Raw genomic sequence first — 144,179 nt, 5'->3', positions numbered from 1 at the left:
CCTCAGTGTCTGTCTGCATAAATAACTGGAAAAGTTAATAGGTGAGATTATACACAATATATACTTATCACTCGTGCAGTACAAACTAAAAACTAAATCCAGTTTTTCCCATATGTAGATTCTATTGATTTATGTAAGTATGTTTTTTGAACTTGCATGTTGAGGATCTTGCCTTCTGGTCTGTATGCTATAGCTAATGTTGGCACCTTCTGGTTTCCCTGGTGCCTCAATTATGAAGAGCAGTTTGGATTCAGCTGCCCGTTACTGGGTTTTATTTTAAAATAATGTTTTAAATAAGCATGAACATAATTATACTAATTTAGATTCCAAAGGGAAATTATTGGTCATGAAAGATGTGAATCGGTCAACACTGGAAACTGAATACCTTCTCAGAACAAATATAGCATGGGCAGTATCTTACACTTTGCTGCAATGCTGCATCAATATGCCTTATCCAGGAATCGGCAACCTTTGGCACTTGGCCTGGCAGGGTAAGCACCCTGGCAGGCCAGGCCAGATTGTTTACCTGCCACGTCTGCAGGTTCGGCCGATCGCGGCTCCCACTGGCCACGGTTCGCCGCTCCAGGCCAATGGGGGCTGCGGGAAGCCGCAGCGAGCACATCCCTGGGCCCACCCCGCTTCCTGCAGCCCCCATTGGACTGGAGCGGCGAACCGCGGCCAGTGGGAGCCGCGATCGGCCGAACCTGCAGATACTTCAGGTAAACAATCCGGCCCAGCCCGCCAGGGTGCTTACCCTGGTGGGCTACATGCCAAAGGTTGCCGATCCCTGGCCTTATCTGTCACACGGAGGGTCAGAAGGCGGTGCAGCCTCCAAGTTCACTTGACACTGCCACAAATATGAGTGCTGACTGAGATGAGGGGTTTAGCAGTTTGATACCAAACACCTGTTTAACCATTTTGCATTAGCTTCCATCACTATATTGACTGACCACTTTCCATATAAATTAATTGGCATAAAGCAAAGTCCCTAGCGGATTTCATGGAGTCTTCAGTTCTTCTGCCTTCTTGGGTGCAATGGGCTGGGCTTGGGTTTTGTCAGGGTTGTCGTGTTAGTTTTTTTGTATGTTGCGGGATGGCAGAGAAGGCAGTTGCTGTAAATTGTGTAAGTTTTGATTTTACTACTTTCATGGGACAGATTTCAACAGTGGAGGGGATAGGTTCTATCTTGCAATGCAAATCCCCAATTCAGTAAGTTACATTTGACTTAAACTTCTGGTCCTGCTAAAGCATCTTGGGCCAAGACCTCAGCTAGTGTAAACTGTCATTGAAGTCAATGGAGCTATGACAGTTTACTCCAGCTGAGGATCTGCTCCCATAAAATTATTGTAAAGTAAGTTATGATACCTGAAATAATATAATCAGTCTAAATTACCCACTGAATTACTTGAAGTCAGTTAATATGGGCAGATAAAGACAGGCCTCCCCCATGTGTGCAGTCAGAATGCAGAACACTGAAGAAAATTGCTGATGACTTGTTTAGAGGAGCTGTATTGCTGCTAACAGGGAACCTGAAGTCTTGATTAGTTTGTTGTAAACTCTACAGTCATGTTTGCATGCTTCCATTCACTTTGTGAGCAGTGTATTAGATAGATGGTATTCACACTGATAGCTGCAATTTAATTACAATAAGTCCGTTCCCTATACAATTTCAGCTGTGTCATCCCATTATATTGGCTGTGAAGCATTACAGGGTTCAATACAGCATATATCAGCATGTCAGGGAGAGAATACTACACAATGGCTCAATTTTGATTTAAGGGATTTTTGCCCAGATTGGAATCAATTTGGTTATACAGAATTTCTAGTGAACTGAAACAAAGTGATGGTTTGAGAAAGCACATTATTTCAAAGAAGTGCTGGAATGAATAAAAGTGAGCCCAGCACTTTTCAGTAGCCAAATCAGATGTTGCACAGGCTCAGGAGATAGTCCATGGGTGCTAATTTCTAAGAGCTCATCAAATCAGAGCATATTGATGCAGCCACCCCAGTACCTTAATTTTCAACAGTTGCAAAACAAATGAATGGAACAATATGCTGTGGCTATTCAATGCATATCGTTTTCTTCTCATCTCCTAAAAAGAGGCCTTTCAAAATACCTTTACATTTCTCTGTCCTGTCTCAGTGCAAAACTGTAAGTGTGTGTGTGTGTGTGTGTGTGTGTGTGTGTGTGTGTATTTGTGTTTGAGCAAAATGCTGGGCAAACATTCAAAGGTTTGGATGTTGGGATGGATAAACACCAAATATTTTGTGCTGCATGAACCTCCTCTGTCCCCACAGCTGATGTCTCAGAACAGACTCGGGTGTTGTTACAAGCTAACGGAGTTTTGGGAGCCAGGAGGGAGAGAGAAAAAAATCAAGAAGGTTAACAGTCTGCTGCTGTGCTCTAGCACAAGTTCTTCGGGGAGTAACCAGGACTGCTCACTCTCTTCCCATTCTCCATGGGATCTAGTGACTGATCCACTTCTCTTTAACCCACACATGGAATCTTCTGAGCCTGCTCCTCTGCCCTGCAACACCCAGAAACTCCAACAGGACCACCGATTGGACCCAACCGTGGCGTGTTTAGATCATGCAGCCAGCCACTCCCAGAAGAATCCAACTGAATATTAGGGAGGCACGGACTTGAAGGGGAGGTTCCTGAGGTGGAGGGAGATGTCATGATGTCAGACCTCCCTTCAAGTGGTTAGAGGTAAGGGATAAGCCTCTAGGCACAGCTTGTTTTCCACTTACACACACCAGCTCTTATCACATACTAGCAGATTTGCAGGAAGTGGTGAAGGGGATGGGAAAAGATTAAGAAGGTTAGCAACCTGTGGCTATGCTCTAGTACAGCTTCTTCAGGGAGTGCCAACTGGCTGGATGTAAGGGTTGTGCCTGAGGGAAGATAGTAGGATGGTATGAAGGCCTTTGGGAGGCGGGGGGAGATGAGGGCAGGCCTTATCATCCACATTAGTATGAACACCCCTACTTGAGGGGAAACAAACTCCTGTGTGGAACCTGTTTGAGTCCCAGGGTGCCAAAGGCCTTTGAGGCAGCTCTTGTGGGCTGCTATATGTTCAGAGTATAAGGCAGTAGAAAGAAAGATTGGTGAGGGAGGTTATGTGGGATGTCAGAAGTCTGTGAGGTAGGATGGGGTTGGGGTCTGTGACTGAAAATATAGGCAGGGGTGTGTAGGCAAATATGTGAAGACAGAAGGCAAAGTAAAATGAAAAGCTATGGATCAGATTTCAGTGAGTACCATAATCTTACGGTGCTTAACTTTGAACCTTCATATCTTTGGAGGGTCTGTAATGTTATTTATCTATCTAAATGCAGGTATAAAACACACTGGTTTCTTCAGCAGTAGATTAGAACACTGATTTACTACAAATGATTCTTAATCCACCTTTCAATTTGATGGATAGTCCCCCATTCCTACAATCTTACAGGAGGAAAGGGGGAAAAAATAAAGCAAGCAAGGCTTAAAAAACACATTTTTATAAATGTCCCCTCTAGGTCGCTAGAGTACTTGCCACTCTCCATTCACTTCTCCACAGGGGCATGTAATTAAATGGTGCTTTCAAGTTCTGACTGACAATATCATATTGAATTCAGGAAGGAAACTACTAAGTAAAATGAAGATTGTTCACACTGTGAATTTTAGGGATCTTGATTTCAATGAACTGTTTTATAAATTGTGTGTATTAGATGGGCAGGATGAAACTACTGAAGAATCCTGTTAGTTCATATTATTTGGAACTGTTTTTTTTTAAATGCTAAGAGAGGGGAAATGGTAAACCTAATAAAGTTAAAGAGACGAGGGCTATCAAAGATTCCCTTCCAGGCAGTCTGCCAGGCAGCTTGAGCCAGTTTTTCACGGTACTACCTTCAGGTTTTATTAAATTAAAATAAAACCTGTCATCTCGGCTTTTACTGGCACAATCAAATGCACAGCTTCTGACTCAGTTGCAACACCAGCTTTGCAATTCCAGCCAGCGTTTACAATGCAATATACACAGGCATGTTTTACATATCTGGCAAGAAGTCACTGTAAAATCTCATTATTCTGTTAAAAGTAAACAAACAGTGTTCCTAACTATTTGATCATGCCAACATTTTTTCACTGTGTTCTCCCTCAAAGGTCTGAAAACTTTTGGAACTGTAAATCATAGAATCAAAGAAATAAGAAATGGAAAAGACCTATTAGGTTATCTAATTTAGCCCCATGATAGTGCATGATTGTTCCCTACAATACACTTCTGATAACCAGTCCAGTTTCAAATAATTTAAAACAGAGGTCCCAATTTTTGGCTCTGTCCAGGGTGTACTCAGGCAGGACCCACGGATACATGTGAGCAAAGGTCACATCTGGGCTGCTCTAACTTTGCCTGGTAGTCATGGTCCTGTGGGAGTAGCCAGAGTGAGAAGAGCTATGGCCATGCACAACTTTACCGCAAGATATGACCTATTCTGGGAGGCAATTTAACGCAAACCAGGAATCCTTCCATGCTGGAAGAATCCCAGGTCCTGGATAAAGACAGCTTTATAGTCCATTTGTGATGTTACACCCAAAGATTGAGGACCAAGAATCTGGCCCATAGGTGTTCCATCTCATTACTTGGGATACTATTCCATAGTCTAATAGATCTCGCCATTATAAAACACTTAGTGAGTCCCTCGGCTTCCAGCTACCTGCAGAGACAAGAAAGTCCAGTTGGTACTCAGACAGTCTCAGCTCTGCCCAGTACTTTTCCCCTTGCCCCAATCAAAGCAGTCCCAAGAACAGTTGAGTCTATGTTCAGCTGCTCTCAGATTTGCCATTTTCTCCCAACGTCCCAACCCCCCTATAACTGTCCAGGGTTATTCTTTTAAAGCTATATTCTATTCTTAACTTTCAAAGTACAATTTTCCTTAAATCTAAATATCAATTGTGACAGCTCAGGGGTAAGCTGCACCTGTGATCTCTCCTTCAGTCTTTCCCCTGGGCACACTACCTGCACTCTTCCTAGAGTAGAACTCCATGGTTCATCCCACTTTAGATCAGTGGACCAGGATACAATATGCCCAGTTTCTACCATTCTGCCAGGGCGAACGGTGCCTTATAGCCCCTTGCAGTTTTTCACAAGGACCTCCCAGGTGACAAGTTCTGCTATCTTCAGCTCTCTCTGGGTGGAACCCTGCAGTTTTGCCACTCTTAGATTGGATCCCGGCATGCTACATGACCCCCAGTTTCCAACCATGTTAATGCGAGAGGCCCAACTGCAATTGATGTCTGCAAGACGCTTCTCTTCAAGTGCCTATGAGCAGTGGCTGACTAAAGTGACTCAAAACAGCTCCTTTCAAACTGACATATTGTCCACTCACCCAAAAGTATATAACAAGAAGAGGGAAGGGTTAAAATGACCCAAGATCTTGCCTACAGCTCATCACCTCTCTCAAAGTTTAGGCAAACCCATCTACCTCATACACTTCCCACAAAGCCCTGGCCTTAGTTCCTGCTGCAAGCTCTGCTTGTATCTGGGTAGGGAGTGACACTCTCCTCCTGAAGTTTCCTTCTTTCTTTCTCCAAGCAGCTGCTGCCTGCTCTTCCTGCTTGTTTGTTCTAGGCTAGGGTTTTTAATGGCTTAATGTTCTTCTGATCTTATGCTCTGGGCTTGGAAAAAGAGGGCTGTTTGTCTGGCAACAGATAGGTAGAGATTTCTGATGACTAGATTATTTCTCTTAAGGATTCTTGTTATTCTCCCTGGAGATTAACTTCTCTCTCTCACTTGTTTTCTGCTTGTTGCCCCCCTAGCAGCCTCCTTAGATTTAACTCAGTGCAATGACCTGGAATAATATCAAGCAGGTAAACAGAAGTCCATATAATTGTAATTCAAAATAATACAGCTATCTCCCTCATTCTCCACACCAATATACATACGCATTCTGTGGGTAAGAACAAGTAGCGTATTACTGATCAGAAATCAGTGTACTGCAGAGGAAATGTATACATTCTTTTCTATGTGCATGAGCAGTCTGTGTTACAAAATAAAAGTTTACTTATACATGCAGTTGAAAATACATGTGTTTTCATTTTGTGGTAGAAACCCTATTTATTTCATTTCAGATTCACCATCAATATTTGACATGCAAGAGAACAACTTAACAACTTAGGGGAGATTTTAAGGTCCTAAAGCTGTGGAGATTTATGCAAACTGTTTATGGAAATGAAGAAACAGCCTTCTTCCCATCACTAAATGCATATTTTCCTGTGAAACATGTACTGGATTTTGTTTACTTATCAGACATATGGTATGACTTCCCCATACAAGGCCTCAAATTTTGTGAACCATATCCCACAAACAAATTTACAATGAAAGATCTTTGCATTATCTTTAATAGCCCAAATTGTTTCAGGATTTCCAGACAATGGCTTATGGTTTTGGCTAAAGCTCATTTTAATGTTCTTGTGGGGAAAATGGAATTTGCTAATATGAACTCTTCCATGTACAAAAAACTCACCTGAGGAATGCCTAACAAGGCTTTTTGCATTTTATAGACCTGATTCTTATCTCACTAGGACCATTTTTACACTGCTGAAATTCAATTTATTTCATTAGTAAAATATATTAGAAGCAGGACCTTGAACTGTAAACATGCAAAATAGAGTCCACTCCATAGAAATGTAAAATAAATGAGCTAGTCACATGAAAAATGCAAAAGGGCTTTCAAAATACTAAGCTTAATGATGAATGCAGAGGTGCCAAAACATCTTGATAACAAGGAAAATCAGGTAGCAATTTTTGAGGCTAGTGTTGAAAAGCGGAGCTAGCGCCAACCTGATTTTACTGAAATATGCACCTCACTTTAACTGCATATTGTCCTGGTGGTCCCATGACTATGCAGATTAATAGAGTGCACTGCTCATAACAAGCAGCTTCTTTTGATTTGGCTACGTATTTAGAGCCTTTCTTCACAAACACCTCAATGTCATAGTGAACCAATACTAACCTCTCTAAGGTAATGTACAAGTCAGAGAGGGAAGAAGTCAACTGAGAAAGGAACAGGACCTGCTGTAAATAAACCTATTCAAAAGCAATACATCTGAACACAGATAGTAGACAGTTATTTTGAAAACCACAACCACAATAATGTAATTTTTCAAATCCTGTGTTGTTTTTGTTTTTTGTTTTCTTTTAAACAAACTAATGTTTTCAAATTGTTTTAAAGAAAGAAAAGAAACAGGTATGTTTGGTAGGAGGACATGCTATTTAAGGTTACATTGATTGCTTTAATAAAAGAAAAGAGCAGCTATGTAAATATTACATACCCCATCCTTATCTCTCTTGCACCCTCCAAGAGATTGCACTCAGCCTAAAATGAACCCCATCACTCATTCTGTATCTAGACCAGCACTTTTCATGAAATACTTCATTTTCTTGCCTTTCTGCACCATGTGCATGCCATATATTCCTCTGTGAACAACAAAACACAGTTAGCTGCTGCACCTTAACAAAGAACACACAGTAAATCATTCATATACATAAAGGCAGCTCCAGACAAAACTCATTTCACTCATTTCACAGATGAGGTCAGCTATATTTTTGGGTGAGGGTGCAGGGAAGGAAACATCTCAGATTCTACCAAGAAAACATGAGCCTGTCTTTTTAATCCCACAGTTCCACAGAGCAACTATATCAGCCTTGGGTCAATTACATGTCAAACATTATTTTTGTTTTGTTTTGTTTTGAGTCTTGGGGATTTTTTTTTTTTTGGAAGTATGACTTGAATTTGTGGTCTATGTTTCTTTGGGGGCTACAGATGTTTGATTACGCAAATTGGTAGATCTCAGATGAACTTTGAAGGTGACACCCAGATTTTTAGCTGCAAGGCTTCAAAGGGCAGTTTCCAGAATTCCTGCAGGGTGAATGAATTGTAGAGCAAAATTTGGTCTCATAGAAGGGAGCTTATCTAGATGAATACAGATGGTAATAGTCTATCATGGAAAGGACAGTTAAGTTATATTTGTATAGAAAGGGTGTCCCCAGAATGACAGAATTGCGGAGCTCTTAGGAGTTGTGATGGATAATCAGCTGAACTTGAGGTCCTAGTGCAAAGCTGTGGCCAAAAGAGCTAATACAATCCTGGGATGTAAAAACAGGAGAATCTCAAGTAGGAGCAAAGAGGTTATTTTACCTCTGTATTTGGCACTGTCATGACTGTTGCTGGAATACTGTGTCCATTTCTGGTGTCCACAATTCAAGAAGGATGTTGATAAATTGGAGAGGATTCAGAGAAGAGCCAAGAGAATGATAAGATGGTTAGAAGCATGCCTTATAGTGATAGACTCAAAGAGATCAATCTATTTAGTTCAACAAAGAAAAAGTTAAAGGATTACTTGATTACACACAATAAGTATCTACATAGGGAATAAATATTTAATAAAGGGGTCTTCAATCTACCTGAGAAAGATATAACACAGTCCAATGCCACAAATTCAGACTGGAAACAAGGGGTACATTTTTGACAGTGAGGGTAATTAATCATTGGAACAATTTACCAAGGGTCATGATGGATTCTCCATCACTGACAATTTTTAAAACAAGATTGGATGTTTTTCTGAAAGATCTGCTCTAGGAATTATTTTGTAGAAGTTCTATAGCCTGTATTATAGAGGAGGTCAGACCAGATGACCATAATGGTCCTTTTTGGTCTTGGAACTGGAATCAGGCAAAGCAAAAGAGAAGTCAAATACATATGCAGGTTGAAATATTTGTTTATTTTATGCTAATCAAAGAACCTTCCTGGTCTAAAATCTCCTCTGTCTAGATTACATCTATTCATTAATATATATTCTCAGTGAAGCCTCACAGAACATTAATATGACCCTGTTTATGCAGTAAAAAAAGGTAGAAAAAAGGTCTACACAAAAGATTTCTGTTTTATTTCCTCAGTAATAACTTCATAGTGAGGGAGTAAAAAAAGAATCAGGCAAATATCCAAAATTATTTGGATTTTAAAAAATATTTCATTGTATCTCCTAATCTACCATGTTTAGTAGAAGGGAGATGGTCTCTCTCCATAAGATTAATACTGTAAATGTGGTGAAACAAGCTCCCGAAAGCGAGAAGGCCAGTGAGGTCATGCTTTTGTCTAGTGGCAATAGCATTCTCTGAAATACAGTCTTTGATCCTTTACATTTTAAATTCATATTGAAACCAACACAGTATAGGTCACATAAGTCAGAACGCAAGTTACAAGTGCTTGCCCACCCTTATTGTTGGATTTGTGTGGCTAAACCTTCTGTCTCCAAGGATCCCTCCACGAGGGATGTAAGGGTCCATCCAAACAGTTTTTATGCAGGATTAGGATTTTATTAGTCTATATTTTGGTTCTAGTTATCATTAGAATGCAGGGGCTCTATCCTGGACAATCCATTCAAGTCAATGGGATTTTTGACTGACTTGAATCCCTTAAAACAGGAGAGGTGTTGAATCACAATGCTACCATTGCTACCATTACTGTGGTACTGCCAGTGTTTGGAATGTCCTAAATTCATGATGATCATTTAAACCATTTTTCAAATGAGTGACTTTTCTATAGGTCAGTAGAAAATGTAAAATAATTCTAATTTTGATTCTCACTTATTTGTCATATCATCCCGTGTGTGAATTGTCATTTAGTACAAACTATTTAAGACAAAACAAATCTGTTTTTCTTTTTCATGCTCCTTTCACTCTGATTAATTTTATTGATTATATAATCCCAGTTAAATTATTGTGCTCAAATCACCATATTCACAGTTGCCTTCCCTCTCTCATTCCTCTTCTTTCTCTTCCTGTTTTTCATGGGTTTCTTCAACTGTTGCCACATATTGCTCTGTTCTAAACCTCTGCATTTCCTGTCCTGAAAGAGTACACAACTGCTCCCCAAAGACAGCAGCCTGAAAATGTTGCAAAGTTCTTCTGCACTTCCAAAATGTCAATCAAACTCTGATCATGCCATCTTGAAAGAACTAGAGTTACCGGAGACGATATATATTTTGTCCCTTTGTAGAGGAGTTAGCTTTATATTCTGGCAGACTGTATAAATTAATACATAGACAGTACCTTAATCATATGGACAAAGGTCAACACTTCATGTAAATATACATTCTGCAAGTTATGATCCAAAGTACACTGAAGTCAATGGAAACATTTCTATTGATTTTACTGGGCTTTGGATCAAGACCCATACGTACAAGGTTTATTGACTAGATACCTTCATCTGAAGAAGTGAGGTTCTTACCCATGAAAGCTTATGCTCCCAATACGTCTGTTAGTCTTAAAGGTGCCACAGGACCCTCTGTTGCTTTCATCTGAAGAGTTACTGATAGTGTCTACAGAAATTATCCTACAGATACAGTGAGCATAGAGCTCTTTTCTTTAATGGGGAGTGGTTCAGTTGCTATGAACTGAATCTATGAGCTGTAAACGGAGTTTGCAAATATATAAAACAAGGACTTCAGCAATTCAGACAGACATGTTTTTGAACGTGATTGTAAAATAGAAAATGGGCTGGATAAGGTTCAACTTTGAGAGCCTGATCCATACAGAATCTCCAAACCTCTACCCATCACTAGTGTAAGGCCCCTGCTATTACCACCATCTCAGCTTGACAGTAGTTTGCAATCTCAGAGGAGAGACCAAGCACTGAATGAACATAGAGGATAACTAATTACCTGTTCTCTCAGAGGAGTTCATTCTATTCAGGTCAGAGCACATTGGCAGGGTGGGGTAGGTAGGAGACAATGGCACCATGCTTAACTTGTTCTGTGGATAATAAAAGGACTTCATTTTTCAGGGCTGTCAATCCAGGCACATTCACTATCATTATAAGTTCACAGTTTAAGATATTTCTCCTTTATATATTCATAAAAAATTTATAGAACCTTTCTTCAAAGCCAGGGGTCTTTTTTAATTCAAAATACTGCAGCTATTTAAAGCTTCTTAAGTCATCAATCTGGATTTAAATGTTACTAAAATCACTCAAACATGTCATTACAATAAACCTTTAACTTGTTCTCACCTTTCAGAGAGCTATAATAAAATTAAACTGAATATTAGCATTTAACATTTGCAAACCCCTTAAAGAACATTACAAAGCCTTAATGTTTTGGGTTTTTTCCATAGAACATTTTTACCTAAGGATTAAAACACTTTATAAAATAATCTTCAAACCATTCGAATACTAATCCATTAAGTTCTTTACCTTTTAAAAAGGGTGGTTGGAAAAAAAATCATGACGACCTCTTGAAAGCAATTGAAGTTTGCTCTTTTTCTAAGTAGAACATTTCAGGTAAATATGTTTGCTTCTATCTTGAATTTATACCAAAAGAACAGAAAGTTTCATCGTGCTTCTTGTAGACTGGGAGGTATGGCTTTTGCAACCTTAGAAAGCTATTTAAACCTCAGAAACTTTTGACACAAAGAAATTATACTGTGAGTGATAGTGTCCCTGTGTTATCCAACGAGTAGAATTAAATGTCTTTTAAAAACACTGTTTCTCATTTCATATAAATTGCAGTATTTCATGTTCCTTACATAACCAGGGTAATAACTTCTTAGCTTTCTTTCTTGTATGAATTCTGGCCATCATGTTAAAAAGGTACTTCTGTTTTAACTAGGCTAGAAATACTCTTTAGAAAACTTTGGTCACTGGTCACAGCCAGATTAGATAACAACAACACAATTGTCATGACTTTTAGGTTTATTTTTCTTTTTATAAAAATATGGTATAAAGATATCTAAAGAGAAACCAGTCCCTATAAAGTCAAGTTTCTTTTTGATTTTCTGGGGATGACAGCTCATATCTACATTAATATAACTCTAAAGTGCTTTGAGATCCTAAGATGGAAGTCACTATAGAAGTTCAGTGTATTATTATCATATCAATCACACAATATAATATAAAATATTTCTTTTTTATTGGCTGCAAATAAACACTCGTGCTATTTAGAGAACAGAGAAAAAAGCAACGCACTATCTTCTCTTTGAGTGAGAAGGTATGTGAGATTTATCCTAGGAATTATCGTTAAAAGACAGTGGAGGACATTTGGTTCCCAGTGGAAAAGAATCTAACAAGACAGAGGCTATTTTTATTTCTTTTTTAAGAATGTTAATTGAAATCTAAACTAACATTAAGACTGCTAGAATCTAACAGGCTGAGACAAATGTAAGATTTAGTGTCAAAGTAGAAGAGTTAGACCTATCTTAATGTGCAAAGAGGGAAAGTGACAGTGTATAATATTATTCCAAAAAGAACAATTGTTAAATCTGTATTTCTGTAATGAACATTAACAGCAGTGGAGAAGAAGCATTCTCAGTGTCATTCTGTCAAAACACAGAACTGTTTACAATGCCATCTCCCTAATATGGGCATGTAGTCTAATAGCTAGAGTAGGAGATGGGACCACAACTCCTGAGTTCTAGTCCTGGCTCTGTCACTGTTTTGTTTGTGTGCTCTCAGTTGAGTAACTAAGGATACAATTTTCTAAAGTGTCCTCTGATTTTGAGAGCTTCACTTTTTGGGTGCTCAACCTGAGATTGTGAGGGCTGGAATTTCAGAGGGGCTGCGCAAGCTCAGCCCCTCTGAAAGTCAGGCCACAACATTGAGGCCCACAAAATGAAAGACTACTTTTGAAAAGTTGGCTTTAAGCACACTGGGCCAAAGTATTTATACCCATTTATAAATTGTAAGGGAAGGTCCATAAATTATGTAATGCAGTAGGGGATGGGCAGGTCCTTAATTTTGCATGTTTGTTTTGTGTTACAAAGTTTTACAAGATGTGGGTGGGTCTTGAAAATCACCAAAAAATGTGTTATGCAATTATGGACAGCCCCTAACGTATGTTTTTACAGGAATTTGTGTCTATTATATAAAAGAAATTCCATCCAAGCACAAAGTACTTGTTATTTTGTGTTTGGCCTATTTAATTGTCGTCACTGGTATTTCCACTTCAGTAGAAGTGGTACCCATGAATCTGCATATAGGATTGGATCGGGACCTCTCTTGTGAGGTGCTGAGCCCCTCTTGCAAAGTGTTAAATGCCCAGAGCCCCAGTGGAATTTGGAGGCATTCAGCAACTCATATGAGGGGGCTGAACACCTTGCAGAATTGGTCCCTTAATCCCCCACAATAATGGAGCTTGGAGAGATATCACCAAATTTTGTGGCAGGTAGTTCAGTGAATCATATAAACAATTCATCTGACTAATATAGTTTCACTGCTTTCTTGTATTTCCCCATCTGTCTATCTCCATCTGTTGTCTCTTGTCTTATACTTAAATGGTAAGATCCTAGGGGGAGGACCATCTCTTTGTTCTGTCTTTGTACAGCACCTAGCACAATGGGGGTCCTGGTCCATGGATAGGGCTCCTAGGCACTACGGTAATACAAATAACAACAACAACATTATGGGCCTGACCCAAATTCCGTTAAATCAATAAGAATCTTTCAATTGATTTCAATAGGGTTTGGATCAGGCCATATATGGGTAACATTAAAACAAAAACCATCAGTCTTACTGTAAATATAATTATCTCAGAAACGGTTGATGAGTTTATGATGTTACTGTTGGGCTTTCCCAAATGAGTCTAAGGTTCTAGTCTGAAGTGAAACTGATTTTCTTGTCAGATTGGTCCACAGAGAACAATGAGTCAACAAAGCCATCATATATAGTTCCAGTTGCTTAGCCTCATAGGCACTTTCTACTTAGGGGAAATTTAGAAGTGCTAATATTCAACTGCATTATCAAAGTGTAATATTTATGAAGCCTTTATATGACTATTTTTAATATGTTCCCTTCATAATTTCTATGATAGTATTTCTATTAGGGGTTACACGGTGCTGACCAAGGATCTTATGGTAACAAGACAGCTATACCAAATTGTGGTTTTATTGTTAAAATAGATCGACAAAATAAATGTAAAGAGTGAGGATAATGACTAACTCAACAGATTATATCAGATTATTATTATTTTATGGGCGGGAATGTTACACGGGAATTTACAAGGTAAGGAGTTAAACAATGACCCATGCAGTCTTCTGTTTCTGCAGCATAAGCTCCTGTTTATTCTAAATATTTTAAACTGATTTGCCTCTTCCTCGTCTGCTCCTTCAGGGAGACAAGAAAAAACACACTGTGGCTCCATGCTAGTCTGTTATTCCTCTTCTCTTCACTCATGAAGATGGATGTCATAACAAAGATCACACACACCATGCTCTCTGTCAGTCTGTGTGCGTACACACCCACACACTTGCACAGATGCAGATACATAAAAGTATGCAAATACATGAGAACACAGACATCTCAAAAATGGACACTAACATAGAATATAACTATCTATATATTTCTTATAACATCTCAGAAAAGATATTTTCTGTCATACAGCAATGTATTACATATTGCAATCATAGTGGAATCTTGTGCATATTTTAACTGGAACTATGTGGCAACTGTCACAAGAATTGGAATCAGTGACGTGTTTGTTTCCAGTGCTTTGTAACAATTATTATTAGTTGAGAGGCCTCAACCGAGTTCATTATGCTAGTTGCTGTTCATACACATAATAAGACACCATCCCTGCCCTAAAAAGCTTACAGTCTAAATGGATAGGTCAAAAGGAAACAGAGGCACGGGGTGGTGAAATGACTTATTCAAGGTGACTGACACAAAAGGATGGGGAAGATAGGTGGTCCAGGCATGAAGTTCCATATTAGAATACACGACAGCCCTATCATATGTCATCTTTCTGCCAGGATCCATTCCACAGTGAGAACTCGTCTTTAACTGTGTGCATGTGTCTGTGTGCATGTGCATGTGTGAGTTCATGTGCACCAGGGCAGACACCATTCATAGGAGTCTATTAGTCTAAGTCCATTAGAGAGAAGATGACACAGAATCAGTGGGGAAGCACAGGGTCCATATGCAGGTAGCCCTGTCTCTATTCTGATCTCCCCAGAGCTTCCCCTCAGCCAGAATTATCAGTGACAACTAATGCAAAATTTCTTCCCTTTTAGCCTCCTCCACTGGGTTTTCTCATGAGAGGGGCCAATGCTGTCTCTTATTATGTTTATGGACAGCACCTACGACAATGAGGCATGAACTGGGTTGAGACTTCTTGATGCTAATGTACCATAATACAAAGAAGAAGAAGAATTGTTATAAAGCACTGCAAACAAACAGATCACCGATTCCAGTTACTGTGGCGGTTGTCACATAGTTCCAATTAAAATAAGCACAATATATCAAGACTTGTATTTCCAGTGTTGGTCTCCTAATCCTTATGCTGCAATGCACCTCCCCTGCATGTGATATAAGAGTTGGCTCTAACATGAGGGCTCTGAAGAAAATCAAAAGAATAATGCTTACGATAGCAGAGGTGCAGAAATACAAATAGATTCTCAAGGCTCTGGCAGGGACATAGAAGATCCCAACTTTAAAAAAAGGTGAAAAGTTCAAATATTCCATTAGAATGATGCACAAAATGTGCTTCAGATGAAGGGAAAGTTTTTCATCCAACTGCACTAAGACAGGATAACAGTGCTGTGTGCTGGAGAGCTCAAATCTCTCACTCCCCACATTGGAAGGCACGAGAACTATTTTGTGAGTCAGCTCTAGTCAATGGTGAATTTTGCTAGCCTGCTTCTCCAATAGATCCTTTAACACTGCTTTAGAGCACCATTAGTATCAACCTCATGACCACAGAAATAGCCTTTGATTGTGGCTATCTGGCAATGTTTGAGATGGGTTCCCTAGACTAGATGGAAAGTATCCTACAGAATAAAAAGTATTTTTAAACTTCCCGAGCCAATTGTTAAACATCTAACATCCAATTGTTAATCACATCTACTTTCAATTATCCAAATCCTGACCATTTACCTAGAATTTTACTTGTGTGTTAGACAAATTACTTAATAACAACATTAAAATAATTATTTATGTAATTTACAGAGCAAGTATCAGCAAAATGTCTGCAGTATAACTTAGATTAATAAGTGAATATTTATTTCAGTGTTAGTTAGATATTTCTCTCTAGCCATGCATAACAAACTGTTTCATTTTATTTTAACATTCCTGATAATATTAGTGGAGACTCACGGTAAATTAAAAGCTTTAATTCTGCTTGTTTTCAATTAGGGGAAAAGTCTTTAGCTTATACAGGCAATTGTTTTGTTTCCCCTCAGGAATATTTTTTTATAACCTTGTGCCATTGTCTTGTGAGTTCATATAAAAAAAAAGAGTAAAAGTGGATCAAATATTGTATATCTCCCCCCAAAACTATAGGCTTGAATGGCATTTAAAGCCAAAAATCAGCTTTCACAGTCACACAAAGCTCTTGCTTTCTTGAAAAACCTCAAAACCACAAACCTCCAAATGTTCTGAGCTTGTTGTTTGGTTTGGATGAGCACCCAGTTGTTTGGATACTTATATGACCTTATCTGAATTATCTGAACCCCTAGAGTCTGCAAATGGAAATAGTGGATGACAAGAACAGCTTTTCTAGCAGGATTTCAGCACATCTGCTTCCATGAGAACCAAGTAGAAGTGCACAAAAAAGAAAAAAAGAACAGGGAAAAATTAGACAAACCTTCTTTGAGGTTCAAAAATAGGTTCAGTTCTCATCAGTACTTTTAACCGAACCAGTTCACCCATCCTTATGAGACATTTTGCTTCTATTGCACTAAAATGTTTCAAAATCAGTGTCAAAAAGCTAAAATAATAAAAAAGAGGCAAAAAATTAAGATTATTAACCCTCTAAAGCTAAACTGAAATAAACTCTTCTGAAATTGTTTAATGGTTCATATACCTATCTGTTTGCCTGCTAACCAGTGCAAATACATTTTTCCTTTGCATCTGTGCCCATTGCTGAATTATCTGATCATAGTAGATATGTGGATATCCAAGTGAACAGTTAAAGAGATGTAACACAACATGCCATAAACGAAGCACTGGATAGGAGGATTGCTGTTAAAGAATATAAAGATTATTATTTCCCCCCAGTTGCACATCTGCTATCATTTCAGTAGTGAGTACCTATCTGATCTGAAATGTTATCTGTTGCTTTTGAAATCAGATGTTTTTGAAAGCTGGCTGATTCTGAAGTACCTAAGAAAGCTTTGTGTGTATGGAGGTATCACTGCTAAGGCAGATCACTATTTATTTTTTCGCTTCAATAGTTTTTCTGCTACAAATGGGTTCTGAGACTTCTTAAGGCCTGATTCTACAAAGACTACTATGTACATGCCTTGGTCTTTGCAGGATTGGGGCCAGATGACTCTGCAGTTCTTATCATGATGATTTAAAAATGACACTATACTGAATTTACTGATACAATCAGAAACAAAAAACAATTCCTTAGTGTTACCATATGGAGCTGATGGTAAAATAAATGCAGAATCACACACAGTGAATTTTGTGGTTCCCAGAAGATTTTTAGCATATCTTTCCTTCAGAGCAGCCAATATGATTAACATGAATCTTAAGAAATGGAAGAGCAGCCAAAACTTCAGGAAATTGACAGGTGTTTTTTAACACTGGCCTTAAATATCTTTCACTCTTCATCAGTCAGTAAATAGGAAATTCTGTCATCAGTGTGGTTAGGTAGGTTTAGATAGGCAAATATAGGACCTCGTGAATACACACATACACCACTTTATTTTACTTTTTATGCTCAAGTGCTGGAAATGTTTAGAAAGTGGGGCTCCATTAAGCAATGACATTTGCAAAATCACCAAAGCAATGTTTGAAATTTCTCCAAACACATTCCCATCTTCCCCTGAGCCTCCCAACTCAAACACAGAAATGGAGATAAGAGAGGCTCTGAGCAACATTCACTGCACTAGTTTTCCGGCCTTCAATACCTGCAGCAAATATACATTCTTGTGTTCTGGGTAAAGTTAAGTATTAAAAACTTTTAATTAACACAGGAAAAAAATAGCAAAGTTTAGATATTAGTTAAAACGACTGTGTCAATTTGCTTTAGAGCCAAATCCTGCTCACTTTACACAAACAGTCAGAAGCATGGATCTGTCACCCTCACTCACATTGGGTAATTCCTTACCTTGCACATAATCCAGTTTACTTCAGCAGATGGCAGAGTGGAGCCCTAAGATGATACTCATTAGTTATCTTTCAATACATCAAGTAAAAGAGAAGATTGTGCTTGGCCCCTAGAGAGGTGCAGAAGGCAGTGGGAAGGAAGGACACTTCACATAACATGCCTATGGTAATTGCATTCCCTGAAAACTACAAAGAGGAAAGACTGATCCCAGATAGTGACCTCTGAGGCACAAGAGAGAACAAGTGGCTTCCACTACAACAGCTAAGCTCCCTTCCAGACACATAACGAGTGTGTGAAAAGATGTATGTAAAGTGGTGATTTTGATTCCCTATGCTATATTTCCAACAAAAAGTGAAAGAACATTTAAACTGATGAGCATACTTAGAAATCTACATGGTGAAATAAATTCTCCTCTCTGTTACATCAGGGCAGCACCAATGACTGTAACCAGGTGTTGTTATGAGTTCTCTTGGGTCACAACTAAAAGGTAGGTTTTTTTTCTTGAATGGAAACTGACCCACAATGGCAAAAGTGCAAGGACCGGACATGCATGATGCAAGAATGTCCATAAACAGGCCTGGTCCTTTCAGGAAGTCTTTAAAATGACCCTTGCATATATGTCATTATGGCACTTCTGTCAGAATTCTGGGGGGCAGGTTCAGGTTGAGATTAAAATTTCAGCCACACAGAAATTCAAAGGGTTTAGATGTGAGTTTGGGCTTTCTCTGTACTACTCTGCAAGTAGAATGAGCATTTTCCTATTAGCAATCTCTATTAAGATGTTAATTGTTAGTACAACCAATTGCCTTCATAAATGTTTGGGTCTTCCATCTCATTGTCTTAGCGGACAGCTGAATGCAAAACTGAAAGAAACCCTCTTCTGATACATCTTCAGAAAAACACTTTCTTAAAAGTTTCTTGTTTAAGACTCCATTTACTGTGAGTGGGCAACAAAGCCACCTGCACTAATCAGTATGCACAGGGAGGGAACACATAACAATAGGCAGGCCTAGCCCTGAGCTTCTAGTTCCGCTAATGTCAGCTTACAGTAGTCTTCTCCTTTCCTAAAGAACTTTCCTTTCCACCAGGAGCTGTCTAATTATGTAAGGGAAAAGTGATTAACTGATTATGATGAATAAATTAATCTCTGAGGACTTGTATGAATTCAGACATTTCTAATTAGTGTGATTTTCATGGGGCAACTCAAAACAGTCCTCTGTTCTTATTAGCAATGATTAACAGAACAATAAGTAATTTTTGGCAGCTCCTTGCAAAATTATTAGAATCAACCTGGGAGACCTAGATTAAGGATTCATGAGAAATTTGTCCCTGATTGATGATGTGGGACTGACATGTCCCACAGGCCTCCCCCAGGAAGGCACCCATGTCTAATGATCTCAGTAAGCAGCAATGGATCTGGTAAAGTATAATACTTTCCTGTCAACTATATCAGCAGTCTTTAAGTGCCATGACTACTTTTCCTTCTAGGCCCAGTCCGTGCACTTTTTCCTAATCAGGATGGTAAGTTACAGCATGCCAGGGTAGCATGCTGCTGACTGTGTAGATATTTTCTGGTTTCTTATATGCAAAACTGATTGTTTATATTCAGCTTCAGTTGCATTGTTAGTAATGTCTTGGAAATGAACCAAATGTTTTGTAGTCTTTTATTTGCATATTATTCCCCTTCTACATGGGATTCTTTGGCTTCCCAAATTAGTTCTGGAAAATAATTATCTGCATTGAAGACTGAATATTAAAGTCTTATCTTGCAGCCTTTAGGAAAAAATAGTTTTATATTATTGTGCAATGCTCTGAGGTATCTGCATGAAGGCACTGTATATCTGCAACTGAATGTTTCATTCTTAAAGTAAAGCATCTTGTAAGTTACCAATTTATAATCAGAGTCCTATTCCTCCTTAGGAAAAGCATATGTCAAAACTGGAAATAACATAATAGCATAGTCAGAAAGCCTTATGACAGGAGATTTCCAGCCCAGTGATGTTATCCTAAGAGATTTAGAACTTTTAGGTGCTTATCTGAACCATATCAAATTCCTAAACGCTTGAGCAAAGCTGGTCAAATATAAATCAGTGTCCATGAACAGTCATTTGAATTCTGAATAGTTGTCTAGTCTGAGCATGTTCATGGCCCATATTATTCACTATGGGTGTGTCAGGAACTCAGCTAGCTCAGGGCATGGTTGCCTAGCAACCAAATGAGCTTAACTGGACCCAATAAACCATCTCTAAGTGACTGTGCTCCCTAATTAAACAGAAGGCCAACAGATCACCATTTAAGCCTTGTAACAGCAGCATAGTGGCCCCTCAATGAATTTCATGCCTGCAGTTGTCTCAGTCCTTCTTCCTGTATTGGCCCTTGCTCCAACTCCTGTTCCAATTCCTGTTCCAGCCCTAATCCCTACCTTTCTCAGAATTTTTGGCTCTGATCATTGGCTTGTGTCTTGGTCACGACTCTGGTTCTCCCATTTGATTCTGTTCTGGCTCCCTGGCTTATGGCTCTGACTATTGGCTTGTCCCCAACCATGCCTCTGCTTCTGCTCTGACCAGTAGGCCAGATTCCTGTTCTGACCACAAGGTCACACTATCTACACCCCAGTGTGTGACAGAGGGGAATTTACCCCATGCAGAGGACAAGCACAAAGTCTGTGTGTCACTTGAACCCTCAAATACAGCTTAGGGGGGACTTCATGGACATATAGGCCTTTTGCTGACTGTTGTCAAGAAGCCTTTAAAATGTCAGGTGAATTTCCCCTTATTTGTTTATATTTACATGAATGAACTTTTGTGAATCCAACTGGCTGTTCTTTGTACTTATACCTGTATTTTTATGCGAACAAGGATATTTGTACACAAGCAAGAGTCTTCATTGTTTGTCATCCATTATCTTCTTTAAAAAATAATCACCCAGCAAAAATACATTGTGACTTAACGTAACCAATCACACCCCATCAATTAATGTAAATGGCGGGTAACCAACCCATTGCATGAAATTTGTTTGAATACTTGGTCCTAGAATTTTTGAGTAGTGAAAAATGTGTAAAAGATTGTCTGATGGAGTTGTGAACAGAAAAAAAGGGGGGGGGGAGTGGGAAATAAATTCATCAGTTAACTTATCTGCCCTGAAAATATTGACTAGCCTCTATTTTTAGAGGATCTTACATCACTAATACTCAGGTGTCTCATCCAAACTTAAGGGAAAATGCATCATCTGTGTTTAACTCTTCATTTTCTCATATAATACTTTTAACTTGGATGAGAAATTAACACATTTTTCCTATTTATTTTGGAGTGAGACAGACAATGAGGTAGGGGTTAAGGACATTTAGGCACCCCTGGCACTAAAATCTAAAAGCTCCCTTCCCATCTACTTGTAAAAAAAAAAAGTCCTTTATATTTAGAGAAGGCTGAATAAAATGCAGGGGCTGATGATGCAATCCTGCCAAAAGTAGTAACAAAGGCAGAAATGTTAGCAAGTGAAACAGCATCTGTAATAGGTGTTGCATCTTCTTTCCTCCCACCTGCCAAAGTCAGCAGGGCTGCAGCTAATCCTCCTGTTTTCTCAATAACAGTCATTTTCACTGTAACCAACCATGATGTCACAAAGAGGTGATTATGACTTCAAGTGGTGAATAAGAAGTGGGAGTAGATGAATTCTTAAAACAAAGACCTTGTTCTCATGCAAATATCTTGACTAAAGAAGAAAAACATATTCAAAGAGATTTGTTTCCAAAGTTACTATTTTTCAGTTTTCCATGAAGTGAGGGATTCTATTCAAAGTGTACACAGAACATCAGACTATTATAGCAGTGCACTCTTTTAGTGTTCATTCTTGCAAACCTTTACACAAGTAAGACGAAGGTCTGACTCATGCCAATAATCATAGTGAGTAAGCATTTCCAGGATTGGCTCTTACAGGTTGAGGGGAAGCACTTTCATTCCAAGCCTCTCCTTTTTAATATTTATCTTTTCTCAAAATAAATTACCCTTGAGATTGAAATTGTTCATACAGATACTCAGCCTGATGAGAGAGAAAGAGAGAGAGAGAGTGTGTGTGTGTGTGTGTGTGTGTGTGTGTGTGTGTGTGTGTGTGTGTGTGTGTGTGTGTAAAAATGTTGGGAAATTTTTATTTTGCATTTTTCAATGTATCAAAGCATGATGAAGTATTTCTCATTCTCTGTCATTTTTCAGATACTTTATTAGCACTGAGATGCCCCCACAAACTGTCTTCACTTTAAATCTATACGTCTGGCACAAATTTAGCTTTCAAAATGTGTTAAACAACGAAGTTATGAATACTTTAACATAACATAACACATGTGATGTGGAACTTAATTTCTTCCTCATGTAGGCACACCCCAGTTACAGATTTATAAACATGTAAGGGCCTTTTCCCCAGACTTTGTCTACACAAGAATATGGTACCTGTTTAACTAGTTTAGCAACATTTAATAAAACCCACACAATTTTCTCCTGTAGCTAAGCCCCCTTTACACCGTCCACCTTGGCTGAGTGGGGAAAATGGGCCTTAGAATAATTGAAATCAGGCCTATATATATCTTCATACTCAGGAACCTGGTGAGGATCCCTTCCTCCTGAACAACATTTGGGTTCTCTTCAAATCTGTGTTCATTATATCTCATGTCCAGTTCAAATATTGTGTGTTGGAGAGCTCTGCCACCCCAAATTTACTGCCTTCTTTAATGCCATCCAAAGTCCACTGACACCAGTGACCCCAATGGGCTTTGGAACAGCCACTGAGGCTATGTCTAAACTTGGAGCTAGGGGTTTGATTCCCATCCGGAGCAGACATACTCACGCTAGCTAGAAAAATAGTACTGCAGCTCTGGTAGCATGGGTAGCAGCACCATAGGTTAGCTGCCGCAAGTACATACGCATGGGTTTCCAGACAGGTTTGTACTCAGGGTGACTGCCAGCGCTACCATGTAGTGTAGCACAACTGTTTTTAATGCCCTAGCTCATGTCTGCTCCAGGTGGGAATTGCACCCCTAGCTCCAAGTGTAGACATACCCTAAACATGTAGCAAAATTTGAAATAGACAGCGTGGGTAGTGGGATTTTGCTAGTCACGAATGCAAGGTTGCCAGGTGCTCTGTTCCTCTTGTGGTGTTTTTAAAAATGTATGGGGTATGCAGTTTGGCAGATGAGAGTAATTCTTAAGACTCTTTGTTTTTAAAGACTTTGAAGACTTTTTAAAGGCTTTGAAGAGACCATGAAATGGATTGTCCTTTCCAACAATCCCTGAGCTAATGACTTCAGTGGGAGTTTTGCCTGAATAAAGAAAGCAAGATTTGGCCAATGACTTTTAAGTTGTGAATCTATTTTTAAATTCGCAATTATAAGCAAAAAGGCAATTTCAGTATGCTGGCTCTGATTGAATTCCAAACAGACTGCCTAGACAAAGAAAGCATAGTGCCAGATCCTCAGCTGGTAGAAACTGGCACATCTCCACCGTCGGATGGAGTCATGCTGATTTACACCAGCTGAGGACTTCCCCGCAATATTTACATGGGATTTTTCAGCATTTTGTTTTATAATCATAGGAAGACTTCAAGCACTGAGAAATAAATTGTTAATCTTTTTTCTTTTGCTGAGGGACAACAGATACATCATTTGAAATGAGAATAAATATAGCATTTCATCACAAAGCAATACTCTTAGGAATAGAGTAGTCACTTCTAAAAAGACATTAATGCCTGTGAATTGATGCAGTGGAGGTCATGTTACTTACAGAGAATAATATCAAGCCTCGCTATATAAGCGCTAGTGAGCATAACTAGGTGCAGCATGGTCAATGTCAACAAGGTGTTGCTTTTGTCAACAGTCTTCTGGACAAGAGCAAAATGGAATGGCTGCATTCCACATTCAGTTAGCTTTCTTGAAAAGAGACGTTTTAATGGATACTGCACTCTGCAGACCTTGAAACTTTATCTTTCTTTAGCTTTTAAACATCACCCTATAATTCAGTACTATTAGCCTCCAGTCTTTCATCTTATCATTTACAAGTGAATACTTTTGTTGAAAACATGTTTTTTAGATGTTTTATGCATGTTAAAACTGTCAAAAACACAAAGGAAGAGAGAAATGTATGACAGTTATGAAAGTGAAGGGGCATTTGTGAAAGTGATTTATACTACTACTATATAACAAAGGTGTTCTACCTAAAGGGCAAAGCCTGCACTCCTTAGGAAAAAAAGTATTTGAATTTATTAGAAGTTTTGTCTGAGCAACTCCTGAAGCCCTGATTCAGCAAGAAACTTAACCTTGCATCTAACTTTAAGCATAGCAATAGACTGCAGTAGACTCATTGACTTCACTGGAACTATTCATGTGCTTAAAATTAAGCACACGTTGTGTGACACAGTGGCCCATTAGTGGTTCGCTGCTGTGTGTCAACAACTCTTGTCAGGCCTGATATGCTCACTACACCTACCATGCTGTCGTCAGGAGATATACCCTCTAACGGTGGCAAGAAATATATGACTGAGTGTGTACAAAGAGTTACGGGTATGTGTTAGAATTATGTCTCCCATGAAATTAGGCAAGGTGTGACCAAAACCAATGGAAAATCTATTTACATATCAATCAGGAGGGAGATGGGAAGTCCATAGGAAAGAAAGAACAGCATGAGGTCATCCAAAGCATGCGGACAAAACACTTAGTTTGGGAATCTCTGAGGTCAGAGAAGAAGCCACCTTGGCATCCAGTACTTTACAGACACAAGAGGCCAGAACTCTTGCAAGCTAAGAAAGATGGGTCCTTCAGCCAAGGGGGTTGAAGTCTCTGGGAACTGAACATAGGTAAAGATCTTTCACCTAGCAAGACAAGGAGCACCTTGTACTTCTGTGGAAGGTCCTGACTGAGAGAAAGTCAGCTATGGCTGGAAAGAAAATGATTGTTGAGAAAACTACCTTGAGCAAAGTCTGTAACTCGTTAAGTTAGGTCTTAGCCACTACAAAGAGTATTTTTAGTTTTGTTTGTTTGTAACCTGTTCCACCTTCAATTCCTTCTACTTGGTATGACTTAATCTATGTCCTTTTGTTAATAAAGTTGATTTACTTTTAATCTAAACCAACCCAGTGTTGTGTTTGAATTAAAGTGATTGCCAGAGCCAGCTAAAGTAATCAACTGTACTTTGTCTCTTTAAGGGAACAACAAACATTATTATTTCTCTGAGTGTTCCATGAAAGGGCTGGACACTTCAGGGCAGCTGGTTTTGGAGATATTAGGAAAGGGGTGTGTGCTGGGGGTCACCCTGCAAATAGTAACCAAGGCTGGTGGAGACCAGGGTGGGCTATTGTGTTGTACACAGGCTGCTGGGGTCAGAGTGCTGAACCAGGGCTGTACAGCACACAGACACCCAGGAAACTTCATGGTTGTCTGCTGGCTGTTGATGTCCGGGGTTATAGGGTAGAGAGTGACAGAACCACTTACTGGTCTGGGTTGCACCCCAAAATGTGTCATATGCTTAAATACCTTGTTGAATGAGGACCCAAATGTAGCTGTTTTCCCAGTTTTTGCTATGATTTTGAAACACATTCATTTTTAAACAGAGAGCACTTTACATAGCCTCATCAAAAGCATCAAAACTCCTTTGGTAACTTACAAGAAATGCTATAATCCCTGATGGGCTAAAATAATGACTCCAATATATTTGGAACAGGAGGTTACCGTCAAAGAAAGTATAAGTTCATTACAACAAAGTGAGAATATTTAATGTCAAAAATGAATGTAATGATTTTTAACAGTCACATGGAATTTAGCTCAGATGTTGTAGCACAACTGTGAACCACTGGAAAGATTGCAATTAGGCATCTCAATTGGGTATTTGATTGTCATGTAATTTCATGCCATGTATAACTTGAAATTTGAGCAAAAGCAGGTTTTACATTTCAGCTCCGATTTATTATTATTGGCATTACTTAATGGTTAACAATATTCTAAGCTGTTCACAAGCCAACAAGCAACACAGGTGCTCTTCCCAAAAAGCATAGAAACATAATATAGGACAAGAGAAAGCAACAAACAACGAGATGGAATAGAGGGACGAAAACAGGGGGACGTAATGTAGGATTATTTGGTTAAACTCTAATTTAGCTCTCATTTAAATCACAGGGAGTTGGATTGGGCCTTTACATCTGCACAGCTTAAAGATACCAAGATATATATAGTGCATATATATATATATATATGCAACAACAAACTATTAATATTAGTTTTGTATCATGGTCTTAGGTTTAAAAAGAACCAGCATAATTATATTTTACTAATGGTTTGAAAAGAACATTGAACAGATAATAAAGTTTCCCAACAAGTAGCATTTTATTGAAGTGTTCATGACTTGATGTTCAACTAGTGAAGGTATAGTACAATGGATTATTGATGGACACAAGTGAGAGACACAGGAGTGCAAGGAGAACTCATTGTTATCAGCACAGCATAATATAATGCTGAATGAATTTACGACAGTGATTGCTTAAAATGTACCTTTTTGTGTAATAGCCCTAATTATCAGCAAGCCTTTACAATGAGTGGATAATTGTTTTTAATTCCTTCAGCATTCATTGTAGTAACATTAATCATGATGAGCTCATTTGGTTTTAATGTGAATATAATATGTGATATCACAGGAATTCCATTGTAATTTAGCAGTAAATAATGCCCACTTACTGTAAAACGTTACCATGAATTCCTTTGATAGACAATGAATGCTGGCTGGTATACAGCTTAGGGTATTGCTTAGTTGTTCAACTGCCTTCAGGAATAAAAACCATTCAGTGAAGTACAATCCACTGGTAACTAGGGGGGATGGTGCTTAAGGTCAAATTGGGAATTCCAGAGCTCCCTTCAACAGAGGCTGAATGGGGACATTGATGTGCTGGTGTTGATTTGAAGCGAAATAGCTCTAGATAAGGTTAATCAATGCAACTCAATACAAGGAAGTCTGAGAAGTAATAATTATACACTTTTGTAGTCTATATATCTATTTATCTGCTGTAACTATCTGACTGGGAATTTTCTGACTAAACGGTTTTGTTGGAAAATGCCGAAATGACAAAACTGAAATTGTTCATAGGAAAGGATTGGTTTTGACAAATTTTTCAGCTCAAAAACATTTTGAAAAATTAAATTATGAAATTGTCAAAATGTTTCATTTTGATATTTTCAAAAGGAAAATTTCTGGTTTTCTGGTTCAAAATGACTGTTTAGTAATTTTAGCTAATGATAGTGGTTTTTTTTTTTTTTAAAGTAATCTGAATTTGTCTGATACATTACTATCTCCTTTTCTGTTCCCATCATAGACATGTAGGACTGGAAGGGACCTTGATAGCCCACCTAGTCCAGTCCCCTGCACTGAGGCAGGACTAAGTGTTACTAGACCAATCCTGACAGACGTTTGTCTAACCTGTTCTTAAAAACCTACAATGACAGAGATTCATTTCCAGGAGGAGATTGCAATTTCCTCATATATATGCACCACATGGAATTATTTAGTACCTTTTTTTTAAGAAGTCCTTAACTCATGGATTAACTCATGGATTGTTGTGACTAATTATGTTCTCAGTGAGTATTTGCTATTTGACTTGTGTGGGTTAATTGTAATTGGTCAGCAGTTTATCTGACCAATTACAATTAACCCACACAAGTCAAATAGCAAATACTCACTGAGATAAACTGCATAGTTTTGGGGGGCTAAATTGTGCCTCTACCTACAGTCCTAAACAAGAGGAGATGCTTTACATTGTAGTATCCCAAGAGTGTCCCCCAGGAGGCAATGTACCTCAGGGGCACTTCTATGAGGCATTATTTCCTTCTTGCTCTGATGGCTGGGGAGGAGGTAATAATTTGCTGCAGAGCATTTGCACTGGCTAGTGCATTGGTAAGCAGATCCAAGTCTCCACCTATTCTCTGTCATTAACTGCTTACCTCTTTTTAAGTGCCTCCAGTTCCAAAATGTGGGTAGCTCAGGCATGTCTGTAACAGAGTCTTACTCCCCTTTACATCCTTGTGCAAGTGAGTATATACAGTTCAAGTCACCAACTAGCCCTGGTTGAGCATGCAAGCACTTAGGATGCAAATAGGCATTCATGTGATTTTAAAATGTGTTGGATGATTATTTGTATATGCCAGTTTCAAAGGGGCTGTGTGTGCATGGACATTTGTGAGAGTAAACTCAAATATATGAACGTTCACAAAGCACAAACACAAAAAGGGCTCAAGCATGGCTAAAATAAATGTTTTAAAATTCAAGTGAACGCTTGGAAGTTTCTTTGTAGTATCCTCCCTGATCTAGTTAGCAGGAACCATACTTAAACCATGTTTTAAAACAGCCTGCTAATTAGCATTCTTTATTCTTCAGAGTAATTGGAACCTTACAAACACTGTTTGATTAAAGGCAAATTGTAAAGGCAAAAATTAAACTGGAGATAGTCCCTTCCTCATCCGATGTAGCTGATTATGCAAAGGTACCTCCCCAGAACACCTAATGAGGTAGCTAGAAAGCCCTCAGCACTCAGACTTCCAAATGAGCATTAAAGGGATGATTTCTAGCCCACCCTTTGAGAACTGGACTCCAGGGTTCCATTCTCAAATATCACTGTAAATGGAACCCTGCGACTTTCACAGAGCAACAGTTCGGATTCCCAGTTTTCTATTCTAACCATTCAAATTTACTCCTTTGGCATATTTTTAACTTCTTTATCATTTTTTAATGTTGTTGTTAGTGGGCCAGATCCTCTGCTGATGTAACCACTTAATGCTATGCTGATTTACACTCACTGAAGATGTGGTCCAACAGTATGTTTAGATACTTTACAAAGGTCTGCATACTGATAATACTTACCCATTTCCAGAGGGTTACCCCGTTACCAGCAAAGATTTTATAGGTTTCTGCCATTGTGTTTCCACAGTCAACCATTTCTTCTGCAATATCCACTTATCAAAAAGCATATATATGCTCCATTTTGAGTATTCTATCTCTATCTGTGTATCTGTAGCTATATAAAAATTCAAATTTAATCCTTTTTCTGGGCTTCCCTGTTTTCTTCCTCTCACCTTTTAAATTATAAGAATTTTGGATCAGAAAGTGTTTTCATATTGTGCCTTGCAGAGCACTTTGCCAATGCTTAATAAATAATAATGAAACTACTTAGGCAAAATTGGGTATTTAAAACATGTCTTGCCTTGGCCTGCTTCTACTCATGAGAGTTAATGTAAGTTCATGTCCTCTAACTGACTGGTACAAAGGATCATATTATGTCAAGCTATACACTGCAGTGACATATTGCAAACTTGTAAGAAAACTAGAGTTTTACATGTTCAAAGACAACAAAATATACAACTGTAAACTGACAAACCTCCTGTTTGCTGACTACCCAGATTTCAGTAGGCTTTTTGTATGCAGTGTTGTTGCAGCCATGTCAGTCGCAGGATATTAGAGAGACAAGGTGACTGAGGTAATATCTTTTATTGGACCAGCATCTGTTGGTGAGAGAGACAAGCTTTCGAGCTATGCAGAGCTCTTGTTCAGCTCTGGAAAAGGTACTCAGGGTGTCACAATAAATACAAGATGGAACAGATAGTTGAGCATAAGTAGTATATATATATTCTAAAGGATCATTCATGGTGAAGTGCCCTAACACCCCTAAACTCACAGGACAAAAAGGGGGATTAGGGGGCTGTAGATTGTTGTAATAAGCCAAAGACACTGGATTTATGGCTTATTCACCAGCAGAAACTGGTCCAATAAAAGATATTACCTCACCCACCGTTTCTCGCTAATAGGCGTTTTTTGCAGATCTCCTTCCTGAACCCATTTCAGTCCAGTAGGTTTTTTCCTAACAGCATTACTATATACAAGCATATCATTCATACATTACATTTGATATTCATTTAGTCTATTTTTTTTTTTAGCTTTGGAAAAGAATTTTACGAGAGCCCAATATGCACTCATCCCCATGAATGAAATAGATCTAGCTGTTGGATTTGTTTGGGTACTTCCATGGGTGCTAGGGGTACTGCCACACCCCCTGGCTTGAAGTGGTTTCCATTATATACAAGGTTTACAGTTTGGTTCAATAGCTCTCAGCTCCCCCACTGTACAAATTGTTCCTGCACCCTTGGGTACTTCTGTCAATGGATGCTATAGAACAGGGGTGGCCAAACTGTGGCTTGTGAGCTGCATGAGACTCTTTTACTGTTAAAGTGCAGCTCGCGGAGCCCCCCCCCACTACCCCATTCTCCACCTACCAGATTGGGGAGGGGAGCTCAGGACCTCCAGCTTGCAGCAGGGTGGTGGGATAGGGTCTTCTGCCCAGGAGGGAGGGAGGTCTCGGGGTTTCAGACCTGTGGGGGGTACCTGCCAGGATTCAAGGCTTCAGGAGGAGTGGGGCTGAAGCCCCGTGCCCTATCAGATGCCTCCAGGGCTGAAGCCCCAAGCCCCGCAAGTGAGTCCTGACTCTCAAACTTCTGAAGATTATTGGATTCAGCTCGGAGGGCCAGTAAGTTTGGCCACACCGTCTTAGAAGAATTCCTAAGTATCCTGTAATTATTCTCCCCCCCCCCCCCCCCCGCAAAAAATGCATTGACATTTAAGTAAACTCCATTCCCTCCCCACCCCCCCACCCCCAACCAAGTTGTCCAGAAACTTAATATTTCTCCTTTTGGCAGAATGGCAGCATAATCTATTCCACCACTTCATTCCCTGAAAGTTTCTCACAATTAGTCTGGAAACAAAGTGGGTGCTGTGTCATTTTATAAGATGCAAAATAAAAAGCGGGTTAATGAAAATGCAGTCTAGGAATATGAAATAAGATTGGAGGTGACATATTGTTACTAGCCATGAGGCCTTCTACAGGCTGTAACAAGGAAAAAAACTATTCTGCTTTAGCCATCGTATCAGGCCTCCATTTGTTGTGGAATTCAGAAATAATTGTCACCTTAGGGCAGCATACAGCAGTATGAATTAGATGTGGGTTGTTATGAACACTGCTTTTTTGGGCAACTTGCAGCTTGTGTAGCTTGTTGCCCAAAAGGAAGCTCACGGTTAAACTCACATTAGACATTCTGGCTTTTCAGCTCAATAAAACCCATCCTTAAAAGATTTTTAAGAGATCTGGTGCCATTATAACCCCTGATAAATGAACCATATTATTATTCAGTTATCAGAATTTGAACCCCTGCTTGCCCCAGTGCACATTCTAATCGTACCTTTTTTTATTTGTCACCAACTGTAATCAAATCAGGCCTTGTAGCTTACAAATATGCTTGTTCAAGATATAGAGCCCTTGAAGTCTTTTGTGAAGACTTATTGCTGAGTGCAAAATGTGAGATAAGTTGCAAATGTTTAGACATGATGACAACTCACAGGCCTGATTGATTACTAGGGGAGGACAAATAGAAGGTGTTTTTAAAGGTTTTTTGGATAGAAGCCCAGAGACCATTTAAGAATGTTTTTAAAGCAATTTTCTAGTGAGAAAGCCTGCTGACCTCATGCGTTTCTTTTATCACTTGAAGGAGGGCTGGAAAGTCTATTTTAAACAATTCAGTTAATATTTTATGGTTTTGCTACTCATGATTTATACTTAAATGACCAAATTTTGCTTTGGTGCAACTGTGAGAGCAGAATATGACCCACAAAGTTCTACACCTTCAATTAGAAGAGCTACACTAAGGCCAAGAGAGACAAAAATGAAATTTTACCCTTTGACCAGATGTGATTTCAAAAGAATTCATTATTCATCCTCTTTATTTGCAAGACAGTTTATCTGCATTTTAAAAGCAGGCTCAACGTATAGTCATATAATGCAAGCTACACTAGGAATCTCATTGAAATTACCATAACATTCTGATTTACATCTTAATGTCTAGGAACAAGACTTGAGCCCCTCAGGTTCTAATCTTGATGCCACTGAAATCAATGGTAAATTTTTCATTGACTTATAAAAAGGACAGGATCACGCCCTGAGTTTGTTCAATGCCATAAGAAAAAGCCTGCAATACTGTAGATATCCTATAGAATAACTCTATACAAATCAGAGGATGGGTAACAAAAAGACTGGTAGGGCAGTAACACTATAGGAATACATACAAGGCTAGAGTAGAAAAGCATGCACATTTCGGTACCAGAGGTACTTTGAGCAATGTCTGGTTTCTAGACATAAAATTGCAGCGGAGTGGGTATAAAAGAATTAAGCAGGTTTGTAGGACATTTATGGCTGGATTAAAGAACCTGATAACATAATACCAACTCAATTCCAGTCAAAATACAAAAAAGCAAACTCTTGAAAGGGTAGAGTTATGCCCACAAACTCTGAGTGGCTTTTAACATATTACTTACTGTAAAAATCTGGAAAACTAACTCAGTCCCCAGATCAGAGGGAATGGATTATACTTTTACCTAGCTGACAGAGAAAGAGGTATTCGCATGCAGATCTGAATCCCGGTTACCTTTAAACTAGGGATTGAATTTCTTGGTGACATCATTTAACAAGCTATTCTTGCAAGACTGAAAGAATAAAAAGTGTAAATCTAGCAAAATTATCTGCCTCATCCAAAGCACATCTGGAAAAGGCTCCATCTGTTGCTGAAGCTGACACAGAACCAAAATTCCTATTTGTGTTGGTCAGACATTAAAATGACAAATTCCTTGAAAATGCCAACTAATTTTAGCACAATAAACTCAGCTTGCAAAACATGGATCTATACTATAATAGTTTTCTTTGGCCAGTGACCTGTTTGCTCCACTCCAGCAGCACAAAGTAGCTAGAAAGCTACATTAACAGGGAAGCTGAATATCCCCCACCTAGAGTAATCCACGCCTGGCATAGATCTGGCCAGTATAGAGGACACTTAAATGCTATAATGGCGTAAGAGGGGAAATCTTAAATGGAGTTCAGCATAGATGTGATCCAGGCTTCTGAAGTTGCCAGAGTTTAAAAGAGTGAGATTTCTAAAAGTTATTACTGAGATTTTAAATGTCTCATTGCAACATATTGTGAAACCACTAGGCTAGATTCTTTAATAACTGCCTAAAATCAATCTAAAATGATTATCCCTCCAGATAAGTGAAACTTAATGAGTCTACATGGTTTGTTATTAAATGGCTTTTCAGTTTTCCTATAGATGTCCTATAGAAAACCCCAAGTCCATTCCCCAAAATTACACAGCCAGCTCCATAACCAGAACTCTGTTAGAGCAATTGCAATTAACAAATGCCATTTCTCTTCACCTACCCTAACATACCCTAAGCTATGTTACAAAATTTACAACTCTCACCTTTCTTTAAAATTGCAGAAAATACCTGCCATCAACAGCAAGTATTATGAGAGAGGACCCTAAATATAAACTGTATCATTTTTTTTCTCATCACTTACTTTATTAGAGCTGCCTATCATATGTAATTTCATGCGTAAGTTGAAACATGCTTAGAACAGCTACTAAGATATTGTCACTTTCATTTTGGTGTGGGAGAATCATTTCTGTGATTTCTTTAGGGAATGCTTTCTTTCTTTCTTTTTTTAAGTAAGATGTACATTGAGTCACAATGAATGTCAAATGCTTTCAAAAAGTAAAAGAGAGTGTTCAGTGAGAAACTTTCATGATTTCAGCCTGCAGGTACAGCAGTCAAAGGGAGACTTGATCCATTTTCTTCTACACTCTATCATTACCCCCTCAGCCCCTATGACATTTTGACATGTTATCATTTCCATGATCTCAAGCATGAATACATTGATTTTTCAATCATTCTCTATTAAACCCAACAATAGAAAGTTAATGATCCAATTGAATCAATCCAGGGAAAATAACCTCTAGTTTCAACACTATTAAAAGATCCATGCCATTCTCTGTTGGCTTATTTTGTTGTTATCTCAGCTGATTAAAATATTCAATGGATGCTTGGCATTAAAGGTAGCATGTTGGCTTTTAAGCCATAGACCACGTCTATGTGAAGAGCTGTTGAGGGGCTTCCCAACCTTGGGATTACCTGTAATCATGATGACTCAGGCAGAATTCCTCCAATGGCCTGGTAGGAGTGCATGATGCAGACATCACCCATTAAAAGGATGGCATAAGATGAAGCCTATGTCTTCTCAGCTCCGTTGGAGCCTAATACAACTCCCACTGATGTCAATGAAAGTCCGTGGGAAGTAGGGCCAACTCTAGGAAGGACTAGGTTCTCAGTAGACACAAGAACTATGATAGTGTCTGACCCCTACACCAGGGAACATAGAACAGGGAAGTTTCCTTGTGCCTTCTTGCCTGACCGTCTCTTGTGCACCCATGCAGGGCCAGCTAGTAACTAACTTGGGTATTTGTCGAGCCCCCATCATCACAGTATATAAGTGCTGCTAGAATCTACACCTAAGTATATTGAAAAGTTATATGTTGCACTGCTCCCAAGACATATAGACTGATGAAAAGTTTAAAGGATCAATACTTTACAAAAAAAGGGGCAAAGAAGGTTATTGCTTCCACTGCAAGCAGGGGAGTCAGCAATGCATGCTGGGATGCCCGGTGGGAAGATTCCGTAATTCTGATTTCCTATAAATCATTTCCTCCCCTTTCAACTGACATATTTCTGGTTCTGCCAAGTGTCATGTAGAGGAAGTCTCAAGCACAGAAGATGGTTCACTGCTCCCCTGATGTTTGAAATAGGACAGAATAGAAGAAATATCATCATGCAGATTTTATTAGCCTTTCAGGAACTTCATTTTGAGTATGTTTGCAAGGTTTTGCATTGCTTCCCATCCTAGCGGGATATTATTTCATTAGTGTAATTCTTGAAGCAGATGTGATTTTCTATTCTCAATATCAGGTCCCAATACAGTCAGTATTTCTGCATGTTTCACACAATCAGGTCTAAAATAATCATCACTCTGTAGTGCAATGATTGCAATTAGAGCTTGCAAATCTTGGTCATTTCAGCACATGGAGCTTTCACAGGATCTTTATTTTTTTTACTGGTTCACGCGAGTTTCAATCCTCTGTGGCAGTGTAAAACTGGAGTAACTCTAGGGACTACCCATGAAGTAACTGTAGAGTAACCAGGCATGGATTCAGTGGAGATCAGTATCTATCCTTTTCACTTTCATTTTGAGTTTGGGGCCCTGTTTACTTGAAAATCAGTCAGCATGCACTGAAACAGCTTTGAATTACAATCACCTGGAATTTCACAGGAGTACAAAAAACTGAAACCAGTATCAGAAACATCTGATTCCAGGGTTTATTTCCCCACCTCTTACCATGCAATTTTCATAGCATTCCAATTACAATGTTTTACATGTCAAGCTTGGTTTTTTTTAGTTCAGAAATTTTAGTTTGCTTCGATCAGACTTTTAACATATTTTGAAGTTTGGTAAAGCTAATTCAAAAATAGATATTCATATTATTTCACTGCTACTTCATGCTTAACAAGTCTGTACCCGTTCAACACAATACTCTTAACTCCTAATTTACATCTATTACAAATACTTAGATTACATAAAGTATCATTTTCCAAGCTTATCCAAAACTCAGTCCATTTGTGTTTCTGTAGCTTTAAGAAGTATCTTAGCTAAACATAATGTTGCCTGTGAGATGCTCATATTATAGCCGATGAATGCCAAGATCTGTACATCATAATGTGTTTGTCATGGAGAAAAAGAAAGCTGTAACATACAGAGATTAAGTAGCTCCACAGCTGGACTAGCCAGACCTGTCTGAAAGTAGAACAATAGTTTGCTCCAATCTAGCATGACATTAAGATGACAGTCTTTATCTGCCATTGTTAGTTAAAACATGGGAAAAGAGTTTTTTTGAAAATTTCAAAAGGTACCGGATGTGCTGCAGTTCCCAGCCTTTCATTTGTTTGCAAAGCAAAACTGAAGCAAGCTATAGTTCTGAACTGCTTAGTTATACACCAGTAACCAGAGAATTGCAGACCTGTCTACTAGCCCACTGTGTTCTCTGAAGCATATCCTCTTGACTATTATCTAGCATTTGTACAATGAATCTTTCCCACCCCTAAAATAAAGAGAAACTCTGAATAGACAATGTTTCAATCTAATATGGTTCCTCTCTCCAATGTGTAAAGAATAATATTTTAAATAGTGTAACTACAATGGGGTCATTCAGCATGTTCAGGAATGACAGACTGGCAAGACTTTCCAGTTTCCAAGCAAATATACATATCTTGTTTGCTAGGGTAAAAATAAAACCATTACATCTCAATATTTATAATCTGTAGGAAAACAATTTTCAGTCCCAATGGTAATAAATGTCTAATATTGCAATCTGTATAGTTGCATTATTTTAAATGAGTAATATTTGTTGAAATTCTGCAGTCCTGAGTAGCATGATTACATTTTAATAAGAGATAACAGGGTAAAAAGAGGTTTAAAAGAACTCCAGTTCTAACAAAATATGAGTAATCACTCAAACCATCCAGGTTTTAAACAGGAATTCTAAATATTATTGATGCTACCCTTATCTAAATCAGGGAAGAATTTGGCTCTATTTGTACAATACAGAACACCTATATTGCAAACTGAGAAGTTTTTCGCTCTACTATAATGGACTTTAAATAAATACATACATTAAATAAAAAAAGAGTTCTTGAGGACTCTTTGCAGTAATAAAACATTCTAAGAAAGCATAAGTATGTGCATCCAAAAAAAATCCACATTCTTTTCCTCCCTACGTCATTAATAATTTGTTTTTTAAAAGATATAATGTGAAAATAGATGATTTTATATAGCATGGTGATAGGAAATCATAGCATTATTAGTGGAACTATGCAGCTCACAGAGGAGTTTGGCAGTTTCAGAATATAATGGAAAAGACGTGGTGCAGTTATATCCTATCCTATCCTATCTCCTAGAACTGGAAGGGATCTTCACTAGCAGGACCAAGTACTGATTTTGCCCCAGATCCCTAAGTGGCCCCCTCAAGGATTTTGCCCTTATGATCCTAACTGAGTTCAGATACAGAAGGGCTGAGGAGGGGGACTTATACTCTCCTAAATGTTGAGAAGCCAAACTCTGCTATGGCCCACTCTCAGGGACTACATGAAAGAATTGTGAATATGCTGGAGAATGTCATAGGGAATGGCAAGCCATGAAGAGCCACTGGGTAAAACCCCCCTGGGTCAGGCATAGCCGGGTTTAGTCTGTAATGATGAACCAGCTGTAGCAATGTTCTCATGTGCCCTGCTCCTGCATTCGGGAAAATAATTCCATTTACCACAAGTCCTCATTGGTTTACTGAGGCTGTGTGCGAGACTAGATTTTCTCCTTACTAGGCATTTTCCTCTTCTCCCTCGCTTCCCTACACACACACACACACACACACACACATATTTCAGTGTATAAAAGCTTGTAAGTTCTGCTCTAAGCACACACTTAACTTTAAGGAAATGAGTGATTCTATCCTCATTCAGCACAGTATATAAATCCCAGTGATTTAGTTTTTCAATTCATGCTTTAACTTTATCTCATTTATTTAATACATTTATTAAGCACATACTTATTGCTTTGCTGAATAGAGATGGGATTATATATGTGCTTAATTTTAAGCATGGGCTTAAGTGTTTTGCTAACTTAAGGCTAATATCATGCCCAAAACATGTCTGGGACTTTTTTAACGTACTGCAAGATTAAGAATGTGCTGTTCCTGTTAATTGTAGTTTTACATTGACATCAGTGGAGTTTTTCCTGATTTACACCATTGTAAGTAAGAGCAATATCGTGCATCAAGACTTTGAAGATACTGGGCAGAGCCAGTCGGGTTGCCTTACCTGCTAATAACAATAATATAAGTAATTGGGATATGTTGCAAAGCTGTTCTGGTCACTAAGTGATTTATGGCTATTGCAGTTGCCTTTAGCTGTCTCTTATATCAGAGCACCAGAAAAGAACTATGGGAAGGTATTATAATTCCTGAAATTGCCAGTAGGAATGAAATGCTTGCATGGTAATGCCCAAAGGTACAGAATTTTGGGATGTGGAAGCTCCCATGCGTAACCATAAGTAACAGCTTGTACCAGGTATTTTGATACTAACATATTTGGAAAGCTATGATTTCAAATGACTTGGATTTTTGTTGTTTTTTCGTATCACCCTAAAATTAACATATGACGTTTCAGTTCTTATTTACAATTCACATTAATAATTTATCTTAATGTAGCTAAATTAGTCATGGTAGGTTTAAATTCATTATGTCTCTTTCTCCTTCCTGCCAACCTCTTCCCCCTTTCCATTCTCATTTTCTTTCTTACTTTGCTTTATTTAGTTATTTTTTTAATGATCCATTTATGCATTCTTTATTCCTTTAATGAAGTAGTTGGGGAGGCGGTTTCCTTTGCTAAAGCCAGGAACTATTCAGACATATTTAATTTGGGAAAATTGGGAATCTTCTTTTTTAATCTAGGCTGATGTTATTTCAGAGCAATACCTGGAAAGATGCTTTTCAATTACTGTCAGGACATACTTCCAATTTTAACCTTTTGGGTTTCAGTTCTGAGGGTCAATTTTATGTCAATAAGTTCCCAACCTTTTCTTTCTGAGCGCCCCCTCCAACATACTATAAAAATTCCACCGCCCCCCTGTGCCACAACAACTGTTTTTCTGCATATAAGAGCCAGGACCAGCATTAGGGGGTAGTAAGCGGGGCACTTGCCCAGTGCCTCACGCCGGAGAGGGCCCTGCAAAGCTAAGTTGCACAGGCTTTGGCTTCAGCCCCAGGAGACGGGGCTTGGGGCCCTGGGCTTCAGCCCCATGTGGTGGGGCTTCGGCTTTCTGCCCTGGGCCCCAGCAAGTCTAATGCTGGCCCTGCTTGGCAGATCCCTTGAAACCTGCTCGCGGCCCTGGGGATTATGTGGAAATGATTAAGGAAATTACGATGACCTGCACTGTACAATTTATTGCCAGGTACTCCCTGATATTTTAAGCAAATAAAGTTGCGGCTGAATTAAAACCTCATTCATTGCCTCCTGTCTTTCTTCCAGCGTGGATGGACAAAGTTCTGTACTGCTTTCACTAACTCCAGTCTGTCTGTTCTTTCAGTAGACTTTTATCTATTGCTCTCCCAAGAGGGAGTAAAAGATTTCTTATGATAGCATAAGTCTGACCAAAATGTTAGAAAATCAAAATATATGCTTTTCTTGTTGTGAACTCCTGCCAGTTTCAGTCAAATACATTAGGATTCTGTTCACTCTACAGTCTACGTGAGCATAGAAGGAGTGAGATATGCACAGACTGTGTGAGAGAAAGAGACATTCCTCAACTCAGCTGCTGAGCGTCACAACACCCTAAAAAGAAAATTATTTGAGTTTTGTGTCTCTGCCAGCTTTTTGGGTGTATGGCAGAAGGTGTTACTTGTCACAAAGTTGCACTTCAGACTTCATTGTATATAGTCACTGAGGTGCCTTAGGAAAAGGAGAAAAAGAAATCAGCTTCCCTTGGGCTGCAAAGCTTCAACTAAAACATGGGAAAAAAAAGCTTTGTGTTGATGCCAGAATTCTTGCCAATCTCAGACTGATGTTGAGAAAGGTCTGCTCCATTATCGTTAGCAAAGCACCGTACTACGGTGATAGAGACATTGAAACAGATCACTGAATGACAACACCCCTTCGATGACATTGATTGAAAATAGAAAAAAAACTATTTAGACTACATATTTTTCAGAAATCAGAAAGGAGACAAAAATACATCCCCTCTAGACTCCACATTTTCACCACAGCCTTCTTTGTGCTGAGTGTGAAATTTAATCCAACAGATATTTGTGTCTGTCCTTTATTGGCCAGGGAAACTCTGCTCAGATGTAGCATCTGGTTATCAATGAGTTTTTGCTTTTTATGCAATTTTCCAGCTGGGCTGACTGAGGCACAAACAGGTCAAAGTGACTTGTCCAAGGTCATTCTGTGTGTACTCAACTCACGCTGCTACTTTAAGACTCACCTAGTCCTCAGTCCTTCCCACAAGCCTGCACATCACATATTTTCTCCTATGTGGATAAACCTTTGAAATGATGTATTATTTTTGATGATATATTCTTTTAAGGAATCCATTTGTTATGAACTCAAGTGATATTTACAACAAAAGCAATGAACTTGGTGACTTTATTTGATATGCAGGTGGGTGTTCATATTTCCATAGGAATTTCATTGTAATTCAGAATCACTTAAATACTAATTAAGTTGTCTCTTCAAGGTTATTTTATTATAATATTCATAGAGTTCATATTTTTTGCACCAAAGTAAAATGTTAGCTGATCTGTCAAACTCAAATAAGGTTCTAAATTCTACACTCTAAGGGGAATATTAGCAAATGATGCAAGCAAGTTCAGCCACATCAAGAATGTAAAAGATGAATATATGTGGTGAAGAAGTCTTCAATTACCCAGGACATAATCTATTATAGAACAAGGCATGTGATAAACTACACAAAAAAGTTCTATAACTCACAACTGGATGGGACTTTAGACACCCAGCAGGGGGAGGCCCTACAGTAATGTGATGTCTGAAGCACACATTTTATATCTTAAATCCACCTGCCAGGTTAAAGATATGCAGACATCATACTTCACAGACTTCCAGAGGGTATGTGAAGTGGGAGATTTGAGCCTGAAGAGAGGGATGACGTTCAGAACACAAGAGCCTATAGGGTTCCTCTTAGCTATCTTGCAATGGTGCTAGATGCTGCATAAGTACATGTTTCACATAGGACATCAGAATAGTCCCAGCTGAAGTCAGTGGTGAGTCTTTCCATGCCTCTTTCCCAGCTCAGTTCATAACTTCACTAGTGGAGCATACCACCTTGGGATATTATGGTTTGAGTTGTTCTGACTCCATTAGCTGACACGCATAAGAGTATATGCAAAACAGAATCATCCCAGCGTGAATCCCTTGTCTGATTCTAGGACAATGAATTATGAAAACATGGGTGTTGTCACAGACTTCTTGTTCAAGCTGCCTCTGATAGATACAAATTAGGCTGCTGTTTGGACTCTGGATCAGTGTGCTTCAAAGCTTCCCTGATTCTGGGCAGGGTCCAGCCACAGTCTCCGGCCTCTTGGGCACAGACCCTGTCAGGTATCATTTCTAGAGACGGGACTCCTAGCTGCCCTAGGCCCAAAGATGAGTGGTAAACCCCCCAAATCTCCCCAGTAGCTTAAGCTGGTGGGTACTCCAATTCATAATTTAACCCTTCAAGGACACATGATAGTTGAAGAAAATAACACTCAAACATTGTGAAAGAATTTCTAAACCAATTATATTTTACTCATATAGGTATATATATATCTCATAGAGCTGGAAGGGACCTCAAAAGGTCATGGAGTCCAGCCCCCTGACTTCACTAGCAGGACCATGTACTGATTTTTGCTGCAGATCCCTAGGTGGCCCCCTCTGGGATTGAACTCACATCTTGGGGTTTAGCAGGCCAATGCTCAAACCACTGAGCTATCCTTCCCCCCAACAGACAAAGTGTGAGAGATATACAGGTCTATGGAAACTTAACAAAACATGCATGCAAGTCCCGTCCTTCAGTGTCCCCACACTCTGAGTTCTTGGTTTTGATCAGTCCTTGCAGGGGTCCCAGGTCCTTCCTGCACCCCTCTCCTCTTGCTCATCCTTCAGGTTCTGGTCAGGGTCTGTCTCTCTCCCTTCAACAAGCTGCCCTTAGCTTGTTCAGGTCTGGCAGTCAATAGGTTGCCCTGTCCGGCAAGCATGCCCCTTTAACAGCAGCTCCTAACACCCTTTGTCTTTGTTCCTTCTTTTCTGTTGGGGATTTTCCATTATTCCATCCTCACCACCTGCAGACAACTTGGGGAACGAGGGACTGAGTAGTATGCCTAATGCTGCTCTGTCATTCTCTGCTCCATTGCAAAACTTCTGCCTAAGATTTTCCCCAGCCCCTCCTACCTGGTTTCCCCCACAGAGTTATAGAAACTGCAAATGTTTCACATACACACACTCCTATAATACATTAAATAACTTAGGGCATAAGCTATTATCGATAAACTAAGATACAATCTCTGACACATTGTTAAAGTATTGTATGTATGAGCAGACATGACTAGGTATTTTGCATATATAAATCTCAGTAATCTGAATGTGTTTCTGTTCTTTAGGGCACAATTTTTGTTTAATTTTTCCACCATAGCAAAACCTTTACAGATAAAGATCCATCCTCTGTCTGAAGTATTTTAACTTTCCACTTTTCTAAAGGTTAGTGCCTGGATTTATTTAGCTTGTAAAAGTTTGGGACAAGGGATCATGTTGTCACTACATGTGTGTGTAATGCCTACCATAATATGGCCCTGATACTTAACTGGTGGCCTCCGTGTGCTATTGCATTACAAACAAATAAATAAATAGCATCTCTTGCCCAAACAATGGCCTCCTGGCTTCTGAGCTTTTTGTGCTGTGTCTTATTTAGCTGTCTTTCATATAAAAGCAATTCCTACATAACTGATGTGTAAACTAAGATAAAATTGTATTCAAATTTCTTTGCTTTAGAGAGCTGATGAGCCTTTTGTGTTTTAGGAAATATGATTCACAACAGAATACGTCATACATATCATCAGACCTTGTGCAGTGTTATGAGACTTCTATATAATCTAAAATCAGTCTAAGAATATGTGCTGTTTGTAGATTATTAGTATAATGAGAGCTATCTACCTATGTGACCTTGAGCACTTAATTTCCCTGTGCCTCAGTTCCCCTTTGGTAAAATGGGAATAATTCCTTTCTCCCACGCTTTGTCTGACTTTCCCATTTAGACTGTAATCTCTCTGAGGCAAGGGCTGTCTCTTATCTGTTTGTATAATGCCTAGCCCAATAGGATACCAATCTTTGTTGGGGCCTCTAGGATCTGCTGTACTACTCCAATCACAATGTCAATAACAGTTGATAACTAAAGTGCAATGGACTTAGATTAAATAGGAAGTGAATACAAAGTATTTTATAAAAAAGCAGAAGTAAATTGTTCTCTCTATAGAAAATGACAGATCTGTTATTTTCTTTTAGTTTAAATGTCAACACCATATTCTCATTTATTATAATTATTATTACTGTATCCACCATATCCCCACTGAGGACTATGTATATATCAAGTTTGAATTTTTAAGTGGAAAAAAGATATCAAACATTTTTTTATGAGTGTGCAAGCCATTCAACTCTAACATTCCTCTGCATGAATGTATTGAGAATATGGTTGCAAAGACTTAATTGCACCATATCCAGTTACCCCACAAATACTTCAGATGCTCTTTACTGCTTAGCTGAAGGAAAGCTCAAGGCTTTGTGTGACTGAAGAATTTTAAATAGACTCAAGAGATTAGGAACAAACATTTTCAAAATTAGAAAATTTTGCAATTGACACTTCTTAATACCTGGACCACGACTAATTTATTTTCATTTACTTTTGGTTCAAATACATATCTATATTATAATAGTTGTGGTTTCTTTTCTTTTTAAAAGAGAATTTTCTTTTAAAGATCCTACCAAATAATTGTTCCAAATGGTCAACAGATATTCTACTCATGGCTCTTCAAATTACCTATCTGATTTGCTATTCATTTTCACCCACACAGACTAAAGCAGCAAACAGTATGTAAAAACAGTAGGTAACATAAAATGTCTCTGCCAAACTTGGTCAATAATTGCATGCTATTTCCAACTATAATTAAATTAATTCACAATCTATGTCTTGGAAATGTTCAAGAACCCAGAAGTGTAAAAGCCAGGATAATTCAAGTATTTTGATTATCTAACCTATTGAGTCATAAAATTGGTGACTCATGTTCTACTGAATGAAGCCAGGAGTTATAATTTTAGGGATAATATCTTAGTGCCAGTGTGCTGGGTAGTACATACCTTTCAGGACCTAAAAGGGTTACTTCCCATCTTTGTTTCCCTCACTCCTTCCTTCAGTTTCCCTGGCCAACTGAGGCAACTTAGAGCAGAGAAAAGCTTGAACAGAAATGAAAGGTGCTCAAGGGAGAAAAGTGTGCATTCAATCAGCAGAGCACCGATCTCTGAAAATCAGAGTCTTTAGGGCATATCGAATTGGGAACTCCAAAACTAAGACGTCCCAAATTACTGGTCTCTACTAAAAACCTTAGCTGTTGGTTTTAATATCTATATGAAATGCGGCCATTACCATGGTTTTGGAAACCATAACATTTAATTTCCTGGTATTGTGCACATAAAATTGCAGCCATAACATTGCATGAAGAAAGAGTATTCAAGTTATGTGTGTGTCTGTGTTTATGCACATACGTAACCACACAAAGACACACACACTTTATGTAAATATTTTTTCAGTGTAAATCTTAAAATCATTGACTTTCTTTTAAAAAACATAAATAGCTCCACAGTATTCAGAAACTAATAATGGAGTACCAGTACAAAACTATACATGCTTTATTGGACCCTTCCTTTGTTCTGTATTATTTTAGTAAATAATGTTGTAACCGTAGTACTGTCGTACTGTAGCATAAGAAATCTTGGGTATGGCTAAGGGTAGATTGCTTTTTCTCCCTCACCTTTCTTTTTTAATTTTTATTTATCAATTCTCAATTATTGTAAGAATTACCCCCATCCAAATAGGAAGAGCAACACATCATGCGATTTATGTGTCCACTAAAAAGTAATGCATTCAATAAAACCTTATTAGCATGAGAGACTACACAAGTATTGTCAAAGTGTAAAAAAGAGAGAGGCTTCAGGTATCTATCAGAGGTGAATAGGACCCAGCCACAAATGGTGAATACTTCCAAAGAAGTGTTGGCATTCAATCTGTAGACTGGGGGGAGGGATAGCTCAGTGGTTTGAGCATTGCCCTCCTAAACCCAGGGTTGTGAGTTCAATCCTTGAGGGGGCCACTTAGGCATCTGGGGCAAAATCAGTACTTTGTCCTACTAGTGAAGGCAGGGGGCTGGACTCAATGACTTTTCAGGGTCCCTTCCAGTTCTAGGAGATGGGATATCTCCATTTAAATATATATATATATTCACTGGAAATATTCAGAATCTTAACTTCAAATAAATTCAAGACAATTTTAAAAATGTCTCAGATTCAGTCTGAATATATAAAAGGAAGCAAAATTATTGGAATTTATTACTTGTTGTGAATTAATCTCATATTTCTAGTTATAGTAAGTTTTCCTCAGATATATTGTCTTATCCAAAATATATATCCCAGCACCACAAAATAATGTGTAAAGCAATAGTGACCACATTATTTATCTTTCATAATTTTCATAATTCCTTTCCCCTCCCTCCCAGAATAATATCACATATGGTATTTTACTTTCTCTGAACCCATTGATACTAGGAAAGAGTAATTAGCGAGATTTTAGTTCAGTTATGTCATTTATCATTCTTCATTGCCAATTCATGTGCATTGCCTAGTGGGAGAAACTCTTACATCCAAAATATTAAACATTCTACAATTTGATTCAGTCTAATGATAAGTAACTTCTTGTAACGACTCAATGAACTATTAACTCCTGATTTAATCTTTTACTTATTATTAAGTATAAGAACGTATTCAGATGTAGATTATTTATTTGGTATAAATACAGTGAAAAGAAGAAAACAAAGGCATTATCAATACAGGAGCTAGAACACTCTCTTAGCCATGGCCCCTCGGTGGGCTCCTGCCGACAGGTGAAGAATTTTCTGTCAAAATAGACATATTCACATTCCCTCCCCTATGCAGGCCAAAATAAAATGAGCAAGAGAGACAAAGAGAGGGGAAGTGAATGAAAGAAGAAAAAGACTGACAATGAAGATAATATTGTTTTCCTCTATCCTGCCAGTTTAACAGCACCTGAGGATTTCTGAAAAGACAGCTGATGTTTGAAGAGTTGTCAGATGGAATGTTGTAGACTGAAGATTCTATGGCACTTAGAATGGCCACTGGGCCATTCAGAGGCCAGACAAATGGTGCCTGAAAACTAACAGGGCAAAAGCAAAATCTCTTGTGCTAAGCGTTGGCATGAAGAGTGCTATATTTCCTGTATCCTGTTGCTGCGGGTCTCAGAGCACCCAGACAGCCCAGAAGAGGAAACATTCCCACAAGGTGAGAGGATGGCAGAAAGACCAGACAGTACACCTCAGTATACCTACCCAGAAGGTTGCCCTGGGTGATGAATACTGTTCATGCTCTGAAAAAGTCAGTATTTCCAGTTTTTCCCTCCACCTAATGCATATGGATCCACTCCCCCAGGGCAGATGAGATTCTCTTCTACTTCACTAAAATTGCCTTCGTGCTTCAGGACACAAGCCAATCATGAACAGCAAGCAGGTTGTTCCATAACTGTATATTACAAATATTCTTGCACCTTCCTCTGAAGCTGTCGCAGCTGGTAACAAGGGGGATAATGGGATTAAGATGCATTAATTATATTCCCTCCTAAACCCTCTGCTATAATGCTTCCCCTACTTGTACATTATGGGATGGGGAGAAAGAAAACGCATGAGTGAGAATGGGGTCTTGGGGCTGAGACCAGGGAATCCAGAAGTCTACAGAGCAACGGGCCATGCACCGCCACACAAGGGGAACAGAGTCATAGCAGAGGCTGTTGAAGCCCTAAGACTACAGTAGTTGTTGAGTGGCAGCTCGGCACCAAGCTTGGATAGTTAGGTTTGGTCTTGGAGGAGGGAGTAGGATGGATTTCTTCCTAAATTCATTATGATAATGACTTAATCTCTATAAAAACATGAGATATAGTCCACTATGTTTTTGCTGTGGGGAAAGGCGAGTGTGTGATGTGATTGACCTGTCAGTAGATAGCCTTAATTACAGATCGGTTGGCTGCCTATTTCTTAGTGGGTGGCATTAAATGTCTTATTTTTTTAATACCAACATGTAAACTTGTAGATTAAAAGAAATGTAATAATGTGGGAAATTTTATATTAATCACATAGGGCTCAATCCTGCAATACTAATTCAGTCATTATGCAGGCTTTGTTCCTGTACAGCATAAAAGGCCTGATCCAAAGACCACTGAATTCAACAGATATTTTTTCCACTAACTTCATTGGCCTATGGATCAGGTTCTGGTAGCATTTTCTGCAGCCATCATGCAACCTTTATGATATGATATCACACCACATTTGCATGGGTTTGAGGTAAATATTATATGGTTCCAAAAGTGGCCTTTTAATTAGGGACACTGGAGAGGTATGTGCATATAACAGAAAACAAGTTCATGTCAGGTCAACCTGTCTAAAATAAGAGTCAGAGATGTGTCTGAAGAGGTATATGTGTATATAATATACAGAATACACAGTTTTGAAACATGTGCTTCAGAATAATTTGGGTGTTTCACTGAAATCACCCAGGCTACAAAAAATGAATGCATGCAGAAAGAGGTTAATACCAGTTATAAGCTCACAGCTCATTATATACTGCCCAACTAATACAGATACAACATGATTTAAGATTGGAAACTGTGGCTAAAGGAATTAGTCTTCTCTGCATGAAACTAGGTTTATTTAATCAATGTTGCTCCCACTAGAAAAATGGATTAGTTTTTCTTTAAGACAGAGTTAAAAGTTGTGCAGCTAATTTATTTTAATAAGCATTCACTCACTGACTGCTGCAGGAAAAGGCTAACCTGTAATGAACCACCAGGAAAGAAAGCATGCCTTAATTATTTTTCAGGGGTGGATAATGAATAAATTAGCCACGCTGCAGCCTTGCTGTTAGTATAGAATTTATTACTTTTGCTTTAAGAACCATATCATGACAAAGTCAATTTTTCTCCTGAATGCAAGCTGATTGATGCTGTAATATCTGGTTGTGAAAGACTTCTTGGTATCACAGTGAGTTTGAAGTTTTCCTGAGTTCATGTTCTCCTACATAATTACAGAAGACAGTTATATTTATTCTTTTTTTAACAAGTCTTCTAATTATGTACACTACAGAATGAGTTACTTAGATGTCTTGGAAATGTCAATAGATGTGGCCAAATCTAATTTCTTCGTACTTAATTTGTTGACACAAATGTAGGGTAGGAATAAATGGTAAATTTTCAGAATGGAGAGAGGTAAATAGTGGTGTTCCCTAAGGGTCAGTCCTAGGACCAATCCTATTCAACCTATTCATAAATGATCTGGAGAAAGGGGTAAACAGTGAGGTGGCAAAGTTTTCTGATGATACTAGACTGCTCAATATAGTTAAGACCAAAGCAGACTGAGAAGAACTTCAAAAAGATCTCACAAAACTAAGTGGGCAACAAGATGGCAAATAAAATTTAATGTGTATAAATGTAAAGTAATGCACATTGGAAAAAATAACCCTAACTATACATACAATATGATGGGGGCTAATTTAGCTACAACTAATCAGGAAAGAGATCTAGGAGTCATTGTGGATAGTTCTCTGAAGACATCCAAACAGTGTGCAGTGGCAGTCAAAAAAGCAAACAGGATGTTAGGAATCATTTAAAAAGGGATAGAGAATAAGATAGAAAATATCTTATTGCCCTTATATAAACCCGTGGTATTCCCACATCTTGAATACTGCATACAGATGTGGTCTCCTCAGCTCAAAAAAGAAATACTGGCATTAGAAAAGGTTCAGAGAAGGGCAACTAAAATGATTAGGGGTTTGGAATGGGTCCCATATGAGGAGAGATTAAAGAGGCTAGGACTTTTCAGCTTGGAAAAGAGGAGACTAAGGGGGGATATGATAGAGAGATATAAAATCATGAGTTGTGTGGAGAAAGTGAATAAGGAAAAGTTATTTACTTGTTCCCATAATATAATAACTAGGGACCACCAAATGAAATTAATGTGCAGCAGATTTAAAACAAATAAAAGGAAGTTCTTCTTCACACAGCGCACAGTCAACCTGTGGAACTCCTTGCCTGAGGAGGTTGTGAAGGCTAGGACTATAACTGGGTTTAAAATAGAGCTAGATAAATTCATGGAGGTTAAGTCCATTAATGGCTATTAGCCAGGATGGGTAAGGAATGGTGTCCCTAGCCTCTATTTGTCAGAGGGTGGAGCTGGATGGCAGGAGAGAGATCACTTAATCATTACCTGTTAGGTTCACTTCCTCTGGGACACCTGACATTGGTCACTGTCAGCAGACAGGATACTGGGCTGGATGGACCTTTGGTCTGACCCATTATGGCAATTCTTATGTCTTCTGTGTTTATAATGAAAACTGATACTTTTACATAAATGTGTATGTTTGGGCAAAGGATGACTAAGGAGGCACCCTATAAGTGTGAGGAGGACATAAATTCCAATGAGAGAGATTAATTATTTACTAAGGAATAGTGGATATGGATCTGATCCAGCATCTATTGAAGTCAATGGGAGACTTCCCAATAACTTCAGTAGGAGCTGGATTGGGTCTATGACTGTAAGCAGTATGATGAAATTAAAACAAGGGAAACAGAGTAAATAGAAAAGATAACTTCTGAGCTGAGCAATTAATTACAGTGTGCAAGATCTTCAGTTAAGATACTGAAAAGTAAACTAATTAGAGCATTAGAAAAATGTATAGATCCTTTCCTTCTTTGGCTTATTTGATCTGTTCATGAAAACATACATACAAGAGGCACTAGAAAAATTACTATTGTATAGACAACATGCCACTCTCTGCATCTCCTGGAGCCCTCTCACTAACAATCCATACAGCCTCTTCCTCATCAATATTTCATTGTTACCTTTCTTTGGTAAGCAACTCTTCACTAGACAATTTCAGATGGGCCTCTGGAAGTGCACTATGTTTTAAATAAAGAATTGAAAGAAATCTGATTTTTAATTACAGGATGTTTTTCTTAAATAGATTTAAGTAATAATGCCCGTCCTCAAATGGTTTTGAGATTTTTTGGGAAAAACAGTTACCTTGAACTCGCAAAGTGGAAAATTAAAATAACCAGAGTAGCAGATTTGGTTTCGCAAGATACATTACCAAGCTACTCTCTGTTTTGCAGTCAAAGGTCCTTAGTGGTTAAGGGTCAGTAAAAAAAAGGACAAGGAAAGAGGCTGAAATAGATAATTCTGTCTCTTTTTACAGTCCCTAGGGTAGCATATAGTTTTGGGGATTGCTCATCAGCTGCAGAGGACACTAAGTGCTTAGCTCTACAGAAAGTGATCATCCTTTAGTCATTTCTGAACACAAAGCTAAAATCGTTATGACTTATTCCATCAAATTTTATGCTGTTAATGGAAAAAGCTTTGGGAAAGGTCAGTTATTTCACTCTATAGCTATAACATTTGCTTAAGCAGTATTTATAACCCATGATATTTTCTAAATAAAAGATTGATAAACAGTGCTAGAGATTTATGTAATTATGATACTTGTGCAGATAGCTTACTTAATTATTATGTCTGTAAACGTTACTTTGAATTAATTTTGTTGTTGAACGTGAGAAATTGTATAGGACCAATAAGGGAAACACATAATAAATACTGAATGGAAATTACAGATCCATTGTTAGGTACTTCATTAAACTGCCAAGGTTCCAATCCAAGCTTTTAATTCCTTTCATTGTATTGTCTTACTGGTCTTTCTTTGTTTCTTACCATGGAAGGGTCCTCAAGAATGTGCATTAGTGTCTTTATACACTAGAAAATAGCTCATTTATTGTCCCATGTGTGATTTTACATTAATATTTCTGGATGAAAATGAAATCTAATCACTATTCAAGTCATAAGAATAAACATCAACCTTTATAAGAGCAATATGGAGGACCTTAAAGATAATATACATATATTTAAATTTAAAAAAAGGAAGAATACTGAATGCTTTGAGAGCTTCAGAGGAAATGGTACCAACAGCTGCTTTTCTGTAGCAATAGTCTTGCTCAATCCCCTTGTCAGAACTTTGTCACAGAAACAGTGAAATCCAGACAATTTGCAACCTTCACAGCTAGAGCTATACACAGATGCATGGGAGCACACATGTGATTAGTTGATCTGATTGTGAAAAGGAAAATTGAATGTGAAGTACATTAGAAAGACAATAAACATTGCTAATGTCTTTTCCTCTCTTTCAGTACAGCAGGTATTGTTAAACACAATAGCCACATATATAGCCAAACATAATACTGTTTTCTGGTGCAAATGAGGTCATGAACCATTTTAAATGCACTAAAATTCTCTAGATCTCTGCTTTCTTTCTCTAAACAAAGTACCTTCCCCACTCAACCTCTCCTCAAGAGATTCAAAAGCCACAATGATTACTTCTCCTGTTTATTAATCTTAGATCATTTGATCAGACACCTGAATGAATACCATGTGACACAGGTGACCAATCAGAGAACAAGTAGTGAATCATGAATACCAAACATTCTCAAATTATTTGAGAGCAGTACTTAGGCTGGAAAATATTCCTGGGGGGGAAAAAATCAACTCCAAACAATAAACATATTTGTAAAAATTTGCAACCTCTTTGCAGATCAGTTGCAAACGGAAAAGGGGCCTCAATAAGCCTAATAAATTATTTCTTCAAAATATTTGTCCCGCTCTGTACCAGAGTGTCATTTTCAGTGGTGCCTTGCGAGAGCTTACAGTGAGTAGCGATAAAGAAGGTAAATGGACAGTGACAGCCATGTAATTCAGTGTCTGATTGCTTTTCCACATGTCATTGGTGAAATGCATATCTTTCCCCTCAGTCTCTATGAGGGTCTACACTACTCAGAATTGTAAGGTCTAATAGATTCAACAGCTGAGAAATGATGCCTTGGAGGAATACTGTACTTCGAAGGAATGTTTTGACACCATTATTTTCCATCACTAAAAATATGTGTTTAGAGGTAGAGGCTTGAGATGGCTGAAAACTTTTTCTAAGTTTTAATTTTTTGAAAATGTTCAACCTCTACTTATGCTGGTAGAAAAACAGCAATAAATTCATGAATATTTTTTTGAAAAGTATTAGCAAAACATTTGCATTGAACTTTTGTAAATTCAAAAATGTTTGAGCATCTCTAATACAATTATATTTATAGATAGCTAATAGACCTATCAGTTCAGATATTTTTGAAGAGAAAGCAATACCATAGCTATCACCTGAGGTCTGAGGAAGTATTTTTTCCCCTCTTAAAAGTTTGTTGAAGTGTTAACTCTTTGTATTTAACGTTTGTTGAAAACGTAAGTGAAATATTTGTTCTTTTTGTGTGTGAACCATGGTGTCAGTGATAGAATAGCAGAGAAGAGGTTTGTGGGTGTGAAAAAAAGTAGTCGTGATCAAAAGTACTGTGGATTTCAGAAAAGTAATCATCTTTGTCTGTCTATATCACTAGTGCTTTTCTCACAGTCAGTAATAGGCAGTTGTAAATAGGTGTATGGTTTCCCAAAGATGTGGTGGGGATGATGGTCCTGATTCTCCACTGCAATTATACTAGCTTTATGCAAATATAATTTGACAAGCAGTCAAAATTGAAATTGAAAATTGAAGTAATACAGCAAAATACAATATGTCTAGCGGGTAATGTCTCTATCTGTTATCACTTTTGTGAAATATGTTGCATGTGGCATTGCAATAGTCAACTCTATTGATTGTGGGAAAGTGAATCTAGGTAAAGAGTCAAGTTCAATCTTTCTAAAATCACTTAGGAACTAAGGATCATGGTCTGTATTTACTGTTTAACTTCTCTGCCTCTTTTTAAAAATATACTCTGCACCTGACCTGTGTCATAGGCACCAGATCTCAGTGCAGTAGCTGCTGTATCTACTGTTAATATCTATATCCCATTCTTGCTGATGCTCAAAGATTGGTGGTGTGTGAACTCTCATTACTACTTCTTCCAGGGACACAGCCCTTTTCGTCAGAAGAGCAATTCTAGCCTAAGGGTGATCCACTGTCAAGAAATAGGCTACTAGACCAGCCTGTCTCCCATTTATCTCTGGAACACACTCTACTATCCCACACTCTGCTGTCAGTATTCCAGTTTATCTGTTTGCTAGGCAGCCCTGCATCAGATCTGATTAATTCAGAGCACTTGTCTTTCACCATGAATGAACCCCTTCAACTGTACTTAAGAGCCATCCTTTTGCAGAGAGGAGGATTTGCCTCTTTTGCAGCTAACTTTCTCCTCCTCTTCCTCCCTCTGCTCCAGGACGCACTGCTGCACATATTAAAAGCTTGTTAGAGGCCTTTGCTATACAGATTCTGTAAGGCTATTGGTTAAAATGGATTCACCGTTAGTTTATATTAGGCACTCATTTGTGTAGACACAAAAGATCATTGGGTCAACGCCTAGTCACAGTTCCATGAAACAACATTCTGAGCACCGGTGTTGATAAATTTATAAATATAAAAGAAAAAAAATGGAGGCATCATTCAGGGGCAGCTGTATGTTTTTTGCTGCCCCAAGCACGGCAGTCAGGCGACTTTCGGTGGCATGCCTGCGGAAGGTCCGCTGGTAACGCGGATTCGGTGGCGTGCCTGCGGGAGGTCCACCGGTCCCGTGCTTTTGGCGTCCCCGCCGCCGAAGCCATGGGACCGGCGGACCTCCCGCAGGCACGCCGCCAAAGGCAGCCTGACTGCCGCCCTTACAGAGACCGGCAGGCCACCTCCCCTGTGGGTTGCCGCCCCAGGCACGCGCTTGCTGCGCTGGTGCCTGGAGCCGCCTCTGCCATCATTTCATCTCAAATTCCTAGCAAATCACAAAAAACCCTATTATTGTAGTTTCCTCTACAGTAATACATGTATCATATTTAAGTTATTAGCCCAAGGAACCTAAACTTTTGGATCTATATTTGCTATTTTTTTTACTTTTCCTGATGACATAATTCTACAGTTTGTGATTACATTTCAAGATCCTTCTCTTATTACAGTGGCACACATTTCTATTATAAACCATATTTTGTTGGGGGTTACAACTGTGCCCTAAAATATTATCTTAGCTGCAAGGGTTTTTTAAAAGGTCTCAGCTATAGTTTTTAACAAACTATATTTGTTAAAAACTCTATTTTTCTTCTTATAAGAGCTATATATAATTCTGCAAAAAAACAAGTTTCTGTAGTGTGCATTTCAAAAGTAGCCTTCTTTTTCTAAACATTACACACTAAGGGCTCAGTTTTCAAATAAAGGATCCTTAATGCAACATCCAGATCTCATATGTGAATACTTTATTCATCTATAGACTGGTTTGATCATACCAATGCAGGATTTGAATATTTTATTTGTGTCAGTTTTTTAAAATTGGGGGTCTGTTGGTTCAGAACATTACCTAGTGGTAGAAATACAGAATACTACAATATGAAGCCCTAATCCTGCAAACACTTGTCACCTAACTAACTTTACGCATGAGCAGTCCCATTGAGCTCAGTGGGATTTCTGACATATATAAGTATTTGTAGCATCAGGACCTTGTAAAGTGGTGGCCCAAACCACTACAATATATTATTATATCTTTCTATTAACTTAAGGTTTTGGATGACCACACTAGAATACTGCAGTAGATTTTTTTTTATTATTAGGAAAATACTAATTTTACACTGATTAACACCATTTTTTGCTACACAACTGACACAATTTATAAAATGTATGGAATTTTGTAAAGACTTCAATTTGTAAAAGTTGATTCAATTCTAATCAAGTTGGTAGAATTCTATGAATATCTTTCACACAAATTATTAATTGACAGTAATACAATATACAAGACTTGTCTACAATAGATTGTGAGATGTAGGAACATGGGAGCAGAATGATCATAACTCATTTTGCCCCAGGCCTGCAAATCACGTAAGCATATTGCCTAGGGAGGTTGTGGAATCTCCATCATTGGAGATTTTTAAGAGCAGGTTAGATAAATACCTGTCAGGGATGGTCTAGATAATACTTAGTCTTGCCATGAGGGCAGGGGACTGAACAAAATGACCTCTCAAGGTCCCTTCCAGTCCTATGATTCTATATGCATACGTTTAAGTGCATGAGTATGCTCATTGACTTCAATGGAAACTACTCACAAATCAAAATTTCACACATTCTTAAGCATTTTGCTGGATTGAAGCCTATGGGTCAAACTCTATCATTCAATGCACATCAGCTAATGCTGAAATAAATGAAATTTGCACTTATTAATCTGAAGGCAAAACTGTGTTAATGTTGATATACTGATTGGAATTGTATTTAAATGTAGCTATAATGAGGCTAGTTTGTGTACTTTTCTATGTAGTTTAGCAATGTAAACCTGTTTTACTGGATGATAATATATACCTATAGAATTCATATTTGCTATATTAATTCTGGCATTTGGATGTACATTTTATACCCCTTAGAGTCAAGGACCTAATCTGAAGCTGATCCAAGTCTTTCTATTGACAATCAGAGCCCCCCAAAAAACATATACTACATAAGAATGGGAAATACAAAGAACCATTGAGAGAAAAATAACTTTCTGATGTTTATTGGAGAGTGAAGGGTATGCTTGTGTTCATTTTGGACAAAATGTGGTTTGCAGAGTACTTATGCATAGGGAAGCATGCTGTGGCTCTCCAGCCTAGGAACATTCTAGAGAAGGCCAAGGGGAAGGGGTGAGCTCAACATGTGGAGTGGAGAAGTATAAGCATGTGATGAACAAATCCATATATGGAAAGGTTAAATTTAATTGGTTGGAGGTTTGTGTTATGTAACTTGTTATGTAAGGGCCATGTGCTATAAAATAGCAAGGGGAGGGGCTCCTTGCTGGAGGGACTCTGCCTGATTTTTGTACCAGGGGCTCTCCCTTTGTGCACATTGAATAAAGCCTTGTTGAATCGCATCGAATTGAATTGAATCGCATCGCATCGAACTGAATCACATCGCATCGAATCAAAGTCCCTTGATTCTGCCCAGCATCTGACTCATTGGGAACCACAAAATCCCAACAAGAGAGAAGAGTGGAAGGGGTGGAATCAAATGGTCTTGTTGTCTTATAATATGCTGAGTACAAAACAAATAAAATGATAATAATTTGTGTGTACATAGCACCTTCAAACATATTCTAGGTTCTCAATACAATTTACAAACATTAACAAAGCCTCTCAGCTCACTTGGGAGGGAATTATATATATTATAATTCCCATTTTTCAGATGAGCAAACTTTATCACAGAGAAGTTAGGCCATTTGCTTAACATTGCACAGGAAATATGTGGCACAGCTAGAAATACAACTTTCCCACTCCTGTGACATATACACAACGCCATCCTTCCTCCTAGCCGCTGTCTATTGATACAATCTGGTAGCAAGGAGACTGACAGACTATTGTTTTTTTCCAGGCAAAGGATGACTTTGGCCCAGATTTCCAAAGGTATTTATGTGCCTAACTCCCATTGGGAGTACCTAAATACCTTTGAGATGTGAGCCTTTGTAAAGTTTTAGATATATATGTAATTAGATTTTTATTCCATGAATGTTGATAAAATAGTGGATCATTTAATTGGAGACCAACCATACACTGTATTAGAATATATTAGCCATTTGTGTATATAAAGACATGTGTGTTTTAGATTTTTATCCCCTTCCCTTAGGAATCAGTTTGGGTCACTGAATATGATTATTTTTCATTTGTTGTGACTATTTGAAATCTTTTTTATATGGAGGTATACCTATCTCATAGAACTGGAAGGGACCCTGAAAAGTCATTGAGTCTAGCCCCCTGCCTTCACTAGCAAGACCAAGTACCAATTTTGCACCAGATCCCTAGGTGGCCCCCTCAAGGATTGACCTCACAACCCTGGGTTTAAGCAGGCCAGTGCTCAAACCACTGAGCTATCCCTCCCCCCATTGTGATTTTCTCTATGCAAAAACATATCCCTACAATCCATTACTTAATTTTCTAAGGACAAGTTAATGGTCAGCCTTCATATCACTGCACAGTTGGGGAGGGACTAAGAATCCTTTCCCTGTTGTATGACCTGCATAAGGATGTGCAGAACTGCAGTTGCTTTGCTCAATGGAGTTCAGAATGCTGCTGATGATGAGTTGTTCCCTCCTACATGAGGAACTCCCTGAGCGCATGGAGCAGTGGGGAGTAGTTGGAACCATGACTCTGCCCTCTAAGTGACCATCAGATCTGCTTCCAAGTGCCGGGGGGTGGGAGCGGGAATGCTGCACCCCTGAAGGGGTATCACAAATTACACCACCCTCTCCTTTCATGCAGTTAAGATGCTCCACAAGACATTCTGCTTATCTGAACTCAATACCCCCGTTGAGGTGGTGTAGCCCCTTATATGGGATGTGACTTAAAACATGCAATCTAGAATCAAGTAAACAGTAATAAATATCAGATAGGAAATTCACTTTCAGGAGAAAAACCATAAGAACTCTTACTTCCTATAGGAACAACCCTGTTAGTTTAAGCCTCTTTTAGTGACATTTGAGTCACTATTCCTTACAATATGTTCCATTTAATGGGCATTCTGGTACCTTTTGTGTTGACTGCATAAGGCATACACATTGTGTAAATGATATAGGGCCTATGACCCATTATTGGTTTTATGATACACAATTATGCATAGGATTGATATGCATTATACTTAGTGCCTATTGTTAACCATGTGTCTAATGGTTGTTATGTTTAAATCTTTAATAAAAGATTTTATTATGAGGGGAAGACACTATATTCTGAATGTAAACTTCCTAGTATAATCTTCTTTCTGTGTTTTTATGATTTTTCTATACTATTATGTTTCTACAGAAAAACTATGGAGATAGTGACTATCTTTCTCTATACAAGTCTAAGTACTCTGCATATCAACTCTATTTCTCTCTTTCCCAGCCTACACACCCTATTTTCCAGTCCCTCTCATTTATACATGTTTTTGACCATTAGATACCCTTGAATAAGCTATAAGTATAGTAGTAAAATCATTTTAACTCCTCCAATGCAACAAGCCTTTCAAGCCATAATTTCTCGCTATTACCCATGCAGCTTTCCTCACTTCATATAATTATTAAACTTTCTCAGCCTTCATTGTGTGCAATGTGGAATACATCATCCTAGCTCAATATGCATTCAGTTCAGACTCTTGGTACAAGGCAAGCAGAATGGAAGGGAGTATGTTTGCAAATAACCTCTGTTCAGCGTGAAAATAATCTAATAGCATCCATGAAATTTCAATCATTACTGCCAAATGAGGACACCTTTAAGCCAGTAAAATTCAACCTTTTCCCATTGATCAAGCACCATGGAAGTTAATTGTTGATTTAAAATAAGCAGAAGTTCCCAGTGGCTTTTCTCTTTTACCTCATTAAGCCCTGAGCAGACTGCAGAGTTGTTAAGCAAAACTGTGGGAAAGATATTTTTGGGGTTGTTGTCTGCTATGGTGATCCTTAGGTGTAAGTAATTCATGTTTAGATGAACTCTATCATTGCAGCTGTGCTGATGGAGTGAACAGACAGGAAGGCAAAATGGAGATTGCAAGAGGGAAGCATGTCTGTTTCTCAACAGCCCTGATTCAAGAAAGCATCCTTGTTCACTTAGGCACATCTTTAAATTCTAATCTAGAGTGACCAGATGTCCCAATTGTATAGGGACAGTCCCGATTTTGGGGGCTTTTTCTTATATAGGCACCCTTATATATTACCCTCTGCCTCCTGTCCTGATGTTTTACACTTGCTATCTGATCACCCTATTCTAATGTGACTTAAGCACATGCTGAAGAGGGATCAATGTATGTATGTGCTTAAGTGCTTTCCTGAATTGGGCACAAAAACTTGATGGTGTATAGGTTGAATCTTTTCCTTCTGCTGCTACTTTGCCTGCTTCTTTAGTTACAGCTGCCTTTCCAAGTCAATAATTAAAGTCTCCTTTTGTTGTATGGTGCTTGAGATGCATTTCCCACCCAGTTAAATAGAATGCTACCAGTTCCAATTGCTTTGCTCTGAAGCACTGAAGAAGAGAGCTTAACCAAAACTAAGCCAAAATTAAATATTTTGATCAAGTTCAACAAACTGATATGTTTTGATTGGGGTTCACCTGACCCTAAACAAAGTATTTTATTTTTATTTTTCCCAATGGAAATTTTGGCACAATTGAAAAGTTCTATGGGAAAATTCTGTTTTTTGCAGAAACTGCATTTTCCCAGCCAGCTGTACTGCTAGGATACTGTTTTTAGTTAAAAAATCTACGACCTTTTCCTATTGAGTAATAACTCTGTCAGTCTGGCACATGGAAATGTGTGCATATTAGTTTGTTTCTTATGCAAAAGTTAGGAAGTTGGAAGGGCCATATTTATTGGTTTCCACAGGTGGCATAGGATGTATTATTGACTCCAACTGGCCTGGTTTGAATCCCCAGATACCCTGGCGTATAGTATAATAATCTAAACATTAGGACAGACCAGAATAGTGCAAGGGCAGGTGGCTGTGTGGGTCAGTAGCAAACATTCACAGATAGAATGAGTTATCCTGCTTTTCCCACTTCCTGCCTGGGATTGGTTGGCTCCCGATTACAAGCATGAGGCTGGGAAAGTGGGTCAGTGATGCATAAAACCTGGAACAGAACAAGGAGGCTCAAGAATTTTTAAATGCATACTAAAAAGGTAAGATTGGTCCCCTGCCAGACAAATTTTGGGTCAGTTTTCCCCTTTGCAGTTCTTCATATGAAGAAGGTTGAAGATAGAAATTCTGTTTTATGAAGGAACAGCAGTAATTACAAGCATGTTCATTCTTAAAGTGTGCTCATTTAAAGAAGAGAGTGAGCGGTGTATGGAATACTATTAGAAACAGTAACTAAGCTCTGTTTTCCCTTTTAAACCAGTGCAACCTACTCTCTGATGCAACCCTCTTAAAGCCTTCTCAGACTACACTTGTAGTACAGTGGGTGACATTAAAAAATGGATATTTTCTATGCCATGCATGTTTCCCTTTACTGTAGCATTTGTGGTATTTCAAATTCTCAGATAGGGAAAAACATCAGATGCTGCCATAAATGTAGCTACTGTAAGTGATTAATGTCCAGTTTTTAATACCTCTAATTGAATATCTGATCTGTAATGTTTCATCACCCAAATCTCTACCAGAATTAAAACATAAAATTCAGAAGTCCACAATGTCTCAGTGTGTTAGGTCACTGTACTGTAACTGCCACGAGTCTTTTTCTGTTGGCAAGTTAGAAAATGGAAAGGATTAAACAAGTATTTACTTCAAGGATTCTGTAATGTTTTCTGTCAAAATTGGCAAAATTACCCATTCCTATAAAGATCAAGTGCTATACTTATTTGATCAAAATAATTATAGGAAAACATGACATTTAAAGTTGACTTTTTTCCAATCACCACTTTCAAAAAGTATTATATTAAAGACAAATCAATACCATTTCTGCTATCTTCAGGCAAGAGCTTCAAAACCTGAGATAATAGAGTATTTGAAGAACCACAAATCACTTATTGATCTGAGGAATTTAGATAAGGCAGTGAGGAGAGTGTGTTCACATCACAAACTACCATGTGTTGATATTGCAGTTGCCCATTTTGTGTACTTCAGCAGTTTTAAGGATGATATAATAATACTGTGAAATTCTGAAAATTCATAAAGCACTTTTTCATATATTGTGGCTGAAGTACAAACACAGGGATAATGAGGCCTACTTGATGTGTTATCCATTGAATTCCAGAACAGAATGGGACATACTGGTAAAGCTGTGTGGCCGATTCCCCGATAACTCTCTGAAGGTGATGGCAAGAAAACAACAAACAGAATTATATTACAGTGAAAAGCTTTTTTCTAGATGTTCTATTGCACAGCACTTTCTCTTTTTAAGAATGTGTCAAGCATTGTATGCAACTCGAACCAAAATCATGTCCTCCTTACCTCTTGTCAACTTTACAATTGTTTATATTGTCTACTGCACATTCGCTAAATATAACACATGTTTAGGTAAGACAATTATTGAGTGGTCAAATGTTTGGATAAGAGATAAATAACTTACAATATATGATACATTTGACAACATTTCATCATTTTAAAACTACAGTGTATATGCTGTATAAAACGATGACATAAAGACAACATTAGGAAGCACTGCTGTGCACTCAAAAGACAGGAAGCTTTGAAGCAATGTCAGGCAAATCTGGAAAATATTGTGGGGAAACTATGTAGTAAGTACATAATTTTCCTCATAAGCTTGGCTCTCTCAGCTGCCTGAGCCCCCCAAATGCCTCTTCTTGCCCAAGATCTCATGTCTGCCATATCTTCCTAGGCCTATCTCCCAGCTTCTGAGGCCCTCTTTCACAACCTTCCGTGGAGACGCCATGGCTGTGGAGAGTGTAAGGAGCTCAGGAGGGGAACTTCATACTACTTAGCAAATCCACAGTTGAGGTAGATGTCTTCCAGCAGAGCTGAGAACTCTGCTGGATAAACTCTTTCTTCTTCAAGTCTGCCCTTTTGTATAGATGCATCTCTACATATGCACTGGCTCAAAACTGGGGTAGCAGATCTCCTACTACACCAAGGCTGGAAGTTCTAGCCCCATACACAACTCCTCAACAAACAATCCCGCTGATTGGTCTGTGTGTAGATCAGGAGACAGAATTTGACAATTAGAGAATAAACTATGTCTCCCATCAAATCATCTTTGTGCTAAGTAGACAGTAGCTTTTATAGCAAGGTCCAATTTTTGCAGACAGCTAAGACATAAAAGAAATGCTCAGTAAGGAAAAACTCTTTTCTAGACCAAGTTCACACAATTCTTTAGGGCCAGAGAGAGGAGGAAAGATGGGCAGTCAGGTCTCTGTTTTTTTGATGAGGAATAATAAAGATCACAGAATGAAAAGCACATGTGACAATCAAAATGTGAATGTAAAAGTTTAGTTCAAGAAAGCATTCACATAAAAATACTAGATATGACATGAATTTCATAAAAGTAATTTCAGTAGACAGCATGCTGATGCTAGACAAGTCATAGGTATCTCAAAAACATACCTATATTAGTAGCTTCTTTTCTGTCTGCAATCTTCCTCTGGCACCAGCAAGTTGTAGACACTGGGGATCAAATCTCAAATACAATATATGTGGTTTTTATTATTGGTATTCTGTTGTGTTAAGTTGCCTATATTGCTGCAACATTCCATCAGGTCTTACCATTTTATATTGCATCATTTCATAGGCAGCTTTGGATATGTAACAAGCAGCATATGATTCTGATTATAAAGGTAATCCATTACTACTGAATGTGAAACCTATACATTGGTAACCACTTAAAGTACTACTTGTGACAGGAATAGAACAGCTAAAAGAATCTAATTTTAAGAAACCATGCTGAAATGCATATTGAAATCCAATCAAACTTTTTTCAGTGAATACTTGGTAAAGAAATATACTTGTTAAAGGAGTATTTATAGCACAGTAGATGGTGAAATGTACACAGTATTAGAAAACTGATTTACTAAAAGAAATATGCTTCTAAAATAAATGGATTTTCTGTGCCAACCTGCTCACAAAATCATAAAAAAAAATTGAGTTGTCTTAAAGGAATTCTGTTACAGGAACAAAATTGTTGAAGATGCAAAAGTTTTTTTTTCCCTGTATCTCATTTTAGTAAATGTTCAGTCTACTGAAAAAGGCAATTTTATCCAGTTACTAGAGAATATTTTACTTACATGGCTAATTGGCCAATTCAAGCACAAAGGACTCATATTTACAGTCAGCAGTTATAAACAACTGTCCCACAGTGTATTCAAGCCTCAGATGTGTTGTCCACTCTCGTCATGCTTATCTTATTGAACAAAGACTGACTAACTCAAAAAGATCACATGTAGGCCATAGAGACATCATTAGATGATAAGATAAAAATCTTGAAGGTTATCACTTGGAAATATTTAGCTCATTAATTTTAGAAACAAAGTCTTATAGTATCATAAACTTATATAGCAAAAAGCAAATACATCCAGATTTAACTACCATGGCACTTTTGTAGTACAGTACCTGGGAGAATTAAACATGCCTGTTAAATTAGTTTCATTTCTCTCTGTGGTTCAAAGTTGCAAATAAAACACAGTGCATTGTGGGAGTTCTACAAATCTGGGATAGACTAAGTGAAGGTTATCATATTTCATCTCCTGACTATGAACGCCTTCAGGAACTCCTACATCCAATGCAGCAACTAAAGAGTTTAGTTTTCCTGCTTTAGGCTTTATTTTTTAAGGGTTATCATTATAAAATCTTTGTGGCAGAAATTTTGCCAAAATGAGTCAAATAAAAGTTGAATGCTGGGTAAACATGCCTTTTGACAGAACTTCATTGTTTTCAAATTTGCTAGGATAGCAGGAAGTAAATTTTAATAGAATACGTTCAAAAAAAAAAAAAGAAAGCAACTCAGGTATTTTGTTAATAAAATGGGAGGCTCATGGTTAAAATAAGGTTTTATCTTAGAGCAATCAATAAGGGTTCAGCAGTGAAAGAATACAGAGGTGTCCCTCGTTCCACTAAAATAAATGCAACATTTTGAGGGGGAAGAGAGGATGAGCCTTGGTTAGTAGAGGAAGGTAAGCCAGGTATCCACTTAGGAGCACAGCACTGAATCAATGTGAAAACTCCAATTGACTTCAATGAGAGTCAATTAGAGCCATAGGAAATGCTACACCAAATCAAAGTAAGCATCCATCTATACTGGTGCCATGCTTGCAATAGTAGGCAATACCAAATACTTCGAAAGAAGCATAGTGGACAATTATGGGAATAACTGCCCATGGGGGAAGATTTTTCCTGACACTAGGCAGTTGATGATTGGCATGATATTATTACCGAGTAACTACTTTAGCCGATAGAGTGCATTGCCAAATGTTAGGGATATTCTACCTACTAGTAACACAAGAAACCTACAAGCCTCAATCTGTAAAGCATTAGCATAAGCAGTTAGCATAAGGCAGTTAGGTTTTTGAGCCTTAGCATAAGTAAATTGACCAGCAGTAATCAGCAGTGACAGGAGGGCATTAAATGTTACTTTGCTTATTTTGCAATATGTAGTTTTGCTAAGATCTTGCATTAAATGCTGACAGGTAACCACAAGAGGTCAGCTGATAACAGTTTGGGATATTTTGAGATGGGAACATTAGCATATGTACAACCATAAGATTGTCATGCTAATCAATTGACGTAGATGCTGTAAGTTTGGGATAATTAATGTACTAACCTATAGAATAACAACACCCCAACTTTATTAGGGTGAGGAAATTAGTTATGGCAAAGGAGGTAGAATACTCCTATGAATATTCATGTCAGCCATCAGAACCCATAATAGGCCCAACCATGATGTAGGAGAGAGACCTTGACCATTGAACTTGCTTGGCATGCCAGAGAGACAGGATAGGACCCCTGTGGGCAACCACCTGCCATCCCATCCTCAGGTCTCTAGGAGAATTGTGTGAGTATGTGTATGGGATGACACAGGACATCACACTAATATTGCATTATAGCTACATTCTCTTTTGGATTGGAACATTTGTGTTTCTACTAACTGTGTTAATAAACGTATTACAAACTCAGTTTTGCCTCCAGTGTGTGTCACTGCTGTGTGCACTGGGGTTCCCAACCATGATTCTGTTGTGCCTGATTCAGGGGCTAGAACCTATCAAACCTCAGAAGTCTAATTACGTTGCTAATTGAGGGTTTAAATAATCAGTATAGCCAAATCAATCAATAACCAACCAATACATCAGGCAACACTACTAATGAAGAAAACAGGGAATAAGAAGATTCTGTACTCTTGGTACTCCTTCATGACAACAGGTTTCAAAATGATCTGAAATAATGAAGAGAAGCACTAATTCATTTTGCTTTAATAAACCAAACAGTCAGGAACTATTGATTTAGATGTATTAAACTCAAAGAAAACATTAAAAAAGAAATAAAAAGTTAACTAACAGATACTGGATCTGAACCTAAGAACATAAGAATGGCCATACTGGGTCAGACCAATGATCACATCATTTTTTTTTTCTGGTGGCATAGAGTTGTTGGAGATTTTACACCACTCTGTGCTGCTACTATAAAAAAAGGGTGTGCTCAGAGGAAAGGGGGCATGGTCAGGATGCCCAAAATCAGCTGTATCCCTCCAACCCCAATCCCAATCCCAACCCCAACGTGATAGCTTTTGTAACCCAAGGTGAGTTAGATCAGTCTTGGATGTAACAGAAGGTTCTGCCCCATGATTTTGTTCTAAATTTGGTTACATTTTTACTATTTCTATTTTTCTTCTTACATCCCTGCATGAAGATTTCCCCTCTCAGAGTACGTCCCATCATGAATATGAACATACAGGTATTGACTGATCCCCCGCACCTTCCCCCCAAAAAGTGTTTTAGTAAGTGATGTTTACCCTTTAGCCTATACTTATCAGTCCTCCTCCTGTGAGCCAAGTTTTTGCCTAATGTTTCTGATGAAAAGCTGCAAAATTGTGCTGTCTGAAAAGGGATATCTTGTGCCTTTTTGCAATCCCAGATTCTACTGTTCTTCTTGATATGAAAAGCTTTCCACACTTCCCTAATGCTTCAAAAATAATGTTTTGTTATTGGTAAGAGATTAAACAAACAACTTCTAACAAAGTATCAGTATTACAGTCAGTGTGGTAATGGACTAGCCCTGCACATATTGGGAGAATAGTTGGATTTTATATTCCCCCATACATAAAGTGCATCCATATACTTTCAGTCTAAAAGTACTTTTATTTTAGGATAAGAAAGACAACAATAAGAAAGAAATGAGACACAACATGCGTCTTCTATATAACAGGCTGTAACGCCTAATGGAGTTTTCAGTAGGAGCCATCATGTAGTAACGCTTGAGTACAAAATGGCTGCTGTCTCTGCAAATAGTTCAGATAAATCTAATAGTGAAATACACTTAAAACAAAGTGATCACAGTTTCATAGCTACATAAAACTGATACCTAGAAGGCAAGTGTCAGATGACAAACTGGATATTATTATTAGTAGTAAGGAGATAATCTTTGGAACCCCAAGTGAATCTTACATTCCAGTAAACAGCAAGGCAGTATTGTTGAAATACGAGAACATTGCAGTGCCAAAGCAAGAAAGAATGTTTGGAAGTAGAGTCCCAGAAAGGGAAGTATATCATTAGTAGAGACAAATGGGTGGGAATTAAACTATGACTGGGCAAGTCTACTTGGAATTACTAATGGATGGACCTGAAATGGTTCTGAGATTCTTTTCCAGATATTTATCTTGTCTGATTTGACCTAGTGTTCTACTTTTTTATCTGCTGGCATTGAATTCACTAATAATGTTCCTACAGTTAATATAGTGTCAGATTCTCAGCTGGTGTATGTTGATGCAGTTCTACTGATGTCCTAATGGTGGGCCAAGTATGTTTAATCTTTGAAAGACAGTATCAAAACTAGAGAATAAAAAGTAAAATTACAAAACCCAACAAAAACCCAAGGACAGTGTCATTTTAATTAAACCTGGCTTTAGTTTCTGAACTTGGAAAGTTAAATGTTAGCTGATGAGGCAAGTTTTCCAAGTTCTCACAGCTCTAATTCAGATTTGTTTCAATATTTTATTTTGTGGTTTACCACTATCATTACTGCCAACTCCCTAAAAATATGTTCCTGTGTCTTGGTTTCTAATAAACACATTATGGGAATTCTGTAATTGCTAGAAAAACGTGAAGAAAAACAAAATCACAAGATTGATGGGCACAGTTACCTAAACAGCTACATAACTCAGCAACAAAACCAGTAGAAAAACAACAAAATAATCCAAATGACATATATGAAACTGTAAATCCAAGTCAATAACAAGGCATAAAAGAGAACATGACTGATCTGAAATATGTTCTTCATGATCACCACCATAGGCATCTCTTTTACTTTGACTGTAAATCAGCATTTTGAAGCAACAATCTCTTGAATAAACTTTTATTTAGTAGATGCTTCAGGCCATATTCATAAATGCCACATGGCCCTTCGCACTGGTACCCCAGTGAGTAGCACTGGTACAGGAGGCCTCTACCAGAGAAGTGGAGAAGTGGCTCTGCGAGCTCTGCATCAGAGTTCCCGAGGCTCCTGCTGTGGAAAGCTTTCTGGGATAGTGGGTGATGGGCGTGTCAGGTGTGGGAGGGGCTATGGCAGAGGGGAACTCTCTGTATAGGGCTCCAAACCAGACCCTGCTGCCTCAGAATCAGGGAAATGAATTTGCCCCTACATCTTTAGTGGGTAACAATGTTAATTTGTTCAAAATGTCTGACACTTTTAGACCTAGGTTCTACTTGCTGACTCACATCATGGTTGTTTTCTTCAAAGGTATTCTGCACTCTCTGCATAAGCAGCAGAGCCAGACATCAATGGCAAATCTATGCATGTAAAAAGAACAATCAACCTGAAGGGCCAGTTCTGCCCTTCACAAATGTGTCCCAGTCCCCTGAAACCACTGAATGTGGCTTTACACTGATATTGAGCATGGAGGGAGTCGGAGATCAGACTTGCTTTGCAAAGATCTCTGTCACTCAAAGAGGAAAATTTATTCCTAAAGCTGCCAGGCATTCTGAACAAATCAGTGTTCGCATGTCAGTGTCAGCAATCTGTTATGCAGCTATGTGAAACTGTATCTCCAACAGATGTAGTATCTACTGAAGACAAATGTTTTACACAGGAGATCTTTGTTTCAAAATGCAATTTATGGAAAAAGTAGAGCTGCTGCTGATTGTGAAAAACATGTTGCATACTATTAATAATATGGGTTAATTTCCTTCATTCTGATACAAAAAAGCTGGGCTTTCCATTCATCAAAATCATAATTTTTCAGCAAAGCTTGCAAAAATACTTGTGACTTTTTATATAGATATCCCTAGCAACCAAAACCTGATACTTCCACAGAACACTGGAAGACACTACTCAACATAAGCTACATTGTAAAACATAGGAAACAAGGACTTGATCCAACACCCTTTGAATCAATGGGAATCTTTGGTTCCTGTGGGCATTAGATCAGGCCTTGATGCTAAGACAATATATGTTTTCTGGATCAATAATTTTCCTTCACAAAATTACTTTCACATCAAAAAGGGAAATGGTCAAGTTGACTTAGAAAATATTGTTGGAAGATAAATTAAAAGGAATTGAGTGTTTTGTCAACTGGCCTTTTGAACGGTAGAAAAGAAACTGATTTGTGGTATATTTGTACTCTAATCTTTTGTAAAAGCATGTGAGTTCTTCCTGCAGCACAATATCTGGCCAAGGAAATACTCACTACTTTACTATCAGATTATCAGACGATTATGCTCCGTGGTTAGATTATGACTTTTAGCACAGCTCTGAGTGTGGGGAGATAACTAGCAGAGATAGCCCTGAAGACATTGCGGATCACAGTCATGCCTCTGAGTCACCTCTGCTTCCTCTTTGCTTCTGGTATATAGTAATTTACTGCTAAACTACACCAGCAGGAAATTACTGCGCGGCTCCCTGTGCTGGCTTGGATGCTTTGGCCAGCAAAAAGCAGGAATGGACTAATGTTCTGTCCATTCCCTCCCCATTACTCATGCTACTCCATCCACCTGCTCTGGGGAGGAAGTAAGCAGGCATTGGCTCCTCTTACTCATGTGGATCTGGACCCAAAGTCCAGGTAGCCTATGTAGGAAGATTAGGGGGGTTACTTCCTCTTACCCCCTTGCTTTGGTGCATAGTGAGTCATAATCTAGACTTTAGCAAAGCCTCTTTGTAAGGTCATCAACTCCAGTGCTGGCAGGGAGGGGAGAGAAACTCTGTTTCACACATGCTAATCTCCAGCTCCTTTCTTGTGCCAAAAATGGCATCGTTTTGAAATGGTGTGCAGTAGCATGCCTCAGTGCAGCTGTGAAAACAGGCTGATTGCTGGTCATGATTACATTAAGAACAAAATTTGCTATCAACTCTCAAAAGTGAAATTTCAGTGTATTTTTCCATCTACCACTTAACCTCTGAAATGTAATACATTTACAGAAAAAAAATCTAATAATTTAGAGTATACTGACTATATTCCTTGGTGTACTTTTCTACATCCCTGGTGATCAATGTAAGTATTTTATCAGATTCAGTGCTGTAATATACTTTAACAGCCTAACTACAGTGAGTTCATCTTATCTTAAAATTTCCGCTCAGCAGGTTAAGTTAAACTGTGCCTAATGTGGTGACTAAAGTAATGAAACTACCACCATCAAAATATTTACACTCACATTTTTATATCATTATATGGGCACTTTCATCTAGTTCTGAAACTAAGTCAATTGGGCAGGAGCCCTTGCATCAGGATTATGAATTGAATGAGAAAATGAATCAAACCCACACAGCTTCATTGTGTTTCGTTGAAAGATACAATACACACCTGGGCTTTGTGGCCTGACCAGAGCTCCAGAAATGACGGTTTTCCATAATCTCTGGGATGCCCAGCAAGCACATTTTCAGCAAAACTACCACCAGTCGCTTCAATATATATTTATTTCTGTAGTGTCTGGGTAAGGCGAGCAGAACCAGAAAAACAGGGGCCTCTACCCCAGCAGGATGCTCAGAGACTCTGAATGAGTACAGTGCTCAAATGATATGAAGACTATACATTTTTAATAGCTGCAAAACTAAGTATAATTTAAAGAATCATGGAAATCCAGCTGACTAAAAATCACTGATCTTTAATAAAGCAATCAAACTGACAACCAAATCAGCATTAAAAGAAAACCAGCACAGTGCCATAGAGAGGGTCCAAATTTGGTGTCCACACCTACAGGTGACTACTGCTCACCTTACACATGTAAGCAGATTCCATTGATTTCAATGAGAATATTCCTTTGAGTATGCTGAGTAGTATTTAGCCCTTGATCTCACTTGGCCAGTAAGATATGAAGGCTTTCTTGAGGCAATGGGCCTGATTCTCCTCTCACTGGCACTAGCTTTACACCAGTGTTACTACTTTGTTTTAAGCCTTCCTAAAGGTGTGTTGGGGGAGGGGGAGGAAGTGGTGCAGAGCTGGCTGTATGGAGAGATTTTGGCAAACCAGTAAAGTGCCTGAAACCACTATTGCTTATTGCTAAAAGCAGCCAAGTCAGCAGGCCATAAATTGGCCATGCAGCAGCTTTAGCTTAACCAAGGCAGGAGGGGAGGGGGTTTTGGGTGCCACAGAAAGGGCAGCTTGACTCCCCGTCCTTCCTGATAAGAATTGTGTTGAAATTGCTGATATATGTATTTTAGGGGCCTCAAGGCATGCAAACTCTGAAAAAAACACACCTGGTTGATGGATGACCAGAAGGAAACCTCTTGCTTGACCTTTGAAACTACTTACTTAACAAGTTGTCTTTAAGTGACATGTCATTGTATTACTCATGTATAAATTAGGGGGGAAAGTTTGAATTAGTTGACTCTTCAGGAGGGTTTCTTCAGGGACTCTCCCTCCGGACGCATCCTGTGGTCCCCACCGGCAGACGGAAGATTTGGCCACCAAAAGGCTGCCACTGTGCCACTCGAGAGCCACACTCAGCTTTGGTAATTATCCAGGGTTGGGGGTGTTTTACTAACCTGTTGCGGACGTGTGTAAAAGCTTGAGACTAAGTAAAGTTTAGCTTTAAGTGAAAGCACTCTTGTGTTGCCCTATTTGTGCCAGCCATCTGTCAGTCGGACAGCCATGTCTCTCTTGATTTATTTCCTGACACCACCTTGCACAGAGTAAAAGTTACCAAGAGCTTTGGGTTGAAAGAACCCTGGATAACATGGCCAGGCTTGTGAGTGAGAGAGAGGCTATAAGAACTGAGACAGAATCAGTTTTCCTTGTGCAAAACTCACCACTATGTGGCTACCATCACACCCTATGTACTGCAAGGATGCACCTTAAGCCAAACACAATATAGATTGCTATATTTGATTACCCATGTACCCGTATTCCCAACCCTCTCTTCATTTATTCCTGTGCATTTAGATGGTTTGTCAGGTAGATCAAATCAGGCACCTACAGTGATGTTGTTAGTGTTGTAGGACGCAGAACAAAGGCAGAGTAAGTGTAAGTGAGTAAAACTGTTGACTTATGAAGTTGCACTTGCCTTTACCAGGACCAAATGTAGCTCTATGCTACTTCTAAGGTAATTCTAGTTCATCTTATTATTGAAAAAGTGATCCCACAAGAAAACAAATAAAAAAAAGAAACAGTGAAAAAGAAAAAAATAAGTAGTAAAAAAGATGAAGAGAACAGGGCAGAGAAGGTCAGAGATACTTAAAAATAAAAAACCCAACAGCCTTTAAGGAGATTTGATGAAAGAAACAAAAAGCAAGAAAGAGGCAGATACAAGAAAACCCAGGAGGATTGTAATGGTTAAGAAAAAAACCCAAGGTGTTCTCTGTCTTCATTTTGAAAAGGCTTCATACAGCATCAAAGCTCCAGGAAATGGAATATTTTTAGGGTCATATTTTTCCGATTGGGCCACTAGTAACAGCAGCGTGTAAAATGTTAAAAATGTTTTACCAGAGTGATGTGTGTACATTGTCCTTACAAAATGATTTTTTAAAATATTCTGCTTTGGCAAGAAGTGTTGATAAATGCATAAATGGGTGGAACCAACCCCCAAAATAGTAGCAGCATTTAATGTGTATTTATTTATTTTATTACAAGTAACATAACTTTAGTTTTAAAGACAAACAATAAGAGGGGGGAAGAGGATGACTACTTATTGTTTTCTTCCAACATCTACACAGTTTCTAAACTGGCAATTTATAGATTTGCTTTATATTCACCAGACTTTCATCAAACTGCAGTCAAACACTGGTACCATTTAAAAATCAATAGGAGTCTTGCCATTAACTTCAAAGGCACTAGGATGTAGCCCAAGGTGTGTATGAGTTCCAGGAGATCTTAAGAAACAAACACTCTTCCAACCTTTTTCAGTGTGGTTTCCATGAAATATCTATTTTTTGTTTGTATGTTTTAAATCTAACACAGGTCCAGTTGCAGCAATTTTTGTCACTCATAGCAGGGTCAAGATCATTTCTCAAAAGCACCTAAGTACATTAGGAGCCTAAGTCCAATTTTCAAAATTGACTTAGTGCTTCTCTATATGGCCCTGCAGCTTGGACTACGGGGATGTGAACTGCAGTGCATACCAAAGTCCTGTGCTGTATCTGCCCTGGGTGGACTCTGCTAGCACAAACTAAAAGGAACCTCATTCAGGTTAACATAGTCAAGTTTGAAGAGGACTACGTTAATGCAAACTCGGTATCTGTTAGTGTGCATGAGCAATGTTCACATGGGGCAGTTACAGTACAGAACTTAGATGTGCTGCAATTCATACCCCCCCGTAGAATGAACTTTAGCATAGTGTACGCATAGCCTCAGGCATGAGGAGTTGAAATTCTAGTATTTAATCTGTGTAGGTGCTTTTGAAATTTCCCCTAGACATGAACATGCAATTTTAGGTACCACCCAGAGTGGTTGTCACGTACCCAAGGTTACACATTAAGGGCTTGTCTATACAAATATTAGGTTCACAAGCTATGATGTAAAGGTAATTCAAACTAGCCAGCTGAATTCTAAGTATCAAGAGGACCCTGCTGACATGCACTAACAGTTCCTTACTGCTCTTTGGTCTAATCCGGTATGTGGCAGAGCTGAGAGTGCAGTCTCCCAAGTGCTCCTTCCACGACTTTAATCACAAGACCTTCTTGCCTTCTGGGAACAATGTACTGTGTGGTATCACCAGGCCCCGCCCCTTCCAGTGCACCAGAGCTACTTTGGCTACTTCCCACTGCCCTCTATAGCTGGGATGATATGGAGCTTGGCCATGGTTGAGTTCAGAAAAGGAGATCCCATACCTGACTGACTGCATCTGCCACCACAAAATGGGAAATGTAAGCCTATACAAATTTTGAATCAAAACTTTACATGTTAGAAGTCAGCTTTCTTAACACACCATTCTTTCAAAATATGCACTGTCATCATTGGCTGTATGACACACAGTAGACATGAAGTTAAAAAACTACTAAATATTATTATGAGTGCTTTCCTGTTACATACAAAATACTTGGCTAAACGACTATTTCAGTCCCCAAAAACAGAGTATCTCTAAAACAATTTCTTGGTCTAAATGTCATAATTACATTTAATGATTCTATCCCTTTATCATAGCAAAGATTTAAATAATAAAAGAAACCTAATAGGCTGTAATTATTGTAATCTATCTCTAGATATTATTTAAAAGCATTTTTGAAGGGGGAGCATGTTTTAGTTACTGCTTCGATAAAGTAACTGCCGAGCTGCTTTCATATTTCCCTCCCTAATCATGAATTTATGAAGTTCAAAAGATTCTGCTTAGTATCAGCAGCTAGGAATTTCTGATCAGAATTATGCACACACAAAGGAAGACCTGAAGAAGAGCTCTGTGTAAGTTTGAAAGCTTGTCTCTTACTCACCATCAGAAGCTGGTCCAATAAAAGATATTACCTCACCTACCTTGTCTCACACAAAGTAAAGTAGAAGACTCTTGTCTTGCTACAATCCCTATGCCTGATCTTAGGCTCTATTTTGCTATGTTTGAGATTTTAAGGGACAGAGCTAAAGAACAAAAGATTTAGAATACACCAACAAGCAAATCCTTGCTTGACTAGTCAAATTGTACATAACGCCCTTTACAGTTTATCACAGCGGGTATTCCTGTCCTGACCTGACTCCAGGCATTGAGAATGAAGAGCAGCAGGCTCCATACCTTTGCAGAGTAGCCTATAGAGGTATTTTGATAGCTTATTTGAAATACTGTGCCTTATCCAAAGAAAATAAGTAACAGCAAGTCTTTTTTAACATTTTAAATGCTGAAGCTTTTTTTCTCTCAGTTAAGTAGGTCCATCCCTGAACTCAAGGATTAGAAATAAAGTAAAGTCAAAACAACCAGAAATAAAATATGAGGATCCAGGTTCTGTTGTAAATTATATGTTTATTCATCTAAAGAGAACGTGTGGTTTGCAGCATGTTTCAAATGAACTTTGGGCTGATATCAGATATATGCTCAGCCTTCAATATGTCTTAAACTTCTGGATGTGCTGTTTTACTGGTGGGACATTCTTTGTGAGGATAAATAAAAATGAAAACCCTTATTGGTTGATAATTTGAGGTGTGTTAAAGATTAAGAAACTATCTTCACTTTTACCTGTGGGCAGCATTAGGAAAATTAGCTGCCAATGTACATAATGGTAGTAATGAGAGGGGCCAAGTATTTTATGCATTGGAATATGCTGTCAGAAGGTTTCTCTGATTTTAATTCTCTGGCACATAGACGGGGGACAAAGCAATTCTATTTCCATATTGACCAGCTAGATTTTCTTTAAGCATTTTATTACTACAACTACAGTAATGTGACATTACCCAGGATACAATCGGGACTATTGAACAGTGATGTCCCCTTCACTTTCTAATCTGTGGTGCCTTTTACATTGCTTTGCTGTCAGAACAGCCACTCCTGGCCTCCTCACTCAGCCTTCAGCTTGTAAATTCACTCCCAGCTAAATACATGAGCATTCTGATCAGTCACACATTGCGACTCCTGAAAACTCTCTAGTCCCAGGCTTGTTCCCCAGAAACATGTGTCTTGTGCTGCTCAGTACCTTTCTGAACAGTACAAGCTCATAGAAAGTTTGTCATTTCATCAAAGGAAAATGATAATGTGTCAGTCTTGTTATCCCAAATGAAGTCTCCCACACACTTTAATCCAAACACACTGGTTAAGATAAAATAATAAGACAAGTTTATTGATACAGAAAGATAGATTTTAAGTGAATACAAGTGATGATGCACACAAGTTAGGATTGGTTACAAAAGAAAGTAAAAGAATAATACAAAGCTAATACCTAATTTAACAAATTGAGTGAACTTAAAAGCAAAAGTTTTCCTCAGCATACGCTGCAGTAAATTCCACAGGCTGGGTCTTTCTTCAGCCTGGGACCTCTCCCCCTTTGAGAGTCATTGAGGTCATGAGCAGAGAGATAGGAGGAGGAGAGGTTAAGTAGAGGCCATTGTCTCACATTTTTATAACCCTCTCCCTTCTTCCAGGATTACTCCCAGCTGGGGTGTAGGAGACAAGCAGTCTCTTGTGGATGTTAGGTTTGGAACGTTCCTGTGATACAATTTCTTATTCACACCTTCCCCTGTGGGAGAATGCTGCTTAAGCATTTGACAGTTTTTTTAATACCTGGCTGGGGCCAATGTGTCTTTGTCTCTGAAAAACTGGTTTGTGGGTGTTACCCAGAATTACAACATATTTCAGTAACAACCATACAGTAGAATGTCATAACTTCACATAAACTGTTGTTATGCATATTTCAATGGAATAATAATGTTCAGCAGATTATGACTTTTCAAATGATGCCTCACAGGGTATACTTTGTACAAAAGGTATCGTAGTCTTGTAAAAGTGGTGACCATAATAATATATACGGTCACAAATAACCAGTATGGCTCCAATTCAGGAAAGCATATCTATTCAAGAAAGCACTCAAGCACATATTTATAGCTGAACATGTGCTTTAAGTATCCTCCTGATTCAGGGCCTGTGGCTGGATATTTTACATTTTATTAATCTCTTGATATAAAATGGAAGAGATATAAATACAGACATGTAAATAGACTATGATATTAATTCTGAGAATGGTAAACATTGCAAGCCTTAACTACATTATGCCATTTAGAATCAGAAAGTCCCAATGCACAAAGTACCAATGAGTTTTACAGCACTCTATTTAGGTGCATAGATCCACCTACGAAGAACCATCTGCAGAGAACCACCAATCATCCCTAAACTTTTCTACTATTGTGTGCCAGGTGAACCTCAACTCATAATCCTTTAATTTAGTTCACATTACCATATCAATATTAACCAAAACAAAGGATAAAACTAAAAAGAAATCTAAGAACCAGAACCAGGAAGATACTGCAAACATTACTCTGATATTAATTTGAATGTCAAAACAAATTCATGGTGGTCATGTTTCTGTTCCATTCTATTCAGTTCTAAATAGGTTTTTATATTGTTCTCATAGTATTAGCATCTCCTATCAGGATATTAAATGCTATGACTAATATCTGTCATGTGTAGTTTGTTCTCTCTGTCTCATTCCTTCCCCAGCAGAGAATTGTGTTGAGTCTTCATTTTGATATGATTTCTTTTTTAATATGTACATGCTGCTATGCTCATATCCCTTTTGTATTCACTTACCTCCCTCATTCACGTGATCTAGTGTCATCAGCATAAAGCCCATGGAAAGTATATTTTAAGCTTTTGATTCTCAAACATCCATGAGCAGTGAATTTTATATTCACTATCTAAGCATTTACACTAGAAACCTGATTATCAGAATTATTTTCATCCAATCAGGAAATAGAAAGACTACCATGTGACTTATGTGACCACTCACAATTAAGCAACACAGACCAAGGAATAATTCTTACAGTAAATAAATTTAAGCACATACTTTAATTAATACATTAATTGGATAAATAATACTTTACAAATCATTTGTCGCCTGTACTTAGGAACGAACATGACACACACGAAGCACAAGTGCTCAGCCACTTCTTTTGTTGCATTTCTTTTGCCTTCCTTTGTTGTTATTTTGAGGGTTTAGATCATAAGTTTTGGGGCAGATAATTATCTTCTGCCATATCCATAAGGTGTTGCATATATAAAAATGAATATTAATAGAGGCTAAATAACATTATCCGTTGGGTCAGGCTTCAGTCCTAATATAAGAAGAGCCACTTGCTCAGAAATGTAATTGGAAAAGATGCCTATGCCTTGTGCCTATTTCTGGGAGAAAAGGTTCATTTCTCATACAAACAAGTGTCATTCTTACAGTTGGGTTATTTCTTTCACTTAGGAGGTTTGGTAACAGGATAAACTTTCACTTCTTTGAAGGTTCAAATGAGAGATGGGCCAAGACCAAATGAGAGAAAGGGGAGAGGAGGGGAAAAAGGACGGTTTCCTATTCAGAGCCTGATCCATTTTCCATTGAAGCTAATGGGAGTCGGATCTAACACATAATGACCTGGATTTGGAATGGTCCTTGTGGTCTTTGGACCAATGTGGGGGAACTGATTTTGGTACAATATGCAGGAAATATTAAGAAATCACATTTGTCTTTCCCAAGACTCCTCCCAGATCCTACCTTCCCTCATCATCCACAGATCCAGCTGTTACTCACTTGTCCCTGGTTCCACCTCCACAATTCTCTTTTGCAAAACTGTACCCTTCTGACTCTCCACAATGTTGCAAAATTTCATGATTTTATCACAGGTCTGATCATCTTTGGTGTATTCTGAAGCAGATCCAGGAATCATATGGTTATGTTAAAAAAAAGTTTCTAACCATAGAAGTTGTGAGGAAAATCTTGAAAATATGAACCCTAAAGGCCCAAAAACCAGAAGGTAAAGAATTGAATAGGTGTCATTTCTGAAAATCTCATGATCTGTAAACCAGCCTCATCCTTTATTTTTGGGGGGGGGGGGGGTAGAGGGAGGGTTGACCCATGATTTTTGAATGCTCGGGATTGGCAGTAATATCCCCAGCACAGATCTGATCTCAATTGTACATATGATTTGTCCATGGGGTTGGGAAAATTGAACAGCATCAGAGCCAGGGGGCTGTGTTGAGGGGTAAGGATTACATTCCTTAGGAGAGGACAGGAGAGAAGGCAGTAACACAATCTGTTCCCTGATATCTCCAGCTGCAGAGCCAAGAAGATATGCAGCCATCCATCCCCAGCTGTTAGTGAGTTACAAGCCATTACAGCCTTTGAATGGCCGATTGAATGTGGCTGGCCTCAGTTCAGTACTTAATAGAAAGAAATCATCACTAAGCTATTAACATAACTAATGGGCAACCTTGAAGGCACTCTGAGCAGAAAGAATCTTTGTCCTTTGAATGGGCAAGACTAAACTCCCCTCTCTATGCTAGAAGTCAATGGTCCAGTCAGGTTAGGGTTGAGGAGTGGGAATATATGAGATGCTTTTTAAAAAACAAACAAACAAACATAAAATCTGATGTCTGAATTCCCACAACTTCAATATTTTGTGGTGTGATTACATACAATAAAAAGTAATTATAAAGGGAGAATGTCTGAACCCTATCAATGCTTCAATACACCTATCTCCTCCTCTCTGCAGCTCAGGAAGCCCCTTTAAAATTAGAAACAACCTGCAGTAGGAGTAACAAGGGTCCATCTTGACTAGTGCTTGAATTAGCCTCTAAAACCCATATATCCGTTTCATTTGTCTGGTGACTCCTTCCTTTTAGTGTTAAAGAAAAAGATGCAAACTATTCTGAACTTTAATATTTAAGCTGTCTCCTTTAAAAGCCATTTTGCCCTTCCAGCTATATATTCATTTAGCCATATTTTAGCATGGAGCAGCATTAACATCCGGTAAATAGTTTAGGGAACCTCACTTGGAGCATTTGCTACTGATGCCCAGGGAGAAGAGAGAAAGATTCTGTACACGGTTTTCCTATTTTATGGAAGTCATATGAATTTACTGTAAGAGTTGCTGGCTGCCCAGAGTACTATTTACTCTTAAGGTCAATTATTTTGGGACCTGATTATCTGGAGGGAAAAGTCGGAATTGCTGTTTAAAAATTTCCACCAGCCATATACCAAAGAATAATACTCACAGCACTGCAGTGCCACTCTCTGATTCTGTTTCAGAAATTCAATAGTATTGTGCCAGTAAAACAGTGGTTTGGGGTTTATATTATCATTCCCTGGAAAGGGGAGATACTATATCTTGGAATGTGAGGGTAGAAGGGATAGTACAGGTGATGACCCAAATGAAAACTGCATTAAATGCAAACTTAATTTGTGACCAGATCTTGTTGAAGTCCAGTTACTGTACATGAAACACAACTCTTATGTTTAGGTATTCTTTCGTAAAAAGTAATTTTATTTTATAAGTAATAAAGTGCTGAAAAGTAACACAATATAAAATTCAGCACTAACCGTTCATATGAATAACAGAGCCTGGCACGGTCCAAATATTTTACTAGGTAAAAAAGGAAAGCATGAAAAATCAATGATTTACTATAAGCAGTGCAAAAAATAGGAGTTCTTCTTCTCTCCTTATCTTCAATTTCTTGTTGATAACTACTGCAAATAGTTCCAAACCCTAAACACCAGAGAGCAAGTAAGAGTTGTTTCTTTAGAAACCTTGATTTTGCAACCTCCTTTTACAATGTTGTGCACTGAAACAAAAATTGTCCTTCTTCTAATTCAGTCCATTTTAGGCTGCTTTTCCAATCAATGGATGCCAGAGAGATGGCCACTTGGGGCCGGAAAAGGGGGAAAAGAGACAAATCAGTAAAGGCTTTTTAAATGTGTGCTGCAGAATCTTGTGTAAATGTTACATACTTTTTAAAAAATGAATCTTGCCCTTTAACCATAATGCTGAAATGAAGATTTGATTATAGCTGACTCAGGTAACGTTCTGAATAACTAGTAGGAAAGTTTTAATTCAAATTCTCTCTAGCCCTGTCATCTTCAAATGCAGTCCTCCCTTTTAAATTAATGACTGCAGCATCTGACATCTTTCAACAGGCAATGCCAATCTTTAAACTAAGGGCTCTAACAGCCCCAAATCTGTGTTATGGGATTACTCTATAGGCATAAACTATTTAAATCAGGGACATGCTGGCCACCACTTCCCGCAGCTCCCATTGGCTGGGAACAGCGAACCGTGGCCACTGGGAGCAGTGGGTGGCCATGCGGACAGTCAATGTAAGCAAACTCTCCCACCGCCTGCCAGCGGATTACCCTGATGGGCCGCTGGTTGCTCACCACTGACTTAAATGATACAAGCATCCTTTAAAAATCTTTCCTTCCTATCTCCTTCTCATCATGCAATTCCTCCTTAGTGTAAATCCTTCATCTGATATACTGAGATTCAGGAACGTGCTGTTCTTCCAGAAATTACTGACCTCGCGGCTGTTCAGTCTCAGAAGAGAAGGCAGCTGAGAAGAAATCTCTTCAGATGGCTGTCACAGGATTAAAATAAACTCTTGTGCTGGGATTTCCACTCCCATTGTAGATTTCCAATAGTCCTAAATGAAGCATTAACACCAAGAATTAACATGACGCCTTTCTGAGAATAATTTAGCTCTCTGAAAAATACTGAGTACAGCGGGCTGTAAAACCATTCAGTCTTGGGGCATCAGCTGCCCTGAGCATTCGTATCCATATCCTACATTGGCAGCCATGAAGTAGAGCTGGCACTGACATTATAAAAGACAGCTGTTTGTGTCTTTCTAGAGAAAAGCTGTGGGCTTCAATAGAGAAAAACTGCTAGGAATCATAGAGAGAAATATTGTCTAGTTTTGCTTCATTAATATTTCATTTCCAGTCTTGAGCAAAATGCTTATTCTCACTTGCACATTAGTTTTATCACTATCTTCTTCTAATCAATGGCTTGGATCATGCTTCATAGATTTGCCCATGGAGGGGTGAGCAGTGGGAGTTTAAGCTGCCTCTGCAACACTATCAGCTTTTTCTCCAACCAAACTATCCAGAGACCTCTCTGCATCATCCAGGGTCTATTCTGCAAGAGGGGATGGAGACTAAGTAGAGATTGTGTGGGGGATGCACATAATCCCCTGGAAATTAGTCAGAAAATATTGCATAATCTCAGGTTGCATTGTCTGTTCCTCATAACACCTCATTCACCTGGGATATCAGATACAACTGAAACCAAGGGGCCACGGGCCACCAAGAATGGTAAGAAGACACAGTATATAGTGCACGGGATGGTGCATTCATGGCCTCCAACAGATCTTCAAGTACCTATGCAGCTCCTTAAGGATCTGCTAAATTTGGGGACAGGGCTTTTCTGTGGGAGGTAGGGGAGAAATGCCAGATCTATTTCCCCTGTGGGATAATGCCAGGTGCTCTCCATGAGGAAATACAAGCTCTGTATATGGATAGAATAAGCTAAGATACATAGGACCAGTTCCTTAGCCTATATAAATCAGCCTAGCCCTAGATCCATTGCAGTCAATATACCTCCTCAAATCTATCTCATAGTAAATCACTTGGATGAAGATCTGAACTCAGCTACATCCATGCAGCCCCATATGGAGTCAAGGAAGTTGCATGAAAAGTAAAAATAAAAAAAACTAACCCAAAACATTAGAGACATTTTAAATATTTTTGATACAAGGAAAGAGAAATAGTCCAAGAATCAGGTCATATATCCTTGTGACTTCTGCAGTCAGGGATTTGGGGGGGGGGGGAGGGAAATTGCTATGCTTCAGTTGTTTAATTGTTGTTAACAAATACTAGGGGCTGGAGAGGATAGAAATGAAAGCAATGCTTTTTTGACATTGCTTTGTAGAGAAAGCTCATTGCTGGTAATTGCAATCAGGAACGGCAAAGCTGCTGTTTTTGTAACAAATACTTTACCGCCGGCTTGAAATATACCTTTGATTTTTTGTTAACAATTAGTGAATTTCCACTCCACAACATTTTCGAGTAGGGAGAACTAAAGGAAGGACAGAGAGAGAGAGAGAGAAAAGAGAGAAAGAAAGAGCAAGAGAGGAAAAAGGATCAGTTAATATCTTCCTCTGGGTGCCCATGCTGTCTAGTCTCATCAGTGTCTGTGTTTTAGATTGTTAACATTTTGAGGCAGAGACTGTTCTTAATTCATGTCTGTCACAGAATGACACACACTGTTGACAGTTAACAAATAAATAATAATCTTTAATCATAAATGTGCAGTGCACATTCCTTCATTACTCCCTAAGACTAATGAGTATGATTGTTTTGTCAAACACTTTGGACTGACAAGTTTAAGTATGGCTGCCACACTCAGCTGAACTGTAAGAAGCCAGCAATGAAATGGAACGTTCTTTTGTGGTTTTAATTAGCAGTGCCCATCATCTCCCCATTTGTGCTTATGAAACAAGGTACGACAGGCTTGCCACAATTAATCAAAAAATGTGTAAGACAGACAAACCAACATGCCGGCATTCTCCATTTTGAACTATATGCGGAAATGGCATTATTTCCTTAGGACATGTAGTATATCCCACAACCACATTTGAATTCTGTTTTCATTCAATCTTATGATTCAAGGATTTAGAGCTATTTGCTCCGCAAATAATGCACTCACTGGCTGTCATGGTGCAAATGGCAGAGAGTACTTTAATTCCAACACAATGGCAGTCAAGATTTTGGTTATGTTCCATGATTCATGATGTTCTGCAAAAAACAACAACACTATATTACATACAATAATGTTCCAGAATAATGGAACGTTATTTGTCAGATGGAGAAAAGATCAATGTTTTCTAGATTAATACACAGTTGATTACTTGCTTTACATTTAACATTTTACCGTAAGACACTGTCTTAAACATAATTTGACCTCCTTATACAAAATTATTCAGATTTCTATGTATCTTTACGACATAGGACAATTAAAGCAAGATATAGGGAATGCATAATACTGCATTTCTCTTTGCTTGTGTAATGTTAGCATATTTGCAAGAAGGAATTATTAGCATTTCAATAAATAAAACTGAATTTAAGTTGAAATGTATATTATATTCACAGATAGATATGAATGCTAGAAATATATAATATGATCCATAGCTAAGAATCTGGCCCCCATATGTATTAACATATAAAAGGATATGTTGTCACAGTTCTTTAATATTAGGAATCTTGAGAATCATATTTTTTGCTACATAATCTGCATGCTGGTTCTACTGTCAGCTCTTCTGCCATATTATTTTGCTATTTCAGTTTCTCAGGACTAATGCCATCATATTTTGCATTTCCATCACAAATATACAAGTATCCTTTTATCTGATACCCCATCAGTTTTCTACTTGATATTAATGTCTTTAATAATATGCCTTGAAATGCTGACTAACACACTGTCGGAGGAAGCAAGTTTAAAGAGTAATTGGAAAGCTGACTTCTAATTTTACAGAATACAGAAGTAATTTGAAAGCAAACAACAATGGCCAAAATCATCCTGCTCTGCTTCACTGGGCAGAGGGGATGAAAGCTCCAAGAGATTCTCACACATTGTATTTGGCCTGCTGCTGCTACGGCATCATCATCACATTGGTGTATTTTTTTTAACCAAAGCAGTTTTGGGAGTCTCTTGTTCACACCAATACACCTAACTTCAGTCAAGTTGATTATGGCTGAGATAGCCAAAGTTTTAAATCTTGGTGTCTAAGTCACTATTGCACTGCTCTAGTTTTAAGCCAGTGTAACTCCATTGGCTTCACTGGTGATAGTGATATATTTCAGCATAGCTCCATTAAAGTTAATAGCTTTATACAGGATGGGTGGAAGCTCCCTGCAAAAGCAGGTGCGGGGCAGAGATTGGAGAGGTCCTGAGAATGAGAGGTACTGAGACTCTGTCAGGGTGGATCAGCTGGCTCCAGGCTGGGAAGGAGAGTCCTACCTGCCATTCTAGCCACACTGTGTCCCACTCCCCATTGCCTAACCCAATCCTGGGTTCTGCCAGAGCTGCTCAAGCCCCTAAGGGTCTCGCTCCCCAGCCGACTCCCAGGCTTGATGGTGGCCAGTCCAGCCCCTCCGAATCTTGCTCTTGCTTCTGTGCGTGGTCCCCCGCACCAGGCCCCAAGATTAGGTGGGATTGGAGCCCTCCCCCCGATATTTCCATTGTGGGGGCACTATCCCCCTGTCCATCACCCCTGGAATTATGTGTATTTACTGCACCTGAGGTTCTGATCCATTGATTTCAAGGGAGTTACACTGGTGAAAAACTGGAGTAATGGTGAATCAAGTCCCTACATTTTAATTGTTTTACATAATTAGAAATAATTCTACCAAGTGCAACTAAAATAACAATCCTGCATACTGAAATGATGCTACTTGGGTGAAATGACAATGACACATCAGTTTACGTAAACATGCCATTCAATGTAATTGCACATAATATTATACATATAATTCTTTCAAACAGAAAAAAAAATCCATCAAACTCACATTAAAGGGATAAAATCACACATCAAGTTAAATACCACATAATTGAACATGTATTTCCTTACAGTGATCACCACTAAAAAGACAATATTTACCAACAGTTACAGGTTTATCACATTACTGGAGTACAAGTTGAGTAGCAGGGTTGCTGCACTGGGACATGAGGAGGAGAAACAGGCAGTAGATGGAGTAACGTGGTAGAAAAGAAAAGAAGCCTGTACCTTCAGAAGAGGGGAAGAGATGATGCAGATGGCCAGAGACCAAAGCCTAAGGAAAAATGGGGATGCTGTACAGGGCCCTGCAAGAAAGAACATAAGACAGATTCATACCAACACCAAAAAGAGACAGGTCTATGTGATTGGGTATGCCATACTTAGAAGAATCGAAAGACCTGTCATCAGACCAGTTCCAGAGAACAGAAGAGCATGCCTGGAAGGAATTGGAAAGTCAGCTAGAGGAAGACATAGTAAGGGATAATGGAACATCACAAGCTAGAAAACTGGGTAAGGTCCAAGGGAAATAACTGCAATGTTTATACACAAATGCAAGTAGTCTGGGCAATAAAATGGAGGAACTGGAACTACTGGTGCGGAAGATTAAACCAGATATTTTGGAGCTTACAGAAACATGGTAGAATAGCACTCATGACTAGAATGCAGGTATTGAAAGGAGAGATAGGAATAAAGTAAAAGTAAAGGTTGAGGGTTAGTATTATACAGCAACAAAGTGGTAAACTGTAAAGAAATACAAAGTGATAATATGGACAAAGAAGAGTCTGTTCGGGTCAAAATCCTTTTGGGGAAGGATTGTAAAAGAGGTTCTGTTGGGATGGTGTTAGGTCTGCTACAGACCTCCTAGGATCAAAATCTGTTATGGATAGTAATCTCTTCAATATTATTATAGAAGGAAATACTTTTGAGAACTGTGTCATAATGAGAGACTTTAACTTCACAGATATAGATTGGAGAATACATACTAGCAATAGTGGTAGGGCCCAGTTATTCCTGGATGTGAATAGATTACACTTTTCTTCTTCAGATCACTGAACCCATGAGAGGTGATGAAATTTTAGATGTGGCTTTAGTAAGTAGTGAGGACATCCTGCAAGAGCTGTTTCTAGGAAATAGCCTTGGACTGAGTGATCAAGAACTGATTCAGTTTAAAATAAATGGAAGGATAATCAAAACCAGTTTGTCAACTATGTATTTTTTTATTTCAAAAGGGCAGATTTTGGGAAACTAAGGGAATTAGTTTTTAAAAAAGTCAGCAGGACTAAATAGCTCAAGGACTTAATACAGAAGAGGCTTGGAATTTCTTCAAATCAACTATACAAAAACTATCTGAAATTTGCATCCCAAGTAAGGGGAAGAAACTTCTAGGGAAAGCCTTCAGTTCCAGCTGGATGAATAACCACCACAAAAAGGTTAAGAGTAAGCAGAGAGACTATAGAGAATGGAAAAGGAGACAGATCAGCAAATAAAGGTACATTGTGGAGGTTAGAAAATGTAGGAATAAAGTGAGAATTGGTAACTGATTAGTTCTTGACAAGAACATTAAAATAAATAAGAAGTTTTTAGTTATATAAATAAAAGAAATAAAGAAAATCAGTTTGGGCCAATATGTGGTATGGATGGAAAGGAGATTAAAGATAATCTAGGTGTGGCCCAAAAACTAAATGAATATTTTGCTTCAGTTTTCAGTTATGATGACAATATAGAGCATGTGCATAAAGGCAATATGGCTGATGGAAATAAGAGTGTAGAAATGGAAACAACGTCATCTGAGGTGGAAAAAAAATGAAAGCTTAATGCACTCAACTATAGGGGACCAGATATCTTCCACCCTAGAATACTGAAAGAACTGGCACATGATTTTACTAGTCCAGTAGCAAGGATTTGTAATAAATCTGTCTATTTAGGGGTAGTACCATAAGACTGGAGAATAGCTAATGTCATACCTATATGTAAGAAGCGGGGTGAGGGGGGAAGTGATCTGGGAAATTACAGGCCTGTTAGTCTGACCATAGTAGTATGCAAAGTTTTAGAAAAAAAATGGCGAAGGAAAGAATAATAAAATTCATAGAAGTAAATGGTAAAGGCATGCAATGCAGCATGGGTTTCATGCCAAACTAACTTCATTTCCTTCTTTGAGAAAATAACTGATTTTTGTAGATAAGGGAAATGCAGTAGATCTAATATACCTGGACTTTGGTAAAGCATTTGACACTGTGGCACATGGGAAATTATTAGTTAAATTAGGTAAAATGGGGATAAGTATAAGCATTGTAATGTGGATAAGGAATTAGCTAAAGGGGAGAAGGTAGCAGGTTGTGCTGAAAGGTGAATCATTGGACTAGATCAGAGGTCCCAAAGTGTGGGGCGCTCCCTCCTAGGGAGCATAGAGGAACATCCAGAGGGGTGCAGTGGGAACCGGGCCAGCCCCCATGGGAGCGGGGAAGGAGTGCTACCCAGCCCCTCCTCACCCCCAGTTCTGCTCCGGTCCCGCCCCCCAGCTGCCTCCCCAGCTCCCGGCCCTGCACCTGGCCCTGTCTCCACTCCCCCAGCCTCAGCGCAGCTCCCCTCCCAGCTCCACGCCAGCTCCCAGCCTCAGCCATTGGCCGCAGCTCCATTCCTGGCCCGGGGCCAAGGCTGGGGGAAGGCCAGGAGTTGAGCCACACCTGGCTGCAAGGCTGGCTGCTGGCCCCCACTGCAGAGCAGCTGTGGCTCCATTCCCACTCCCAGCCTTGGCTCCTGGCTGCGGCCCTGCTCCCAGCCCCAGCCCCACCCCCACCCTCAGCTGTGGCCCCAGCCTTGGCCCCCTTACCTCTGTCCGCATCCACCCCGCCCCTTCTGGAGATGAGGCTCTGCTCCCGGCCCTGGCTCGTGGGTGGGGGTGGACATAAGTAAGGGGGGGAGCATGACCCTAAAAAGTTTGGGGACCGCTGGACTAGATGGAGGTTACTAGTGGTGTTCTCAAGAATCAGTCTTGTGACCAGTCTTATTCAATATTTTTATTAATGACCTTGGAATAAAAAGGAAACTTCCAGAAACCACAGTGGTCACCTTGAAAAACTTTTCAGTGACTTTTTGCATCTAACTGGTGTTTCCATCATATTTGCAGTTATAGCTGGTTGGGTAACATTTTCCAAAAATGTAATGACAGGTTTCAGAGTAGCAGCCGTGTTAGTCTGTATCCGCAAAAAGAAGAACAGGAGTACTTGTGGCACCTTAGAGACTAACAAATTTATTAGAGCATAAGCTTTCGTGGACTACAGCCCCACTTCTTCGGATGCATATAGAATGGAACATATATTGAGGAGATATATATACACACATACAGAGAGCATAAACAGGTGGGAGTACCAACTCTGAGAGGCCAATTAATTAAGAGAAAAAAAACTTTTGAAGTGATAATCAAGATAGCCCAGTACAGACAGTTTGATAAGAAGTGTGAGCATACTTACAAGGGGAGATAGAATCAATGTTTGTAATGGCTCAGCCATTCCCAGTCCTTATTCAAACCGGAGTTGATTGTGTCTAGTTTGCATATCAATTCTAGCTCAGCAGTCTCTCGTTGGAGTCTGTTTTTGAAGTTTTTCTGTTGTAATATAGCCACCCGCAGGTCTGTCACTGAATGACCAGACAGGTTAAAGTGTTCTCCCACTGGTTTTTGAGTATTTTGATTCCTGATGTCAGATTTGTGTCCATTAATTCTTTTGCGTAGAGACTGTCCGGTTTGGCCAATGTACATGGCAGAGGGGCATTGCTGGCACATGATGGCATATATCACATTGGTAGATGTGCAGGTGAATGAGCCCCTGATGGTATGGCTGATGTGATTAGGTCCTATGATGATGTCACTTGAATAGATATGTGGACAGAGTTTGCATCGGGCTTTGTTACAAGGATAGGTTCCTGGGTTAGTGGTTTTGTTCAGTGATGTGTGGTTGCTGGTGAGTATTTGCTTTAGGTTGGGGGGTTGTCTGTAAGCGAGGACAGGTCTGTCTCCCAAGATCTGTGAGAGTAAAGGATCATCTTTCAGGATAGGTTGTAGATCTCTGATGATGCGCTGGAGAGGTTTTAGTTGGGGGCTGAATGTGACAGCTAGTGGTGTTCTGTTATTTTCTTTGTTGGGCCGGTCTTGTAGGAGGTGACTTCTCGTCTGGCTCTGTCAATCTGTTTTTTCACTTCAGCAGGTGGGTATTGTAGTTTTAAGAATGACTTTTGTGATATTTTAAAGATATTTTTTCTCTGAATATTTTTAAAGTTATTTATCCAGTTTATAAAACTGGCTAAATAATTCACAGATAAATTTACTGAATAACTTTTTTGGGATTAATTTAATAAAATTTTGAATATTGGAATACAATTTTACAAATATTTGTTCTAATTATTAATTTAGGCCCCAATTTAGCAGTCTATTCTTATTTAGCAAAGCACTTAGGGCCAGGTTTTTAAGGTATTTAGGAGCCTAATAGGCAAAGGTCTCCATGCAGGTTAAGTACCAAACTCACATAGATTTAGGTCCTTTTAAATGCCATTAGGAAGCTATCGGCATCTTTAGATACCTAAATCTCTTTGAAAATCTGGCTCTTAAACACACGTTGAAGTCCCATTGCTTAAACATGTGCCTCAAGTGTTGTAAGATTTTGTGTGCTTCAACATGCTTTGCTGAATTGCTACCTCATCTCTATTTTCAGTATTTCCAGATCACTGCAAATAGAGAAGACTGTAGATACTGCCAATATTGTGGTGTTAGATGATCTATGCCAGTGGTTCCCAAACTTGTTCCACCGCTTGTGCAGGGCTGGTTTGTGTACCTGCTGCGTCCGCAGGTTCGGCCGATCGCGGCTCCCAGTGGCCGCAGTTCACTGCTCCAGGCCAATGGGAGCTGCTGGAAGCGGCGCGGTCCGAGGGACGTACTGGCCGCTGCTTCCAGCAGCTCCCATTGGCCTGGAGCAGTGAACCACGGCCACTGGGAGCCACGATCGGCCAAACCTGTGGACGCGGCAGGTACACAAACTGGCCCGGCCCGCCAGGAGCTTTCCCTGCACAAGCGGTGGAACAAGTTTGGGAACCACTGATCTATGCAATCAATACCAGGATGGTATGTAAAAAATGACCCTGTAAAGAAAATGAACAATTCTGAAAGAAATTATTGAGTTTTGCTATGCTTAGGCTATTATCAAAGTATACAAGCCATATACATTAAAAGTACAAAACTTTTAAAAAAATAACAACATAGTCTCATATAACTCTAATAAGGCTACTACTTACTGGCTGACATTACTCTGACCTCTCTTTATACAGCAGTAGAAATAGATTTTTCTGTACCTAGAGTAATTTAAACTCAGCTAACAGAAAAGTGTGTGAAGAGTAACTCTGGCAGCTGGCATATGCAGCTGCTTGGCGAGAATACAAGCTCATTACTGAGTAAGAAAAACAACTTTTATAACTGGAAATCTGAAGAACATTCAACTTTAAAAGTTGAAATTATGCCATATGTGGTACAGCTTAGCTAAATTAAAAATAAACATACCCAGGCATTTGGGGTTAAAAATGGCAGGTTCAAAAATATTTAGGTTTGAATTATTAAAAAAATTATCATACCATGAGGTGAATGATCATAAAATTAATGGCACTCAGGACAATACTCTAACTGACTTTGAAATACCATTAGGGAGTGAGCTCTTCATCTCTCATTACAATGTATAAATCTCAAAGAGGAATCTATTATGTATAGCACTATAAAGCCCTGATCTTGCAATTTGTGTGCGGACAGACCTCTGTGTTTGTGCAGGGCCCCCTTGAAGTCAATGGGGCTCTGTTCCTTCTGAGTCTATTATAGGATAGGGGCCTAAGCTGATACAAAACTAGAATTTATGAGTATGATGACTGCTACAGACAGCTTTACTATTTCAGACTGACCATTTACGTTTAAAACAAAATTATGCAGTAGCACAGGGATTTACATTGAAGATGAAACTCATAAACTAGAGCAGTAAGAGAAAAATTTATGTGAAAAGAAGGAGATCCATGAAAGAAGTCTAGAGGCAGTAAAATGCATTATCTGCAGATTCAATGTCAATGGATATCTTTAAAAATTACCTGTTTTTCATAAACAACAAGAAGTCTGGTGGCACCTTAAAGACTAACAGATTTATTTGGGCATAAGCTTTCGTGAGTAAAAACCTCACTTCTTCGGACTAACACGGCTACCCCCGATACTGTTTTTCATAGTTGATTCTTGCCTACAGTACTGATTCACTGTGTTCCTCAGCTAAGAGAAATATAATAATAAATAAGCTCAGTTTCTTGATGATTAATTACATTTAACTGTAAATTCTCTTGGATGCGCCTTCATAAACATGACGTATTTAAGGGTTCAGGCACATAGCAGTAGCTTGAATGTATGTTACGTTTCAAGAATTATTTTTCATTAATAACCTGAGAAAGTCAAAGTTAAAGTTACCAATACAGGAAACCTAAACTTATGGAAGTACCAAAATTCAGTTAAGGTAGCCAAACTGCCCCTCTAGAGATATCATATCATTTTAATTATGCAGCAGCTACTGTCATGCCACAGTGGTAAACATTAGGGCTGGTTGAAAAAATTCAAAAAAAATTTACTGTCATAAAATTAAGTTTTGTCAAAATCCAAATTTTCCATGGCATAAGACATATTCTGACAGAATTTTCCACTGGCAAAATTAAAACAAATGTTTCATTTCAGCCCAAATCTCTGGCCAGCTGAGCAGAGGAAGACTAGCAGGATTCAGAGGTTGGCTGCATCCTAAGGGTTAAGCTGAAGAGGACCAGGGGTGAATATGGTTATTTGATAGGGAGGTCATTTAACACCACACTAGACTCAAACACATGCCTGCTATTTTGTGCAGGGGAACAGGGCAGTATTAGCATTTCTCCCACCTCCACCATTCAAGTTAAAAGTGAATACAGTTTTGGCCTTACTCTTTAAAATCCCTCTCTATGTCATGTTTCATTTTTCTGTGTGTCCTGATCAACGTAGAGCATGGGGCTTTTCCTGCTAGTCTGCAGACAACCCTTTTATAAATCACATATAGGGAGGTCAGGTGAGAAGGTAGTCCTGGAGGAAACTTATGTAGTGAGGCAGTCTGGAAAATGAAAGAGTTGGAGAAATATTCCATGAACTGAGGCTTTGTCTACATGGTGCAGTAATGTGCACCAGTGGGATGTGAATTCTAATGTGCGCCAATGTGTTGCGCACTAATTGGCCTGGATAGGCCTCAGTGGTGTGCATTGAAAGTTCCCTAGTGTGCATTAATAGTACAATGTTAATACGCACTAAGGAACATGTGTGCATCTTAGCAAGATCTACGTGGGCCAGTTAGTGCGCAATCTGTTGGTGCACATCAGAATTCCCATCTCACTGGTGCACATGGCTGCATGGTGTACACAAGACTTAAGTAACCCTTAACCCACCCCTATGGGTAAGGCAAGTATTATCATTGCCACTTTTCAGCTGTGGTAATTGAAACAGAAAGAGGGTAAGTGGTTTGAACAAGGCTGCACAGTGAGTAAGTAGAAAAACCAAGAGCAGAACTCAGCAGTTAAGTTTCCATTACTCTTCCCTAAGTACTCTTACTAAGAATGTCTTTTGGAGTTCTGATGACTTTATTGTCTATTATATGAGGAACAGCTCAGAAGGCCAGAAAGATTCTTCTCTCACCACAGCGAGATGACAATTTTGTTTCTCTGATCAAGAATAGACTTGGGGGGAGGGGGGACTTATTTTGTGGTAAACAGAGCCCTAAACTATTATGTAATTGGCACCATTTACTCTGTATTTATGGCATTATGAGTTTACTGTATTTGGGTTTGTTCAAATAATTTTCCATATCTAGTAGAAATTGTATTTTGTGTGATGATTTAATCTAACCACAGCTGCAGCAATATAAATTACACTTAAGACTATGCTGATTGATTATAATCAGTTGTAATCATGTCTTATAATTACATTGCATTCTGGAGGCAAAGGACGTTTAAGCCTACTCAGCACCCTACTACATAAAGAAGATTAGCTCTTACTGCTGACAATCTCAGCGAACATTGAAATATGCATATAAACGCCAAGTTTTATTAAATTTATTGTCCAAGAATCAAAGGAATTTCTTTTTGTAACCATAAAAGGTAAAATAGAAATCAAAACAAGCCTAAAGGTTATTGAATACCACACTTATCTAAAATATCCTCATTAAAATATTTATAGTCCATTTGGCTTGGATATTTTAATCCATTCCCTTGATATCCATCTGATCTTTGTTTATCCAGACTCCAGTTGTTTGTTCATGCTTCAGTAAAATTGTGCAGGAAGCATAGGCAGTGTGCTATGTAACAGTGACAACCATAGCATCAAAAATAAAAACATTCCAGTACAATTTCTAAAAAAGTACATTATATATAATCTTACAGTTTATTTGGGTTACTCTAATATACTGTGTTTTCAATGGTATCAGTCATTTTATTTTACATAAGCACAAAGCACCTCTGTATTTTCACGTACTTGGTAAATGTTTTTAAAAAATAGGATACAGGGAACCACTTGGCTATCAGAGATTCAGTGCTGGCAAAGCAATGTCCCTAGGTCCACTTGGAAAAATTCAAGTCTCTGATGTTTGTTCAAAAAGCTCTGGATGGAAAGTTGGTGTAGAAGGTGAACCACCACCAACAGTGCTGCCTAGTCATCAGGCACAGGTGGGGCCAGTCATCTCCACATTGCAAATACCATTCTGTCCTTCAGCAGACCCTCAAGGATTTCCAGTCCTTTCCTTTAGCCTTGGGGTTCTGGGCCCTTAAATGGTCAGGATCTTCCCTAGCTGGGTTTTCCACCAAGGTGAACACTCCTGTTGTTCTCACATCTTGGAGTGGGTAGGGGAGCCCGGGTCCTCTCCATTAGGCTTCAGTCCAGAGCCCAATGGTAGACAGCTACACTCCGCCCTTTGGGTGCTAAGCAACCACCCCCATGAACCACTTCTTTTCCACACACAGTAGAAAAGAGTCTCAAATAAAGTCTTTAACCTGCACAATCAGTCCTCTGCCTAGTCTTTGTAGGTTTCAGAGTTTCAGAGTCTTTGTAGGTTTGTTCAGGTTTGTGTTGTCAGGTCTCAGGCAATCAGCTCCTTGGTAGCACTTTCCCCCAGAGGTTCGGAGAAGCTGACTGCTCCCTTCCACTGCCGGCTTTCCCTTTTAACTTCACATCCTACTTGTGGAGGCTTTGCAGGTGTGATTGGGCAGGGATACCTTGGCCCAGAGCTCTTCCTTAACCCCCTGCTCTCCAGTTTGGTGTTTGTATACCCCATCACAGTTGACCTGAAAGCTCTCATTGTTTATAAACTCAAAGGGCCAATCTCATTTGTTGTGTTGTCCCATAATTCTAGGGATCCTGCCACATGTACACTTTGGTAGGTAGAGATCTATATTGATAATGAGTTTTGTTTAGTTTTCTTTATCAATTCTGGCAGCTATTTCATTTTGTAATTGTGGGATGGCAAACATCAAGCCAAGCATGAAAACACAAGTACTGAAGTAGGATACTATACTATACTTCCTGAAATGCATTCACTAGACACTTAGGCCTTGGCTACACTTACCCGGTAGTTCGGCGGCGAGCGATCGAACTTCTGGGTTCAACGTCGACTGCGGTACTCCAGCTCAGCGAGAGGAGTACCGCGGAGTCGACGGGGGAGCCTGCCTGCCGAGTGTGGACCAAGGTAAGTTCGAACTAAGGTACTTCGAACTTCAGCTACGTTATTCACGTAGCTGAAGTTCCGTACCTTAGTTCGAATTAGGGGGTTAGTGTAGACCTGGCCTTAGCTACAATACAATGAGGAAAACTCCCTTTTTCTGGGAACCAGCTTTGATCACATTGTTGCACCTTTATTTTTGTTGTTTTACACCTGAAGTTAGTTGCTCTGTAGACAAATAGTTCATGGATCACAGTTTGTGAAATATTGATCTATTTTCTACAGTAACTCTAGGATCCAGAAAGGGGTTATATTTCCCAAAAAGAAATTTCATTTTGTAAAAATAAAATTATTTCCTCATTACATTCTATCTTTCAGTATACACTCTGACCTTTTGACCTTTTCTTTGAACAAATTTGAGAGACCAAATAGTAACTCAAGTTTTAAAATAGCAATAATAATCCATGATTAAAATAGCCTAAACAAACCATTGTGCCCATTGTAAAAGCAATGTCTTTATACAAATGTGTGCAGTTTATTATCATATCTGCATTAAAGGTCTATCCTATATGCCTTATGAGTCTATTACAGGGCAAATAAAGTGAAAAACCCCTGAACTATAGAGTTACTTTGAAGCATGCCTTGCTAAGAATTAGCCTCGTTCTTAATAAGATCAAATGCAAAATGTCATGGTTGCTCCAAATGTTTGCAAAAAGATTACCATTTCTTATTAAATTTTTTAAATATTAACATAAACATTTGCAAACCATGATCAGACAAACAAAGCATTTCTGTAAACAAAGATACTCTTTCATAATTGTGTTGGTTACACATACCTTCACTAAAACAGAGCTTTCCAAGACAGAGGTCGCTGCTTCTGCTATGTATGTGAATTAATAAGACTATACAGTTATTAGGTGAACTAACAGAAAATGAGATCTGCAACTACACAAATTAAAGTGTTTCCTCAACTCAAAGATATAGATAGTCAAAGAGAAAAGATACCAATTTTTGGAAGATTATACACTGTACATTCTTAACCATAAAGTTTAGTTCATCTTAAACATTATAACTTTGTTGAGAGGTGTGTTTTCCAATATTTCACTAAGTGGAAAAAAGGCCTATGAATTTAATAGATAATAACAATAGATTGCTATAGATTTCTATAGGATTGTTCAAATCATAAAAAAAGGTATCATCTGTTCTATAGGTTTTTGAAGTAACTTCTATAGAACCTTACTACTTTTCTATGTGTATTCATCCACATTAAATTGTATAGGAATTTTCCAGATGTCCATAGTTATCAACAAAAACAAAAATTTCCAGGCGTTAGCCCTAAATATCTAGTGGTCGGATTTTCAAAAGTACTAAAATGATTTAGGAGCAAAAATCCTGTTAACAAGAATCACAAGTGATAACCCATCTAGATTAAAAAAAAAAATCTTGCTGGGCACATCTGATTGCTGTTTAAAATAGAATCTTGTCATTCCTGGCTCCTCAGGTCAGGGACCATCTTTTAGCATTATATGCCTGATGTAGCACTGAGCTGATTGTTAGCATTTAACAAAGACTCAATTTTAAGTTGATGAAGGGAACTCAGTAGACATCACATATTTGGATTGTTTAGTAAAACATTGCATAATGTATCTCATGAAATCTTACTTGAAAACATTATTTCAAATTGTCTTGTAAAGAAATATGGACTGAAAACCATAAATATAGGGTAATAAAAATCCTTTAATAGGGGAAGGGTCTTTGTGGGATGGGAGAACCCTGCTAGGTTCATTTTGTGGCTTGTGGAGTTTCCTCCAAATTCTTCTATTGTCCACTTCCCACACCCTCCTCTTGTTCTTATGCACCCAAATATCATGTCTTCTCCCCATTTATGTTATAAATTCCTGGAGCAAGGACATTTATCTATGTTTGTACAGTGCCCAGCACAATAGTGCACCGATCTTCATCAGGGCCTTGGATATATTACTGTAATAACATATATTTGTTTTCCTTTATCTGAAGAGCTTGGAGTCAAAGTTAGACAAGTCAAAGAAAAGTAAGACAGATCAGTGTACTGTTTTAGTGAAGTCTCTGTGTGCTTTAACTATGTTTATACCTATATGCTATTTATGAGTTGGTTTTCATATGTTCTGCTTGTAGTTCAACTCAGCTCTATAATGAATGCTATTTCATTGGAAGCATAACTCACAAGTTAAAATTTAATAGTATTTGTTGTGATTCTGTGCAAATGTTTCCACAGAGGGCCAATGCACCTCAGTCCTCCAGACCTGCAATATCTCTGCAATGTTAGTAGATATTTCTTAATCTTTATTTTTGGGACAAAGAAATTCATTTGAATATATTTCATGTCCACTTGAATATTGTGGTTTTGCAATTTAATTATGCAAATTACTGGTTTGAAAGGTTCTGTTCTTTGATCTGACTCCTTTAAATTGTGTGGCATGAGGGTTAACTATTTCATCTGTGCTGCCAAAATGCTGTTCCACATGTGAGAACCCTAGTAATTACTTTCCCTGATGCTTTGTGTTCTCAGCACACTATTGTGGAAAATGCAGTCCTATCAGGACTGATAGAGACTGGTAATGGTGATGGGGACATGGATTAGAAAATGGAATTTGGAGGAGACAGCCTAGAAGGGAGAGAGGCCTGGAGGCAGAAAGAGAATGTGTGTCAAAAGGAGATAATTGGGAATAGAATGAGAGACCTAGCAGCAACCAGGTCTTCAGAGCCAAGAAAGGGAATTAAGCACAGATGGCCAAATTTTTTGCATTCAGTTACACTAATAGTCAGGAGTTATACCAGTATAACCAAGAGTAGCATTTTGCCTACAGTGAAGGGTCTGTGAACTGGAAAGGAGTTAAGGAAAGTTGCAATAGAGGAAGGCAGGCCTAGGAGCAATAAAGGAAAAGGCAAAATTATATAGAACTTTAATCCAAACTTTGTGCAACTGTTTAAACTTCCCCAGCACATGAAAAATACTCAGAAAAATCCATACTGATGAAAAGATGCATCACATATATGAATGAATATGCATGTGTTTGCATAGGTGCCGACTCCATGGGTGCTCCAGTGCTCACTGGCAGCCAAGCTCCCTCTCCTCCCTTCCACCCACCAGGGCCTCTCACCTGCTGGCAGCCCTGCTGAGCAACTCCTCCCCTTCCCTCCCAGCGCCTCCCACCCGGCACAATCAGCTGTTCCGCGGTGTGCAGGAGGCCCTGGGAGGGAGGGGGAGGAGCAAGGATGGAGCTGGAAGAGGCAGGGTGGGGCGGGGATGAGGCCTGAGAGGAAGGGGTGGAATGGGTCTAGCACCCCCCGGGTACAGAAGAAGTCGACACCCCTATGTTTATGTATACATTCACATACAGTCATATTGTTTTTAAACATGAATGATGACATTCTTAGAAGCTACTTATATTTAACAAGTAAAATTAACATACATCCTATACAATAGGGATGATAATTCCAAATGCCAGACCATGAACTATAATAATCTTGCTCAGCAACATAATATCCTCATGGGCCCAAATCCAACTGGATGAACCCCAGATTTCTACAAATAAACTGACCAAATATTAAGAAAAGAGCTCCAGAGGGGATGACTTGAGATTGTACTCAGCAACTCAACAACTTAAAAAAAGTCAGTCTGCCTGGATGAGATTTTGGTTCTAGTTGGAGAAATCTATTAATTGAGGAACTGTTTGTGTTTTTTTAAGCATTTGAAAACACATCCTCTCTTATGCAAAAAAGCACTGAAACTAACTGTATCTTGTCAATATCAGTACTTTGTGAGCACATACTAACTGGTTAGAATTTAAAATAATCAATTCACATAAAATCCATTTCCTTAATGCCCTCAACATACAAGAAAGGCATTTGGAGAGGGTGTGATACCAGAGGTCCATTGGAAAACCTAGCCCCAACTCTGCAAATTTCAGGAACATCACCGCAGTGCTCCTGTTAACCCCCATGCTGTCCTATGTGTTCCCCCTTGCTCTGACAGCATGGCCAGCTAGTAGCCTTGTTTCTGATAGGAACTAGTTCACAACTCATTTTACCTATGGTCAAACTTTGCAGTCCTACTTTCTCCAAGGGCTTAGAATCCAATCAGCGGTTAACAGTGCAGATAGTTAATGAGGTGGGAAACCTACACTTGAACTGTGGTGGTTTAGTTGGGGAGCATGCAGACTTGTCTAGATTTGATGTTCTATGGCCCATAAATGTCCAAAGAGGCCATGCTTCACAGGGCTTTCTCCAGTTTGGGGAATGGGGCAGCATGCTACATCCTCTCCCTCCCTTCATGTACACTTCTCAGCTAAAAGTCACACAATTAACATACATTTTCTGCCCTCATTCAATGAAACAGAGGAGAGCATTTGGCCCATAACCCTTGCACAAAGGAGGGCCTAAGACTCTTATATTTCAAGGAACTCCACAAAGTGCAGAAATGGGGCCTTAGGTACTAACCGGTCTATCAAAATTCATTGAGAAAGATGGATTAGTCTATATTTCATACAATGGTTACTGATAAGAATTGCTTTTGATGAGGATGATTATCATAGCACCTAATGATAGACCAGGATGCCATTGTGCTAGATGCTTCACAGAGAGCAAAAAGATGGAGGATGCCCCAAAGAGCTTACAATCTAAAGATAAGAGACAATGGATGGATACAGACAGACAATTGGGGGAGTACAGGAAATAATGAGACTATGTAGCGGCATTCTGAATGGATATAAGTAGGTAAAAATTGCATTTGTCAAGGCCAGAGAGAAGGATGTTACAGTAATTGAGACTTGACATGACTTGGCGAGCATTCGAGTTGTGTGGATGGAGAGCAAATGCTGCATCTTAGAAATGTTATGCAGAAAGAAACTGCAAGATTTAGACACAACCTGTGTGTGAGGATCTAAAGAAAGGTCCGAGTCAAAGAAGATGCCCAGGTTATGGGCCTGAATGACAGGCATGATGGTGGTATTGCCCACAGTGATCTAGAAAATAGGTAGACAGGAGAGCTTATGTGGGGAGAAATTAAGAGTCCTGTTTTAGCCATGTTGAGCTTGAGAGGCTGGCTAGACATCCACAAGGAGATGTCAGAGAGAAGCTGGAGATTTTAGTTTGACTGAAGGAGACAGGGCATGAGTAGAGAGATAGATCTGTCCGCATAGAGATGGTAGTTGAGTTTGTATTTGCAGATAAGTTTACCCAGTGATAAGGTGTAAAGAGAGAAAAGAAGGAGCTCAAGGACAGCCCTGTGGAACCAGGGTCCAGAGATATTATGGTTCAGAGATATTAAGAAATAGAAAAAACAAATTTACTTCTTTTATATCTTTTCCCCCTAGCATGATAAAGCTTTACACTCAGAGGAATACAAGGCAACTCTTATTGTATTATTGAAATTTCTTCCTTGGACTATAAAGTGTTTTCATGATTAAAAAAAAAAAGAAAGAAAAGAAATTAAAACAATTGTACCTTCACTAAAAACTTGCTATGCTACAGTCTTCAGTTAAGCTGAATGGAAATCTCAATGCAATCCATAGGAGTTTTGTCTACATGAGGACTGCAAAATCATGCTCTTAGGGTAGACATTAAGGAGAACGTCTGATGTATCCTCAAAAGCTTTTACTTTAACTTCTAGATCAGGCTGCATGCCAGATCCAGCTCACATGATGGATTTATGTGACCAACATGACATAGTCATGTTCTCCAGAATCTAAAATTTCATTTAAAAAAAACGTTTTTAGCCCTTGTCGCTGCAGGAGCAACCTTCCAAATGTGAAGCAAGTGTAAGTGATGCAGTGATGTCTTCAGATAGCTTGAAACAGTGACTCAAGATGTATGACCAATAGTGTCAATATTAACCATTTAATCACAATCCATTTCAGTGGATGGAATGGGGTTATGGGGTAGGAGTGAAGAACAATGGGTTCAGAACTGGATTCAGTTGCTACAGGGAAATGAATAAAAAGGAAAGAAAAGAGAAGGCTCCCAATCTGAGGAAGGGGCAGAGAAATAGGGAAAGGAGTACGGGAAGGGAAGAAAAACAAAGAGCACTAATAGGGATCACCTAAAGGGGAGAGTGGGTTTTCTCACTGAACGATGACTATGACAATAAGGTATGGAAGAAATTATAAATAACGAAATGTTTTGTTATTATGTAAAAGTGATACTTTCTCCTTGATCTCCTTGCAATCCTCCTGCCAACATCAGTGGGCACTCCACTGTGTATTGTGGCAAGTATATGTTCCTAAATTTGTATCCCAATACATACAACCTAATTAAAGATAGAATTCGGAATGAGATTGACATAATGCTGTACTAAAATCATAAAGTTGTACTAAGTTCCACTCTAGATCCATCCCTCCATGTGCATATAAGAACACAAGAACGGCCATACTGAGCCAGACCAATGGTTCATCTAAACCAGTATCATGTCTTCCAGCAGTGGCCAGTGCTAGGTGCCCCAGGGGGAATTAACAGAACAAGTAATCATCAAGTGATCCACCCCCTGTCACCCATTCCCAGCTTCTGGAAAACAGAGGCTAGGGACACTTCAGAAATATGGTTTTGCATCCCTGCCCATCCTGGCTAATAGCAATTGAAGGACCTATATTCCATGAACTTATCTAGTTGCTTTTGAAACTTGTTATAGTCTTGGCCTTCACAACATCCTCTGGCAAAGAGTTCCACAGGTTGACTGTGCATTGTGTAAAGAAATACTTCCTTTTATTTGTTTTAAATCTGCTGCCTATGAGAAGGAGTAAATAACACTTCCTTATTTACTTTCTCCACACCAGTCATGATTTTATAGATCTCAATCATATCCACCCTTCGTCATCTGTTTTCCAAGCTGAACAGTCCCAGACTTAGTAAACTGTCCTCATATGGCAGCCATTCCATACCCCTAATCATTTTTTGCCCTTTTTGTACCTTTTCCAATTCCAATATATATTTTTTTATATCAGGCGACCACATCTGCATGTAGTATTCATGATGTGAACGTACCATATATTTATATAGAGACAATATGATATTTTCAATCCATTTCTTAATGATTCCCATCATTCTGTTCACCTTTTTGACTGCCGCTGCACATTGAGTGGATGTTTTCAGAGAACTTTCCACAATGATTCCAAGATCTCTTTCTTGAGTGGTAAAAGCTAATTTAAACCCCATCCTTTTATATGTATAGTTGGAATTATGTTTTCCAGAGTGCATTACTTTGCATTTCTCAACATTGAATTTCATCTTCCATTTTGTTGCCCAGCCCAGTTTTGCGAGATCCCTTTGTAACTCTTCACAGTCTGCCTTGGACTTAACTATCTTGAATAGTTTTATATCATCTGCAAATGTTGCCACCTCACTGTTCACTCCTTTTTCCAGATCATTTATGAATATGTTGAACAATCTGGTCCCAGTACAGACCCCTGGGGGACACCGTTATTTACCTCTCTACAGTCTGAAAATGTATTTCTACCCTTTGTTTCCTATGTTATAAATTATAATGTTCCCAAATATGTCTAGCCATGAAGGAACAATTTAAAAAGTCACATTAGGAAGTGAGTCTGTCCATGGCTTTCTTGTTTCTAATTTAAGTAATCCAATGTGGAGTTTGTCTCCAAAGCACATCCTGATATGTGTGAAGTCTAGAATACCAGACAAAGAAAAATCAGATTCAAGATTCATGTGACTGAATCATATTCAAAGGGAAATCGAGAAATCATGCCAAACTTAAGGGTGTTCTAGGATCCTAATGGGATACAGAACCTTACAAACAAAAAGTCTTGGCCAAATAGCATGTCAAAGAAATCCAACTACAAGATCACGAGTACATTAAAAACGCCACAGTCCGTCTATTCCATCCTCATGGTGGTAAATACTAAGTGCTTCAGAGGAAGGTGCACAAATCCTCATAATGGAAAATTATGACATAACTTCCCCATAGTGAAAGTCTCCTTGTAGCCCCATGCAATCAGCGACTGATAACATCAAGTATGAGGGTTTATGTCATGCATATATTTTTATCCTCTGCTATCTAATATTATTATCTAATATATTATTATTTCTCATTCATATCAGTGTCTAATCCCCTTTTGAATGCTGCTAAGCTCTCAACTTCAAAAATATCATGTGGCAATGAGGTCCACAAATTATGTAATAAATAAAATAAAATTAAATTAAAATAAAACCCCTTTTTCAGCTTTACATATGTCACCTTCACATTTTGTTATTTTCTAGTTTCATGAACCAGTTAAAATAGAAGTCTCTGATTTACCTCCTCTACATCAAAAGTTCTCTGAAAAGTGAAAGTGATGAGCAGCTCTGGAAATGAGCCAGTTAGTTTGTTGCTGAATTATGATTTTTGGTGAGTAACTTTAGCAACTCAAGTTTGAAAATATTTGGTCTCAATTTCCCCGTGCCTCAGTTTCCTCATCTGTAAAACGAAACAACTTCCTTACCTTGTAGGGATATCGTGAGACTTAAAGCATTTGTGTTTATAAAGCTTTAGGTGATTCTTGTAAGGAAGGTGTTTGAAGTGCAAAGTATCTGTTTGTTGCAAGTGCAGTACAAAAAATACTTTTTTTTTCATGAAGTCTGGCTTTTAATGTAATTGTTGAGTAAAGCCATGGAGTATAAAGCCAGACTACATTATGCTGTTTTACAGTGGCTACTGTACTTTTATGTCTTTAATAGAACAGCATAATGGTGCCATTACTGCTGTTATATTCTAACCTATAGAACCATTCCATCACCTTAAGGTGCATTTTGAACAACTGTTCAGTCCTATTTCCTGTTCTTAGCCTCTATATATTTGATTAGTACTGGCCCTGTGCCTTGTCAAAGTGATTGCTATATATAAGTATTACAGAAATGTTCCACCACAGTGTCATTCTGATACATCAAGTAAGTTCTGTATATTATTTATGCAATTTTTATGTGGTATAGCTATCTATAACTTTAAGAATCATATTGTTTAATTCAATGCTGTGCTCTCTGTATCTCTCTCTCTATATGTATGTATATATATGTGTGTGTGCTGTATACACACACACACATACACAAACACACACAAGAAATATGTCTACAAATAATATTGCCAGCTGTTTACACATACACATACAGAAGCTTTGTTAGGAAGATTTAACATGCTAAGTACTACAGCCAGAAGTAAATGTTTGCAGAATTGATGTGTTGGGGAGTCCATCTCACACAAGGCCTGACCAGGTTATAATTAACCTTATAGGCTGCACCTGGAGGAGGGTTAGGGATTGAAGATGAAGACCAGCTGGGCAGGGGCAGGCTGGGCTTGCATAAAGCAGGAAGTTGTGAGCAGGAGGGGGCAGTAGGGATGAGTCTATCGTCACTCTGTAGACAGAAAGGGCATTGGGTAGGGACAAGGAGGGGATCTAGGGGGGAGAGATAGCTTTAGCATCATGCCCTGAAACACAAGTCTGGCAAGAAGCCAAGAAGGGTGGAGTAGCCTCTGGGAGCAGAAGAAGGTCAGAATATTATTAACACTTCACTTTTCCCCAAAATGTTTGAAGTTGAATACTGCCCATCACCTGTTGAAGCAATAGTGTGTTGATTTGGGATAAAATATATTTAGAAGTTTTCCCTCCAACCAGGTCATCAACCTGGCTAACACCTGTGGAAGCCAGAGTAGTTCAGGGCTCAAAAAGCACACAGAAAAAAATGCCATTGAGTTTCATTGGGTGCAAGATTAGTCTCCTGTCCCCATGCATGTTTTCTGCATATCTCTCCAGAAGTATACTCTCAAATATTACTCATTTTTGACAGCTCATTGAAAAAATATTTAGTGTTTAGTGAAAACTGCTAATGTTCACAACTGTATTTTATTCAACAAGCCCAAGAATAAAGTGACTGTATCAGTGACCTTGCATCAGATAGACTTGCACTGGCTATAGAAGACAAGCCTTTATTTGCTAGTGGAGTCATGCGACTTTCAGCTGACTTCATATGTGCAATTTTCAGCTGGCTCGTTAGCTTTTATGTGCACCACTAATCATCTGCCACACTTCTTGCAAGAGAAAAAGCGGTCCAAAAGTGGGAACTCCTACAGGCATATGAACTTGTTCTGCTACAAGATAAGGTAGCCAGATATTTCTGGATGTTAAATAAAGCCTTGGTCATGGAGAGACAAAGCTGTCATTTTCATGCTAATAAACAAAATGTTATCGTCACTAAATCTTCAAAAAAATTATAAAAGAAGATATTCAGGTTTGCAGAGCCATCCAACATATCAGATCAGGCTCAGGTAATTTTAGCCTACAATTAAATGTCATTTCCTCTTGGGAACAATTTTACAATGAGAGATGCAACAGTGCCAGGATCTCGTCTACAGCTGAAACTGCAACTGGAAAATAGCAATGCATATTTCTGTATTGTAATTTGTTATCTTGAATAGTATGCCAAGAATCAAAGTCCAGGCAAAGATGACATACTGTGATCCAGTGTCAATTTACTTATGCTCTCAGAACTGAAACTTTGTTTTCCTACACAGCATAAATAAGCTTTCCTTCTTAATTCTTTTTTTTTCAAAGTGCATATTAAAATGATTGAAATGTCAAAAATATCTATTTTTTCATTGTTCAACTCCCATGAATGTTTAAACAAGAAGAAATCTTACAATTATTAAAAATTCAATATCTGACAAATAAAGAAATAAAATGTCAATTACATCATTCCTAGTTATAGAACTCCCAGTCAACAGAAATCTCTAGTTCATAATTTGATTTCAAGAGGAGTCCAGATCAATATTATTGATTTAACAGAAACTTTAATTATTTATTGTATATGTAGTTTATTAAAAAAGTTTTACCACATGTAGACTAATTATTTAGATAGGAAATTGCAACTGTCTAAATTAATACTGGAGAAGTGTAGAGTTTATCCTGAGGCTGCAAAACTGGGATCAAGCAGGAAACTGTTTTAAGGAATTAGAAATGTGTATATCATTAAAAGCCTCAAAGTTGCACACACAAAAAAGAAGGCAGGCTACAGCCATTATTTCCCACTGGAGCATAATTAAATACAAATAATAAAGACTGTATTGTCTCTGTTATGCCTTTCTTTCTCTCAGTAAATGTGTTCCTGAATGACAGCTGTCAGAGGCCCTGGCTCGATGTGACACAATCTACTTGAAAATTTCTAATTGTGTAGTCTTCAGAAGAAATGCCATTGCAGACTGAGAGCCCTCCTTTTGCTGATGGATTGTATGACCACAACCTGGAACAATTGAACTCCAGACATGGAAGAAAAAAAGTCAAATAAACAAAGCCTTCATACAAAGGTCACAGTCAGAACAAGCTCCCTTTTCATAAAGAGAGGATCTAAGAAAGTGACTTTCAGCACTGCTAGGGCAAAATCAACAGAGGCCCGTAACACATCCTTTGAAAATTAGCTTGGAGGGCTGGCATGTCACATAAGGATAATCAGTCAAAAAAAAAAAAAAAAAAAAAAAACCTGTGACAGGAACCTTTCTCAGTAAAATCTTTTTATATTATGTCACGGACACTTATGAATATACAGGAGAGGTTTCCTCTACAACTATCAGGCAAAGTAGGATTTGCATGTTGGAGAGGAAAGGTGAAAGCAGAGTTCAAACACACACACACCACACAAAAAGAATGACCTCTGAGAGTTATTCACACCTAGAGTTTATGCTTTGTGTGAGTAGCTAACTAGCTACTCTTCTCTTAAGGAAAACCTAGATGCATACATTTTAGGTGGGCAAATTTAGAAGCCAGGCTGAGATCATTTTGTACATCTGATATACAGGGGCAAATCTTACCCATCCATGATACTGTGGGATCTCGATGCACTAGATATGATGCAGTTTCATTCATAGGTAGGGAAAAGAAATGGGAAGCTCACATAAGGTCCCACATTACCTGAGCACCATGAAATATATCTTGGTGGGGTCTCCCTTAATCGAAATGTACAACAAGGGTGAGAGAGATGGGCTGAATTATTTCTGAGCTTAACTGGTATTTAGAACAAATTAATCCAATAACAAATAGTTTAGTTCAACAGAAAAATATTCCCAGCATTCTTCTGCCATTTATTTTATTTTTGTACAAAAGAGGCATAAAATTAATCAAGGTGATATTTAGCACGGGGAACATTGACATATACTGTAAAAATACAGTCATCTGGAAAGTGTTAGCTACCTTTCCCCCACCCTGTTTCTAAGCCAGTGCTATTTCAGGGTGTTCCAAATGTAGTTAGCACAGTGCTCGCATTCTAGAGGGCTACAGGCATTTTTTCCGATGCATATAAATGAGTAGATATTAATGCTTATAAAACCTTTACCGAACAGAATGACAGGTCAAAGTAGAGAACTTTTCTTCTTCAAGCAGTTCTTGAAAATCGAGAGAAAAGAATTAGGGATTAGTTTTGCCTTCCCAATTGAGTACATTGTAAACATTTTTGTATCTATTGGTGTAATGCAAATGGCATGACTTTAGATCCTGCAGAAAGGATGCTAACACTTTTTTAGACAAAGTTAACTTTTCCCCAAGACTGTGCTCATATTACTCAGTTATTTTTGTTTCCCTTTTTTTGTTCATAACAATAGAAACTTCTCAGCTTGATAAATTACATGTCAGAACTAGTTCCTGTTTATTGTTTTGGGGGTTTAAGAGATTAACAAAAAAAGGTTTTGGCTTTTTGTTCTGAGGCTTTTTTATTTTTTTGGCGGGGGAGGCCTTGGATACTGTATGTTGACATAGAAATGTACACACAGTACTGTAGACAGTTGATGGCTGTATTTTTTTTTATTGCTGTTTGTAATATATTTAGCCAGCTCTCCGATTTTTCTAAAGATGCTTTAGGCACATCTGTTTATCTTACCTTTTTAAAAAAGGACAGTTTTACCTGCAGAAATAATTGTTCCTTTGTATAATAAATCACAGAGATGCAGGCCCCTAAAGCTGTACTATATGTGATTTAAAAACTGAAATAAGCTAAAAGGCTTAACAGAGGGTGAACATGAAATCTGAAATTGCTTTGACAGTAAGGGTATAATAATTTATTTCTATTGAGTATTAAAGCTTCATTGATTCTAAGTCCATTAAATATTTCTATAAACTAGGGAAACTTTCAATTAGGTTCAGCCACTAATTTTGTCTGCCATTTGAAATGAACCCTGGACATTTGTTAATTTCTTGGCAATCTGGTGTTGAGAGTAATTTTGACTATTAATTAGAACTTTGGCTCAAGGAATTACCAAACTTGGGACAGGGTGAAAGGTCTTTGCTGGAGGAGCGGTTTTCATGTTTGTTTTGGAATTATGAATCAATTGTAAGAACTGTATCTTTGTGTCCAATGTAATTATAGAGAAAGGCCATCAACATTATGCTAATAACTACAAGTGAGGAAAATCAGAGTATTACAGCATTAATAGGAAGTAAACTCACTTTAGCCAAGCTGCTATGAATTTAATGCTGTTTTGATGGCTCATTACTGAATTATGTTTCATTTGTGAAATTATAGGAACTTACTCATTAAACCAATTTACAAGTGCAAGAGAATTCTACCTCATGAATCTTGCCAATCCAATGAATAATTAGGATAAACTCCATTGGAGGATCTTTGAGATTTCCTCTCTCAAATCCCTTCAGTAGGTCTTCCCACAGGATGGGGAGAGCTGGGCCTCCATGGCTTTTGTATTCACTAATGGCTTGATCCCTCAAAGTTGTTCAGCACCTGCTTTGAGCTGACTAAGTGTTCAGGTTGGTGGGAGTTGGGGGCAGTCAGTGCCTCACAAGAGTCATCCATATGATCTGCTCCTGCAATTGTTCCAAGTGCAGCAATCCCTGAGATGTCCTGATTGAAGATCAGTTGCTGAACTGGGTCCTTAACTCTGTCCCAGTCCTTAATTCAAAACTTCTGCAGACCTCCCTGATGCATCTTTCCATTATAGCACCTGTATAGATTCACAGAAGCATCCACAGCATTTAGTTTAATGACAATATGATTAAAAATGCTCTGACAGGCAGTGAAACCATTATCCTCTGGCTCGGAGAGTGCTACCTTAGGACCTGTTCCTAGAGTCTACAACAGGCAAAACTGCCAATGACTTTATGAAGACAGATTAACTTCAATGGGAGGTTTGTCTGAGATAGGATTCTAAGCGCTCAGAGAAAGCAGCATTCACTGAGGAACCAATGAACTACCATTTCCCTGATCCATGACAAGTTTATATCACTCAGCAGGACTAACATTTTCCTGTCTACTCATGGGGAAAAAATTCCACAAAAGTTGCCTCCAGTTTTTTCTACCAATGATATATTAGGATAGCACAGTGCTAAGGTTTGGCACATCTAAAGTTGGGCCTGGATTTTTTTCCTTATACCTCTTTGCAGAATCCACATAATTATTTTGATGTGATCTTTCCCTAAAAACATATCAAATTTACCAATGCCAGTTTTTATCACTAAAAGTACTGTAAATTAGTGACATCAACTCAGCACTTATGACTTACTGAACAGCAGTGAACCAGGGTGTATGGCCAATGGTGAACCAGAAAACTACTAAGAAAACAACTTTCAAGCTTCCAAAAAGGTAACAAGCAGCAGTGAATAAACAAATACACGATTTAAAAACAGTGTAAACTATCCTACCAGTGTTATATTCAGTATTCAGATATCTAGAATAAGTGCTACCAGTCGTTCTGTGCATATCTTTGACCGGCAAAGAGAGTGGCATAAGAAGTTTTACAAAAACTTTTCTGTATAGAAAAGCAGGGCTGGAAGAGCCCACAAGAGGCAGGACCAAGTATACCTACACCATCCCTGACAGGTTTTTTGTCTAACCTTTTCTTAAAAACCTCTAATGATGGGGATTCCATAGCCTCTCCTGTATCTAACTATCCTTATAGCTAGAAAGTTTTTCCTAATATTGAATCTAAATCTTCCTTGATGAAGATTAAACTGATTGCTTCTTCTCCTACCTTCAGTGGACATGGAGAATAATTGATCCATGTCCTCTTTATAGCACTTCTTAAGATGTTTGAAGACTGTTATCAGATTCCCTCCCCTCAGTCTTCTTTTCTCAAAACTAAACATGTCTGGGTTTGCTTGTTGGTTTTTTGGTTTCACCTTTCCCCCTAGGTCAGGTTTTTTAAACCTTTCATCATTTTTCTTGCTCTCCTCTACTCCCTCGCCAGTTTGTCTGCATCTTTCGTAAAATGTGCCTCTCAAACCTCCAGCTGAGGCCTCACCAGTGCTGTGTCTTACATATGACTCTCCTGTTAATACACCCCTGGATGATATTAGCCTTTTTCACAATTGCATCACATTTTGTCTCATGTTCAATTTATGAGCCATTATAACCCCCGGATCCTTTTCAGCAATACTACTGCCTAGCCAGTTATTCCTCATTTTATAGTTGTTCATTTAATTGTCCTTCCTAAGTTGCAATACTTAGTACTTTTCTCTATTAAATTTCATCTTTTTTACTTCAGATCAACTCTCCAATTTGTCAAGGTCATTTTGAATTTTAATCCTGTCTTCCAACATGCTTGCATACACACACATACACATCTTGGTGTCATACACAAATTTTATAAGCATACTTTCCATTCCATTCTTTAAGTCATTAAAGAAAATGCTTAATTTAAGTGGGGATAAGAAAACCAACCACTACCGTGTTTCCAGACTACAGGGTACTCTAAAGTCTACTCCTTCAACCAAGTGTAGGAGTTAGGCTCAAAGGCTCTAGGCCTGGCAATTCCACAGAAAATTGACAGGAGAAGGCACATCTGTAGCTTTCCCATCAGGCTGTAAGGTCCACATAAAAGTGGGAGAGTTTGCAGCTGCAGCACTTGGGGCTATAGGCTCAGCCACATAACTCATGTGGGAGACCCTGCCCATGTCTGCCCTTGGGCTTCAAACTAGCTTTCTCTAGTATTAATAATAGAGGAAGACAAGACAGCAGCCAGGACCATTAAGCCTAAAATCTGTATTATTACCAAACAAGCACCAGCTGCAGCAGCATCTCTGTTATGCCAATGGTTACACAAGCAGCAGCAGGTACCAATAGGGAACTGGCCCTAGGCTTAGATTGGAGTCACTATTGAAGATAGAGTTGTTCTCTGCCTCCAGTATTAACTACCTTCTCCTGTGACTTCAACAATGAAACACCGGAAACAAATCTCCATAATGGTGGTAGCAGCAGCAGCTCTAGTACTGTTGCGGATATCGTGGTGGTGCCAGTCTGATATTGTACATTAGTTGAAAACTGAATGGGAAAATGATGTGTCTATTAGCCAGACTGTCATGAAAGCCACTTTCACTCTGCTGCCTGCCTTCGGCAGTGGGAGGGGCAATGTGCATGCTTTTATCAACCGCGGTGTGTTCTACTTTAACCTGCACAGATTATGCGTATTCCAAATTATTTCCTGCAGTGCCTGTCAACCAACAATTTTTCATTTTTCAGATCACAGTATGCCAGTTTTCAAATAGTCATAGGTAGATTTTTGTTCCAGTGGGAGGAGAAAGGAAAGGGGTTTTAGTTGATTTGTTAATTAAATAAATCCCTTGTCCTTGTTGTCAAATTTTACCATAGTACTCTTTGTAAGTATCAATTTTTAAAAACATATAAGAACACTGACAATCAATTATTAATTGAAGCTGGAAACATTTTGTAAACTTAATTATAACACAATGATCAAGGCATTTTGCCTGGTAAATATGGAAAAGTTGATGGTGAACTATCATTACCTCTCTTGTTAGATAATTCTGAGGAACTGCATTAATCTCAGGTTGCTATTACTATTGCAATGTATATGTTGTTATTGCAGGAGTCACTAGATGGCACTGTTATACATGGTCAGAAGTGCTTTTTCTTAGTGTGTGAGCCGTGTGCCATCTAAAGAAAAGCTGTGTTGTTAGTTCTGTGATGCGGTTTCACTGGGGGGAGCTGTTGCAAATAGTAAGAGTTTGCTCTCTGCTACAAAATCTCCATCTTGAGTCAATTGAACTGGGCATTGGTGTTGGGGCCAAGACTTGCAACGGAGCAGATTGCCTATGTGCTATTTGTGACCGTCTCTATTTAAGGACTAGCAAATGCAGTGAAAATAAACAAACAGTATTAAGAAAACACAACTGACTCCTCATCCTTGTTTTCTCCTCCAATGGGATCCATTCATGCAAGTAATTATTTGCATGCAGACATTTTGTCCAGAGTCAGATACTTAATTGCTACTATACTCACAAAATATTTCTGAGAAGTAATTTCATGTGTAGCCAATCAATGCTTTCAATTAGGTGTTGAAAAAGTGAATTAATTAATATTAAAGCACTTTCAGATCTTGGAGTATTTTATTATTATTGATCGAATCGACTCTCAACATTCTATTCAGTTCATTCAAAAGCAGGTAAATAGCAATGAGGAATTACATTTATTTGCTGAAATCCAGTCCCTCCCCCTGCAAAGAATCTATCCACTACCCTTAAAGAAATACAACCCATTTAGTAGAATTCAAAGTTTTATTGAGAATGTAACGAATTGATAAAGACTTTTTACATTTTATTGCAATTTGCCTGATTTATTGCAATCTACTCTAGGCAGTCGAAAATCTGCCTTTAAGCACGTGAAGTCCATTTTAAACATCCAACCCTGAAATATTTTTCAACAATTCCCTTATTGGCATGTAGCTTTCAGGGGGTTGGGGAAGGGGGCTTGTTTTTGGCAGCTATTGATTGATTTGTGAAAGCACCGCTCTGAAATAACACAGGGCACTACTATCTGCATTTGAGTTCAGCCCATTGTTGTTTGAAGGTGCCCTTGACTAATGGGCAGGTGGCTTGCTGCTAGTCTTTCACTTCTTGATTTGAATAACAATAAGTTTCTTGAGCATGCTCAGTAAAATCCATTAGATATTGTCAGAGTTCCGTATCTTCTGGACATGAGCATCTGCATTATTCGCCAGAGTGAGTGATGGGACTGGAAGAGAAGCATATTCAGCAACAGAAGTGCTACTTACAAAAGATTCCATTATAGCTTTGTTAGATGCCTAAGAAGTTTTTCATTCTTCTTCTCACCCCTGACCCTGTCCCTGTTGCTTTGTACTCTACAGTGTGGAAGTCTCACAATATATCTTCCATCCTTCTGACTTAGCATGTACTTAGGGCTAAAATAGGGAAGGTTGAATCTAGGAAAAAATATGTACCATTTCTTTCAGGTAAAGTCTGATGCTGCAAATAGTTCCACATGGGCAGAGCAACTGATTCCCATGCAAATCCCCATTTCAATCAAGTGAGAAGGAAGGAAAAAAAACTATAAATACATGAGACATCGGATAGTGGGTAGGGTGGTGGATCCATGATCAGGCACTGATTGTCAAATGCAGTTCAGAAAGGGAGGGTGACTGAGAAATCATTTAAATAATGAAAATAATAGTAGTTGCAGGCAGCACTGCCAGCTCAGAGCTCCATGAGCAGATCCTTAGCTAGTGCAAATTGTCTTAGCAACATTGGCTTCATTGAAGCTAAGACTATTTACACCAGCTGAGAATCTGGCCCTCTAATCTCCAATGTTGTTGGTTTGCACTACTAAGAAGATGCACCAAGAGGGATATTTCTCTTTTACAGTGAAGTATCTCATGTACTGTAGCACAGTGCTTTGTACTGCAACCCTTAATTTAGCGATGCAATATAGTCCCCTGAAAAAAGAATTCAGGCTCCCCGCTAAAAATTAAGCAGCTAAAAGAAATCTCCATGAAAACCAATTCTATTAATAAAACAAACCTGTTCAATTTCCAAAGAGGACAAGAGAAGGGAAGACTAGCACACTGAAACCAGAGAAGTCTGAAAAGTAACAGAGCTAAAATACCACAATAAATAATAGTATATTGTCATCATAAAAAATGTCAAATATTTGATTCGTTCATCTTGCCAGAATAACTAGTTTGGGTCAGTTTTTCAAACATAAAATAACCTCTGCTTATTTGACACAAAGACTTGAGCAGGGAAAGTAGAGAATGCAGCTCTTTGTGCTACTCCACTGAAGTTACTTGAAATGGGTCAAATGTTTCCCCTTCCACTTCTGTGCATAAATGGTCTGGTCTCGCTTACATAGCACAGTTGTGTGCACCTGCAAAAGCAGGTGGAGTCTGGTTTGAAAAGGGAACTTAATTGGTTACATGTCAGATCAAAGTATGCTGCACATTTGAAAATAGACACGATTATTTAATAACAAAATATTTAGTTACCACATTAGTTGCTATGTTGTATGGTTCTATTTAGGCCAACTATAATACACTGGCACCATCTTTAAAAAATTATGCCTACTGCTATCTTAATTGAGCTTCTGTACAGACTTAAAAACTGATTGTTAATTCAGGACGATTCTGCAAACCATTATGACTATGTTTAGTGTTTATCGTCCAATGTATCACTTTGTAAAATTCAGCCACATGACTTCCTGAGACAGTGAATCCTCTACATTGAATATTGCAGCATGAAGTTGGCTGCACCGAGTATTGTAACATTTCCTTCCTTTCTTTCTTTTTTCCAAATTGGATTTCTTTTAATTTCACGGAGTGAACCCTGGTTCTGCTATTATCGGACAGTATAGAAAGGAAGAAGGGATCACAAAGTTTAGATCTGGAATTGTATCTGAATTGATTAATTCATTACAACATGTTTATCACAGTGGTACTTAGGGACCAACAAAGAGCAAGGCCACACTGTGCCTAGGCACTGTACGAACATAGAGCAGTATATTTTAAACCCAGGCTCAGACTCAGATTTAAGACCAACCCCCACCACTGCCATCCACACACAAAGCTTTCTAACACAAACCAGAAGACTTTCAGAATACGGGCCTAGGGACTCACCCAGGGGTTTGGGTCCAAGTTTTTGTCTCACTGGGGAGCTGGTCCAAGCCCCCTCATTTTGCAGCATAGAGATATGCAGAGGCCCAGATCACTAGGCTCATGGTCAGAGAGTTTGCCAATGGTATCCCATAATCCCCTAGGCCTGCCGCTCCCAGCCCTTCTACCCTCAAACGTCTCACTCAACTCCCAGTTGAATGGAATTGGAAGCAACAATCAAATACCGATGCTTCACTTTGAACCCTTCCTTTGCAAGTGGTCTGCTCAACTGTAAGCACAGTTAACCCTGTTGTGTGTTAGCTGTGCTCATCACTAAAACGTCTGTCACCAGGAATGAAAAAAGGACTGCAGTACCACACCCAGCTGCTAGAGATGCTCAAGAGGTGAGTGCTTTGTTACATAGAAGTACTGCCAGTGGAGAGCCTGCACCTGTGGAATCAACCCCTCAAAGTAATCTTGGTGCTGTTGCCAGACCTGGATTAGGCGATGCCACTAAAGCTGTTACAATACATCCTGGGTTCATATTTGAAGGACCAGTCTGGGGACAGTCCTGGGGTATGGTATATTTCATTCTCTATTTGTTTTGTTATTGATGGTAAGAATAAGAGAGATTTCTGGGTTATGCTCAATTAAAGTATTATTACAAACACAAGGTTGTAGTGTGTTTCCCTTGAGGGTGAAATCCAGGCCATTTCCTTGGTGCCATCCCTTCCCCCAGACAGTATGTGGGATTAAAAATGGATAGCAGGAAATGAAAAAATAGTTAAGCAATTAGCATTAACATTTTACAAGATACATGCTTATTGTTAGAAAGATGGGTTGGGGTATTAGACTTATGGTTCTTATTTTTCTTTTCCTGAAAGTGCAGCACAGCGTATTACTCAGCCACGCCAGACCATCCTCCTGGCATAGCTGAAGTGGTTTGGGCTGCCTGTATTGTCAGCCCAAATAGGAGCAGTGAGTATATTTTAGCCTGGGTCTGCCAGTATTATGAATCCGAATGATAGCAGTGGATGTGTTTGGTCCTGGGCTGCAAGGCTGATCTGTGCAGGAATGGAGGGTAATTTTAAGGAGGCTGTAATGCATCTCTATTCTAAATCAGAATCTTATTGACTTGCCATGAATGTCACACTTTCCTGGCTGGCGATACATGGAAGCTTCTCACAGAGCAGGAACTCTGTACATTCAGCTAAACTCCAGGACAGTGCAGACTCACTGGGGCTGCCTCTGTAGCTCATAAGCCCCTTCCATTTGTTGATGTGTGGTCAGTCATCAGATGCGGGAAAAAATCTCTATAGCATAGATGGATGGCTCTCCTGGCTGGCCTGGAATAGAATTCTTGCTTCCATTCAGGCACCTCTAGGACAACAATGTGCAGAGCTTGCTCTGCCTGAAAGGACTGTAAAAGCATAGCTAGTAACAGGGTCCTTCATTACAACCACCTCCCCCAAGGGAAAAACTATGAGGATTTATAAATGATTTTAATTGATTTTGGTATGTGAATCTCACCATGATGTGTGTTGGCTTGGAGCATAGCTTACGGGAGCTTCTGAACAGACCAGTGAATTTTCTGTGAATAAAATAAAACCAAATGATAAAACATATCATCCTGTGACCTTGAAGTGATGCAGCTCCTGCAAAAGGGTAGAAATCTTTTTCTCATGGTCAGACAATAATGTGCTCTTTCATTTTCCTTGGAAGGCCCTTCCGTTTCTGCTAGGCTAAACATGAATCAGAAGCATGGGCGAGTGGACACTCACCCGATGTACATGGAGGAAGACCATGAAGAACAAAATGATGCAGGGCAATTTGGCCAAGAGCTTGAATACCAGAGAGAGCAGGGACACGCTGAGACATTTTTCCCATGCTCAATCCCTGCTGAGGATGCTGGCCCCAGCACCTTGCCCAACAAACCCAGTGGAGTGGGAGGACTTGGGCTTCCCTACCAAAACCCGCCTCTTCATGTCGAAGGGCCTAAACTCCCTGTCCACTAGGAGACACTCCCCACAAGTGCTGACCATCACACCAGCTCTTTGTTCATTACCTATAATCAGGTAATGCCATTCACCCATTCCTGTTAATTTCTTCTTGTGAAGTCCCCCCAATCTCTTCATTAGCATTTGACTTAATATGCAAATAGCCTCCTATTGTAAGACACACTATACACAATGGTCAGCCAAGGAGATACATTTCTCTCACCTCCTGTCTGGTAGAAGTGGGATTAAGGCATATCAGCTCTTTACCTCCCTTTGCCTACAAGGCCCTAAAATATAATTCCCTACACACACACACACACACACACACACACACCTCCTTACATATCATCCACACATATCTTTCACAAAGATTATGATGACCAGTGTGACACCGGCTTTCAGTAGAGAAGTTGCGTGACACTCTTTGGTGAACTAGAATGTAAATACCAGGCCCAGGAAGGGACCTTCAGGCAGTCCTTTCCTTTGCCCCCTTCTAGGAGTAATACTGCACCTGGGCAGGCCAGGCTGGGAGGTGGGGATTGAGCATGCCCTCAGCCACATTACTCTTTGGTGAACTAGAATGTAAATACAAAACCCAGGGGACCTCTGTGCCTTCAGCCAACTGGCATCCATAGGTTTTTGGGTCACCACAGTGCTGATTGCCTCAAAAACCTCTACCAGTTGACTTGCCACCACCATACTGACTAGCCACATACCTATAGCAGTCAGGGGTAGCCAGCTTCCCGATAGCTATAACAATCTGCTTCTGGAGAAGCATGCACACCCAATGGCTCAGCTGGGTGTATTGGCAGGCTAAGAGAACTTCCAGTAAAGTGCCATGAGATGAACAGACAAGGTCTCCCACATTACACCATGTACCAAGCCCTAGAGCAGCTACAGCAAGTGAGGGCACAAAGAACCCTGAGATAAGTCCCTAGAAGCAACAGGGTCTGACTCGTGTCAGCATAGCACAGTATGGACATGTCAGCATGGTTATGGGGCTCTCATAGCAATGTAGTGTGGACAGTTCACGTAGCAATACAGAAAGAACAGTTCCACAGGCCAGGAGCGGCTGTATGTTTTTTGCCACCCTAAGCACGGCAGTCAGGCGGCTTTTGGCGGCATGCCTGCGGGAGGTCAGCCTGACTGGCGCCCTTTAAATTTTGAAAATGGAAAAACAAACTCCTGCAATTAGGGCTGGAGGCATCGCCCATCTCAAATCAGAGCAGCAGGTGATTAAGATTCCATCCATCAACTGGCAATGAGTCCCATTTTGATTTGATGCTGTACGGGACTGCCCCATCATCCCATTCTCCCTCCATCACATTGTCATTCATGGATGTGAACTTTCATCCATATGGCCATTGTCTTTGCTCCATCACTGAGCTCCATTTTGGAAACAGGGATTTGGGCTGTACAGTCAGCCAGAGAAGAATCTGCCACCCTTTAAGACAATAGGGGATAAACTGTAATGCTGCCTTAAGTATCAGTCATTAGTGTTTGCGAGGTAGAGTTACAGACTCCAACTGAATTTATATAGTTGCTTCCAAAAGTGAAGCACCTCCTCAAGACAGGCAATAATTTGCTGGATAGGTCCTTAAACAATTATACTATTCAGCAAAGCATTTAGGCACATGCCTTGCTGAATCAGGGCTGTCATCTATTTTTATTTTTTAAGAGTTAAGGGCCTTTTGATTCTACAAAAAAGTAATCAATCATAAATTAACATAGTTTTTAAATATAAATATTTACAAGAATTAGAGCATTGCTTTTAGAAGGTATTTGTTAGGAAGGCTTACTATGCGGAGCACAAACTTCAAAAACTTCAAAAAGGTTTACAGAGATATAATCACTAAAGTTAAAAAAAGTTCCACCATTCTGGTTTTATGTTCTCTTATCCCCAGCTGTAAATAAACTTTAATAAAATGTGTCAATAATCTGAAACCCATTTTAACCTGTCTCCTTCACGACCCTGATGGCTATAGTAATGATCTTCCTCTGATGGATCACAGCTGATCAGGGTCATTCACTGATAAACACAATTCAGAGGATTTTACCTTCTATCTCAGTTAGAAATTCTTATCCTATAATAGTGTGTCCTGGCAGAAAATGCTTTTGACTCCCAATTTTTCATTTCTTTGTAGTGCTACTGGTAACTTTCTGGTTTGAACACACAGGGGTACATTCTGCCTTCGGGTGCACATCTACAACCCCATTAGTATCAGCGTGCAAAAGAAGACAGATTTTGAGCCAAGTTAGTTCTCTTTGGAGAGAGAGAAATTAAAAGTCATTTACCAGGGAAAGTAAACAGTGTTGGTGTCCTTCTTTGTGATGCATTAAAAGGGCCTGGAAGTTACTTTCCTCTGTTTGTATATATATTAGGTCCTTAGGTCTTGTCTTCATTGTTTATTGTTTATTGTGGGAAAACTCAATGGACAACTAGAGAACTGGCAGATAATGATGTGATAGATGTAATGCCATTTTTATCAGAATGTTTAAATTTCTTTTTCTTTGTTCTAAGGAAAGTGCCTTTGTTAAAGCTTAAATAGTTCTACCCCTTGAGAGATCTCCCAATCCCTGGGTAACCTCACTGAAGAACATAACTGCCATACTGGATCCCGCCATGGTCCATCCTGCCTATATTGCTGGCTTTATTTGCCTGTCTCTGACAGTGGCCCACACTGGAGATTCATGGGGAGTGTACAGAACAGGGCAATTATGGAGTGATCTATCCCTGTCTTCCATTTCCAGCTTCTACCGTAGTAGTCAGAGGTTTAGGATTGTCCTGAGTACGGGGCTGCATCCCTGACCATTTTGGCTAATAGCCATTGATGGCCCCAACCTCCCTGAATTTATCCAGTTCTTTTTTGAGCCCAGTTATACTTTTGGACACCACAACATCCCATGGCAATGAAATCAACAGATTAACTGTGCATTGTATGAAAAAGTGCATAAGAACATAAGAATGGTCATACTGGGTCAGACCAATAGGCCATCTTGCCCAGTACTCTGTCTCTGACAATGTCAAGAACTTCCTCTTATTTGTATTAATCCTGTTACCTATTAATTTCATTGGGTAACCTCTGATTTTGGATTGCATGAAAGGGTAAATAATACTTCTCTAGTCATTTTTTCCACCCCATTCATGAATTCATAGACTTCTCTCATATCCTCCCCTTAGTCATCCCTTTCCTAAGCTGCACAGCCCTAATATTTTAGTAACTCCACAAAAAGAAGCTGTTCCATGCTCTTGATCATCTTTGTTGCCCTTCTCTGAACTTTTTCCAATTCCATAATATTCCTTTTGAAATGGGGCAGCCAAAACAGGAATAGCATTCAAAGGGGGGACTGTTTCTTATTTTTTATTTTTTATTTTTGCTTTGCTAATAGTTTCTAATATGTTATTAGCCTTCTTGACTGCTGCTGCACATTGAGTGGAAGTTTTAAGAGGATTAGCCACGGTGACTCCAAGATCTCTTTCTTGGGTGGTTACAGCTAATTTAGAAACCATCAGTGTATATCAGGGCCGGCTCCAGGCACCAGCCCAGCAAGCAGGTGCTTGAGGCGGCCAACGGAGAGGGGCGGCGCGGCCAACGGAGAGGGGCGGCACGTCCAGCTCTTCAGCGGCGGGTCCCTCATTCCCTCTCGGAGCGAAGGATCAGCCGCTGAATTGCCGCCGAAGACTGAAGCGGTGGAGGTAGAGCTGATCGCGATCACGGCTTTTTTTGGTTTTTTTGCTGCTTGGGGCGGCAAAAACCCTGGAGCCGGCCCTGATGTATATGTATATTAGGGATTCTTTTTTCCAGTGTGCATTACTTTGCACTTATCAACATTGAATTCCCTCTGCCATTTTGTTGCCCAATCATCTGTTTTATAAGATCTCTTTGTAACTTTTCACAGTGTGCTTTGGATTTACCTTTCTTGAATAATTTCATATTGTCTGCAAACTTTGCCACTTCACTATTCACCCCCTTTTTCCAGATCATTAATGAATATATGGAACAGTACTGGGTCCCAGGACAGATCCAGGGGGATCTGGGTCCCACTGTTCACTTCTCTCCATGTGAAAACAGACCATTTATTTCTACCCTTTATTTCCTATCTTTCAACCAGTTAATTCTTGAATGAAAGCCCATCCCCACTGAAGTTAATGGCAAAATGCCCATTGACTTTAACAAGGCCAGGATTTCACCCAACTTTTCTAATATTTTGAAGGTAAAACAGCAATAAACCTTTTTAAAAAGTCATACACCATAAATCCATTTATTTCTTCACAGACCACCTTTAGTGACATTTTAATGTATTGCAAAATAATTTGCACCAAAGGATATTTATGGAGAATTCATTAATACAATTTAATGTCAGTGAATACTTGCAAACTGGCCATATCCACTTTTGACTTTACTGTGTGTCACCAAAGTGTGCTTGAGTAATAACATATGACTGCTGCCCTCTGGGATGCTCACAGTATGAGATGTGTATCCTATGAGGCTCTCTCTGTGAGAAAAATATTTAAAATATAAATATTAGCCACAAAATGTCAACTTACCTCATTCAGTTTATGCAAGTTCAGGGACTGAGTAAGGGAGCTCTTGAAATTTTAGTAAAAAGGTGTAACTGTTAAAGTGAACAGAGGTATTCTTGATTTGCACTGGTGTCACTGAGATCAGAATCTGGCCCTGAGGGGGCGGGCAGGGAGTACGTGGGAAGAATGCTCCCGGTGATTGGCTTGTAGCGTGAAGCTCTGGTTGTGAATGAGGAGAAAATGAGAAAAATAAAATCAACTTTTTAGGGCAAAACTTTTGGAGCAAAGCCCTGGCCCCAGACTGGAGGGGATATGGAAGAGGCTGTGCTGCAGTGAGAGCCTTCACACAGAATTCTGAGTGGTTGGAAAACCAGTAACCATTTTCATGGGACTTTTTTTAAAATTGTCAATGTTTCAACAGCTAGTCAACCTCCCCAACCCCCCCTCAATTTATACCAAATTTTAATTAAAAAAATCAGTTTTTCCCCATTAAAAATTGATTTTATACCCAAATTTTAAGTGAAAACTCAAAATGTAGACCAATTCTGCTCAGAAGCCTACAATAGTTATGCTACCCAAAAGGGTGTTCATGTATTTCCCTCCACTCTCAATCTCCACGCCCCTCACAACCAGCCCCTCACAGCCAGCTCTGCTGGCTAATGCAGATGTCTGTGCTCACCTGAGCCCTTTCTCTGAGGCTAGCTCTGCTACCAGCCCTAGGTGTATCCGATGCTTTTACTCACTGATCATATTATGAGTAGCACAAGATGAGGCCTGAAGTTCCTTGTGACGTCTCCTGCCTGTGCAAGGCCAACCTCAATCTCACTCTTAGTGTTCTAGGTTTTCGACATAGGCGTGCGCACGGGGTGTGCTGGGTGTGCCCAGGCACACCCTAATGCAGGGGTGGGAAAATGGCTCCACTCTCCCGGCGTGGCAAGCTGCGGGGTCCGCGCTCCCAGACCGGAGCGCCCCGCCGAGAGCAGGAAGCCACCGGCCCCTCCCCCACCTTGTCCCCTCCCCCGGAGCCGCGCTCTGGGGGCCGGGGCTGCATGCTCCCGCAGGGCAGTGTTTGGCTCTGCGGGGAGGCAGACATGCTCCCTGCTCATCCGGAGCCATGCCGCTGCACGTACAGCATTCTGAGGGGCAGGGCTGCGTGCTCTCACGGGACAGCGTATCTGGCTCTGCGCGGAGCAAAACATGCTGCTAGGAGCCTCATGGTAAGCGGTCCGGGGGGCGGGGGGGGAGTTGGATAAGGGGTGGGGGCAGTCAGGGGACAGGGAGCAGGGTGGGTTGGATAGGGGGTGGGATCCTGGGGGGGTGGTTAGGGGTGAGGGGTCTCTGGAGGGGACAGTCAAGGAGCAGGGGGGGTTGGATGGGGCATGGGAGTCCCGGGGTCTGTCAGGGAGCGGGGGGTGGATAGGGGTCAGGGCAGTCAGGTGACAGGGAGCAAGGAGGGTCCTGGGGGGGCAGTTAGGGTGGGGGGGTCTGTGGAGGGGGTGGTCAGGGAACAAGGAGCTGGGGGGGGTTGGATGAGTCGGGAGTTCTGGGAGGGGTCTATCAGGAGACGGGGTGTGGAGAGGGGTTGGGGCAGGCAGGGAGCAGTGGGGCTTGTATGGGTTGGGAGTTCTGGGGGGTCCTGTCAGGGGTCGGGGAGCGGTTGGATAGGCGTGGCAGTCCCAGGGGTCTGTCTGGGGGCGGGGGTGTGGGTAAGAGTTGGGGCAGTCAGGGGACAGGTAGGGGATTGGCTCCTAGGGGGGCAGTCAGGAGACAAGGAGCAGGGAGGCTTACATAGGGAGTGGAGTCCTGGGGGGCAGTTAGGGGCAGGGGTCCCAGGAGGGGGGTAGTCAGGGGACAAGGAGCAGGTGGGGTTGGGGGTTCTGAGGGTGCAGTCAGGGGTGGGAAGTAGGAGGGAGTGGATGGGGCAGGCCAGGGGCGGGTCTAGGGCAGGGTTGGGGAGGGTCTAGAGCTGGGCTCCCTGGGTGCACACCCTAATGAAATGTGCTGCGCATGCCTATGGTTTTCGATTTGAAGACATCTGGCCTTGGCAGGTTTTTCCAGTTTCATTTCAGCTCCAGGGATCTTCTTCATCTCAGTTGCCGATAGCTGTCTGAATATCACTAGTGGCAAGGATTTTCCATTCCATGTAACACGGAGTTTGTTTCAGTCATGCCACAGAAAGACATGACCAATATTTTGAAAGTGTGGTGGGTGACACAGCAGGGGAAGCTGCAAAATGTTGCCATGTCCCATAAGACCAGCCACATCATAGCCAGCATCTCGGATTTCCCACAACTGCATCTTGAAGCTTTAAAAGTTTCATTTTTGCCTTTAAAATGCCTCTTTGAGCATTACCTGTGTCCAGAGGAACAGTTTAAAAATGAAAAACTGGATTTTATACCTTTAAATGAGGCTGCAGGGGACCTGATACCCAGCCACATATGCTTTGCTCGAGTTGTATACTTCTATTCTCTTGCAACATAAAGGCCTGATAGTTCAAGTCCCTTTGCATTTGGAACTACCAGTGTTTGGGTATGGGAGTTCTGGGCATGAAGGGCTTTCAAGATTGTTTACTGCTACCATATTACATCAGTTACATGCAGTTTCTCTTTTCTTCTATAAATATTCAAAACATTTATTAATTTAAACCGTTTCTCTAGTATTAAAATGCCTCTTTTAGTGCAGGCAATGAAACATCTAAAATAAGCTTTTTAACCATTCAAAGACTAGCTAAAAAGAGATGGGTATTAATAGTGTCCATCCATACTGTTCATCCATAGATTTAACAAATCTATTTATCTCTGATTTGTCGCAAAATGTCTTCATGTTTTGGATATTGCCTTGGGGTACTGAATAAGCAACTTGTATGATCATTTAGGTGGTACCACATCACCAACATATACCTGCATTGTTGTTGATGGGAAATAAACTTCCATAGTAGCTGAATGAGGCCCATATGAAGTAATTCTAGATCAGGCCCTTAGCAAATAATTCAGGTTATTACATTAACAATGTCTTTGTAACTTGGCAGGAAGAATAAATATTTTAATATCGGATTATCTATAGCAATGGTTGAAATGAGTTCACTGAAAATAAGGATTTATGAATAATGGAAGTAATATTTCACCATATATGGGGAAAAGACCTTATTTATAATTATCTCAACATTGCCAAAATAGTTGTCATAAGGAGTTATTCAGGAGCATGAGAATTTTAGAAAATTAATGCCTTTTATTAGACACAATTAATATTATAACAGTTAAAATGGATGTTTGAACTTTTGCTTCAAGCTATAAAGGCATTCTTAAAGTATGTTGGAAATGTTAACAAGTGAGTCACCAGAACACCATGCTAGAACTAGTGGTTCAAGTCACTAGAACTGTATCATGCTAGTGTAAGCCATAGGTGAGCATGTATTACGGGATCCCTCTGTGCCCAATCTGAAAAAGATTTGAATCCGTTACAGCCCTAGCTAGAGAGTATTAGCTGATCATGCTTTTTGCTTTGGAAATCCCCAGTTCAATCCTTGGTGTCTCAGATAAGATGGCAGCCATTCCACCAGCACACCTAAGGATTCAGAGTAGCACATTTTCAATGTAACTGTACTTTATTATAATTGTCTGTAATATTGAATGAAATCTCAGCCTGAAAATATTAGCTGAAACAATGATCCACAACATTGTGAAAATATGTGGACTTGTCTGCTTTCTGAAAAGAACAGCAACCATTCTAAGTTGTTCTCAGTCAGCTGTAGTTTTCCACTAATGCCATGCACTGAAACTTGAAGAAAATCGTCACCCTGCCCATTGCAAGAGGATGTTTGCTTTTTCAAAGATGATCAGTGCATCAGAAGGGCAATTACATTCAAGAAATGAAACTTCCTTCAATGCTGAAAGTACAGGGTCATTCATTATGCTCACTGTCATCTCAGGAAGCGCCACTTGGAATGTAGTACTTCCAAACTAAATGCTTACAATGGGACTACTCAGATGGGACAGGGCTGCAGGATGAAACTCTACCATATTAGGTTAATGGCTTAGTGGTTAAAATAAGTGACCTTTGTACATTAGCTGCACATTGTATGTAGTACATCTCTAGTCATGAAGACTGACAGGCCCATTTAAAAAGTGAATCTGGTACAGACAAAGGTGAGAGACACAAGTGATGAATTCACACTCCATATTACAGCCGTGGAATGGATAGTAATAGGAAATTTGGAATGTTTATCAGGCTTCTGTGTTTGTTGGAATGTTTTATAAAGTGAAGGCCAAATCCTGATAGCTATAGAGCAACCGCTGAGCATCTGAAACGCTCACAGAGTTCAGTAGGAGTGGCTCACAGAAGCTCACAGAGTTTGGCCCAGAAATTGCATTCAGATTCCCATAAAAGGACTGACAGACTTCCTGCTCTCCCATGGGAATGTGCTCACTGCTTCTGTTCCATTTTCCTGGACCGGATTTTTCATTCATCAGTCAAAGTATTTTCTATTTCTCAGTGTTTCTAGGGGGAAAGGGCTAATTTAGGATTTCCCTAAAGCTTAAATATTTGTTGGTAGAAATTCAGGCTTGTCACTGTGGATGCATAATAACCTTGCTGGTAATTATAGCTGACTATGCCACTGGCTCAGTGTTAGGGAGAATATCTGCACCATTAGCTTCTAGAAAGTCTCTGACCTCAGCTCTACCCCTTTGATAAATTCTTTTCCTTTATATTAAGAGAGAGAAGAGACAGCTCCAATTCAGACACTTTCAAAAGCTTCCTTTGCCTTTATCTCTGTCCTGAGATAATCCACAGGGGAACGCTTTGAAAAAGTGTGAGCTCAATTGGAACATGTATGTCACACACATTATGATGTTACAGAAGAACTCATGGTTAAGATGTTGTGGGGTTCTTTTCTCCTCACAAACAATTATCCAACAGATTATCTAACAGGCCTTTCTTACTGCCATCCTTGAAAATTCTCCAGACCTTAAGTAACAGAATGTTTGTTCTCAACAAGTTTCCAAAAGATGAGGTCACAATGGCCAAACAGAAATGTTTTTGATGTTGGAGGGAGACCAGAAACACAAATACCATTATCACAGCCCGCCTACTCATCACAACTTCCTCCTACATTTCCTCACAGTGACTAGGCAAGACAATAGAGCTAAGGTAAGAGGGGAAGGAAGGCACAAATCAGTTTCTAGTCAATTATCAAAACATGTAAGAATATTATTTTGATTTACACTGTGTAGTCTTCCACAAAGCAATTTAAGGATAGTAGGATTATTAATCCCTGTACAGATTTTAGCATTTGGCACTAGCATGAATATTATTGGGAAAGCAATGGGGAAATGTAATGCTACAATAAAGCACTGGTACATCTTTCCATTTGTAAAAGTAGGATGTTGCCTACTTCTCTTTTGTTAGAACTTCTCTAGACACTTGAAATTAGCAAAGCATCTGTATAACAAAATATGCGGAGCAACTGTAAACATAAAAGAGCATGCTTTGTATGTGAGAGAAATGTGCATTTCTTGGATGATAAGTGCCCTTTGGAGGAAGCATTTCTGAAAGCAAGTCGGTTTTTTAAACTATGAAGAAGCTTTGTTAAAATACTCAAAAGCATTTGTAGTGCTCAGTGAAAGAATGCCTGTGCTTGTCTTTCTACTGCATGCTCAACACTGCCACTTTCCTGACTACAGGTTTATGTTGATCTTCAGTCTGCTAAATGCTCATCTGCAGCAGCATAAGGTATGAGGTAAGGCTGAAGGAGAGCTAGATGCCCTAATGAAGGGTTTATCTAATTTATCAGCACAAATTTACTATCCTCATTCATATTTTCCTTTCTGGGCGCAAATGATCCTGCCCACATGATAACAATGGAATTCTCTAATTTTAGTGGAGACATGTTCTTCACATAGGTCACCCATTTCTGCATATACAGCCTATGCACCTAGGGCTAGGAACAAGCTGAGAGTACTAACCCCAGCAATCAGGAATACAGATCTTTGCAGTTCTTTCATTACTGGTATTTGCTTTGCTTTGCTGCAGTTATTGTGGATTTTTCATATTATGCCACCCACACTGAATTATAATAGAATTTGTTCACTGAGGCATGTTTAAACTCTGGATAAAACACCAAAAGTAACAACAAATGAGAGAACTTGTGTAACATTGTGGCATATTGAAAAAAAATCCCTTGTTCTTGATGTGCATAATCATGTAAGAATTATTTCTGTATGTGTGGTGTCCTAAAATAATTTTAATTGGAAAAAGACTTTACAGATTCATAAAGTGTCTCCACATTTCAGTTTCATAATTAACTTGAATACAGGAGTCCATATGGCAGATGAGCAATATTTAATAAAAATAGCTGACTGGCTTGCCAGGAAAAAAACGAAGTGATGTTATTGTGGAAAGATTTGCACGTTACATAATTCATGATTTTTACAGAAGACATAGGGTTATGCCTGGGAACTGTTTTGTGTTTAGATTCTAACCAAGATATACCACAGTTTCAGTAATGAATAATGCAGATAACACAGTGCCCTCAGTGAACTATAGAGCAGAAAAAGCCGCTGACTATCTGAAACAGCTCATTAGGGGGAAAAAATGATAAATGTGAGCAATGCACATTACCTTGATGGAGAAACAGAAAAGACGCATTTTACTTTCAGAACTAATTTGTAAAAACAAGCTTGCAAATTTTCTAGTTCCTAAAGCCTGTAGGCAAATGGAGAGCTAATTAAACACAAATGATCTTTATTCCCCTCTTTTCAAGATAACTGGTAAAATATTTCATCATGAAGGTTTATGTAGTGCAAATGTAGGCCATCAGCACTACACTTCTAAAAATGAAACCAGGCCTGTGAAAGACACAATGAGTCTGACTCATTATAGCATTGCTGTTTGCAACTCTAGGCTGTAGTTAAGACAGTGTCAGCACTTTTATTATATAACCTCCTATTTTTGGTTGTTTATAACTCAGCTATAAAAATTCACTTCAGGCTAAAACTCAGTGTACAAGGTCTCAGGTTCTGTTTTGAAAAATAAGTTTGGGTATTCTAAACTTTTACTGATTTTATGTATTGTTTTATCAAACATAGACTTCATGAAAGGTGCTGAATTGACACCTGGAGACCAAGATTGCCTACGGAGTGGTGATAGCATTGATAGATTCAGTCTAAACTGCACTGCACAGCTGGGACTACTACTAGGGTTGAGAAAGTATGTTACTGTTCCCCAGAACTAATCAGTCTTTTGTTCTAAGGGTGATGGCTGCCAACTTGGCTGTTACACCAGTGATTGAACCAGCAATTTCCAGTGCTAAAAACATGATCTTGAGCTAAAGAACCAAGCCTCTGTAGTCTGGGCTGAAATAGACCCATAGCCTCTGTGGATCCAGCACAGAGGACCAGTAACACTCATGCAACAAGGAAAAGTGCTAATTATAATTATTTTTTTGGAGAAGTTGGACAGCTTTTATCTTGCAACTGGATCACCAACTCATTTTACACAGGCCACTGAGCAGTCATGGTGAACACCTCCAGGACATTGAGCAGTTGAGGTAGTTTTGAAAGCGTTACCAAGAGCTGAAGGACTGTAACCCATTTACGATTTCCTGTCCTGTCTAGCCGGCCCCATTTTTTGAGTTTCATAGGAATACTATATACAGAATAGAATTTTGTCCTATGTAGTGCTTTTCAATCAGCTTATAAAGAAATGATGTAAAGGTTGATTCATCAGACAGAAATTATGGCCGTTATGATGTAGTAACAGGTCAATATACAGCCTTCAACACTGCAATCTGTTTTATTAAATGAACTATTGGTAGCTAAGATCTCACATTATTTTCAAGACGTGCAATAGATCTTTAACTCCAGTCTGGGGTAGTATTTGTTGTTGTTGTTATGATTTTTTAATTTGTTTTATCATAGTGTCTAGGAGCCCTAATCATGGATCAGAATATCATTGTGCTAGACACTCTACAAACACAGCACAAAAAATACAGTTCCTGCCCCTAAGAGCTTACAGTCTAAGTATAAACAAAAGATAACAGATGGATACAGACAGACTGACAGGTGAGTACAGGGAAACAATGAGATGATGCTGGTCAGCAAGATAGGCAGTGGTCTTAGCATACCTGCTGCCTAATATTGTAGAGTGTTTTTGTAGGCATCACAGATTTGTACATCAGAGATTCAAATCCCTAAGAAGGGATCTGAAGGAGGATAGTGAGTGGGTTCTGTAGATGTTTACAGGGAACGCCTCCCAAGTGTGAGGGGGAAGGATGAGAGAAAGCATGAAGGCTGTTTGTTAGTATGGCTTTGAAATCCCCTGAGTTGGTAGATGATGTACACTAGGGCCACTAGGGCCAAATGTTTCTCCATTGGAAAATGCCATTTTGACAACATGGATATTTTTTTCAGGAAATCCTATTGTTTTTGATGAAATTTCATTTAGAAAAAAATGGAAAAAAGGTTTGAAACTGTTAAAATGTTCTGGCATTTTTGGAATGAAAAGTTTTGATTTTTCATTTTAAAATGAATTTTTGTATTGAAATATATTTCATATACTAAATATATTAAAAAGAGTATAAATCAAAATGAAATGTTTCAGATTTATCAAAGCAAAACATTTTGATTGATACAAAATGTTTTATTTGCAGAATTTCATTTTGTGAAATATTGCAAAATTTTGGCGATGAAATTTTTTCAAAATCTCAGTTTTTCACAGATAAAAAAACATTTTCTGATCAGCTCTACTAGTAACAACAGCATAGCTAAACTTTTAACATTCAGTTGCATTCCCATTACTATAAAATATTAATGTATAAATTCTCATTCTACTGACAGCTGGTGTCTTTTCCCCATCTATACAGCTACTAGGATTAACAGTGCAATGCAAATACTACCTTATTACAAATCTCAGGGAAAGGAAATATCATGGCATACTTTCACTTCTTCCCTTTTCAGAGTTGAATACATTACCCAAGCTCCTTTTGAAACAATCCCTTCTGAAAGGCACTTATTTATTAATCAGAGGACAAAGTCAGATAGTTTTCTGTCTTTGGGTGTTCTCATTCTCCTTTAAGACCACAGGAGGGGAAAAGAATCAGATTCTCCCACCAAAAAGTTTATTCTCAAAATCCCCTATAATATAGGACTTACTTCCCCTTTGTAACTGCCTTCTTTGCTTGATTCTTAGCCTGAGCACCTGTATGGAGGAGTCACTATTCCTCATGATATGACCTCCATCAACTCCACCTGTCTCACTGTCCTGGCAGGCTGATTTTGATTCTTTATGGCTTCCACATCTAAACCCCTCTCTTCTTGTCTTAGGGTACGTCTACACTACGAAATTAGTTCGAATTTATAGAAGCCGGTTTTATTGAAATCGGTTGTATACAGCCGATTGTGTGTGTCCACACAATAAAATGCTCTAGGTGCTCTAGTCGGCGGACCGCGTCCACAGTACAAGGCTAGCGTCGACTTCCAGAGCATTGCACTATGGGTAGCTATCCCACAGCTATCCCACAGTTCCCGCAGTCTCCGCCACCCCTTTGAATTCTGGGTTGAGATCCCAATGCCCGGATGATGCAAAACAGTGTCGCGGGCGGTTCTGGGTACATGTCGTCAGGCCCCTCCCTCCCCCGTCACAGCAACGGCAGACAATAGATTCGCGCCTCTTTACCTGGGTTACCTGGGTTACCTGTGCAGACAACATGGAGCCCGCTCAGCTCAGCTCACCGTCACCATATGTCCTCTGGGTGCCGGCAGACGTGGGATTGCATTGCTACACAGCAGCAGCTGCTAACTGCCTTTTGGCGGTAGACGGTGCAGTAGACTGGTAGCCTTCATCGGCGATCTGGGTGCTGGCAGCCGTGGGGCTTGCCTTTTGGCAGTAAATGGTGTATTACAACTATTAGCCGTCCTATTACAAGTCGGGTCATCGCACGTTAGCAGAGTCTTCCCCGAGCAGCCGATTGTGCAATAGGCCTGAAGACCATCGTCATACGCCGCCCCGTATTTGCTGCCAAGCACCCAGAAAGATGCCGAGGGCTATCAGTCACGCTGCACCGTCGTCTTAAGATGTAAAAAATAGATTTGCTCTGTATTCATTTGCTTCCCCCTCCCTCCGTCAAATCAACGGCCTGCTAAGCCCAGGGTTTTCAGTTTAATCTTTGGGGGGAACATTCTGTGTGACAGTTGTTTGTGTTTCTCCCTGATGCACAGCCACCGTTCTTGATTTTAATTCCCTGTGCCTGTACGCCATGTCGTCACTCAGCCCGCCCTCCCTCCTTCCCCTAGTCCGTCAGATACTACGTTTGCGCCACAGCTCAGAGAGCCAAGAAGCGGTTCGCGCCTTTTCTTTGAATTCTGGGTTGAGATTCCAATGCCCGGATGATGCAAAACAGTGTCACGGGCGGTTCTGGGTACATGTTGTCAGGCCCCTCCCCCCTCGTCACAGCAACGCAGACAATAGATTCGCACCTTTTTACCTGGGTTACCTGTGCAGACAACATACCACGGCAAGCATGGAGCCCGCTCAGCTCAGCTGAGCTCACCGTCACCATATGTCCTCTGGATGCTGGCAGACGTGGGACTGCATTGCTACACAGCAGCAGCTGCTAACTGCCTTTTGGCGGTAGACGGTGTAGCATGAGTGATAGCCATGGGGCTGGCAGCCGTAGGGCTGCATTGCACCAGCCCCTTGCCAGGCGATGGTATATTATGACTGGTACCCGTCGTCATCGTATTGGTGTGGCTGTCAATCATGGTCACCTGGGCAGACATGCTACTGTTTCGATGATGATGGCTACCAGTCGTAATATACTATTTTCTGCCAATTGCCCAGTATTGTCTGCTAAGCACCCAGAAGAGGCCGAGGGCGATGCTGGGTGCTGGCGGACGTGGGGCTGGCAGACGTGGGGCTGCATTGCTACACAGCAGCAGCCCCTTGCCTTTTGGCAGATGATGGTATTTTATTATTGGTATCCGTCATCGTCATACTGGTATGGCTGTCACTCATGCTGCACCGTCGGCTGCCACCTTAAGATGTAAAAAATAGATTTGTTCTGTATTCATATGCTTCCCCTTCCTCCGTGAAATCAATGGCCTGCTAAGCCCAGGGTTTCCAGTTTAATCTTTGGGGGGACCATTCTGTGTGACAGTTGTTTGTGTTTCTCCCTGTTCCTGTACCTGTATGCCATGTCGTCACTCGGCCCTCCCTCCCTCCCGCCCGCCCGCCCTCCCTCCTTCTCCTGGTCCATCAGATACTACTTTCGCGCCTTTTTTCTGACCAGGCGCCATAGCTAGCACTGGGATCATGGAGCCCGCTCAGATCACCGCGGCAATTATGAGCACTATGAACACCACGCGCATTGTCCTGGAGTATATGCAGAGCCAGGACATGCCAAGGCGAAACCCGGACCAGGCGAGGAGGCGATTGCAGCGCGGTGACGAGAGTGATGAGGAAATTGACATGGACATAGACCTCTCACAAGGCACAGGCCCCAGCAATGTGGAAATCATGGTGTCACTGGGGCAGGTTGATGCTGTGGAACGCCGATTCTGGGCCCGGGAAACAAGCACAGACTGGTGGGACCGCATCGTGCTGCAGGTATGGGACGATTCCCAGTGGCTGCGAAACTTTCGCATGCGTAAGGGCACTTTCATGGAACTTTGTGACTTGCTTTCCCCTGCCCTGAAACTCCAGGATACCAAGATGAGAGCAGCCCTCACAGTTGAGAAGCGAGTGGCGATAGCCCTGTGGAAGCTTGCAACGCCAGACAGCTACCGGTCAGTCGGGAATCAATTTGGAGTGGGAAAATCTACGGTGGGGGCTGCTGTGATCCAATTTGCCAGGGCAATGAAAGACCTGGTGATAGCAAGGGTAGTGACTCTGGGCAACGTGCAGTCAATAGTGGATGGTTTTGCTGAAATGGGATTCCCAAACTGTGGTGGGGCCATAGACGGAACCCATATCCCTATCTTGTCACCGGAGCACCAAGCCACCGACTACGTAAACCGCAAGGGGTACTTTTCAATGCTGCTGCAAGCCCTGGTGGATCACAAGGGACGTTTCACCAACATCAACGTGGGATGGCCGGGAAAGGTACATGATGCTCGCATCTTCAGGAACTCTGCTCTGTTTCGAAAGCTGGAGGAAGGGACTTTCTTCCCGGACCAGAAAGTGACCATTGGGGATGTTGAAATGCCTATCGTGATCCTTGGGGACCCAGCCTACCCCTTAATGCCATGGCTCATGAAGCCGTACACAGGCAGCCTGGACAGGAGTCAGGACCTGTTCAACTACAGGCTGAGCAAGTGCCGAATGGTGGTGGAATGTGCATTTGGACGTTTAAAAGCGCGCTGGCGCAGCTTACTGACTCGCTCAGACCTCAGCGAAAAGAATATCCCCATTGTTATTGCTACTTGCTGTGCGCTCCACAATATCTGTGAGAGTAAGGGGGAGACCTTTATGGCGGGGTGGGAGGTTGAGGCAACTTGCCTGGCCGCTGATTACGCGCAGCCAGACACCAGGGCGGTTAGAGGAGCACAGCAGGGCGCGGTGCGCATCAGAGAAGCTTTGAAAACGAGTTTTGTGACTGGCCAGGCTACTGTGTGAAACTTCTGTTTGTTTCTCCTTGATGAACCCTCCAAACCCCCCCCCCCCCCGACCCGGTTCACTCTACTTCCCTGTAAACCAACCACCCCACCCCACCCTCCCCTCCCGCTTGCAGAGGCAATAAAGTCATTTTTTTTTAACATTCATGCATTCTTTATTAGTTCCTTACAGAGGTAGGGGGATAATTGCCAAGATAGCCTGGGATGGGTGGGGGAGGAGGGATGGAAAAGGACACACTGCATTTTAAAACTTTAACTCTTATTGAAGGCCAGCCTTCTGATGCTTGGGCGATCATCTGGGGTGGAGTGACTGGGTGGACGGAGGCCCCCCCACCGTGTTCTTGGGCGTCTGGGTGAGGAGGCTATGGAACTTGGGGAGGAGGGCTGTTGGTTACACAGGGGCTGTAGCGGCGGTCTCTGCTCCTGCTGCCTTTCCTGCAACTCAACCATATGCTCGAGCATATCAGTTTGATGCTCCAGCAGACAGAGCATTGCCTCTTGTCGTCTGTCTGCAAGCTGACGCCACCTATCGTCTTCAGCCCACCACTTGCTCTGTTCTTCCCGCGATTCAGCCCGCCACCTCTCCTCTCGTTCATATTGGGCTTTTCTCATCTCCGACATCAGCCTGGGCGGACATCTGCAGCTCCGTGAACATCTCGTCCCTCGTCCTACGTTTTCTCTTTCTAATGTTCATGAGCCTCTGCGAAGGAGAAACATTTGCAGCTGGCGGAGGAGAAGGGAGAGGTGGTTAAAAAAGACACATTTTAGAGAACAATGGGTACACTCTTTCATTACAAGGTCGCATATTTCGGCTTGCAGGCAGCCATCGTAGGCCACAGTGTTTTGGCTTTTTTAACCTTCTTAACATGCGGGAAAGGTTGCAAACAGCAGCGCATTTCCCATATCAAGGATGAATTGGGTTGTCCATTTAAAATGGGGTTTCAATGTAAAAGGAGGGGGCTGCGGTTTCCCGGTTAACATGCGGCACAAACACAAGTAACCCCCCCCCACACACACACACACGATTCTCTGGGATGATCACTTCACCCCTCCCCCCACCGCGTGGTTAACAGCGGGGAACATTTCTGGTCAGAAGAGCAGGAACGGGTGCCTCTGAATGTTCCCTTAATAAAATCACCCCATTTCAACCAGGAGAGCTTTCTGGAGATGTCCCTGGAGGATTTCCGCTCCATCCCCATACACGTTAACAGACTTTTCCAGTAGATGTACTGGCCGCGATTGCCAGGGCAAAGTAATCATCACGCTTGCTTTTTTTTTGTAATGTTTACAAATAGTTACAAAGTTACACTCACCAGAGGTCTCCTGTGTGCCCTGAGGGTCTTGGGTGAGTTCGGGGGTTACTGGTTCCAGGTCCAGGGTCACAAACATATCCTGGCTGTTGGGGAAACCGGTTTCTCCGCTTCCTTGCTGCTGTGAGCTACCTACAGTACCTCCATCGTCATCTTCCTCGTTCCCTGAACCGTCTTCCCTGTGTGTTTCTCCAGTGAGAGAGTCATAGCACACGGTTGGGGTAGTGGTGGCTGCACCCCCTAGGATCGCATGCAGCTCCGCGTAGTAGCGGCAAGTTTGCGGCTCTGCCCCGGACCTTCCGTTTGCTTCTCTGGCTTTGTGGTAAGCTTGCCGTAGCTCCTTAATTTTCACGCGGCACTGCTGTGTGTCCCTGTTATGGCCTCGGTCCTTCATGGCCTTGGAGATCTTTTCTAATACTTTTCCATTTCTTTTACTGCTACGGAGTTCAGCTATCACTGCTTCATCTCCCCATATGGCGAGCAGATCTCGTACCTCCCGTTCGGTCCATGCTGGAGCTCTTTTGCGATCCTGGGAGGACTCCATCACGGTTACCTGTGCTGATGAGCTCTGCGGGGTCACCTGTACTCTCCACGCTGGGCAAACAGGAAATGAAATTCAAACCTTCGCGGGTCTTTTCCTGTCTACCTGGTCAGTGCATCTGAGTTGAGAGTGCTGTCCAGAGCGGTCACAATGAAGCACTGTGGGATAGCTCCCGGAGGCCAATAACGTCGAATTCCGTCCACACTACCCCAATTCCGACCCGCAAAGACCGGTTTTATCGCTAATCCCCTCGTCAGAGGTGGTGTAAAGAAACCGGTTTAAAGGACCCTTTAAGTCGAAAGAAAGGGCTTCGTTGTGTGGACGTGTCCAGGCTTAATTCGGTTTAACGCTGCTAAAGTCGACCTAAACCCGTAGTGTAGACCAGGCCTTAGTTTTCAGTTTCCCACGTAACTAACTTATTCTCCCTTCTGCCATCCAAATGTCCCTTTTATCCCTCTGTCACATTTTGGGGTGCAGTCCAGACCAGTGGCTGGTTGTGTCACTAGGTGCCCTGCAACCTTGGGTGCCTCACAACACTCTGCTGTTATTAGCTCCCATCCTGTGCTGCTCACAAACAGCATGCAAGTCACACCCTGAGTGTGTGTGTATAGCTACAGCCCCAGTCCAGCACCTCAGCAGCCTGTTAGCAACACTCCAGTTGCATTCTGCCTCCCAGCAGCCTTGGTTACTATCTGCAGGGTGACCCCAACACACTCCCAGTTCTGAATTTTCTCCCAAAATGTGTGTTCTGATGGTCTAGCTGCCTCCTGGACAGCTCAGATATTAAAGATCCATTGCCCCTGTATGGGTCAATATACAATAGTTTGTTACTTCAATTGGAATTACCAAACAGTTCAGTTTAAACACAACACTGGATTAGTTTTGATCAAAAAATAAAACAAGTTTAGTTAATTGCAGAATAGTACAAGTATTAGCTATTAAAGTCAGAAATAGTTAACAAGAGAAATAAAGACAAAACCCTTTCTAGTAATTAAAATTAGATTTGGTTCAAGGTAATATCCTTATCACATGCTCCCAGAAACTGGTCAGAACCCCTCCCAAGGTTCAAAGGCTGGTTCCTTTGTCTTCTTAGATGAAAAAGAGTGAGAGAGAGATAGGAGAGAAAAAAAGAGAGATCCTGAGGTGTTTTTGTCCCTTACTTTTATAGTTCAGTCACCCTTTGAAATGAATTTTCCTGAGGGGGACCCCTAAATAAAGTTCTTTCCTGCTGTGAAGACAAAGACATGGAGTCTCAAGGTGAAAGAGGTTCCATGTTATTGCTTGCTAAAATGCAGATCCATCTGTTGCTGTCCCCCTTCATTGCCAAAGAATGGCCACATGATAGGTGATGTCCAATCAACTTTGTTGACAGCTGGCTAGAGGCATCAGCTTGTCCTTTGTCTTTGAGGAACAGGTTTATTCACTCCCCAGACCAGGGGCGCCCAGAGGATTCAGGGGGTCTGGGGCAAAGCAATTTTGGGGGCCCCTTCCATAAAAAAAAGTTGCAATACTATAGAATACTATATTCTCACGGGGGCCAATCCGGGGCCTGGGGCAAATTGCCCCACTTGCCCTCCCCCCCCGGGCAGCCCTGCCCCAGACTTATCTGATAAACACACTTCAGTCATAATTTTAGCTTACGTTCATAAATTTACATATAATGTTACTACACACATTTCACCATATTATTGATCAGTGAGTTATTAATTTTCAAATGATACCCCAGAAAGCGTATTTTGTACAAAGATTACTACGATAGTATATTGGGTGTGGATACAGGGATGCATTTGGTCACACACCCCTCTCCATTCTGTTCCTCCCTATTTTGCTCTTTGTTCCATTCATTTATCACATTCCATCCTGCCTGATTCCCTTCCATCAAGCCACATATGAACCCTAAATTTTCCTAAATTTCCTGCACCCTAGACTCCAAACCCACAGAAGCCAGGAAGAGAGAGGGAGTCAAAAGGGCCAATTTGTTGCACCTGGGATCTTTCCCCCATGAAGTGGAAGAGGAGATTATGTGTATGGGTGTCTTGTCTTCTGTCTTCCATGCCTCTTGGAGCTGTTGCTGGGTGAATGCACAGTTCTTTCTGTAGAAGAGGCAGATGCACACACTTGTTTTGCTGTCAGCTACTGCTGCTCCACCTACAGGTAGAGAGCTCCAAAAGGTACCCAGCCAGGCATCAGTTCCTCCTGTCTTTCCGATTTCAGATTTCCCTGCCTAGTGAGTGAGGTGGGAAAAGGGAACTCTCTTCCCTAGTTTGGATATTAGGAAAAACTATTTCACTAGGAGGGTGGTGAAGCACTGGAATGGGTTACCTACAGTGGTGGTGGAATCTCCATCCTTAGAGGATTTTAAGTTTTGATGAGCTCTATTTTCCCATTGTTTCTGACATGGTAAAAGGAGATAGAAATTCGGGGAGGCTCTCCATTCAATACAGCAAACTTGCTTCCATTTGGTTCCCAGACAAAGGCTATGATACTTTCTTTCATTTCTACCACATCCACAGGGACCTGCTGCTCTCTCATTCGGAAGATCTCAAAGTTGGTCACCACACCCTGTGTACCTTTAGGAGTCCTGTCTACCATCACAAACAGATAATCTCCATTCTTTTGCCAATGCAGCTTGACAAAGCCCTGGCTGGGATGCTTTAGTTGGTGTTGGTCCTGCTTTGAGCAGGGGGTTGGACTAGATCACCTCCTGAGGTCTCTTCCTACTCAAAGCTTCTATGATTCTATGACTCCCTCACCACAGAGAGGGGAAAGGATGTTCTTTTAGCAGAGCCGGGGATCTGCATTCCCTCATGCTCCCTTTATTCTAAGCCCAGTGCATTGCTAATTCTCTGCCTTCTCTGAGTGAAGTAGCACTTCTCTTTCATACGTTCTCCTCTGCAGAAAAAGAAAGGCCTCAAAGGGTTCAAATCTGAAACAATTTATAGGATCTTCCTATTTCTGCTGACTTCCCAGGCACCTCCTCTGAGGATTACTCTATCCATTATGTCCTTTTAACTTGGACCACATTTAACGCTGGGAATATTTTGGGACTTTTATTGTTTTCCAAGCTTCCATTTTCCTGGGACTGTTGTTTTGATCCACCTGTTTCTGTTCTGTATATGCTCAAAGCCCAAGAAAAATATCTTCCAGTCTGAAATTTAATAGACATGTTTATATGTTTACAGACTAACGAGTCTGGTTTCAGTTATTTCTTGTTGGGAATATTTAAAAGTTATTATGTTCCTGGTATTGTGAACTTGCTTGTCTTTCAAATTACAGTTTAGATTTTGGAGCACACTCGAACCATATGGCAATGGATTACACAGCAAATTCCATCGCACTACGGACTCCACAATAGCTTGGTAACAGGCCACAACATTTTACAGTAAATATAACAATCAACGTGGGCCAAAGTTGGTCCTCGTTGTATTTGTCCAACCACATTATAATCAATGGGATTACACACAGGAGTAAGTGAATAGAAATAATTTTAAGGGTACTTTGCAAACTGAGATACGTAAGAGAAAATCAGTGTTAAGAACCTGCTGCCTATCTCTTGACTCTACTTCTTATATCTTTGAATTTTCTAGCTTTTGTCATTTTATCTCTCACCTTTTAGAGAGGGCTTTTTCTCTTTTTGTTGTCGATGTTGTTGTTCTCAATATATAATTGACCCATTTCCGTGTAATTTTTATGTAATTTACTCAGGAAACGTGTGAAATGCTTTTCTTCCTGCATTGTAGATATTTCTGATTTGCAATTCATTAAACCTTTCCCTCCCCAGACATCTCCCTAAAGGATGAGCAGATTCCAAGGAAGGTTGTGCAAAAGGCATCAAATGCAGCATGCTTAAACAAACTTTTAAAAGGGGATCAAAAAGAGAAGAGCTGAAGTCATGACGTTCATAAGGGTGTAAACTTCATGAAATATATCCTGGCCAAGATTTTCAAAGGCAACTAATGATTTTGGGTGCCCAACATCAGACCTCTTTTCTGAAGGTGGATACTCAGCACTTTCTGAAAATCAAGCCCCTTAAATGAGTCTTTAGTAGGACACTCAAATATCAAGGAACCCAATAATAGTTAAAAGCATATGAAAACCTCTATGATCTATAATACTATGTTTTATGTAAGAGATAAAGTAAATTATGCTGAAAAATATATGGGTCTCTCTATGTATGACTGTCCAGAGGCCCCATAAATAGACTTTTGGGTTTAATCCCTCTCTGGTAAATCCTCAAAATAGGGTTTAGATTATCTTTTTGGGATCATAGGCCTTCAGAAAGGAATGATTTTCACCAGAGTGAAAACATTCAGGTAACATTTACCCTAGCATTTCTGTATCAATGTTGTCTGACATGTGGGTTCACCTGACACAGTGAGCAGAAATTTCACATCATTTCCTGGGATGTACAGATGGGATTCAAACAGAAAATGTGAGCATGACCTTGAGAGGATGCAAAGGAGTGGATCTTCTTGGGTACAGAGCTCACTGGCATGGATGATTTATGGATTTCTGAGCAGGAAAACTGCCTGCTGTTCTCTCTACTGTGTTCCAGGAAACAGGACTTTGTGTAAATTTCCCACCAGAGCCCGCAGCCATAAGCATGTTATGCACATTGTATACCACTCCCAGGGACTCCAAGTCATCAGTATTGGGCCCTCCCAATGGGAGCAGCAAGGAGGAGCTGCGCTAGCTACCCCACTCAGATTTGGTTCCATGGCTCCTCTGTCATGATAGAGGGTCCAAATCTGAGTGGGCAGGGGGGTGGCCAGTGCTGCTTCTCCTCACCACTACCATCTTCTGTACCAGTACTCCTCTCCAGCCTCATCTGCAAAGACCATGGGGTCTCAAACCAAGGCTTACAAAGCTAATAGGCAGCAGACATCTCCAGCAGCAGCTATAACCTGCTTGCTTGCCACTTCTCACAACCAGTTTTGGACACAGACTTCAGGAAGTCCCACCTCAAAAAGTCAGAAAGGCAGCAGCCTCATGGCTCCTGATTGGATCCCCACACTATATGAACCCTAAGGGCATGAACAGAAGTGTCCAAGTAAGAGTATAACTGCCATGACCATTCCTGCTCCCTGTTCTTAAACTCCTGACTTTGACTGATCTGGACCATGAAACCTGGCTCAGACTCTGATCTTTGGTATGGACCCCCACCTGAAACTTGACTATGAACTATTCTGCTCTCTCGGTCTCAGGTTTGACCCTGCTCTGACCCTTGTTCCTGCCTCCCTTCTCAGGTTCCTGACATCAGCCTGCTTCCAGTAGCCTGTGTCCCCTCTGATCTGCCCACAGAACTTGCTCAGCAACAGTCTCAAGAACTTCAGTGAGTACCCACATGGGCAACTGACCAGGAGGTGGGGAGTCCTGGGGTGTACCACATGAAAAATTTCTAGGGGTCTCATCTAAATGGAAACAACACTGGATGGCCCCAAATGCTGGCTAAGTTCTTGGTTGCACTAGTATAGCTCTCTTTGGAACTAGTGCAGATACGTACTGCTCAAAGACCAAGCGAGCTCTGAGAAGGATTGTACCTCAGGTGATAACATTCCTCTTCCAAGCAAGAAGGTGAACCTGCAAGGTATACCATTTTTATGAGCACAAAGCTTGCTTCCTGATGATCAGCTCTGTGGGCCAGTGTGGGGCAAGTTGTGGGGTCATGATCTTTCATTGTTTAGCTACAAATATTCATTAATCCCTCACACCATATATTGGTCACCTAAATCACATGGTATGGCTTCTGTTCACTGACTGGATAACCTTAAAGCTTTCATAAAGAGAGGATGCACGGAGGGAATAATCTCTGTACTCCCTCAGCCACAGAAAGTGTTATTGTTCTTGGCCCATCCATGGAGCACATAAGGTGGGGGAAAGAAGGCACCTTTCTCCCTCCCGCCATGTACCTGTGTAAGGGACAACCTCTACAAGCTACTGATGAATTATGGGCAGTGCACTGTGCATGTTCCCCCCACATATTTAGATGGGAAGGAGAATTGACTGACTACATCAATTTTCCATTTTGTGTTGGTTCTAGAAAAAGTGACTAGCAGAAATAAGATTTTCCTGTCTGTGCGGCTTTGCACGGATATCCTTGAGTAAGAAGGATGCAGGTTTGTTAAGGAAATCCTTCATTTAAGAAAAAGGATATTGAGGGGTTCCATTGTAAATCTGCCAGCTGGAGGTTCAGAATCACATTATTTAAAGAAATCTCTCTCTAATTTGCCACCCGCTTCACAAACACCTGGAAAAAACAGGAAGAATTCTTCTTTTTGTATCTGTTATTGGCAGTTAACAAACTCTTAAGGGAAAGCTTCACGTGCTGGACATCTACCACAGCAAGAAGTCTGATGCAACCCTGCCAGTAATATTTGTCAGGGGAAATGGCCAGGTCATTGCTGGTCCACATGCATTGCCATGCTGATTAGAATGGAGCTGGTGCTCCATCAAAAAAATGGAGAGATTCATTAGGCAGTCCAGCAGATACTAATGAAACTATGGGTTGTATTGCTCAAGGGACAATTGATGGCGTGAGAGAGGCTTTTCTTTTCTCAAGTCACTGGTTTTAATCTGTCTAAATCTGAAGTGGTCAAATTTCATGACCATCTGAGGGCTGCTCAATTGCCTATGTGTGCTGATGTGTCTCAGCCTGGTTCCTAGAAGAGATTAAAGATAACAGGATCCAGCTTCACAAATGACACACTTATAAGAAGTTCAGTCCTATTAGGCCAAGGCTGAAGAACATTTCCAAGGTATTGTGAGCACAACTGCCATGTTGTATCTGTTGTGTAGCTAGAGGATTTCAGTCTTCAGTGCTGTTAATCTGGCCAACTCTGAAGGCACCAGAGTAGGGGGAAAAAATCCAGCTGTCCTTTAATCTCCTCTCCTTATGTTTCTGTCATGTTTTCCACCATTTTGTTGCAAGGATGGTAAATGTTAATGACAAAATGAATGTGACAAGTCTGTCATTTTCCGGTAATTAAAACAAGTTTCAATTACCTGACCAACATTATTGGAGACAGTTTAAAGATCTAGTGATCTACCAGATTTGAGTTACTTTTAAGTACCTAAAGGAACAAGCAGGTATTGCATATATTGACTTGTGTGTCTCTCTCATAAGTACTGCTTCTTAAAGTTTGCATCTTACCACAGCTATGGCAAATATGAATCCTAAATTAAATGCAAATAGCTGGTTGAATATTTGAATACTGCAGGAACAGTGGGTAGTGTTGAAATATTACACCTCTCCCCATTTACTCAATGCCACCCACTCAAACATGTACAAGCTGTGGGATTGTTCTGATAGAGTATACTTTTGAAGTTTTCTGAAGATCACTTTCCCCCTCAAACACATAATAGTGTTTTTAAAGGAAGACCTTTCCTATGGAATTACTCATTTTATGTCCATTACATTAATTAACTGCGCTCATGATTTCATTTATTTAAATCATTCCAAAGCTTACTGTATTGAGTATAGTGGTGATTTCCCAAGCAGGGAGGCAATTATATGAATTGCTGAAATCTGAGCACCAGCTCTTTTTAGGGAAACTATAAATAATGTCTATATCATGCTAAGGGAAAAGCAGTGTCGCTCAAAACTGCATTAAAAGTTGTTTTTTGCCCTTGGATAGCTGTGTAAGTCACCTATAGGCTAAGCTTCATAACATTATTTTATCCTTAGTAGACAATGATTAAGGTAATTGGTTTGTCTGACTGTGTATCTGTTTCAAAAACATCAAAACAAAACACGTAATGGTGTTTGAAGGGGAAAAAAGACACAGTGCAAAATTATAGCTGATGATATACCCACTAGTTTAATTTTTGCATGACAGGGTTAAAGTTCAAGGTCACAGCAAATAATGCATTGTGGAAGACTGTAATTCTCTGGAATATCTTCTGATTATCTTCTTTTTTTTAATATACTATTTTGATGTACCATAGTTTGTCCTAGGCTCTAGGAGATACTAATAGAAATGTGTCCTTTAGTATAAGTAATCTGTCCCACAAGGGGAGAATATATTCTTCAAAATAAGAAGAGCTGTTTCATTTTGTAATAGGTTGAAAACTCCTGAGAAATACTGTTCATTTTAGAAAGGTACTGTAGTGAATAAATTGCCTCTTCTACTTTAAAAATCTAGTTATTGCTATAATGTCTTGTTTCTTTGATTCAAGGATTTCCTTAAGGAGTGAATTGAAGGATTGGAAGGGAAGAAAATTCTGTTCCTATCTTGTATGTAATAAGCAAATAATGAAAGGAAACAACATCAAAGGACCAAAAACTGTGGGTTTGGTTTTATTTTTTACCACAATCAGCCTATTAATAACAATCTTTCAGATCCCCTTAGAAGAATTCTTTTCTTTGGAGCTGAATGAAAATAATTTCCCTTTCTCTAAACTTCTGCCTTAAATCCTAGCAAGTATCATCAAAACCAGTCCCCTCACTAAAAGGAAGTGTGTGTGTGTGTGTGTGGGTGGATCTGAAATAAATTAAAATTTTCTAAATACTATAAAACACAGTGGGGAGAAAAAGCCATAGTCAGTACAATAAATCATAAGATCACTGACAGCTTATTTGGAGGGATATTAAGGATTTGTGTGTATGAAGGTTTTGGTGTTAAGGTGGCAACCAGGTGTCCACTCTCAAACTTTTTTTCGTACCCAGCTAACATTTTACCCTATGAAGAGTTTTGTGACTGATGTGAGGGAGAAGAAGTGTTTGCTCTCATTTTAACTGTAAAACAATTATAGAAAAAAATTATTTGAGTTATGGTATAATTCTTTCATGATTTTTACCCACGTCCTCTATCTGACGAATGCTACATTTTTCAAAACATGCAAATTCACACCAGTTTACGCTGTGCATCAGAATGTGGGCAAGGAAAAACATACCAGAAACTCTGCCCTTATTGATTGGCTCTCTGCCATTGATGCCACCATGTGGCAATGTAAATGTCATTTACCATCAGCAAGGAGTGGGAGCAAGGAATCTTTAAACCATTGTGAAGTGGGAGGAAAGCACTGCACTTCCTTTGCACTGGTGGATATGACAACACATGGTGCAAACTAGTGGAGAATGAGGCCATTAGAGTTCGTGCTCCTACAAGTAGCCCATCTTAGTGCTCAGTTTACTGCTCTAGCACTTCAAGATGATAGAACCTGATGTGCTGAAATGCCTAACTGGCTGAGTTGTAAGCTACATTGCTTTATTAATCTCCAAAGGAACAGTGCTACCAATACTTCCAGTGCACTGTTAAGCTCCGACAAGTTATTCCATACCTTCCACAGTTCTCAGTCCCCTTTGACTCCTGAGCTAAAGTTTCTAGTAACTAGGCAGTTTAGCAACTCCGCTCCACAGGGCTCTGGGTGATAGGGGAAGCTCCTGGCCCTACTACCTTCTTAAAGTTTTAGGTTTGTAGAAGGTGGAACAGATTGTTTAGCATGAGTAGTTAACACATTTCAAGAGACCTTCAAGGTGAAGGCCCATTAACACTTCATAATAGCTGTGAAGGGAGTACAGATTGTTGTAATTAGCCATAAATCCAGAGTATCTATTTGTCCACAATTTTAGTATCTATCAAAGTTATGAATGTAAGCTCTCAGGCTCGATTTTTG

General features: G+C 39.8%; 1 protein-coding gene across 1 annotated transcript; it reads right to left on the bottom strand.

Annotated features, from left to right (window-relative positions):
* Nucleotides 1-47,828: 47,828 nt before the first annotated feature.
* Nucleotides 47,829-134,955, bottom strand: LOC135973275 (myb/SANT-like DNA-binding domain-containing protein 2). Its single transcript, XM_065556034.1, has 3 exons — nucleotides 134,027-134,955; nucleotides 133,339-133,436; nucleotides 47,829-47,966 (listed from the first exon to the last, which is right to left on the bottom strand). Exons 1-3 carry the CDS (start codon nucleotides 134,565-134,567, stop codon nucleotides 47,829-47,831), a joined length of 777 nt encoding a protein of 258 aa, XP_065412106.1. The 5' UTR covers nucleotides 134,568-134,955.
* Nucleotides 134,956-144,179: the final 9,224 nt, after the last annotated feature.

Source organism: Chrysemys picta, chromosome 8, assembly GCF_011386835.1.
Source record: "Chrysemys picta bellii isolate R12L10 chromosome 8, ASM1138683v2, whole genome shotgun sequence".
Lineage (NCBI taxonomy): Eukaryota > Metazoa > Chordata > Testudines > Emydidae > Chrysemys > Chrysemys picta.
This window is presented reverse-complemented; position numbering and strand designations above follow the sequence as displayed.

Excerpts from the sequence above, each read along its gene's own strand:
- LOC135973275 (XM_065556034.1), bottom strand. The coding sequence starts at position 134,567 with ATGGAGTCCTCCCAGGATCGCAAAAGAGCTCCAGCATGGACCGAACGG. Across the intron at positions 133,437-134,026 it reads GGGCACACAGGAGACCTCTG|CTGCAAATGTTTCTCCTTCG; the intron begins GTGAGTGTAACT and ends CTCCTCCGCCAG. Across the intron at positions 47,967-133,338 it reads AGCTGCAGATGTCCGCCCAG|GAGAACATGAACTCAGGAAA; the intron begins GCTGATGTCGGA and ends GTAATTATGTAG.